At 48.8% G+C, this 137474-nt stretch overlaps 8 protein-coding genes and 1 non-coding gene across 17 annotated transcripts in view; 5 read left to right on the top strand and 4 right to left on the bottom strand.

Annotated features, from left to right (window-relative positions):
• Nucleotides 1–1853: 1853 nt before the first annotated feature.
• On the top strand, nt 1854–6320 carry RPL11 (ribosomal protein L11). The gene is made up of 6 exons (XM_039230976.1): nt 1854–1859; nt 2525–2792; nt 4192–4298; nt 4534–4665; nt 5691–5801; nt 6242–6320. Exons 1-6 carry the CDS (start codon nt 1854–1856, stop codon nt 6269–6271), a joined length of 654 nt encoding a protein of 217 aa, XP_039086907.1. The 3' UTR covers nt 6272–6320.
• Nucleotides 6321–36092: 29772 nt separating this feature from the next.
• ELOA (elongin A) lies at nt 36093–53256 on the top strand. Its single transcript, XM_039232276.1, has 11 exons — nt 36093–36467; nt 41467–41523; nt 42816–42922; nt 44313–45489; nt 45873–45987; nt 46738–46893; nt 46986–47083; nt 48352–48532; nt 48871–48982; nt 49684–49859; nt 50903–53256. Exons 1-11 carry the CDS (start codon nt 36315–36317, stop codon nt 50962–50964), a joined length of 2394 nt encoding a protein of 797 aa, XP_039088207.1. The 5' UTR covers nt 36093–36314; the 3' UTR covers nt 50965–53256.
• Nucleotides 41835–41982, top strand: LOC120233163. Its single transcript, XR_005528734.1, has one exon. It is a non-coding gene; the product is annotated as a U4 spliceosomal RNA (small nuclear RNA).
• Nucleotides 53257–62169: 8913 nt separating the features above from the next.
• Nucleotides 62170–68546, top strand: PITHD1 (PITH domain containing 1). Its single transcript, XM_039233466.1, has 6 exons — nt 62170–62440; nt 63146–63189; nt 63553–63630; nt 66165–66269; nt 66957–67065; nt 67611–68546. Exons 1-6 carry the CDS (start codon nt 62243–62245, stop codon nt 67710–67712), a joined length of 636 nt encoding a protein of 211 aa, XP_039089397.1. The 5' UTR covers nt 62170–62242; the 3' UTR covers nt 67713–68546.
• A 2114-nt stretch (nt 68547–70660) lies between these two features.
• On the top strand, nt 70661–75063 carry LYPLA2 (lysophospholipase 2). 2 transcript variants are annotated; one of them, XM_039233927.1, is made up of 11 exons: nt 70696–70768; nt 72022–72103; nt 72222–72325; nt 72557–72588; nt 72714–72779; nt 73238–73285; nt 73381–73451; nt 73588–73661; nt 73738–73839; nt 73943–74116; nt 74193–75063. In XM_039233927.1, exons 3-11 carry the CDS (start codon nt 72248–72250, stop codon nt 74241–74243), a joined length of 696 nt encoding a protein of 231 aa, XP_039089858.1. In that variant the 5' UTR covers nt 70696–70768; nt 72022–72103; nt 72222–72247; the 3' UTR covers nt 74244–75063. The 2 variants fall into 2 exon arrangements, with proteins under 2 accessions (XP_039089851.1, XP_039089858.1); XM_039233920.1 differs by lacking the exon at nt 72022–72103 and having other exon boundaries at nt 70661–70768.
• A 52-nt stretch (nt 75064–75115) lies between these two features.
• Nucleotides 75116–79673, bottom strand: GALE (UDP-galactose-4-epimerase). 3 transcript variants are annotated; one of them, XM_039231342.1, is made up of 11 exons: nt 79596–79673; nt 77816–77941; nt 77543–77670; nt 77344–77457; nt 76930–77106; nt 76551–76664; nt 76388–76454; nt 76212–76297; nt 76029–76106; nt 75663–75777; nt 75116–75473 (listed from the first exon to the last, which is right to left on the bottom strand). In XM_039231342.1, the coding sequence occupies exons 2-11, from the start codon at nt 77934–77936 to the stop codon at nt 75415–75417; spliced, it is 1059 nt and encodes a 352-aa protein (XP_039087273.1). In that variant the 5' UTR covers nt 77937–77941; nt 79596–79673; the 3' UTR covers nt 75116–75414. The 3 variants fall into 3 exon arrangements, with proteins under 3 accessions (XP_039087273.1, XP_039087283.1, XP_039087292.1); XM_039231352.1 differs by having other exon boundaries at nt 77816–78002; nt 79596–79658; XM_039231361.1 differs by lacking the exon at nt 79596–79673 and adding an exon at nt 79010–79101.
• An 867-nt stretch (nt 79674–80540) lies between these two features.
• On the bottom strand, nt 80541–96229 carry HMGCL (3-hydroxy-3-methylglutaryl-CoA lyase). 2 transcript variants are annotated; one of them, XM_039231375.1, is made up of 9 exons: nt 96124–96229; nt 92813–92896; nt 90325–90432; nt 89632–89727; nt 87933–88081; nt 85467–85530; nt 83870–84058; nt 82398–82523; nt 80541–81149 (listed from the first exon to the last, which is right to left on the bottom strand). In XM_039231375.1, exons 1-9 carry the CDS (start codon nt 96181–96183, stop codon nt 81048–81050), a joined length of 978 nt encoding a protein of 325 aa, XP_039087306.1. In that variant the 5' UTR covers nt 96184–96229; the 3' UTR covers nt 80541–81047. The 2 variants fall into 2 exon arrangements, with proteins under 2 accessions (XP_039087306.1, XP_039087314.1); XM_039231383.1 differs by lacking the exon at nt 90325–90432.
• A 22460-nt stretch (nt 96230–118689) lies between these two features.
• FUCA1 (alpha-L-fucosidase 1) lies at nt 118690–130345 on the bottom strand. Its single transcript, XM_039233548.1, has 8 exons — nt 129931–130345; nt 128364–128498; nt 126347–126484; nt 124360–124465; nt 122120–122320; nt 120896–121086; nt 119677–119776; nt 118690–119469 (listed from the first exon to the last, which is right to left on the bottom strand). The coding sequence occupies exons 1-8, from the start codon at nt 130305–130307 to the stop codon at nt 119329–119331; spliced, it is 1389 nt and encodes a 462-aa protein (XP_039089479.1). The 5' UTR covers nt 130308–130345; the 3' UTR covers nt 118690–119328.
• A 4544-nt stretch (nt 130346–134889) lies between these two features.
• Nucleotides 134890–137474, bottom strand: part of CNR2 (cannabinoid receptor 2) — a 25190-nt gene continuing 22605 nt past the window's right edge. For 4 of the 5 annotated variants that reach the window (XM_039234205.1, XM_039234215.1, XM_039234234.1 and 1 more), the window contains one exon: nt 134890–136089. In XM_039234205.1, the coding sequence (XP_039090136.1) occupies nt 134974–136089 (1116 nt within the window). In that variant the 3' untranslated portion in view covers nt 134890–134973. Of the gene's footprint in view, nt 136119–137474 lie in introns of all 5 variants that reach the window. The other variant, XM_039234225.1, reaches the window with a different exon arrangement.

Below are 137474 nucleotides of genomic sequence, written 5' to 3'. Positions count from 1 at the left end.
GGCACTGGAGGCAAGTGAGCACTATCCTGGGGAAGTTCTGTTGGAAAAAAGTTGGGGGGGAGGGCAGAGAGCAAGCTTGAGATTTGTAGGGTGAGCTCTGTTTTATTTTTTAATGTTTTATTTATTTGTGATACAGAGATAGAGACAGCACAAGCAGGGGAGGGTCAGAGAGAGGGAGACACAGAATCTGAAGACAGGCTCCAGGCTCTAAGCTGTCAGCACAGCCAAAGGCGGGGCTCAAACCCACGAACAGGGAGATCATGACCTGAGCCGAAGTCAGACGCTTAACCGACTGAGCTACCCAGGAGCCCCGGGTGAGCTCTGTTTTAGATCTGCTAGGTACATGTCTCCCTCAGGTTATTTTAACTTCAGTTTGACAATTTGAGTTCCAAAGCTGCAAGAAACCCCTGGTTTCTTTCACCCAGAATCCCCAAATCATATTTACCACATTTTTCCCCATGTATTATTTGAGGGTGATCTGCAGACATGATGGCCATTTACAGCGAATACCGCAAGTGTATTTCTTAAATCCAAGAGGATATTCTGATATAACCAAGGTAAAGTAATCAAAATGAGGGTGTTAAATTTAATGTGGGTACACTTCTGAAATCTGCAGGCTTAATTCAGATTTCACAGGTTACTCCAAAAACATGCTTTATAGCAAAAGAAAATCCAGGATCATGTGTTGCATTAAGCGATCTTGTTTCTTTATTCCAAGTTTTGGAGTCACCCCACCCTTGGTTTTGTTTCTCCTAGAGGTTTGAGGCCTCTGCTCTGAACTAACTAGTGGGTGTTTGATGGAGGAAGCTCAAGGGTGCAGGGGTGACTGAGGGGGAAGGGGGCCAAGGGGTCTTTTTACTCTCCATCAACCCAGCTTCCCAGAAGTCCCCTTTGTTCCCCTACTGGATGAAACAAGGAGAGCCTGGGGGCTTTTGCCTTCGATGTAGCAATGGGAGTAAGGAATTATGGCAGCAGAAAGACGACTCTGGTCTCCTTTACCACCAAAGCCGTTTGCACACTTATTCCCGTTAAAGAAACTGATTTGAGATTTCTCCTCGGATGTGGATCCTGGCAGCCCCTTGAGTCCTGCTGCTGAGGATTTAGCGTAAACCAGGAAGCCCTATTACTGTTTGCGATTGGAGCGTTTGTCAGAGACAAGCCCTTTTTATGACTACAGGTTGACTCGACTATACCCTGTGTTTAACACATTTTGGGGGGTGTAGATTTGCTTGGATACAGTGGTTTTATATTAGGAGTAACCCTGAATTGGAAGCTTACTGCCTTCCTTACACAATCACCTTTCAGTTTCACAACAACCGCCTATGATCCAGGTACCCATTTTAAAGCCCAGGAAAACTGAGGCGGAAAGAGGTCTAGTTGGTAACCTGGCCATGGTCGCGTAGCGATGAGCTAGCCAAGATAGGAACACAGCTGCCACCACTGTTCTAACTGTATACATTCCATGTGTTTACATATTTACCGAATAAATGGTTTCCTTCATAGTTCGCACAATGGGTTTCATGTAGTTCTGGAAGTCTCATCACGCAAGAACCACTGGCTCTGGAGACTGGGGGAGGGAATAGCGTCAATGGAGACCGGAAGTTCAATAAAAAGCCGGTTCTGGGAGTTTTTAAGACCATTTTTGGAAAACCCGGGTCCCGGGGGTCGCCCGGCGCCCCCTGCAGCTGCCGGCAGCGCACACCAGGCCCAGCAGAGCGCCGCACTGCGCCCCTGGCGTCCCTCAGGCTCCTCCAGCTCCTCCTCAGCTCTCGGGTTAGCCTGGGAAAAGAGCCCGCCTCCTGACCCATAAGGCCTTGGGCCGGAAGTCCCACTTTCTCTTCCTGTTCTCCACCATGGCGGTGAGTATCTGAGCTCTCGGCTTGCCTCCCTTCATCCGCCTTCATCCACGGCCGGCCGAGCCCGCGGGAGCTGCGTCGTCCGCGGCTGGAGGAGAAGGGAGCCCGCAGTGCTGGCCGTGCCGAAACTGGCGGAGCCACGCAGGCGGAGGGCGCGGAACTGAACCCTGGCGCCTCCCCCTTCGCCCTCCTAGGAGCGGGTTCGGAGTAGGCGCCGGGAGGGCTCAGAAGCATAGCCCGTAGGCTGCAGGGAGGGCGAGCAGAGCGAACGGCGGGGCTGGCACGCGGTGTCAGGACCTGTTGCCCGTTCCGGGGACTTGAGACCTGCCCGGCGCCAGGGAACCTCAGCCTGTCCCTCCGTTGGGGGAAGGCGCTAGTCTTCTGCCGCGGCCCCCAGGCTGCTTCGGAACGGAATGGGGGACGTCGCACAACCACGTGTTTCCTGTTTCCCCAGCTTTTAAATTCTATTTTCTCCCGCATCGGCTTTATGATGGGGACGCGCTCCCGCACCTTACGCGTTGCGCCCTTGGGGCTTCATCCTTTGCCTGTCATTTTAACTCCCGATACCCGTCCTGAGTTTCTATACACCCATTCCGTGCGTAGAAGAAGAAGAAACAGCATCCCGAGCTGTTGGGTACTTGACGGACTTTTTTTTTTTTTTTTAAACCCTTCGGGCTTTCGTTAGGAATCGGGATGAGCAGAAATGGGTTAATGTTGTGTCTCCAAATGCTGGAGTCGCTGCTGGCGTGGGTTGTGTGTTGACTGCTGCGCTTCCGTTGTTGCGGCAGGATCAAGGTGAGAAGGAGAACCCCATGCGGGAACTTCGCATCCGCAAGCTCTGCCTCAACATCTGCGTAGGGGAGAGTGGAGACAGACTGACCCGGGCAGCCAAGGTGCTGGAGCAGCTCACAGGCCAGACCCCTGTGTTCTCCAAAGGTGAGCAGTGCAGGCAGTTGGGGGAGGACCGGTTGCTGGCTCCCTGGATGTTTCCTAATTGGCCTGGTGTCAAGCCTGTTTAGTGCCGGTTTTGTAAGTGACAGTTGGTATCCCATAAAACTTCCTTCCTAAACTACCCCAGACGTATTCTCCTATCAAGATTGGGTTTGGTGTTGGAATACCAGGTTTTGAAGTTAGCAGGGATTAAGCCACGACCCGTTCAGGGAGAGGTTTTCCAGAGCGAGTGGAAATGTTGGGAATTCAGTAAATGATCTTTGGCTTGATTCACGTTTAGAATTTATGAGCTACATTACGAGCAGTTTTGTGGGGTGCCTGGGTTGCTCAGTTAGGAGGTGGACCCTTGATTTCTGCTCAGGGCATGATCTCATGGAATCAAGCCCTGCGTTGGGTTCCTTGTGCCGCTTGGGATTCTCTCCTTTCCGCCCTTCGCCTGCTCATGCGCATGCTCACTCACACTCTCTCAAAATAAACTTTTTTTTTGTTTTTAGTCTTTATATATGGGGGGGGGGGGGGACAGAGAGAGGGAGACACAGAATCCAAAGCAGGCTCCAGGCTCCAGGCTCCGAGCTGTCAGCCCAGAGCCTCACGTGGGGCTGGAACTCACCGACCGTGAGATCATGACCTGAGCTGAAGTTGGACGCTTAACCCACTGAGCCACCCAGATGCCTCTGAAAACAAACTTTTTAAAAAATAATGTAAAACAGATTTGTGTACCTAGACTAACTGGGTTCAAATCCTGGCTCCAACACTTGGAGGTCTGACTGTGGCCTTTCTGGGTGTTGGCTTCCTCATTTGCCTGAAGGAGATGTTAACGAGGTTTGAGGGATAGAATGAATTGTGTGGAATCCCTGCTGCATACCGAGCCCAGTATAGACATTACCATTGTGTTGACTTTTTTCTTGTTTATTTTTGAAGTTCCATTGCTTTAGGATAGTGGAATATGGCAAGTTCATAGGTCCAGGTCCTACCTCTTACTTGGGACAAGTTAACCTCCCAGAACTTCATCTGCAATAGATAACATTACAATAAGGCTTTAGAGAATGTTATTATCAATAATGTTTTCTTTAGAACACAATGATCATACTCCTTTCTAGTGGCCTATTCTGGCTGTATTCTTGGCCCTTCCTGACACAGCCATGATGGATTATTTGGGGCTCCTAATTGCTTAAGTTATGATTGAGTGACTTGGAAGTTGAAAAATCTGCTTTCTGTATTACAGATGAAACTATTAGCAGATGCAGGTGACACTGGTTAGAATGCTGCCACTTAAGATGTGGATGGATATTTAATGTCTTTTAGACTTGGAGATGATGTTCTGGAAAAGAGGTGAGTGGGATGGACCTGTGATACCTGTTGCCTTGTTTCTCCCTGCCTGCAGCTAGATACACTGTTAGATCCTTCGGTATCAGGAGGAATGAAAAGATTGCTGTCCACTGCACGGTCCGTGGGGCCAAGGCCGAAGAAATCCTAGAGAAAGGTCTAAAGGTGAGGCTGATCCCTATGAATGATTTCTCTGGGTTTTCCTGTGTCCTTTACATATTGGGGAAAGTTCTACGACATCCACAGTTGTGTGATTTGGTATTGGGGGGAAATAAGATTTTTGTCCATGATCAAATTAGTTGAGTTGTACTTCTGGGGTGCTGAGTGTTGTGGACTAAGCTAGTAATTTTGGGAGAATTTGAGTTGACAAGGAGCGTAATTGCTGCATTTTTTTCCTTAGGTGCGAGAGTATGAGTTAAGAAAAAATAACTTCTCCGATACTGGAAACTTTGGTTTTGGGATCCAGGAGCACATCGATCTGGGAATTAAATATGACCCAAGCATTGGTATCTATGGCCTGGACTTCTATGTGGTATGGATATTTAATCTTTTCCACTCCTGGTCTGTGAGGAGAGTGGAATCTGCTACTCCTTTATTTTGTATGTGCTATTTTGATGTTCTGATGTTGGATTGGAGCTTTGAGTGTTGTCTGCCTTGTGTTCTCCCCCTTGGGAAGATGGGCCTCATTTGTGGCAGAGGTAGGGATACAGCACTGAACTAGATAGACAAGATGCTGCTGTCTTGAAGCGTACAATGTGGGATCTAGCAAGCACCATTATGGCTGAGAGGTTGGTAAAGGAACTATTCCACCCACTGAACTGGAAAGCTGAGTGAGTTTGGTGCTGTACTGGGCCTGTGGGTTGGCTGTGCTAAGGCCGTTCTTTCCCAGCTCCTTCCCTTAGGGAAGATAGGGTGGCTTGCATCAGAGGACATGGATACATGTTTGGTGATGTGGCTGTTTGCTCAGTCAGGATAGGGATTTCAATGTACAAATGACCATTTGTGTGTTTGTCCAACCATAAAACTAAAAAGCAAAAACCAGAAGTCCTGACTAGTGTGGCACCCGAGTAATGGCAGCATCCTCGTTGGATTTGAATATCCAAACGCTAAGGAGAATCAGGTGATCACAGGGAGTTTGGGAGACTTTAAGAAGCATTTTTGAACTGAAGCTAAAGAAAAGAATAATTATTTCTTTGTGCTTCTCAGAATCTGAAGTTTTCTACAATGCATATGTTATAGTAAGATTTTTTTTTTAATGTTATTTTTAAAATGTGCTTTGGAGACTGGGGGGCGATGGTGGAGAATCTTTAGCTGCCATTGGAAGTTATGTGGGTGGGGGGAGGTGCTGTAAGTTCCAGCCTCCAAAGCAGACTTAACCGTGTGGTATATTGTCCTGGATGCCGCTAACAGTTTTATCGGAACCCGAGATCATGGATCTTTTGCTCCAGAATTCATTGGGCCACCAAATGACTCTTGATCAGTCTCAAATGTGTGAGTCTTGTCCGTGTACTCTTGACTCTGAGCTGGCTAGGTGACTGTTGGTTATTCCTGGGACAGGTGCTGGGTAGGCCAGGTTTCAGCATCGCAGACAAGAAGCGCAGGACAGGCTGCATTGGGGCCAAACACAGAATCAGCAAAGAGGAGGCCATGCGCTGGTTCCAGCAGAAGGTAAAGCTGATTTATCTCAGGTGAAGTGGTGGAATGTGGTGTTGGTGAATGGAGTTGGGATTTGGGGGTGCAAAATCCAGCACCATTTGGTGGGTAGTTTCTTTATACAGGTAGAATATTTGGGCAACTTGGCAAATGTGGGCTTCCAGGGTTGGTGGTTTGAAAACCCATAATCAGGCTTTCTCCCCACCCCCATAACCGGAGGTTGCTGGAAGGGGAGGAATACAGCTTTAATACGAGCCCCCTTTTCTCATACTCGAGTGCAGTTTGAGCACAGTGTAGTAGTTGTTAAAACTGGCCAGCTTCCTGTTCAGTCTAGAAGGGATGTGGGATTCAGAGCTGAATTCATGTGTCAGATTTTGAATTCTCAAACATTAGCCATTGCTGCAATCTTTGCTATTGCCTCCTGTTGTGAAAAAATAAAATCTCTTCTCTTTCAGTATGATGGGATCATCCTTCCTGGCAAATAAATTCCAGTTTCTATCCAAAAGCCCAATAAAAACTTTTCAGTGAAATGTATATTACTGTTGTGTGTTCTGTGAAAGGATCCTGGCCATATTCAAGTCCCTGGACCTCAAGCCACTTAAAGCTTCAATGGGAATAGCTGGTAACAGCCCTGTCGTCCTCTGGATGCCAGTGTTTTCCTGGTAGGCCGAAGCCTGAGTTTCGCAGCATTGCCTGGGCTCACGATACCCTTGTTGTTAGGCTGTGGTGGGACAGTAGTCACATGGAAACTGATTTTAGAGGGGAGGGGAGGGGATGGTTGGGGCTGGGGGTTGAATATAGAGCCTTGGTTAAAGGTGGGGTGCTGTGCTCCCATGTTTCAGGAAGTTCCCTCTATCCAGTAATTTGTTCTTCACTAGAGATTATACCAGCACTTGTATCTGCAGAAGGAAATCACAGGTTTTAGTGTGTGATGCTTGGGATTAAATTTTAACTATTACAGGTTCACTTTTCCTTTAAAATGAAAACGTATAGGGTTGTTGAGGCAATATAAGCAGAGGAGAAAATGGTCTTTCAGCCAAATTGGATTTGATTCCCTGTCCTGCCTTTTATCCACTGTGTTACCTTAGACTAGTTAATCTCTGCCTCAGTTTCTCACTTACATCATGGAGGCGAGTAATAGCCCTCAGAGGGTTAAACATTAAACAGTGTGATATCTCTAGAATACTTAGACTTGAGCCAAGCACGTAGTGCACAAAAAAGGTTAACTTTTGTGTTTTGTTGGCATATGAGAAATGTTACCCTTGATCAAAGTTTGCTCTTCCTTTCGTGTGAAAGTAGAGCCTCCTTGTCTTTTCCACGTCACTGAAGCAGTGGCCTTCAAAAGCCACCATTTCTCTGACCATTAGACACAGTACTTGGCTGATGGTTCATAATTTTCAGTTTGGGGTTTACATTTTGAGCATGTGTTAATTTAGTTCAATAACTTACTTGTGACTAAAGAATTCAGTTCTCAGGCCACCTTTTCACTGCCATTAAATGGTTCTAATTTGTTAGCTGTGTTTGTAGTTATTTTAAAAGCCAGAGATTATTTACTGTACTTGAGTTGTTATGAAAATATTATTTTTGTATTCTGATAATAAAGGCTTATCCAATGAGATCAGATACAGTTGGTTAAAGTAGAGAATCATGAAATGTGTTACCGTATACTTTTTGTTTCACTTAAAATTTATCAGTGTGCTTTCACTTTTCAGTCTGACTCTAGGGCCAGGGCTATCACCTTGTAAAGGGAGTGAAACTTGTGTAAGAGTGATTCTTGTGGTTCAGCTTCATTTTTATGGGGAGGACTTGATTTGTCCTGACTTTAATTACAGTTACAACTACGACTGGAATGCACATGTGAGAACCAAGTGTTGGTGAATATATAGCTAACCAGTGCTGGTGGGTGCTAGCTGCTGTGGGAAGTCAGTATAAGGTACAGGGATGGAGAGCGTATGCACATTTAAATAAAACAGTTCAGAGGGGTACCTGGTTGACTCTGTCATAGAGCATCCAACCCTTAAAAATCATTTCAGGAATACAAAATGTAGAAAATGAAAGGCCCTCTAATGCTGCCACCGTCCTTGTGCGCTTTACTGTGAGCCATTTGCCATGTATCTGTATGTTTTTATGTTTATGTTCATATTTAAAAGAATAAACCTGCCTAGCCTTGATTTGGCCCTGCCATGTTGTGTATTTAGTTGAGTTGAAACCCTGTTTTTTATTATTATTATTATTTTTACTTTTCTGAGAGAGAGAGAATCCCCTGAGGGGCTGTCAGAGTGCGGAGCCTGAGCTCACCAAAGCAGTGCTCAAGCTCACCAACTGTAAGATCATGACGTGAGCTGAAGTTGCATGCTTAACCAACTAAGCCATCCAGGTGCTCTGTGACTTCCCGTTTTAAAATGAAACTACAAATTTTAAAGAAAAAGGGGTGCCTGGGTGGCTCAGTCGATTAAGTGGCCAACTTCAGCTCAGGTCATGATCTCGCGGTCCGTGAGTTTGAGCTCTGCGTCATGTTCTTTGCTGACAGCCCAAAGCCTGGAGCCTGCTTCGGATTCTCTCTCTCCCTCTCTCCCCCCCTCCCCTGCTCAAGCTTTCTCTCTCTCTCTCTCTCTCACACAAAAATAAATGTTTTAAGCGTTTTTTTTTTTAAAGAAAAAAAAAATTGCCTGGGTTCCTGGCCTCCAGTAGAAAAAGGGCTCTTGGGAGTTCAGTGATCTGATGGGATTTTACTCCCAGCTCTCAGTGGTATTCTGGGTGAGTTCTGGAGCAAGTGGGTAGATTTTGCTGAGCAGTTGAGAGCGACAGTGTCAAGAAAGCTTGCCCCTTTCCCGGTTAGAAACTTGGATTCCAGGCAGATGTCAGACTGTTGTCAAAGTCACAACAGTTTGAGTTGACATCCATTCACTTGTTATTAAGTGGATCTGTTCCCTTGGGGGTTGTTAAAACTCTTGGGTCTCACCTCAGACCTACTGAATTAGAATCTGCCTTTTAACAAGATCCATAGGTGATTTGTATGTACACACTAAAGCCTAGAAACTACCCACATGCTAATGCCAAAACAAGGAGGGAGTTCTTATACCTAAGGAGATTTCGTTAATAAATTTAGTTTTGTGAAGTTCTTGCTGTTTGGTGGTGGTTCTCGTTTCTTCACAGCTCCTGTCCATGAAAACTTGGATCAGTGTTAGGTTGCCCTCTGCCCCGCGTCACATCGTGGTTGTCTTCAGAATAAGGTCGTATTACAGCAGGCAACTGTATCCCAGTACCCGGCCAAGAAATACTGGATGCTACTTTGCTGACTGAATGTTCTAGTCCTACAACTATTCTCTGCGTTAGAGTTCTCAATCCAGGACAATAATCTGTCCCCATCCTGGAGTATTTGAAAATTTATTTGGGAGGCCTTTCAGTTACCCTGTAAATAGGGCTGCTCTTGGTAGTAGTACTTATAGGTCAGGGGTGTCCAGCATTTTACCATTCAGGATAATGATACAGGTAGCTATGTGGATAGATACAAGGTGGTCCCCAATATTTGAGCAGGTGACATGATGGGGCCAGCCAGCTGTGCAAAGGCTTGGAGGCACAAGTCTGGTTGAGAAGCAGCAAGGGGACTGGTAACCAGAGAGCGAAGGTGGAGGGAGTAGTAGATCAGGCCAGGCCAGGCCAGGGAGGGGCCAGTGGAGATGATAGCTGCTGCAGCAAGACCTCTAAAAGGAATTGGGGCAGAAATGGGGAAACTGCTTAGCTTGTACCACATTGCTTGGCATTTCCATCCATGTAGGATGACCAGAGGGGAGAGATCAAAATCCAGATAAAGAGAAGTCTAGGGTTCTGTTTAAAGATGTGATCAGGATTTTTCAGAATTGTGTATGTACATGGATATACTGGTCTTGAGCTGGTTGGTAGAAATATCCCCGCAGGACTGTGTTTATGCCAAATAATGGAAAAACATGATAATCACAGGACTAGGCGGTAGGTTTTCTTCCCTCATTGGAAACACTAGTTGGCAAACATAGTATGTTACTTTCTAGGTTTGTTTTTTAACATAATTGAGGGGAAATGAGGTATAATTTTAATTTGTGCTCTTTCCTCTTATCGTAAGTGTATTCTCCTGTGATTATGTGGCTTTGTAACATGCCATCTTTTTATTTAAAACAATTTTTTTAATGTTTATTTAATAATACAATATTCTGTAAGACTGCCCCCGGCCTCGGTACAGGTGCACTCTTGCTGACTGCGTAGTATCTGTAAGGTCCTTGCATAGCATCTTAAAGTTATCTGATGGTGTGGTGGTGAGAGATGTGATCTGTGTTTTCTGCTCTGCTTCCCCTGCTAGCATCGTGACCATAGTCAGGTGCCACAAGGCAAATTGCAAACTCTCTGGCCCTCTAGAGCAGGCTGGCCTCCTAGATTTTGTGTATGACCCTTGATCTTCTCGTTTTGTGCTTTTCCCTTTAGTACAGTCTGACCACCGGCCCGTCCCAAACTGTTGGACTTCCCTTGTAGGCTGTGCTCTAGACAACTGGTAGGTAAAGACCACAGTGAGTAGGCCGCCAGTGCTGGGTCCTAAAGTGTTAAAGCCCAGGCTCTCCAGGTGAGTGGCAAGCTCAGGGCCTTGGAACCACCCACAAACAGTTGAAGCTGCCAGTCACTAGGGACCTAACTGGTGCCTGGGGGCGCAGAACCCCCTGCAGAGCAGCTTGTTATGGAAACCACAGTGTGGTTGTCAGAGGGGACTCCAGCTAAGGCACCCGGGGGCACGGGACAGCTTCGCGGCTCAGGGTGCGGGAAGGCTGCGAAACAAAGGCGGATGGTTTCCACAAACCTGGACAAAAATGATGAGTTGTGATTGTATCAGACTGAGGACCTTATATGACTTAAGTTTAAGGTGTTAGGGTATTTTATTTATTGTTACTTATTTAATTATTAATATATCAGTAGTTACCTACAGTTTGAAAGTAGCTTGGAAGGCAAAGGCACTCGGCAGCTTTAAGGAGAAATGCTATTCTTGATTCCCCTCAATTACCCTGCTGAATGTACTGCTCTGGTAGCAAGAATTCTGACCTTTTTAATGCCCTGGTAACTGCCCCTGAAAGTGTTTTCCTAAGATGAATCTCTATTTTTTGCTTTTAAAGATTGGTTCTGCTTAAACATTACATGGTATATCTTAGTGGATAAGAGCACAAATTTGGGGGCGTGGGGAGATTACTGGTTGGCTCAGTTAAGCATCTAACTTTTTTTTAATGTTTTATTTATTTTTGAGACAGAGAGAGCATGAGAGGGGGAGGGGCAGAGAGACAGGGAGACACAGAATCCGAAGCAGGCTCCAGGCTGTGAGCTGTCAGCACAAAACCCGACGCGGGGCTTGAACCCACAAACGTGAGATCATGACCTGAGCTGAAGTCGGAGTCCTAACCGGCTAAGCCACCCAGGCACCCCAAGCATCTAACTCTTGACTGCAGCTCAGGTCACCATCTCATTGTTCATGAGGTCGAGCCTCACATCAGGCTCTGTAGACAGCAAGGAGTCTGCTTGGGATTCTTTCTCGCTCGCTCTCCTTCTCTCTCTATTAAGCATTTTAAAAAACATACAGAATTTAGAATTTAAGCATCTCAAGTATCTTGCAGGTCCCTGCAGATAGCATAGGCTTCGTTTCCATGGAGAGTCCCACCAGCTACCAACTGGCCCCTCTTCCAACTCTACTGATAGCAGGTAGTCATGCACTGGTTATTGCTCTAGGAGTGGTCGTCCAGGCAAACTCTAGGGGAGGCGCATGCTTTCCTGGAGGTTGGTCAAGATTCTTCCTCTCAGCTCAATTCATTTTCATAATTCTGTGAGTTGTTACAGTGATTATGGAGAAAAGCACAGGAAAATGAATTGCCCAAAGTCACAGTAGTGGTGGTGGAGCCAGTCGTCAAACACATTGTCCAGATTCCAGCACCTCCAGGCATATCTTTTGGTACAGTTTATAGCTCTTAAGTAATAAGGCTAAACCACAATCTGCCCCTTCAAATGTACCTCCATCAGTTTTTTCCTGAAATTTGGGTTACCGACTACAAAATGCCATTCATCATTCTAGCTTGTGTTCCCCAGGGCCCCAAGGAGGGTCTGCACTCAAAATTGGAGTTGGTCTCTACTTGTCAGCAGTTGAGTCTATAGGAACAAACACCCAAGTAGCCCCTGAATTACGTAAAGGAAGACAGTTCCTCAAAATGGGAAGCGTGGATATGTTGTAGCTGATGTTCTGTAATCTCTCAGGAGACTGTCTCACTGTTTGCAGTGTCTGACATTTTGAAGACCAGCTGGTTGCTCACTTTGGGCACAGATAGCAACACTGCCACTTATACATGGGTGAGACCTTAGGCAAGTCAGCCAATATTTCTGGGCCTCAGGTCTTGTGTAAAATAGGTCAATACCTGTCTTGCAGGGTTATTTTCAAGAGTTAAAGGTAGTATGTGTAAATCAGTTGGCACATAGTAGGAGCTGTTGTGAGTAGGTAAATGTCCTGTATAGAACCATGTGTGTTCTCTGGTAGGCTTGAGTGTAAGAACTTTTACTCGGGTGTGAGTGCCACTCTTTCCTGGTACAAAAAAAAGAGGAGTACTGAGTAAGCTTGGATTCAGGGGATTGTTTGCTGGACTCCGGGCTCTGAGGGGCTGGCTGGCTGGCTGGCTGGCTCTATCAGTAGAGCGGGTGACTCTTGATTTCCAGATTGTGGGTTTGAGCCCCACATTGGGTGTAGAGATTACTTTAAGAAGGATAATCTTTAAAATAAGAAAAAACAAACAAACAGGGTTTGGAAGTGACAGCAACGTGGAGAGGGCCCCCTACAGCGTCCTGTCTGCTCAGTTTAGGATTTCTCTCGTCATTCATTCAACATATGCCTGAGCGCTCAACCTAGATAAACACGGCCTTGAACCAAACAGGTACGGTCTTTGCTGCTAAGTGGTCAAAAAGTGCATGTTCCTTCTCTTTCCTCCACTTTTCAGGTAGAAGAAAACTCCAGTGCCCCCTCTAATGTTATAAATAGGAAAATAGGATTCCTGCTCATTGTGACAGTAGAGTGATATTAACTGCTTTTCCCAGCCATCTCTTACTGCCACCACAGAAATGAGAGGCTGAGATTTGTTCCCCCCAAGGGAATTCTACCCCCCAGTGTTGAAAAGCACTGGATAAGTTCACAGAGCACAGTAGTCTATGTGTGGTCTAGGGCTGTTTGCGTCAGTTACTTGTTAAAAAGTTAGATTGCTGAGCTCCATTCAGACTTGAACTTAGAGAAGCTCATAAATTTGCATTGTTATGACAGGGAAGGTTAAGGTTCATTGTTCTCTCAACAGCAGTGGCTTTCAAAGTTTTAACCACAGTCCATATAAAAAAAAACTATGTTACCATTATGCATACCAAATGCATGTTGCCATTTCACTATTGAAAATTGGTTCATGAAATGATTTCTTTACTATAGGCCACACATTTGCATTTTATAGTCTTTTATGTGTTTATTTCCTAATTCTGGTTCTAACGCATTGAATCTGCACTTCGAGAAATGTTGCTCTCCAGTGTAGTCAATCATGTCTCAACAAAGGCAGCACTTCTGAGCTAGAAGAGCCCTCAGTGGTCATCTGACCCAGCAGTCCCTGAGACCTAATCCTGGCCCAGTGCTGTACTGTTAGAAGGAGATCACCTGAGATACTTATTTAAAATATAGACTCTGGGCCCCAACCCCAGAAACCTTAGAAAAGAACACAGGAATATATTTTCAGTCAGCTTCCTAGATGATTTGTATACACAGCCAGATTTGAAGATCCTAGGATACAACCCTTGCTCTGTGAAGTCCCTCTAGAGTGGCAACAGATTTGAATTTCTGCTGTTTAGAGGGCAGAGTTTCTCAATTTGTATATCACTTTCAGATTACTTATGAAATACTATTATTCATCAGATGTTTTCTTTATTTTTTATTAAAAAAATTTTAAAAAGATTTTTAATATTTTTTATTTCTAGAAGAGAGAGAGACAGCGTGAGCAGGGGAGGGTCAGAGAGAGAGGGAGATACAGACTCTGAAATAGGCTCCAGGCTCTGAGCTGGCAGTCAACACAGAGCCCGACGCGGGGCTCAAACCCATGAACCGCGAGATCATGACCTAAGCGAAAGTCGGACGCTTAACCGACTAAGCCACCCAGGCGCCCCTAAAAAAAGATTTTAAATGTTTGTGCATTTCTGAGAGAGAGAGACACACACAGAATCTGAGGCAGGCTCCAGACTCTAAGCTGTCAGCACAGCACTCGATGCGGGGCTCAAACCCAGGAACTGTGAGATCATGACCTGGGCTGAAGTCGGACACTTAACCGACTGAGCCACCCAGGTGCCCCCAGATGTTTTCTTTAAAAGTCCTAAAAGAACCTGTTGCTACTGAACTTAGAAGCTTGACATGTTTATTATATTACTTTTTAATGTGCTAAAATAAACCTGTTAACTGTCTCAAAACATGCGTCCTGCTAAAGTCATTTATTCAGTAATTTCTGAGTGCCCACTCTATGCCTAGCACTGTTAAATTTCCTGGGGTGTATCAGTGAACAGAGACAAAGTTCCCTGCCCTCATGGAGCGTCCCGACTAATGGAGGGAGACAGACAATAAACAATGATGAGGGAAGCCTACGCCGTAAGATGAGAAGGAGCAGGGTATGGGGTAGGGAGGGCTGGTTGTGGCAGGCCTCGCTGAGAAAGTGAGATTGAGAAGACTTGGAGATCACAGTTGGCCATAGGGATCCTTGAGGAAGAGCTTTCCAGAGAGAGAGGGATCAGCCAGAGGAGCGTGCGGCACGGGGACCGGTATGGCTGTGGCGGAGTGAGGGGGTGCGGTCAGAGAGGTAAGGGGGCACTGGGGACCAGTTTGTGTAGGGCTTTGTGGGCCGTTAGAAGGACCCTGGCCTTTATTGGAAATGAAGTGAATCGCTCTTCTCAGGGTTGTGACCAGAGGCGTCACTTGATCTGACTTCTGTTTTAACTGCTGTGGCGCCTGGGTGGCTCAGTCGGTTAAGCATTGGACTTCGGCTCGGGTCATGATCTCGCAGTTCGTGAGTTTGAGCCCCGCATCGGGCTCTGTGCCTGGAGCCTGCTTCTAAACGTTAAAAAGAACAATGGCAACAAAAAGCAACTAACTGCTACATTGAGACTGGAATTTGGGGGGCATGGGTAGAAGCAGGAAAACTTAGAAAGTAACGTAATAATCCAAACAGTCATTGCCCTGACAGGGTGGTGGCATTAGCAGTGATGAGAAATGGTCGGGTAATGGATACCTTTTAAAGGTAAACCATTTGGATTTCTTTGAGTGAATGTTGAAGGGATATGAGAGAAAGATAAGAATGACTAAAATTTCTGGCCTAACCATAAGGAAATACAAAGCCACTGTTAATTCAGATGAGGCAGTATATAAATCAGATTTGACAGAAAAGCAGGAGTTCCATTTTGAACATGTTTAATCAAGATGGCTATTAATCATCTAAGGGGAGATGTTGAGTAAGCAGCCTGGAGTCTGGAGTTCGGGCTACAGATCTGTGGGGGGCTTCAGTGTAGAGATACCTGGATTTACAGTCTCAAGACTGGGTGAAATCATAGAAGAGTGAGTGTGATGAAGAGTCCCAGACTGAACCTGATGGCTGGGAAAAGAAAGGGAATTGGCAAAGGAGACCAAAGAGGAGGGACCGGGGAAGTTGGAGAAAAGGCAAGTGTTTGGTTTCTCGAAGTCAGGTGGGAGTGTGCAGTGGAGGAGGGCAGGCCGAGCCGAGGTACTGCTGACCCATCAGGTAAAACAAGGCCCGCGAAGTGGCCATTGGGTTTCCTTAGTGACCAGGACGGGAGTGGTGCTGGAGGGAGACAGGAGAGTGGGCTGAGGGAGAACAGGGGGCCAGTGACTTGAGACACCTAGAAACAACTCTGACAAGTTTTGTTGCCCAAGGGGACAGAGGTGGGAGAAACAACTTTTCCAGTGATTGAGAAAATCCAGTAAAGAGAACAGTGATGTGGGACAGGGGGACACTTGCTGTAGCAACAGCCTTGAGTAAGTGTGAGGGTTTAGATTTGGATGGCAGTGTGGCTGGGCTATGGTCATAAGCTGGGAGCCGCACATGTGGGTGCAGGTGCATGCGTGGGTGATGGAGATGTATGGAAGTTCCCTTCTGTGTGAAGGGGGAGAGAAAGAATAGGGGAGGAGGTGTTGGAGATTAGAGAAGGAGGGAAAGGCCACGTGGCAGAGTCCTGCACTGGGTATGGGGGGCAGGGCATTACTGAAGGACAGGAGCCCCGCAACGGTGCCCACAGGCCAAGAAACAGGCTTGAGGTAAAGGGCCGTGTTTGATACCACGCAGCCGGTTAAGGGCAGAGCCAGGCCTAACCCAAATTGCCTAGTCCCCTGGCCTGGTACTTGATAGATCTACGTGGAACTAATCTGTTCCAAGATAGGATGCTCTTGGCTCTTCCTGGTAGCATCTCAACCTGCAGGACTATTCTGATAATAGAGACAGAGCCGCCCTGTGAGCAGCTTGCTCTCATCTCTGCTCTTGGTGTCTGGATTCTGTCTGGGCCGTCTTCTAGCCGTGCTCTGTATTTCTGTCCTCTGGATCAGTGATGATCAAACATAAGGCATCAGAGTCTCCTGTCAGATGTGTAAAACCTGGATTTCTGGGACCTCACCCTCAGAGCCTCTGATCCATTCGATCTGGCCTAAGTATTTGCATTTTCAACACATTCCCAGGTGGTGCTGAAGCTACTGATTCAAGAACTATGCTTTGAGAACCACAGAGCTAGACTACGTTTCTCTGTTGGGTTGAAGTTTGTGAGCTTGGAAAGCATCTGTCCTCTGTTGGGTCTTAGGAAAACCTCTGCTGACTGTGTGCTAAGAGCGTTTGCTGAACTCGTTCATTCATCACATTTATATTGAATACCCAGTGGCTATGTGTTGGGATCTGGGGGATACAGCAGTGGAAGACTGTCTCTGTCCCCAGGGAACTGGCATTTTAGTGAGGGAGACAAATGAATAAATCAACAGTATGCTTTAGTCCCTGCCCTCCAGCTTTCCTGATGTATAATTGACAAGTCACATTGTCTATAATTAAAATATACAGTGTCATGATCTGGTCTGTGTATATATCCTGAAATGGTTCCTACGGTCAAGTCAACAGCCGTTATGTTAATCAAATGAATTCACAGCCATTCCCTCACATAGTTATTTTTATGAGAACACTTGAGTGTACTTCTCTACTTTTGTTTGTTCCAGTATTGCTTTTAGCGTTCGTATTTTTGCCATATCCAGGTATGACGTGTATTATTACCTAACGTTTACTTGGGATGGACCTTGTTAAGTTTATATCTCCACATTCTACTGTAAATGGAACACCAGCATCACTAGCTGCGTGCCCAAGGCTCTGGGCCTGAGGCTTGCTCTGCTCAAGCGGAAGGCGAGGTGGCTAGAGCTGCTGAAGAGAACTGGGCCATGCCCCCGAGCACTCCTAGGTGCAGGCAGGCTCTTTGCAGCTCTCTTGATCCTTCGAGTGACCCCATGTATACTAGTTCTCTGTATAGCACAGGCAAGGAAGCTGAGGCACAGAGAAGTCAGTCGGCCACTATGTGGCAGAGCAGGGGTTGAACCTGGGCAGTCTAGCTCCAGAGGCTGTGCTCTTAACCACCACCTAATCACCACCCCCTCCCCCCAAAACTTACTCCTTGCAATCTGAGATTGAAAGAGAATTAGGATGATGCCCTCGCCTTGTGAGTCAGTATTAGCATTGTGTCTGTGTGCCTTCGGAGATCCCGCGTGCCACCGTAGTCCCCCACCCCCACCCCCCACCCCCACGCTCTCAGATACAGCGATTAGAAGACTGGCGTGTGGTGGGCCAGAGCTTTGCTTAGGCTGTTCCGGGAACACCGCACGTAGGAGGGTGGGCAGGGAGGGCTGATGACGACAAGCTCAGTGGGAGTAACTCAGTATCAGGAGTGAACCAGGCAAAGAAGAGGGTTGAGGAAGATCTTTTCAGGCAAGACAGTAGTGATCCCTAAGGATGCAAGACAAAGCTGATAGAGGTTGTGGGGGCTTGACAGGTAAGCTTTGGGAAGACAGTCGGAATGGGGAGGACGAGGGCCCTGGGGCCACAGAGATCTGGGATGAAATCTAATCTTCCTAATCTCGTAATCTTGGTGCATTTCTTCATTTCTCTGAATTCAGTGCCATCTTTGGTGAATAGGAATAACTATTCTTATCTGATTTGGTTACTGTGAGGAATAGAAATAACGTAACTGTTGTGGCACAAATGATCATGATTATCCGTAACCTCTGTGCTTAGAGAGCTCATGCTGGCAGCAGTGCACAGGGGCCATCGAGACTGGACAAAAGCAGGATATTTTGTCATACACCTGCTAGAAGACTAGGAAGCCTGAATTGAGGCAGTTGGAGAGGGAATGACAGGTGGGGATAGCTGACCGATACCTGATGCTGGCAACTTTTAGCTACAATTACTGCTGGTTGCAAGTAACCCTGAAAGTCCATAGCAGATTTTAATATGTAATTTTGCTGAGACACTCTAAGAGGTATTTTTCATGAAAGTCGTTGGCTGCCGAGGGTGATGGAAGTGAAGAGAAGAATGATAAGTCTAAGGAAAATGGTTTCTGAGACAGAAAGCAATTAAGGATGAAGAGTGAGAGAGGAAGCCACTTGGATCCGTGGTGTGGCGTGGGCCCCTGTGTGGGCAGAGTATTGTGTCCTCTGCAGCAAAGAGGAACAGCTTTTTGTTTTCATTGTTTTCATCCAGTGTATAAATTACACATCTGAGGAGATAGAACAGGTCAGGTAAAAGTTAGAAAGAGTTTAACAGCTTTACAAAGCACTATAGTCCTGGGGGTGTCTGTGTGGCTCAGTTGGTTAAGCACTCCACTCTTGCTTTCGGCTCAGGTCATGATCTCGTGGTTCATGAGTTCAAGCCCTGCACCGGGCTCTGTGCTGACAGTGCAGAGCCTGCTTGGGATTCTCTCTCTCCCTCTCTGCCCCTACCCCACTTTCTCTCTCAAAATAAAGAGACTAAAAAAATTTTTTTTAAACAACAACAGGGGCACCTGGTGGCTCAGTCAGTTCAACGTCCAACCTCAGCTCAGGTCATAATCTCACAGTTCATGAGTTTGAGCCCCGCGTTGGGCTCTGAGCTGACAGCTCAGATCCTGGAGCCTGCTTAAGATTCTGTGTGTGTGTGTCTCTCTCTCTCTCTGCCCCTTCCTTTCTTGTACTGGCTCTCTCTCTCTCAAAAATAAAGAAATAAACATTTTTTAAAAAGGCACTATAGCCGTGGGTTTATATGACCAGTGGTTATCTGAGAGTCTTTTTTCCCAGCTGTGCTTTATTTCATAATTTGGGGGCAATTATATAGAAGTATAAATTTGGAGAATTCTCAGAAGTCACCTATACCTCCAGAATAGCAAGTGTTCTCTATAGAATTGATAGGCTTTGGTCTATAATTTTTAAAGCTGTACTCTTCTCATGTTTTCACAGATAGCAACAACAAGTGAAGTCATCAGGTGTAGATCTGAAAAAGCAATTACAGGCCAAGGAGTTTAGCCTGAAACACATTAATCTAGTACCCTGGCCCAGTCTTTCAAAGTATTTGCTACTGATTAGAGAATATCTGGAGGACTGGTCAGTTGGAAAGCACTTACTTATTTGTTTATTTATTTATTTATGAAAGAGAGCACATGAGCGTGGGGGGGTGGGGGGGGGAGAGAGAGAGAAAGAGAGAGAGGATGAGAGTATTTTAAGCAGGATCCATGCCCCAGCACAGAGCCCAACATGGGGCTCTATCTCACAACTGTGAAATTATGACCTGAGCTGAAATCAAGAGTCAGACGCTTGACCGAGCAAGCCACCCAGACGCCCCTGAAGATTTATATTTTAAGAGAGAAGTTGACGTATTAAAGTAAGGTCAAAGGAAAACCTCCAGGTATACATTATAAAAGATGTCCATGCTGTCCGAAATCTTAAATACACCTCATCTGTCTAAACTAGAAACATATAATTGTATAGACTGGTGGGTTCACCCTAGATTTCCCATTGAGAAAGACTGAAAAAGGAGGAGGTGCAAAGAGAGAAACCAAGAGTTTGATTTTAGACACATTATATTTGAGATATCTAAATGAAGATGTCAGGTAAACAGATAAGTGGAGGAAATAGAGTAGAGGTGGAGTAATGTTGAGAATTTGCATTTCACAGGTGATGCTGCTGCTGCTGGCCTTCCAAACATGCTTTGAGTATCACTCCTTGGCCTTTGGCTAATAAGATCAAGTGCAAACATGCTTTGAGTATTACACTCCTTGGCCTTGGCTAAGATCAAGTGCAAACATGCTTTGAGTAGAACTTGATGCTGGCCATTTCCCCTGTGTATTCAGTTTTTCCTTCCTGTCTCTAAAAAAAAAAGGGCAAAATACCACACTTTGGAATACAAGCAACTGAAAGTCATATGCCTCAGTAATAATTATTTCTGACCTGAGTCTCATTTACTTTATCTTGCCTAAAATCGCAACACGAATCAATGGCAGACAAGAATTTGAACCCAAGATCTCTTGAATGCTTTGCATTATACCCTCCTGCCGTATGCAGGGTGTGTATCCTTAGACAGATCCTCAAGCTCTCCATCTGTTTCCTGCCAGGCCCCAAAGAGAGAACATATGTGAAAGTGCTGTGTGAACCCCAGCACAGTACATCCTTGAGAGGTGTTCTCCTCGTCATTTAGATGCGTTCAGTGTGAACGTGCTTAACGGTTTCGATCTGGGAATAGTAAGGTTTCTTTCAGTTCTAATTGCGGACTGAGCCTCCGTGGAGAGAAAGCGTGGTGTATAATGAATTCCTCTGTGCCCCAGAATACGTTCCTTTGGTCTCTTTTAGAAATTGCCCCATGGTGATCAAAACTATAAAGGCTTTCAAAGACGGCTTATCACGCCCATCAGCTGAGCACACGTGGGGTGTGTGGCGGCACTTCAAGAAGGAGGTAAGGGAGAACCAACATTTTATTGACAGCACCTCCTTTGTTCCAGGCCCTTAGCATATTTGAGATAATCTTTACAGTTGCCCTAGGAGTTATATAATATTCCCTTTTTATAAATGAGGAAAGCCAGGCTCAGAGTCACCACCAGGAAGGAGGGGAGCTTGAATTCTAACCCTGTTCCTTCTGACTCAAAGCAGCTTTCACATTGTGTCCTGTTGCCTCAAGAAGAGGAACAAAGATACTTGGGCTCCCCTTTACACAGTTCCTCCTGAAAGCTTCGAGTGTAAGACCAGAGGAAGGGTGAGCCCCACAAAAAGGCATGAAAACTAAAAAACTGGGGCAAACACGATACCCTTGTGGGCATTCTCCCAGGGACCCCTGAGCTGGAAAATCTGTCCGGGACTGCTGCCACTTTTTTTTCTGTTTCCATCTGCTTCAGGCTTCCCCGTCACCCGAATCGTGGCCATTTGTTCATTCACTTAACAAACATTGAAGCTCCAGCTCTTGCTGGTCCCGGAATTAAGACGGACATGGTTCCTCCCCTCATGGGGTAAAGGCTGTAGGGCAGGAAGGGACCAGCGAGAGTGTAAAAGAATAGATAAAAAACAATATATATTAATCCTAGAATTACCATTTGATTCAGCAATTCCGCTTGCAGGCATATACACAAAAGAATTGAAAGCTGGAGAGCAGATACTCGTCCACGCATGTTCATAGCAGCGCGTCCACAATAGGCAGAAGGTGGAAGCTAACCCAAGTGTCCATGGATGGATGGTGTGTAAACAAAATGTGGTACATCCCTAATGACAGAATGTGATTCAGCCTTGAAAAGGAGTGAAGTTCTGGCACATGTTACAAGTTGGAGGAACCTTGAGGACATTACGCTAAGTGAAATAAGCTAGCCGTGAAAGGACACATACTGTCTGATTCCACTTCTGTGAGGTTCCTAGAATAGTCAGATTCATAGAGACAGAAAATAGAACAGTGGTTCCCAGGAGCTGAGGGGAAGGGAGAATTGGGAGTTACTGTTTAATGGCTATCGAGTGTCAGTTTGGGACGACAAAAGTTCTGGATACTAGTGGTGCTGGTTGCATGGCAATGAGTGTACTTAACGACATTGAACTGGGCACTTAAAAATGGTTAAAATAGGGGCACGGTCAGTTAAGCGTCTGACTCTTGGTTTTGGCTCAGGTCACAATCTCACAGTTGGGGAGATCGGGCCTCACATTGGGCTCTATGCTGGCAGCACAGAACCTACTTGGGATTCTCTCTCTCTCTCTCTCTCTCTCTCTCTCTCTGCCCCTTCCCTGCTTACTCTCTCTCAAAATAAATAAATAAATGTTTTTTAAAAATGGTTGAAATGGTAAATTTTATGTTGTGTCTATTTTGCCCCAATAAAAAAAGTAATATGTTAGGGGCTCTGTCTTGGAAAAAATGAAATTTTCTGGAAAGTTACAAAAATAAATTCATCTTCTACATCTTGACCAAAAAAAGTAACCCATGTCATCATATGATAGCCATCATGGTAAGGGCCGCAGAGAGTGCTCCCTGGAGCTGTAAGAGAAGATAGCAGGTAAACCTGCTCTGGTTAGTGGCATGGGGGAACTGAAGGGCTTCCTCAAGAGGACATTTATTTATTTGTTTTTAATTAAAAAATATTTTTAACATTTATTCATTTTTGAGAGACAGAGTGTGAGTGGGGGAGGGGCAGAGAGAGAGAGAGACAGAATTTGAAGCAGGCTCCAGGCTCTGCAGAGCCTGACAAGGGATTCGAACCCACGAACTGTGAGATCATGACCTGAGCCGAAGTCGGACACTTAACCGACTGAGCCACCTAGGCACCCTAAGAGAGGGACATTTAAAGTAAGCCCTGAGTTCAAGCCCTGCATCGGGCTCTGTGCGGAGAGCTCAGAGCCTGGAGTCTCCTTCGGATTCTGTGTCTCCCTCTCTGCCCTACCCCACTCATGCTGTGTCTCTCTCTCAAAAGTAAATAAACATTAAAAAATAAATAAATAAACTAAGCCCTAAAAGGGGTGTCTGGTTGGCTCAGTTGAGTGTCTGACTTTGGCTCAGGTCTGTTCGAGTCCCACGTTGGACTTTGTGCTGACAGCTTGGAGCCTGGAGCCTGCTTCAGATCCTGTGTCTCCCTCACTGTCTCTCTTCTCCCCCCCCCCGCTTGCGCTTTCTGTCTGTCTGTCTCTCTCTCTCAAAAAAATAAACGCGAAAAAAATCAAAATAAAATAAGCCCTGAAAGAGTTAGCTTGGTGAAAGTGGGTGGGTAAGTGTGGAGGACCCAACACTGCAGACAGAAGCAAGAGCAAGGCAAGGCCAGGGGCAGGAAAAGCCCCTGGTGCAGCTGAGGGTCCACAGGGCCTGTCTGGGCTCTATGCATTAAAGGGTCCTTCCCTGGACCTCCTCCTAGGAGCTGTGCACCTCACAGGGTGAGAAGGCCATGGGGTCCAGAAATTGTGCCAACCCAGAGCCTGCACCTCTTCCAGACCATACACAATAAGTGCTAAAATGCCCACATTTCCTTGCTCAAAGAGCCTCTTCCATGGGTCCCTCCTAAGAACCCTGGTATGTGTACCCTCAGGCCCAAGGGGTGGCAAAGGGACAGTTGTTTGTGGGCGTGCAACTGTGGATTTGTGGCTCACGTGGCCCCACAGCTGAACCAGAGGCCCTTGGGCAGGGCAGAGCCTAGTTTCCTAGTGCAATTGTAAAAAACTATCACCGACTTAACTCTCTTACATTCCTGGAGGTCAGAAGTCTGAGATGGGGGGGCGCCTGGGTGGCTTAGTCGGTTAAGCGTCCGACTTTCGCTTAGGTCATGATCTCGCGGTTCGTGGGTTCGAGCCCCGCGTTGGGCTCTGTGCTGACTGCCAGCTCAGAGCCTGGAGCCTGTTTCAGTCTGTGACTCCCTCTCTCTCTGACCCTCCCCTGCTCAGGCTGTCTCTCTCTCTCTCTCTCTCCTAGAAATAAATAAAAAAAAAATCATTAAAAAAAAAAAAATTAAAAAAAAAAAAAAGAAGTCTGAGATGGGGCCCAGCGGGCTATAATCCAGGTGTTGGCAGTGCCAAGCTCCTTTCTGGAAGCTCTGCAGGAGGACCCACTTCCTTGCCTTCTCTGGGGTCTAGAGGCCACCTTCCTTGGCCTGTGGCCCTTTCCTCAAAGTCAGTAGTCCTGTCACTCCAGCCTCTGCCTGTGTCACATCTTCTCTGACTGATTCTTCTGCCACTTTCACTTGTTAGGGTCCTTGTGACTGCGTTGGGCCCGCCCAGATAATCTAGGATAATCCTCCTATCGCAAGGTCAGGTGATTAGCAACCCTAATTCCCCATTGCTGTGTGAAATAACATTCACAGGCTGCAGGGATCTGGCTGTGGATGTCTTGGGTGAATGGGCGGGAAGAGAAGTGGGTAGTTCAGGGGCTGATTTTCCGTGTGCTGCCATAATCCCAACAACTCCCCAATTCCAAATTCAAACCTAGCCTTCCAGGCCCTTATGAAGGTGTATTTAATAACGTAGGAGAATGGAATAGAAACTATATGTAATGTTTTGTTAGTTTATAACTTTCAGCTCTTTGGATATGTAGTGTATTGGCCTGCATTTGCACTTCTGCCACCAGCCCTGCATATATCAGGGGAGACCTGACCCCAGGTTACGTGACAAATAAGTGTACGAGTCAACACAGATCCTCAGTTACTTCCATGCACAGAGAGTAGGAAGGCAACAGGCCCCCCACCACCATTTTACTCCGTTTTGATACTGTGTTTATCTCTCTGCCTGTTTTTTAATCTCCCATCATGAAGCATGAAGCTTCCCAGCTTTATGAAGTTTCCAAAGCTGCAGTTCTCCTCTAACAGGCTCCCAGTCTGCTCATACCTTGCTCATACCATTTATCACTCTATGTGAATACCTCTTACACAGACCCTCCACTGGGTCATTCAAGTTTGTTCACTTATGGATTCACCAAACAACTGGCATCCCCGCTGGGGAGATGGAGATGGTTTAGGCACCATTCCTGCCCTCAAGGGGCTCACAGTCCAGTGAGGGCGCCAGACAACGAAATGGACAGTGACAACAGTAGCTACCGTGGCAGGTGCGATGATTATCAGGGCAGATCCAGGGTTGGGGTCAGGGCGAGCCTTTTCAGAGAAAGAGGTTCTCAAGCTGAGTCTTAACTAGGCCAGAAGTCTGAGGTCTGGAATTTGGGTTGAGAGAGTGGCATGTCCATAGGCCACAAAGGGGCAAGTTTCGGGTCATGATAATAGAACAGAGTGGGAGGTAGGAGGAGGCAGAAATAAAGACTTAAAATACTAAAAGCTGGATTGACCCTGATAGACATAGGCTTCATGAAGGGCTTAAGTTACTCACTTAACCTCCGTGCCAGCAAGGTGTCGGGTATATAGCAGGTAGTTCATAAAGATTTACTGAAAGATTGAGTGACCTGGAGTTTCCCAGCACCATACAGAGGAAGCTGCACTCTGTATCCTGGAGCCCAGTGGTTCTCAACCCTGGCTGCACCTTAGAATCACCTAGCGGAGGTTTTAAAAACTAACAGTCTGGGCGCACCCCAAACCAGGTTAGTCTGAATCTCAGCCTATGGGGACTTGGTTTCTTGGGATCATCTTAAAACCCCCCTAGATGATTCTCCTGGGCAGCCAGGACTGAGAATCAGGGCTGCGGGCCACAGGAAGCCATGGAAGGGTTTTACCCAAAACCAGATTTGCATGTTCGAAACGCTCTGAAGTGACAACTCTACAGGAAATGAATGGGGCTGGGTGCTGGTGTGCTGGCTGTTTAGAGATTATTTTTGTGACCCGAGTGAGAGAGGGTGAGAACCTCAATCCAAGGAGATGGAGAAGCAAGTGGATTTGGAAAGGGTTTAGGAAGATAGAGTCAGGAGGTTCTAGTGGCTGGGGGTGGATGGATAAGAATCTAGGATGGGCCCCCTGACATCAGGCTTGGGCAATGTAGGTGTATGTTAAGTTTAACTTAACATTAGTTGAGTGGCTGTTAAGCTCTGGGCTCTCCCTAATCTCCTTCACTGTGCGTCAGGCCCTGAGTATAGCTCCAGCTAACTTCCTTTCTTCTTCGTGGTCTTCCCTGTTCTGTCCACTCGGGGCGGGGAGACAACCCTTCTTCCACACAATCTGGCTCACAAGTAGCAATCTGTAGCTCCTCTCCTCCATGCTGTCCCAAAGACACACTCTGAGCCCATTTTCTTAAAAATAAATAAATAAATAAATAAATAAATAAATAAAATAAAAGGCGTACAGGAATCAGGGGCATCAGGGAGTTTTCCCCTATTGTTATCTAAGCAACACTCATGTAAGCACATTTGGAAACTGCTGAAAAAAAAGGTTTAATCAGTTCATGCCCACATACATCCAGTCGCCACCATCATTCTGGTGTGTTTCCTGGCTTCCCCATTTTACTAGACATAGGTGATTCTGTTTTGTTTCTTTTATAGCTGTAATCATACTGGTGAAACTGAACTGATTATAAAAAGGAGGAGGCAGCTTCAGGGAAGCAGCTTCAGGGTGGTGCAGAGAAAGCAGTGGGAAACTATACCCAGTGCAGACGAGGACATGCAGGCAGGCTCTCATACAACGTTCATGGGAATGAACGTACGTGGGTACATTCTGGGTATGCTCTGAGCCTTTCTGAGGGGGCAACTCGACAACATCTACCAAAAACTTATATATACATGACCTTTACTCCAGAATTCTATTTAGAATTATCCTACAGAAATGGGGTGCCTGGGTGGCTCAGTCGGTTGAGCATCCTACTTTGGCTTGGGTCATGATCTCACAGTCTGTGAGTTCGAGCCCCGCATCGGGCTCTGTGCTGACAACTCAGAGCCTGGAGCCTGCTTTGGATTCTGTGTCTCCCTCTCTCTCTGCCCCTCCCTGACTCGTGCTCTCTCTCTCTGTCCTCAAAAATAAACAAATATTTTTTTTTAAATTTTTAATAAAAAAATAATTATCCTACAGAAATAAATGTTTAATGGCACACATTTAGGTGACCAAGGTGTTTAATACATCCATTTTTAATAAAACAAGGAGAAACTGGAGACAACCAAAATGTTCATAAGGAGCTAAATTAAATAAATTACAGTATGTCCATAGAAATGGACCACCACGCTGATAAGGAAAGTGCTCCGTGGTGTGTTGTTAGGGGGTGGACAGCACGTTGCAGGATGGTGTGTGCTGTTCCACCTTCATATTAAAGGCGAACACAAAATGTTTATGTTTTGAGAGGGAGCCACTAACCTGTGAACAGTGGTGGCCACGAAGAGTAAACTGGTGAGATTCGGAAGGCGGGGACTCGACTCCCGGAAGGTCCAGAGGCCTGCCAGCGTTGCCCTGAGATTCAGGCTCTTCTGCCTGAGACCATGGGGTTCAGTCCCAGTGCTGCCTCTTACAAGCCGTGTGACCTCTGACAAGTCACTGCCTTTGTGTGCCTTCGTTTTCTCACGAGTGAAAGGGAGCTCATGATTGTTCCCATCTCACAGGGTTTAAGTGCTGATTATTTAATTCACGCACGACACTTAACAGTGCTTAATCGCCAGTATTAGCTGCGTCAGATCCCTGAGTTGCCTTACATCTTTGCCATTCATTGAGCCAGTGTCTTCACTCCTCCGAGCCTGGGTTTCCTGCAGGGTGGTAAGGATTTAGGAGAATAGTATGTGAATATCTGGCTGAAGAGCTCGTTCCTGGCCTTGCAGCAGAGCCGGTAAACCGATCTCTGGGGTCTGTCCCTGAGAGCGGGTCCCAATAAATCTCCGACCGAGAGGAGCACAACACATGGTGTCCGGTGGAGACGGGGCCAAGAGCTGCTGGAGCCTACCACTTTTCAAGAGAAGTTGTGAAATCTCCAGATTTTTGCTCTTGGCAAAGTTCAATTTTGTAAACACTGTGAGGGCAAACAGAACGTGGAAGCCAGTTATAAGTAGCCCGCTGGCTGCCAGCTTGCTATCTCCACTCCGGCTTTTCTGCGTTTGGGTTAGCAAATATTTACCGAGTGCCTGCTGTACCCGTGTTCCTTCAGTGCCTGGTCATGTTTACTGTCCCGTCACCTCAGGCCTGCTGGCCCAGTATTCCCAGAAGGATCTAATTCAGTCAGCTGGGTCTAAAGTGGTATTTCATTGTGGCTTTAATTTGCATTTCCCGGATTACTACTACAGTTGATCGTCTTTTTGTGACGTTTCCTCTTCCTCAGTAGAGTTTTTGTTTCAAGCCTTTGGATCATCCTCTAGTTGTTGATAGATTTAAGGTTTCCGGAATGGAATTTTTCTTTTGAATAACATCACACCCACCAGACTGGCCTTCTTGTTTAGGCTTGGGACTGTCAGCACTTGTTAGGCGCCCCAGCACCAAATACGGTGCCCTCCTGCCAAATAGGGGCTCAGTAGAGAGTTGAATGAATCAAGTGTTACTTCAAGGGCATGATATTTCTTTTTTTTTTTTTTTAATGTTTATTTATTCTTGAGAGAAAGAGAGAGAGCATGAGTAACAGAGACAGAGAGACAGACACACACACGGAATCCGAAGCAGGCTCCAGGCTCTGAGCTGTCAGCACTGAGCCCAACGCGGGGCTCGAACTCACGAACTGTGAGATCATGACCTGAGCCGAAGTCCGAGGCTTAACTGACTGAGCCACCCAGGCGCCCCAAGGGCATGATATTTCTTTATTTATTTTGCAGTTCTTGGCACAAGTATTATTGATTTAGCTATCAACTTATCCAACAAGCAAAGCTCCCGCACTTTGATGAGAAAACAGACTGAGAGAGACTTGTCTGTGTCTTGCCCCACTAAAACCAAAAAGTAAAAAGAGGAATTGGCTGGCCTTCAGGGACCGGTGTGTGATTCTTTTAGGTGATTAGAGAGAGAGGGCAAGATTGGAACTCTGGTAATCATCAGCATAGAAATTATCTCAACATGAGGCTGAGGATAAAAAAGCCTGCGAGGCGAGTGCTCCCTTGGCAGTTGGTGCATCACATACGTACCTATCATTGAACATGACACAGAGGGTCCTCCCTCCTTCACCGCTCAGTCACAGAGTGAAGCTTCTTCCTTGGTGAAGTAGAAAGAACATTGTTTTCACAGCCAGAGACCTGGGATCCAGTACCAGTGGTTTCTGTTAACCCACCCAGCCTCAGTTTCTTTTTCTGTAAAATGGGGACAATAGTAACCTATCTCATAAGACTGTTTTTTAAATAAGAAAACATAGAAAGTACCCACTTCTGTTAATAATCCTTCTCATCCTTCAATATCAGGTCTCCTGTTTGAGTTTTGCTCTTATTGTTACCATAACTAGCATTCTTTCGTACAGGTCAGAGGGGTCTCTTACCTGGTGGGGAGGGATCTGACACCATATTTGACTTCGAATCACAATGCCTGTCTTAGGCCACTCTGCTCCCAGGAGTAGTCTCCCAGTGGATTTGCTGGTCGAGCCTGGTCTTGGTCTTTGCCTGTGGTGACAGTTTCTCCGGTTCTTGGTTACACAGCACCTTCTCTAGAGAGTAAGTTCCTTGAGGGCTGCAGGGCGGTCACGCTGGTGTGAACACAGTGGTTCTGTGTGGCTGGAGGTCACGCCGGTTTGCACACGGTGGTTCCGTATGACTGATGTTGCACCTGTGCTCAGATTACCTGCTTTTTGTTTTCAAGGCAGAACAGGCCAGTCTCACAGCCCTTTCAATCAATACCCACTGGGAGTATTTGCGGATATGTTGATCAGTTTCAGGCTGTCTTGACCAAGATTGAGGGAAAGGGGGAAATAGGCTGTGAGCGGTGCCTTTTCCCTCTGCTCTCCTGCATTTACCCTCCGCTCAAGGCAGTTTCCATTCCTCTAATACCGCAGATCCTGTCAGACGTCCAGTCCCTCCCTCCTGCTCTCGCCTCACCTGGAGTGTTCTGCTGCTCACTCCTCCCCGGCAAATTCCTTCCTTCTCATCCTTCAAGAGCTGGATCAAATGATCCCTCTCTGAAGCCTTCTCTGGCCTTCCAGGAAGTTAGACCTCTTCGTGGTACATATTCACTCACTCGGTTAGGTACAGCTTGATTGAAGGTCTGTTGTGTACCAGGCAGAGGCTATTGGAGTCGTTAAAAAAAAAAAAAAAAAATGTCCTAGGGGCGCCTGGGGACTCAGTCAGTTAGGCATCTGATTTCGGCTCAGGTCATGATCTCACAGCTCGTGGGTTCAAGCCCCGTGTTAGGCTCTGTGCTGACAGCTCAGAGCCTGGAGCCTACTTCAGATTCTGTGTCTCCCTCTTTCTCTGACCCTCCCCCTGCACACTCTCTGTCTCTGTCTCTCTCAAAAATAAACATTAAAAAAATGATAAAATAATTTATTGTCAAATTGGCTTACATACAACACCCATTGCTCATCCCAACAAGTGCCCTCCTCAATGCCCATCACCCATTTTCCCTTCTCCCCCACCCTCCCATCCACCCTCAGTTTTCTGTATTTAAGAATCTCTTGTGGTTTGCCTCACTTCCTCTCTGTTTATAACTATTAAAATTTTTTTTAAATCTTTATTTTTGAGAGAGAGAGAGAGTGTGAGCAGGGAAGGGGCAGAGAGAGAGGGAGACACAGAATCTGAAGCAGGCTCCAGGCTCTGAGCTGTCAACACAGTGCCCAACGCAGGGCTTGAACTCATGAACTGTGAGATCATGACCTGAGCTGAAGTCGGACGCTCAACTGGCTGAGCCACCCAGGCGCCCACCCCAAAGAAAACTTTTTTAAGAAGTCTTTCTCCTAAAGGAGTTCACAGGCAAACATGCAGACAGACAAGCTGGCTATTAGGGAAGCACTGAAGGGGAGCACCACACCAGGCTTGGGGACAGATGACACAGAAGTTTCATGAAGGTGGTGACCCGAGTCTTAAGAGTGTGTGAATGTACATGTGGAGGGACCGGCCCAGGCAAAGGCACAGAGGAAAGAAATAATGTGGTGTGTGCAGGACAAAGGCAAGCAGTTGGTTTTGCGGGAACAGAGTCAGGGGCTAGAAAACGTAGGACTTTCTAGAAACATATGAAATTGTCATTTATGTAGGTCAAAACAAAAATAGTCTGATATCATCAATTTCGTATGGTTCAACTAAACATGTTACCCTAAGGGTCTTGGATCTTAATGTTTCTCAAACTTCTGTCTTTTTTTTTTTTTTTTCCAAGAGAGAGGGCACAAATGAGTGAGGTGCAGAAAGAGAGAGGAGAGAGAATCCCATAAGGGGTAGAGAGGGAGAGAAAGAGAGAAGTGGGGCTCACCTGGGTCTTGTATTTTACCTGAAGTGGGGCTTTAGCTCACCTGAACCAGTGCCTGAACTCACCCAAAGCGGGGCTCATGCTCACCCAAAGCGGGGCTCGACCGTGAGATCATGACCTGAGCCAAAACCAAGCAAGAGTTGGACGCTTAGCTGACTGAGCCACCCAGGCGCCCCTCCTACTGATATTATATAGAGACTCACTTTTTTACTTAGATAAATTTATTTATATTGAAATGGAAAAAACTCATTTGACATAAAAAGAGCTTCTGAAAACAAAACTAGATCCTGTTGCCCACCATTTCTGCCTAAATAAAAGGGATTGTTTGAGGAGTTTGCAGCTGGAAAGTCTGAGAGAGTGGACATCATTTAAGAGCCCAAATATGTCCGTGGCAGTAGGGATTTCAAGGAGAAGGTGGAATCAAGAAATCTTGAGCTTTGGTGCCAGACAGACATGGCTTTGACTGTGCTGCTTCCACATTCTGTTAGGTCCAAATCCTTAGTTTCCTCATCTGTGGAATGGAGATTACATGAGATCTGTTTTGCAGGATTAAGGGTAAAGTTGACAGTTAATGCAAATCGCTTAGCAAAATGCCTGGCATATTGGAAGTGCCTGGAATTGGGATTGTTATAACCACTATTACTTTGATCAGCCCTCCTCAGTTAACAGACGGGGTAACAGGGCTGGACAGGGTCAGGTAGTGAGTCATGGATGGAGGCGAAGTGACCAGCAATAGGCATATAGACATGGGCGCAGGCCAGGGTGGGCTTTGGGGCTGAGCAGAGCACATTTTGGGTTTATCACTTACCACATTTGAGCTAGTTGATCAGCCTCTTTGAGCCTTGGGTTCTCATTCCTTAAGAAGCCTCATGAGATTGTTGACGGGGGAGAGGTGACACAGAGGATTGGCAGAGCTGGATCACCCCCCGAGAAGGCAGGTGGCACTTCTTCCAGCCTGCACTCATGTCTAAATACCCAGCGCTGGTCACTTCTCCACATGTTTTTGGACAACTTCCTTCGAAGGGCATTTTCGGCCAAAACCACAACCACAGTCTAAGTTTTGGGGACTGGGGGCATAGGGTACCAATGTCCTCATCTGCGAAATGTATAATGAGGATTAATTAAGGTAACATTATTGGTTGACAGCACTCTGCCAGGTGTGTTCACCCACCATCTCAGCGGTGTTGTGAGGCAGATCTTTTATTCAAATCCGTCAGTATTTATTGAGTGCCTGCTATGTTCTAGATACCGTTTTATCCACAGTGATGCCTCATGGAGCTCACATAATGGGAAGAGATTATAAAAACATGATTCACTAAAGAAGGTGATTTCAAATTGTGATAACGCTACAACAAAAATAAAATAAAGAGCAAAGAGAAGGCATTTAGGTTACTACCTAGATACAATTTATATAAATTCATATAGTATAAAAATATCAAAGTATTTACCTATTACTTAAAAAATGTTGATGATAGCTTCTTTTCCTGGTAAATACAGATTCCCAGTGGACCACTGTCCATGGGCATTAGAGAATGCTGCAGTCAGCCCTCCTTAGACAAAGGGCCTCAGATTTTCTAGGCCTGATATTTTAAAGTTGTTAGGGAAACGTTTAATCCACCTTCACGGCAGTCTATGAGAAGTGTGGATTTCGAATCTCAGACCATTCCGTGTCTTTATTTTTTTTAATTAAAAAAAAAATTTTTTTTTTAAATTTATTTCTGAGAAAGAGACACAGCATGAGCAGGGGAGGGTCAGAGAGAGAGGGAGACACAGAATCTGAAACAGGCTCCAGACTCTGAGCTGTCAGCACAGAGCCCGATGCGGGGCTCGAACCCACGAACCGTGAGATCATGACCTGAGCCAAAGTCGGAGGCTTAACCGACTGAGCTACCCAGGCGCCCCCGTTCCCTGTCTTTAGCAGTCTCTGCCTGCATTGCTGTATTTGAGGAGGGTGAATCCAGCTGGCGAAACCAAGCAAGATGCCATCCCTAAGCAAATAAGCAACTGAGCATGTTGGAAGGATGTAAAACAAAGATGAATGTAGTCAATTCAGAAAAAATGAGCCCACTGGGGAAGAGAACAGTGGCTACAGCTGTGCAGAATGAAACTGCCCAGATGGAGGGTTTTATATTCTCCTTTACAGCAGAGCACAATATTCTCTTTACCAAGGGAATGAATTTTCCCTAATAATTGCTGCTTAAAAAAAAAGAAAGAAAAAAAAATCCTACTGTATACCAGTTGCTTAACATGACATATTAATAAGCTTCACAAGAAATCTCTAAAGTAGGAGGAAACCATTTCAGCCAGTGTAAGTAACTGGACCAGAAGCCACTGTTAGCATTGGTACAGTTCGGGGGGGACTCAGGTGGTCACTGAGCCTCAACCCTGCATCCTTTACACCCACCATCCAACCCACCTCAAACGTCGCCTACTCAAGTGAGATAGAGGAATGGCAGAGCACAGGGCTGGAGAGGTCCCAGAGGGGGGCCCTACCTCCACCAATATTCCTCACTCAACACCCTGTTCAGCCCGTGGAGCTTCACCTGACCATTCCTCGAAAGGCCAGGATTCTTTTCTGCTGTTGAGGACAAGATGATTGGTCGTCTTTTATTCTTTCACTTGTTTTTCAGTGTGTTAAATGACTGTAGTACCAATCCGCCTGAGATTGCTCTTTTCCAAAATTAAAATATCTTGAGGCTATTTTCATTAGAGGGGCACTTGCCTGGCTCAGTCAGCAGAGTGTGCGACTCTTGATCTCGGGGTTGTAAGTTCAAGCCCCACGTTGGGTGTAGAGGTTACTTAAAAATAATAAAATCTTTAAAAGAAAAAGTTATCTTCATTATAAAAATAGACCATGCATGTTGCAAAAGCTCTAAAGTGTGCCTAGCAGAAGATTCCTATCTTTCTCTCCCAGTAGAGTCTTAAAATTACCTTCTGATGAGAATAAGATGGACCTTTTTTAAGTCCTCGCACAGAGGAGCAGATAAGAGAGTTAGGGACTTCCCCTCAAATTGTCAGATGATAATCTGGGCTGGCCTCAAGTTTAATAATAGGTAGTTTGATTTTCAGCAGACCTTTATGGGGTGTTACCTGTGTGCTAGGTGTTGTTGATCCAAGATGGACAAAATAGCCTCTGACCTTAGGGAACTCATGCTGGTGTTAAACACCCATGTGTAAACCAAGGATTACAATGGTAATCCCTCATGAGCATATAGAGAATACCATTTTTGGAACCGGTTAAAAACTTTCTTTTAGATCAGAATGACACATAATTTACTGACCAGAGAAGTATTTATATAGCCACGTGTAAGAGTTCTTTACTTTGCAGGTAAGTCTGACTCTGGCTGACATTGGGGGGGCAGAGGAGCGGGATGCAGCCTCTCCAGCAATCCTCAGCAGTGTGGATAGTTCCTTTTCTGTGTGGCTGTTGAGCTCTCCCTAGGTAACATGCACAATATGTTCCGTGTGCCCCGAGTATATGCCAGGTCGGTTAGTCAGCAATTCTGCTTCAAGAATCGGCCCGTTTTCCATTACACCAGTGATGCAATTTCAAAATGGAAGGAATTTAAAATGTTAAACCATTTGCTGTGGAGAGGAGGGAAACTCTAGGGCCAGGACCGGAACCCAAGTCCCCTCACGACCAGTTTGATGCCCTTTCTGTTACACCCCACAGTTCAGTCTTAGGGCACCAAGTGGGTGGCCATTAATCTTATATGGACTTAAAAATTTTTTTTTAATGTTTATTTTTGAGAGAGACAGAGACAGGATGTGAGGGAGGGAGGGGTAGAGAGAGAGGGAGACACAGAATCCAAAGCAGGCTCCAGGCTCCAAGCTTGTCAGCAGAGAGCCGGATACAGGGTCAAACTCACGAACTGTGAGATCATGACCTGAGCTGAAGTCGAACGCATAACCGACTGAGCCACCCAGGCACCACTTGTATGGACTTTTTATATAGTGCTGATTATATCATCTGTATTGTGCTGGGTAGCAGAGATTTAAAGTTGGACAGGTCGGTTACTGTACTTGACAAATATCCCAGTGGCAAGATAGAATAAATTGACAATCTATCTACACCCTGAAACGGGTCAGTTGTAGAGAGGGATACCAAGCTGAGGGGTGAGAACACAGTAGGGAGGGCTTCCCAGCATAGTGAGTGAATGAAAGCTCATTTTCAGAACTTAGAATGCAAAGAAAAAAATATATGTATACACCCACCCACACACACGTATACATATATAATTTTCCCCGCCTTGTCCAGAGCTGAGAGATCTGGAAGGATCTCTGGGCTTTCCCATATTGGGTGAAAGGTCAGACTAAGTACATTGCCAAATTGCTGCTGGAGATTGGATTAGGATCTAATCTGATCTAATTGAACAAGATGTAATAAATGCTGATGTTTTTAGTTTTCAGCTGTTTGCTTGTTCTTTTGTTAGCGCTTATAGTATAATTTAGTGCTTATAGGATGGTGTCTTGGGCTGGTCTGATTCAGACCCTACTGCTTCAGAGGAAACAACCTTTCAAGATGTTCATCCAAGATGTATTTATTTGGTACCTACAGTACCTCCTGTAGCCAAGTTGTCTGACTTCTCACAAATCCCTTTCTCCCTCTAGCCCTCAATTCCTCCATCTGTTCAGAGATGTGTCCTCATAGTTGACCTCAAACCATTTAGATTAAATTCCAGTTTCATCTCTTTCCCGTTGTGTGACCACATGCAAGTTAATTTGGTTTCCCTGACCCTGCTTCCTCATCTGTAAAATGGGGTTGCGCAGGAGGGTGAAATTAAGGTAGCCCGGCCAACCATCGGCCCCTAGCGCGCTCAACCCAGAGTGGTTCTGCGCTCAATCCAGAGTGGCAGTTTGGCTCTGCCGACTCCCTGTGGACCCGCCCGGAACCGGTGACAGGTGTGGATCAGGGCGTGGCTCCCAGCGCCCACGCCCCGTCCGGGGGCGTGGCGAGGGTGAGCCTTAAAGCCAGGGTCCGGCGCGGGGGCTGCATTCCGCCGTGGCTGGACAGCGGAGAGGACGGCCTGCCGTGGGCTCCGCACGCCGAGGACCCAAGCGGCGTTACGTGGCCCACGCGGCCCGGCGCCCCGCACGCGGCCGCCGAGCCGGAGCCGGGGACCCAGCCCCCGACCCTGGGGGCGGGGCCTGCAGCCGGCCGGCCCCCCGCGCCCCGCGCGAACCCCCCCCTTCCCCACTGCACCGCCGCTGAGGCCCGGAAGGGGCCAGTCGCTTCCGTCTCCGCCGGGGATGCACGGAGGGCGGAGCTGCGGCCCGAGGACGCGACGCGAGCCCAGTTCCGGCGAGGAGGCCGCGCCAGTGACAGCGATGGCGGCGGAGTCGGCGCTCCAAGTTGTGGAGAAGCTGCAGGCGCGCCTGGCCGCGAACCCGGACCCGAAGAAGGTGAGCGAGTGGGCAGCGCGGAGCGGGGCGGGCGTTGGGGCGCGGCGCGGCCCGGTAACGGTCGCGGGCCCGGGCGCGGCGCCTTCCCGATCGGCCCGGGCCGCGGGGGCTCGGACCCGGGGCCAGGCCCTGCCGGGCTGCGGCCTGGGCCGGGAAGTTCGCGGCCATTGGCCGCTGCCCGCGCGGAGGGCGGGGGGCTCACGGAGGGCGCGGGGCCTCGGCTGCCCGGGCTCCCGCCGCCCCCCCCCCCCCCCCCCCCCCCCCCCCCCCCCCCCCCGCCCCGGCGTCCCCGCCTCCCGGGCCCGGGACGGCAGCGCCCGCGGACTCCCGGCGGCCGGGGCGCGCTCCTTGCGGACGCGGCGAGCCGGCCGGGCCCCCAGGGCCGCTCCGGCGGCGTCCCGGGCCAGCTTTCCCCGCGGGGCGAGCTCGCGGGGGCTGATCCTCTCGCTGGGAGATGCGTCCGGTTGCTGTGTCTTCGGGTGTGTGTGCGGAGGGAGAAGGACCGGGCTCTGCCTGGGCTCTGGTGGGTCTAGGCTCGGTGTGTGGTCCTGCGTCTCTAAGACGTTTTTATGGCTCTCGGGCTTGATAGAGGAACGTGGACCTTTTCGCTTTCTCAGGGAAGCCCTTTCAGAACAAAACAAAATAAACGTCGCGTCCCCTAGCTGTAGGTTCGCCTGAAAACTTAGGTTGCAATGGGAACAAACCAAGGGAAAAAAAAAAAGGTTAGGAGTTGCGGCTCGTTTCCTTCTGGCCTTGATGGGAAGGTAAGAGCCACCTTTCCTCGTTGCTGTGAACGACGGGCAACCATTTTTAATTGTCCTCAGCCAGTGTTTTGGGGTTTGTTTTGTTTTTTTTTTAAACTGTTTTCTTAAGTTAAATGCATTCCTCCCGCTCTCCGAACTTTGTTTTATCCGGCTTCTCAGTGTCTGGGACAGTGTCTGGATGTTAGAATTCTTCAAAACTGACCTACACTGATGAAAACACTTAGGTGTCAGACAGTCCCCCTGAGCACTCTAGCTGGAGTGTGCTGTTCCTGAGTTGGGTCTCTGAGCCCCAGGGTGCCCTTTGAAGACTGAGTAATGGAGAAAGGTAGTTGAGATGCAGTGGTGGTAAGATTTGAGTTCTGATCCATTTACCAGCAGCGGACAGTGGGGACTTTTTTTTTTTTTTTTTGCTGAATCTGTTGCTCACCTGCTTCTTCCTGGGACTCAACTCAGAGGGGGAAGGCCAGCCTTGTAGGAAGTAGATATTAATCACCATTCTACAGATTTTTTCGTTTTTGAAGGGCTCCTTTCTCTTCACCTCGTTCTGAGCCTGTCATAGGTGACTTTTTGTCTCCACTTCTAAAAGCTGTACACAGTAGCTCACTGACCCGGCCACTTTTTAATTTCTCATGCATACCTAGCTCCAAGAGGTATGGCTCAGGAAGCCATTTTCATTTTAAATCTGTGAAAACAAATGCTTTCAGTGGTTTGTGTTACATATTCTGTTGCAGCTTCAGTACCTAGTGACCAGACATATTTACAACTTTCTTTTTACAATAACCCTTTGTGGACATCTAATAAGTGGTCATTATTTCTGAGCACTAACTGGTTTTCCTGAACACTGTAGGTATATGTGACTGATTTTTAAAACCTTAGAGCAGTATTCTGTTCTATCCCCTCCCTGCCAGTGTGGTCTTTATTACTATAAGGTTTAAAAAAAAAAAAAAAGTGCCAGGTAGTATCCATAGTCCTTTTCCCAATGGCATTTAAATTTTGTAGTAGTTTTTCTAATAGTTGATGTGCGTGAAAGTTCCTATTAGGAAAAGTTTTCTTGGTTCTCTCATCCTACTTGAGTTATTGGTGATTATTGTGAGTATTTGGGCTTTCACTTCCCAGATAGCAGATCCTGCACAACTTCTGGTTTTGCATTATGAAGAAGAGAAAATGTTGGGAGATTCTTTCTGCAAAGGGCACAATAGTTGGCATTCAGAAATGAGCTAACTGCAGAGGGGAAAACTGCAAGCTGGCATGCTGGCCTTCTCAACCTTCTGTTAACCCAACAAGCTCCCACAGGTTGTTCTTGAAATTGCACCATGATTATATAGCAGTAGTGATTTGCAGCTAACTTGCATTTTCAAACCATTATTAGCCAAAAGGTTGATTCCAGACATACGTTCATAGATTTACTCCTATTAAACATCTGTGTTAAACTGTAACTTTGTTTTCCACTTTAAGTCTATCCGTGATCTGGGGTTTCCTGAGGAAATGGTATCACACTGGAGTTACTTGGCTCCTACTATTTAATTGGAAACAAGTTTTCAGGAGTGGTAAAGTTACTTGTCCCGTGTTACATTTTGAATGTGGAAACCCAAGAACACAGATAGCAAGTGGAGAGCAAGGGGTCAACATGGTGAACATCTTTTTGCTCTTTGGGTTGAAGGAGTGTGCACAGGACAGCTGAGATTCCTAAGTGTGTGCTGTGCAAATGTTTGGCGTTTCTCAAGGAGCTATTATCAGGTTTTGCAAACTCTGCAGGTGGTCCCTTGGTTTGATAACAGCAAGTTTCCACCTACCTGAGGATGCCCAAAGTGCTTTTACCTTGTTGCTTTGTTTTTTCTTGAACCTCATTGAAAATAGAGGGGCCCTGGAGCCCTTTTGCTCTTATGTTGCACTAAATCACTTTGAAAATCTCCAGGGTTTTAGTTTCCTCTGCTCTTGAGTCACACCTGCTAACCCAAAGCAAAGCAGAAAGGCAGCATTTACACTACCAATTAGTGTTAGGCTTTGAGATGAACATTCCCCCGGAGCCTTCTGGCCCCATCCTTGTATGTTGGCTTTGTAGGCGTCCTGGGGCTCTCTGTGGTGACCTCCTTTGCTCTGTGAACTCTGAACTGTCTAACAGCGTAATGCTGAGGAAGAACTCTTCTACTTTGTTTCCAGGCACATAAGCGCCTGTTCTGTTTTCTTTTCCTATTTTCTTTCCCGCCCCCCCGTTAAATTATTTATTTCTGAGAGAGAGAGAGAGAGAGAGCGCGAGCGCGCCCAAGCAGGGGAGGGTCAGAGAGAGAGGGAGACACAGAATCTGAAGCAGGCTCCAGACTCTGAGCTAGCTGTCAGCACAGAGCCCGACGCAGGGTTTGAACCCACGAACCGTGAGATCATGACCTGAGCCGAAGTCAGACGCTCAACCGACTGAGCCACCCTGGTGCCCCTCTTTTCCTATTGTCTAAGGACCATGTTCTTGTGTTAGATGTTTCTCCAGTCTTTGTAGTTTGTGCTATTGTAGACACATTTGACTTGCTGGCTTATTAGGCAAGTTACCTAACCTTACCAGACTGTTTCAGTATCTAAAATGGGGAGAAAAATATCCACTTTATAGAATTGGTTAATGAAGATGAAATGCCATAACGCATGTAAGAACTTATTAGCATAGTGGCTGACACACAAACGATGGTATATAAATACCTTCCAGGGAGTGGCGATAGGGGAGACAACCCGTTTTTAACCTCTACGATGATCCTAAATTTTCCTTTAAGAAGTGGAGTTAGCATTAATCTTTGCACCCATAGCTTGGGTGACAGGAAACACACATCAACTTTATCTTGAGTTGGATGGATGATAGTGGTAATCAGATTTGAAGTGGAGGATCATTTTCATTCAGCTATGAAGGTGAAACTGTAGGTACATCACTTGGCTTCTCCTTTGTTTCCAGCCAAACAGGATTATCATTTGTGATCCAGTTGCTCTGCCTAGAGACCAAGTTGAGTAATTATTGAAGTAGAATGACCAGAAAAACATACTTGCTGCTCCACCTAATAGCACTGTGGCATACTAATTACAGACCGGGTACACACGGAAAAGGCACAGATCTGGTTATCTGATGCTGAACCGTAAAGGTAGTCAGTTACTATTTTGAACTGTTTGTACCTTGCAGCTCTCCTTGAATGCTAAGTATGTTTAGATACACAGAACTGTTTCCTAAAAAGAGGCATAGCCGATAATGACTTAGGATGGAAATGGAGTGAGTAGGAATTAGCTGGGGACTATCTGGTTGACAATCAAGGGGAGACATTTAAAGAGCTGTCAGTTGATGAATGAAATGATTAATAATAAGCATTTATTTAAAAAAAAAAAAAAAAAAGCATTTATGGAGCTTTTGTGGTGTCCCGGGCACCATGGCCCAGGACCGCACGTGGTTTGTCTCCGCGAGTCCTCACAGCTTGTCACGTTGTAAAGAGACAGGATCAGTTCCTATTTTGCAGATGAAGTCACTGAGGTTCAGCAAGGCTAATGAGTTGCACAAGATCGCCGAGCGGGGAGATGACAGGGCCAAACCGAAGCGTGTCTCCAGCTCCAGAACTCTGTCTCAGCAGCTCTGCTTTCCTGATTTTGACCTAGTTTTCGGACTACAAAAAGGAAATGTGGCCAAACCCAAAAGATCGCTTTTCTAATCTCCCCAGACATTTTGTGCTCACCGTTTGCGCCAGCAAAGCTCTGATTCCGGCAACTTGAAGCAGGGATTGAAATTCCCATTTGTATCAAAAAAACAATTCTGTTAAACGGCGACTCTTCCTGGAAACACGATACCCTTTTCCTGGAGAAACCTCTTCTTTTTACTTTCCTTTGTGCTGGGTTCATGGGTGATTTCCCTAAACTGGTACCTTTCTCAGAAATTCTCTCTCAAAACTGGGGCAGTGATAGTTGTTGATGACTTTTGTTAAGCGTTGGTAGGTTTGGTTCTCTCTAAGCCTTCTCTCTCCCCTTGGTGGTGCAATCGAAAGCAGGGAATCTAAAGCCACAGACTTGCGTGTGTCTGGCCCTTGTTGCATCCTGGGGCAAGTAACTTCTCTTTTCCGAGCCTGTTTTCACACTTGTAAAATAGAGATAATAACCACACTTATTACTGTACAACACTTAGAACACAATAAGCACTTAACGGTCAGATATTTATTATTATGTTCCAGTGAGTGATTATGATTTTACAGAAATTAATGTTTATTTTATTCTCTCTACAGCTCTTGAAATATTTGAAGAAACTCTCTACCTTGCCTATTACAGTAGACATTCTTGCGGTAAGAACTGTTAGATGTTATAGAACTATATTCCATCCCCTTCCCACTGGGAGAGATTGTACAGTAAGGTTAAAAGCATGGGCTTTGAAAGTGAAACCAGACACAAGGCCACATAGTGTATGGTTCTATTTATATGAAATGTCCAGAGTAGGCAGATCCACAGACCGAAAGTAGGGAGGTGGAGGAAATTGGGAGGAATGGGGTTTCTTTTTTAGGTTTGTGGAAATGCGCTGGAATCAGTGGGGATGGTCGCGCAGTATTGTGAGTGTTCTGGAAACCAATAGACCACACACTTTGAAATGGTTAAAATGAGCTTTGCACAGTGTGGCGTTATCATAGCCCATGAGGTTTGTCTGAGGTACGATTATTGCTAATTGAAAAAAATAATGTTAAAATAGTGAATTTTATCTTAGAATTAAAAAAAAAAAATTAAAAGGTCTTTGGCCTCAGTTAGTCCTGGATTCAAATCCAAGTTCTCTGACTTTAGGCTAATAACTGGACAGATTCCTGCCTCGCCGAGTTGTTTGAAGGACTCATCGAGACACTGTATGCAAAGCTCTTAGCTCAATGCCTGTCATCTGCTATAACCACTCTTGTTATTTATTGTTAAAGTTCTAAAGTATTTTTTTTCAATGTTTTATTTCTGAGAGAGAGAGAGAGAGAGAGAGAGACCGTGTAAGCAGGGGAGGGTCAGAGAGAGAGGGAGAGGGGCGCCTGGGTGGCTCAGTTGGTTAAGCGTCCGACTTCAGGTCAGGTCATGATCTCACGGTTCGTGGGTTCGAGCCCCGCATCGGGCTCCATGCTGACCCCTAGCTCAGAGCCTGGAGCCTGCTTCAGATTCTGTGTCTCCCTCTCTCCCTGACCCTTCCCTGCTCATGCTGTCTCTCTCTCTCTCTCAAAAATAAATTTAAAAAAAAAAGAGAGAGAGAGGGAGACACAGAATCCAAAGCAGGTTCCGGGCTCTGAGCTAGCTGTCAGCGCAGAGCCTGACGTGAGGCTCAAACCCACGAACTGTGAGATCATGACCTGAGGCGAAGTTGGACCCTTAATGGACTAAGCCACTCAGGCACCCCCTAGAAGTATTTTAATATGTTGTTTTCCTCTTAGGAGTCTAGCGTGCCTTGCTACTGTGTGTCATTAGAGGTTGGAGGCATAGACACAAAGTAATTTTGTATTGAGGCTTGTAACACATGTTTGAGGAAGGAGTTTCTCAAAGCAAGAGGCCTTATTTCTTCAGAAAGTTGTGAGCCCACTACCACGACCCTCTAACAATTCTTCTGTCAAACTTGTAGGAGACTGGCGTTGGGAAAACCGTGAATAGCTTGCGAAAACACGAGCATGTCGGAAGCTTTGCCAGGGACCTGGTGGCCCAGTGGAAGAAGCTGGTTCCTCTGGAGCGGTAAGAACATTCGTCACTCTGTAGGTTTACTACACCTCAGGATCAAATCTGGTACTTGGAATGTTTACAGACAGATACGTTTTCTTCATTATTCCTTCCCTGTTTTCTATTTAAAACATTTATTTTGGGGGCGCCTGGGTGGCTTAGTCGGTTAAGCGTCCGACTTTCGCTTAGGTCATGATCTCGCGGTTCGTGGGTTCGAGCCCTGCATCGGGCTCTGTGCTGACTGCCAGCTCGGAGCCTGGAGCCTGTTTCAGTCTGTGACTCCCTCTCTCTCTGACCCTCCCTTGCTCACGCTGTCTCTCTCTCTCCTAGAAATAAATAAAACATTAAAAAAAAAAAAACATTTATTTTGCCTTGATCATAAAAATTGTGATTATTAGAGGATTTTTAAAAATATTTAAAAATAGATATGAGAATAAAAATTTCTTGTAATTCTACCATCCAATCAGAAGCACTATTAATATTTTGATATGTTTCTTTCTACACTATTTTGTTTTATTTTATTTTATTTTTAGAGAGTGTGGGATGCACACAGAGTGGGGGCAGAGTGAGAGGGAGGAAGAGAATCTGAAGCAGGCTCCATGTTCCATGCGGGAGCCCAACACAGGGCTCGATCTCACGACTGTGAGATCATGACCTGAGCTGAAATTAACAGTCAGATACTCCTCTACCCTCTTTTTAAAAGATATTTTTATATGATTGTGAGTAAACTATATAAATAATGGCCCGCTCCCCCCCTTCTTTTTTTAGATTTTAGTTTTAAATCTCTACACCTATGTGAAGCCCGAACTCCCAAACCCTGAGATCAAGAGTTGCATGTTCCAGTCAGTCAGCTGCCCCAATAGCCCCCCACCTTTTTTTTTTTTTTAAAGGTTTGTTTATATATTTTAACAGAGTGCACTCCTGCGCAGGGGAGGGGGAGAGAGAGAGGGAGAGAGAATCCCAAGCAGGCTCTGCACTGTCAGCCCAGAGCCTGACATGGGGCTTGAGTCCATGAAGCGTAAGATCCTGATCTGTGCCGAAATCAAGGGTCAGACCCTTAACCTACTGAGCTACCCAGGCGTGCCAGCTCCCTTTTTAACATAACAAGTTAAATATGTCCCCATATTGATAAACTTTAAATTATTTTTCATATCCTCAACGTATTTGATCTTTGTATCCTGTAGGTAAACGCATCATTTTCCGTCTGTTGAATATTTGTTTTCCCGATCTCAAAACCTAGTTGAGGATCATAGAGCAGAATCCATTCACCCACTTCCCAAGACCTTGTTTCTAACTCTGCATCTGTTTCACCTCTTTTTGTGAGTTCAGGTTCTGTGACTTTGTCCTATGACAAGGATTACACTGAGATGTATATCTGCCTTACTTGTTTTTTCTTTTATTTTAGAAACTCTGAGCCTGATGAACAGGACTTTGACAAGAGCAATTCCCGAAAGCGCCCCAGAGATGCTGTTCAGAAGGAGGAGGAGATGGAGGGGGACTGCCATGAAAACTGGAAAGCCTCCAGTAGCCAATCCTATAGTCCTGATCACAGGCAGAAAAAGCATAGGAAACTGTCGGAACCTGAGAGAACTCACAAAGTGTCTCATGTTCAAGAGAGGAGGGACGAGAGGAAGAGGTGCCATAGAGTTTCCCCCGTTTACTCTTCGGATCACGAATCTTCTGATTATGGCCACGTCCAGTCCCCTCCGTCGTCTGCCAGTCCCCATCAAATGTCCATGGACTATTACAGATCCCCAGAGGAAGATCACGAGCCCTTTGTCTCACATCAGAAGCCTGGGAAAGGCCACAGTAATGCCTTTCAGGACAGACTGGGGGTCAGCCAGGACCGGCACCTGGGGGACCCCCAGGGGAAAGGGCTTGTTGTGAGTCAGAATAAGGAGCACAGACCTTATAAGGAAAAACGTCCCGCGGATGCCAGGGGAGATGGGAAGTCGTCGTTGAGCAGAGAGAAATCCCACAAGTCCGTCTCCAAAGAGGAAAACCGAAGGCCGCTCTCCGGGGATAGCGCAAAGGAGAAGCCGCCCTCTGGTGTCAAGAAAGAGAAGGAGAAAGAGGGCAGCACCAAGAAGAAGTCCTTACCCCCCTTGGAAGTTGCTTCAGACAACCACCTTAAAAACAAGCCAAAGCACAGAGACCCAGAGAAAACCAAATCGGACAAAAATAAGCAGAGTCCAGACAGCTGCGATGTAGGGAAGGGAGACCCGCTGCCCAAGGTGAAAGAGAGGGTTTCTAACAACCTGAAAACCCCAGAAGGGAAAGTAAAAACTTCCCGTTCGGACAAAAAGCCCTCCCTCGCTAAGGTGGAGGAGGCAGATGGGGACGATGAGTTTGAGCAGCCCACCATGTCCTTTGAGTCCTACCTCAGCTACGACCAGCCCCGCAAGAAAAAGAAGAAGATTGTGAAAGCTTCGACCACGACTCCTGGAGAAAAAGGACTGAAAAAAAACGATTCGAAAAGCACTAATAAAAACTCGGACTCGATTCAGAAATTACCGAAGGTAAATGAAAACAAGTCCGAGAAGCTGCAGGCAGCCGGAGCCGATTCAGCCAAGCTGAAGAAGGTAAGCCCTTCAGCCCCTGGGCGGCTTCCGGACAGAGCACCTGGGCCCTGGAGCTCCCGGCACTTACCTGGCCGCCGCCATCGGGCTTGGCTGGCCTTCACGTGGCCTGTTGAATTTGAGTTTGAAGTAACCATGTCCAGGCCTCCGGAAGTGCTGCCAGGGCAGCCAGTACCCGAGATGAGTGTTTTCTGGGCTGTCCCATTGTGCCGGGCCTGTCTAGGTGTGCGTCGTGCCTTGGGTGGTGTCAGAGCTGACAGCGGCCCTCCTCCAGCCTGGGTCCGCTAAGGGAGCTGTGTGTGTAGCCAGCACTGCCGGCAGTCGGCTGGAGGCCCGGGAGCAGCTTGGTACACGGGGCTGTCCAGTTACGGGTCTCCTCGCCACAGGTCCCCACTGATGCTTTGCCGGTGTTGCCAGACCTCCCGCTACCCATGATCCAGGCCAATTACCGGCCGCTTCCTACCCTGGAATTGATGTCCTCCTTCGCACCGAAGCGAAAAGGTAATTTTCTGTGTTCCCTTCTGAATGGAAAAAATTTGAAAAATTTACTCATGGTGTCCTGAGACTTTGGTGAACTTCCTAGCCTCTTAGGCTCTGGAGTTTGATGGCTTGGGTGTGAATCCCAGCTCTGGCTTCAGGTTCTATGAACCTGGGTAATAATTTCCTTGGCTTTCAGTGTCGTGCTTTGTAAGTGGGCATGATAATTGTATCTGTCTTATTAAGTGGATTAAAAAGTGATCATGCTGGTAAAGCTCTTAGCTCTGGGTTTTTCTCATGGTTGAGTGTTCAGTAAATCTTAGCTGCTGCTGTTACTAGCTACGCTTATGTTCTACATGAGCTTTGTATCTTAAAAAAAAAAAAGGTCTAGTTTTAAGAGTAAAAGAATTAGAAGCCACATAAGTGCCCCTTGGCAGGAGACGACCACACGGACCGTGGTCATCCCCATAGCGGCGTCCTGGGCGGCTGTAAGAACTGTGGGAAAGTCTCTGTCTGACATAGGATGATTTCTGAAATGTGGTAAATGAAAACAGTTGATAGTGGGGATGTTCTTAATGGGTGGAAAAGGGAATAAAATACATATTTACTTATTTTGGCATAGGCTCTCTGGAAGAATACACACACAAAACTGGGAGCATTGGTTGCCTTTGAGAAAAGTCACGGGGAGGGTGAAGAAGGGGGAGAGGAGGAGAGCTTTCACTACACAGCCGGGTGCCCCCTGTAATGCGCAGTTCTGTTTTCCTTGCCCTTCAGCTCTCTCTTCACCTCAGGAAGAGGAAGAAACTGGCTTCACTGGGCGAAGAATGAATTCTAAGATGCAGGTGTACTCTGGCTCCAAGTGCGCCTATCTCCCCAAGATGATGACCTTGCACCAGCAGTGCATCCGGGTACTTAAAAACAACATCGATTGTAAGTCACACGCTTTTCTCTTGCTCTTAAGCCCGTTGTGGCATTGGGGGGCCTGGCCGGTGTTCAACACTTTCATCTTTGATTCTCCGTAGCAATCTTTGAAGTGGGTGGCGTCCCATATTCTGTTCTCGAACCCGTTTTGGAGAGGTGTACACCTGATCAGCTGTACCGCATAGAGGAATACAATCACGTGAGTATCCTGTTTGGGTGCAAAGAGGGCCATTTTCTGGCTCGCATCTCCAGAAATAGCTTTGTCTCTGCATCTGCAGTGGGTGAAGGGCAGGTAGCCCTGGTCGGTTCACTGTTCTGGGCGTGTCAGATTGCCTGTGGGCCTTTGATCACATGTATTTTTAGTGCCTGCCCTGTCATCAAATCAAGGTGAGCTTCGAAAGGACCAGGAAAATGCTGCCCACCCTTCTCGTGAGCTTGCCTTGTCATAGGTCAGGGAGAATTCTGGCAGCACAGCCTCTGGGATCCAGGGCAGAGACGGGGCTTTGTTTTTGCGCTCGGGTGTCTGGTGAATATAAAGTAGCACAGATTGGCCATGTGTGTCCTAGCGATGTCCAGGTCTGTCTGCATATCTTTTCTGTAATGCTGGGACACAAGGGTCATTTGGTCACATTAGCTGGCTGTCTCTAATTCTGAACCCCTTGCCTGTCACAGTTGCAAGTAGTGCTGGGGAATGTGACTTCATTCCAGGTCTCCGTCACTGGCTTCCTCAAAGGAAAAGACTAATCTTTTTTTTCTTTTCAAAGTTTATTTATTTTGAGAGAGAGCACAAGTGATCGAGCTTGAGCATGAGCTGGGGTGAGGGGGGAAAGGGAGGCGGTGTGCAGAGAAGGAGAAAGAGAATTCCAATCAGGCTCTGCACTGTCAGCACAGAGCCCGACATAGGGCTTGAACCCACGAACCATGAGATTCTGACCTGAGCCCAAATCAAGAGTCAGATGCTTAACCGACTGAGCCACCCAGGCCACCCAGGCGCTCCAGGAAAAGACTGATCTTAAGCTAGTTTCTGTGTTGTCTTCTCTCCTGGTCCCATAACCCCACAAAAGTAGCGAGTACGGTGCCTCTTACTTAACGTTTTTAAGTTTATTTATTTTGAGGGGGGGGGAATGGGCAGAGACGATGGGGGAGAGAATCCTGACAGCTGAAGAATCTGTGCTGTCAGCACAGAGCCTGACGCAGGGCTCCGTGCCACCAGGAACCACGAGATCATGACCTGAGCTGAAACCATGAGTCGGACGCCTAACCAACCTGGGTTAACCCAGATGCCCCTTAATGTGTTTTTGATATAGTGACTTTTTTTTTCTAGAATTGTGGTATTTTAATATACTACTGCTACGATGAGGACCATAAAATCATTAGGAGGAAAGTAGTCAGCTTGAGGTGATTAAGGATGGAAAACAGATCTGTCAGAGTGCTTACATGTAAATGATGGCCTGGTTCTGATTTTAGGTATTAATCGAAGAAACCGATCAATTATGGAAAGTTCATTGTCATCGAGACTTTAAGGAAGAAAGGCCGGAAGAGTACGAGTCGTGGCGGGAGATGTACCTGCGGCTTCAGGATGCCCGGGAGCAGCGGCTACGACTACTGACGAAGAATATCCGATCCGCACATGCCAACAAGCCCAAAGGTAAAGGAGGGCGAGGGGGTGGCGGAGGGGAACCCAGCAGGATGGGGTGACCTGGCAAAACAGTGAGCCTGTGCTCTGGGGAACAGCAGGGCCCTGGTGGGCTGGGCTCGTGTAGCCTCTGGCTCCTGTGTCTGTCTGGCTTTTGCAGAAGGGGGGCAGGGATGGAGTGTTTCTTCTGTCAGTACGCTGACTGCCTCCAGGGGTTTTCAGCGCTGATAATCTCCTAGCTTTGAGGGCACCAGAAAAGGTCTTGTCTCTTAACGGTGCAGATTATTAAAAGAACAGTAGCCTCTCTGCCCAGAAAGGCAGGTATTGATCTCCATATTATTTCTCTACAGGCCGACAGGCAAAGATGGCCTTTGTCAACTCTGTGGCCAAGCCCCCTCGTGACGTTCGGCGGAGACAGGAGAAGTTTGGAACCGGAGGGGCAGCTGTGCCTGAGAAAATTAGGTGAGCTGTCTGCAGCTCCAGGGCCTCTGGTCCCCGGGGGAGGGAGCCCCAGGAGCTTGTTGCTCAGCCCGAGGGGCAGCCCAGGGGGCAGGAAGCAGTTCACTCTTGGGGGTGGGGGCATGGCCGTGCAGAGTGGATTCTGGAGGCCAGCCTTGACCAGCTCAGCACGTGACCTCCCTGGGCCTCCGCTTCCCTAACTGCAGTGTAGGTGGATAATTATTCCCACCTCTCAGAGGGTCGAGATTAAACAGAGAAGAGGACTGGCTCTGGGAGATCCTCCCTTGTGCTTTCCCTTTCCCCTTCCCCCACTTAAACCATGCTGCTGGGGCACCTGGCTGGGTCAGTCAGTGGGGCATGCCACTCTTGACCTTAGTTGTTTGAGCCCCATGTTGAGGGTAGAGATTATTCTTTTAAAAAAAAAATTAGCAAAAGAAAGAAACTGTGCTGCTGTGCTGACTATATAAGCTAAGTCACGTTAACATTTTAAAAATATGGATTCACACCTAAAGGGTGAAAAGCCAGTTGAGATTATTCATTGTGAAGGGCTAACGCCCTCCTCTCTGTGTCCGCACCAGGCTCGAGGGTGCTTGTGTCCACTGGTCAGAGCCGCAGAACTGGGTATTGCTCAGGCCAGCTCCAGGCCGTCCGTGCTCAGGGCAGATCTGTCCCCCTCGGGACTAACCAGCTGGCATGTGTTGCAGGATCAAGCCAGCCCCGTACCCCGCCGGGAACAGCCATGGCCCCTCTGGCAGTGGCGGCAACGGCTTTAGCGCCAGCCCTGAGGGGCCAGCCCGCGATGGTCCGAGCACCAGCGGTTCCCACTTGGCCCCCATGCTCAGCGCCACTTCCTGTGATCCTAGGAAGCCGACCGTGAAGAGTAAGTAACTGGGGTTCGTGCTCAGGTACTTCAGAGCCAGTATTTGAGCCCTTTAACGTCCTTGTTGCCCTGTTAGGCCGTGCGTGCTAGACGGGGCCTGCGTGCTAGATTTTATATCTAGTTGCGTGTATTTTATAAAGTTTATTACCACGGACTATGCCCAGTATTCCAAGGGGGTATTCCAAGGTCCTGTCGTTAAAAACCTGCTTCTGTAAGGGGCATCTGGGTGGCTCAGTTGGTTGAGCATCTGACTTCAGCTCAGGTAATGATCTCACCATTCCTGAGTTCAAGCCCCCCATTGGGCTCGTCGCTGTCAGAGCAGAGCCTGGAGCCTCCTTCAGATCCTCTGTCCCCCTTTCTCTCTACAGCTCCCCTGCTCTTGCTTGCGTGCTCTCTCTCTCACGTTCTCTCTCTCTTTCTTTCTCTCTCAAAAATAAATATTTAAAACACAGAGACTGCTTCAGGTCTTCAGTCTCCCTCTCTCTGTCCCTCCTCTGTTCTGTCTGTCTCTCTCTGTCTCAAAACTAAACATTAAAAAAAGGAAAAGCCTGCTTCTGGACTCACTTCAGGGCCCCCGGGCAGGTGGAAGTGTTGGCCGAAGCTTCTGTGCTCATGTGCTCATCCAAGAGGGCAGGCCAGCCGTCCAGAGGTGGTGTCTGCACTGAGCGGTCTCAGACCTGCTGCTGCACTGGGTGGACGGGAGGGAGAAGGGCTGCTCTTTGCTGATTCGGATGTCAGGGAGGCAGAGTAAAATTATGGCCCAGCCTGGCCTGTAGGTATTGAAGTCCAGGCCTTCCGCTTAATGCACGACCAGGGGCAAGCCGGCCAGTGTCCGGGAGGCTGGTGACGTGGTTGGAATCAGAGCCCGGGATGGTGCTCAGCAAGTGGAGCTTGTCGTGGTGCTAGAAATGGCTGTCGCCGTACCCATTCATTTGGTGGTGCGGAGCCAGGGGCAGCAAGGCTTGGCCTTGGTTGTGAACCACCCACAGTATGTGTCTATACTGCCACGGCCTCAAACAACTGCCTTATTTCTCTTCTCACAGAAATCGCCCCGATGATGGCCAAGACGATTAAAGCTTTCAAGAACAGGTTCTCGCGACGATAAACTGAGGACTTGCCTTGGAGACGATTTTTGGGGGAGGGGTACAAGGACAGTGGGCCTTGGGGAATGGAACTTCCAGAGGAGACCAGAATCCTCTGCTCTGAGGAACCTTTTGGCCCCCGAATCCCGCGCGGTCTGCAGGTGTGGGCGCCTGTGACCCTGTGCGCAGTGACCACTGCCTCCCCGCCTGGAGAACACTTCAGAATTCTGAAGAAGATGTGAAGCCTCAGGCTTACTGAGGATTTTAAGGTCGTCAATTATACTTTTGTTGTTAATTAGCTTCTTTGTAAACCTAAGACATAGTTTTAATTAATAAATATTGCCCCCAGATTGTATTTATATTACCCCCAGTATTTTTTTCTTTTTCTTTTTCTTTTTTTTTTTTTTTCTCCTTTTTTTAGGTCCTCTACCATATACTTAGCCTTTTATTTTTCAGGGTTCTTTATTACAGTTAGAGAAAAACCTAGTGAAAGCCATTCCCCTGCCCCAGGTCAGCTCCCCTGAGTGGACTCTGCTCCAGAGGGAGGGCTGGCCATCCTCACAGCCTGTGTGCTGCCTGCTGCACGGAGGGTGAGGAGTGGGTCCCGGGCTGCCCACCCTCGACGGCCGCCTCGAAGGGGGAACAGGAAGTGTTCGAGCCACACCCCTCCCCTCTGAGGCCCTTCTCAGTGTTGCTTGAGTTCCTATGCAGGTGCATCTCTTTCTTCCTCGTTAAATAGTATTTATTAAAGGTTATTTGTAAAGGTCTAGAGTCTTTTCCCCCCCAAGCCTTTTTGCCAGTTCCCACTTTTTTGAGGCTCACTGGAGGACACGGAAACTTGTGGGGTCAATTTGCACAGAACCCCAACATTTTTACAATTTACAGTTTCTGATTCAAAACTTTAGGTTTTTTTTTTTCCTCCCCTATTTTCCCTTCTCCCCGCTTGCAGGGGGGAGACACGAACACACGGCAGGGCTTTTTGTGCCCCCCACTCCCACCCCCAACCCCCTACAACTTCAGAATTTGAAAAGCCAGCACTTTAATCTCATGTTCCCTGTGAACTGCTAATAGAAGTGAGTGGTTTTAAAAGTTGTAATGCTGTGTTGGAAAATGGTTTTGTTTTTGCCTTTCTTTAGAAGGTAAGATCATGTGATTGGGAGAGCACAGGGATTTGCTGTTTTGCAGAGAACTTTGCAGCTGAAGCTCTCTTCTGCTTTTTGAGTGCTTAAGCCAGAATTTGGAGGGAACGGTCCACTTGGGCCAAGTGTCTGAGCTGTCAGTGTCAGGACGGGGGAGAACCCGGGGACACGCATCAGGTTTGAGAAGGGAGGATCTCCCTTTCAAGCTGACATAGGAGCGACATCAGCACTTACAAGGTCCTTCCTGGCTGATGGAGAGCACTGGTCTAGTAGGAACCCACCTGGTTATGACCCAGGGGGCAGCAGGTGCCATAAACTCGAGGTGCCTGTCCTTAGGACACCCAAGGGGTAGGCTAAGGGCGTGGTTAGGACAGCCTCCGGAACCTGGCAGGTTGTCCCCTTGACAGGCTCCCTCAGAGCCCCAGAATATGGAGTCCACTGCTTGTAAGCATCCCAGAGGCCTCAGTTAGGCTAACGGAAGGTTCCAGAGCAGGCAGAGACCCCGTGCAGCAGTACCTGCATTGTCCGGTGTGCGTTGCCGGGCAGGAGGCCTGTGCAGCAGGACACAAGTGTTGCCCTGTTTTCATTTGCTGTGTTTTTGAATTGGGTCAGACGTGATTTCTCTTGATCGTTCGTATTGCCGCTCCACCCCTAGCCCGGGCCTGCTCCCCAGATCTGCTGTGAGGAAGCCTCTTACCTAACGAACACCTGGGCCAAGTGCCAGACCGCTGCTGCCTGGAGTAGCTGCCCGTAGGTGTCCACCAGCTCGAATTTGTCTCTTAGCTGTGTGTCCCAGTCTTCGTCATTGAAACCGGCTTTTCATAGCGCGGATTCGGTTGTGTATGATTTAATTTCCTTTCCCAGGAGTCTTTAGGCAGGGAGGAAAGAAAGGACACTCATTCGTCCATGCCAGCGTCGCTACCCGCTTCTAGCACATGAAGACTTTTGATCAATGCTGTTTGCGTAGAGCCAGATCCTTCCCTCCTCCTTCTCCCAGAGTGTCTGCGTCAGGGATGTGACTTGGTGAGAAGAGTGAGGAGGGAAGAGAAAAAGCCGAATTTCTGAACAACCTTCTCACCTGGGTTCGTGAAATGGCTGCAGAGCAGACACAAAACGGGATGATGTTGAAACTTTGGTCTCATTTGTGAAAACGTGTGCAATTTTTTTTTTCCTGTGCTACATACACTACACACGAATCACCAAATTACAGGTTAGCCCTTTGTGATCCTTGGTGTAATGAGCAGTTTCTTTGGGGCTTTCTCTTTCGGGGAAGTGGGAGGGAAAGGAGCAAGGTACCATCCTGCTCTTCCTTTGTATTTTGGTCCCAAAATGTAAATACAATTTTCTATGTTACTTTTTTGTGGTAACTACCAAGATGAATATTTTAATTAGATAAGTTATATGAAAAGGAAGGAAAATTCCATGTCTAAATAAAAAACAAGACAAAACTCCATATACTGTGGTCTGTTTTTTTCTTCTTCCCCTTCCTTCCTTGTGTCCTAGGGTGGCAGCTGGTCACAAAGTGTCTGGTCCCTGGGTTGTGGGGCAGAGTGTTTAATCCCCAGACTGGGCTTCATAAAGGATGCTGGATTTTGGTCTGTAACAAAGCAGGACTGGGGGATGGGAATTCAGGGGAAAGAACCCTTGAGCAAAAGGAGGAAACGCATGAAAATGAGCACATTGCAGGTCCCAGACACTGTGCCTTGTTATCTTGGGACTGAGAGATTAACCCTTTATTATAGCCGAAGCTGAGGCTCAAAGATGAACTAACACAGCCAACCTGCAGCAAAGGATTTGAAACTCAGATTCTCTGCAAAGCATGTGCCGCCCCACCTGTGGGCCACGGGGCGGGAGGGGAGGGAAGGGGAAGGACCAGGAAGCTCTCCTCAGTCTTCCACGGACTCTAGAGACCATGATGACCACTAAAGCAGAAAGGTCGTGTCAGCGAGGACTTGTTACGCGTTCTGTCGGCCCTGGCTGAGCTCAGGAGCCTCCACGTTCGCTCTGCCAGGAACCTGGCCTGGGTGCAGCCCCTGCAGACATTGGAATCAGATCTTCCATCAAACCTACATCTCCCAGCAGCACATTGTTGTTCTTCTCTCCTGAAGAGGGCATTCTTGGGGTGTGTGCTTACCTCTCCCCACTTTACTGGAGCCAATTCTCACCATAAGAAGTTCTATACATTAAAGTAAATGATGGAACACGGGATCTGGTGGATGACTTTAGCCGGAGTCTGTAAGTTAGGCCTTTGTCCCTTACTCATTAATTCAGCATTTGCAGAGCCAGCACCTGGGTTAGACCCTGGGATACACAGTGGCACACGAGTCTGGCACGCACAGTCCAGTAAGGGTCACTGGGCCCACTGGGGATGCACCTACCATGGCGGCGGGGGGTGGGGGGCAAGGCACTGCTCTGACTCGTGGACACTGGCTCAGTTACCGCAATGAGCTTTCATGGTAGGTGGTCAGGCCCCCGTTTTTAAAATGAGGACACTGAAGCACAGAGAAGTTACAGTGTACAAGTTGACACTGTGTGAGTGGCAGTGAGCAGTGCTGCTGTGCTGGCCTTTCACCCAAGCACGTGCAGTCGGTGACACTTACCCAAGTTGGGCCGCTGGGGCAAAGCTGACCTCCGATGCAAAAAGATGCCCTAACTGTTGGCTAACAATGATTTCTTCTCTCCGCTATGGGAAATCAATGCCCAAAAGAACCCTCTAGCTGGCTTATCACCTTGACAGATGTCCCCTTCGCAGACCATCTCCACCAGGGTTCCACAGCCACTTGAGTCTCTCTCGGATTCTTTGGCTAAGTGGGAACGGCAGTTTGTCTTCACAGGCTCCTGGACTTCCCTTTCTGTGATGCCTGCTGTTTCCACCCCTCTCAGAAACTTCTGTGGGAAGTTCAGACATCAACATTTTATATAGCTACAACTGTTTTTCTCAAGTATTGAATCTCTGGGGTTGGGGGCCCCAGAGTGTGGATTTAAAAAAAAATATATTGTTTTAAATGTTTACTTTTGAGAGAGAGAGTGTGTAACTGGGGGGAGGGGCAGAGAGAGAGGGAGACACAATCTGAAGCAGGCTCCAGGCTCTGAGCTGTCAGCACAGAGCCTGATACAGGGCTCGGACCCATGAACCGTCAGATCATGACCTGAGCTGAAGTCAGATGGTTAATCGACTGAGCCACCAAGGTGCCCAATAATAAGTAATTCTTAAAATGGACAAATTATTAAAAAGTTTGAGAACTACTCTGGCTAATTTGCCACAAGCTCTTTGCAGCTGGCCCATGGGTCAGGCCGGGGAAGCTTGCACATCTGGTCACAGTACACACTTCGCCCCCGCTCTGTGTGCCTGAATCAGACAGACATGGCCCTTACCTTCCTGGAGCTTCCATCTAGTAGAGGAGACCATAATCAGATAACTATAAATCATTGTTTAAAATACAGATTTCTGGTTGCCACCGCAGAAATCTGTTCAAATAGGTCAGAAGTAGGATCTGGAGATAAGTACTTTTCATAGGCCTTCCCCAGTGAGTTCGAGGAGCAGCTAGTTTGGAAATGCCTAGTGTAATGGAAAAACAATTCATGAGCTTTAAAAGGAGTCAGGTCCAGGTTCACATCCAGGCTCCATCATCCTTTAGCTTTGTGGCACCTCTTTGACTCAGTTTCCTCACCTGTAAAATGGGAATAATCACACCCCATAGGAATTCTGGTAAGGATTCAATGAGCTCAATTCATTTTAATGTCCTTCCTTTGTTCCCTCTAAATATGGAATGAAAGGAAAAGCTTTATTTCCTATTGATGGGAACTGAGTTTAGGGTCACGAGCTGAGAACTACTTTGAGGTCAGCAACTCCTTCCTGATAACTCAAATCCTAGTCCATGCTGCCCCAGACAGCTTTTCTGTTTTTGGACTCCTATCTATTCTTTCAGGCCCTTATGTTATAGCTCCTAACAGCCACGAAAGAAGCAGACACCACCTAACTTCTTCTTGTATCAGGAATCACAAACTCACTTGCCAGGCATTTGGCATAAGACAGTAGGAGGAATGGGTGGAAACAGGAAATGAAAGCTACTTACCCAGCTCCACCTGGAGCAACATCTTTGGAATTTTAAAGAAAAGACAGAAATCTAGACTTCTTTGTAAAATTTCTGTTTTTAAAACCCTGTGCCACAGCTGTATGAAACAGATCAGAAAAACTACCTGATGTGGATAACTTTCCAGAAAAAAGCAAGTTACCAAAATTGAGAGGTACCAAGTCTAAACAGACTAGTTACCACAGAAGAAGGAGACAAAACAGTTGTGGAGCCTCTCCTTGAGATGATTTCATAGGGCAATTCTTTCACCCTTAAAGTCAGGTAACACCAGTGCCACTTAGACTACTCCAAAGCAAAGAAAAGGAAGGAAAGTTCTATTGAAATTAGTATAACACTGACATGGAAGATGGATAAAGATAGAACCCAAAAACCCCCACACCAGATGAAACTTATTTATGAGTATTGGCATGACCACCCTAAATATTAGCAGAATCTAACAGCATATTAAAACAATGAAACGGGGGTGCCTGGGTGGCTCAATTGGTTGAGCATCCAACTCTTGATTTTGGCTACAGTCATGATCTCACTGTCATGGGATCAAGCCCCGCGTTGGGCTCTGTGCTGGGCATGGAGCCTGCTCTCTCTCCCTCTCCCTCTCTTCTTTCTCCTTCAAAAATAAGTTAATTAAATTAAAAAATAAAACAGTGAAATCATATCTAATCATAGGGTTTACTTAGGGCTGGCAGGATACTCAGACTATTGGGATAGGCTAGGCAGTCATTCTTAACTGGAGGTGATGTTGCCCCTGTTAAGACACGTGGCAAAAATGTTATACGTTCCACAAAACGCAGGACAGCCCCCAAAGCAAAACGTTATCTGACCCCAAAGGTCAGTAGTGCTGAGGATGTGGAACCCTGGACTTGGTCACGTTGTAGTAACAATTCCCAAATCTCGGTGGCTCAGAACAACAAAGTTCTGGTTTTCATTGACACTGTATGTCCACATGGGGTCTGCTGGGGCTTTGCTTTATGTCATCCTCACTCAGGGACCCGGGAGGCACCCACCTGTGCTGCTAAGGTTTTCAAGACGAATGAAGAATATTGCACTGGCCACTAAGCTACGTCCAGAAGTGACCGCCATCATTTCCGTCATGTTTCATCGTACCTAAATCCAGGGGGATAAGGAAGTACAATCCTTCCGTGTGCCTGGACACAGAGAACTGGAAATACTTGCTAACAGCACCAAAGACTCCAAAAGTAATCGCAACAGCCTAGATCCTCAGATAATCCATGAGGCCACCCAACTTCAAATCCCACGCTTCCTAGCTGTGTGATCTTGAGCAAGTGACTTAATCCCTCTGTATCTCTGCTCCTTCCTCCAAAAAAGGAGGAAAATATATCAACCTGGCAGAGCTATTAAGTAATGATGTCATGAGTTAAAATGTGGAAAGTGCTTAAAACAGTGCCTGACACATAGAGTTCAGGACATGTTATCCAGGTGTTGACGATGAATAAGGTGAAGTGTGGCCCACATGGAATGGGCAGTTAGTAAAGGATTGTTGTTATGACCGAAGCTCTGAGGGAAATGAGTGTTCAAGGTAACCTAGCTGGTGAGTACTGCACGGTGGTTGAGGGCCTGAGCTCTGGAGTCCTGCCTTGGCACTTAGTAAGTACTCAGTAATGTTAATTAATATTTGGAGAGGGTTCAAGGTGGTTATGTGCATGGACACTGCTTGGGTTTAAATCCTAGTTACAATACTAACCAGCTGTGTGACCTTGGGCACGTTACTTAGTCTCTCTGTGCTCTAGTTTTATCATCTATAAAATGAGGACAATAATAGGACACCTGCAATTATGAAGATTAGAAGATAACGTAAGTAAAGCCTTTGGGACAGTGTTTGGTGCATTATTAGAACTCTGTGGTTGCTAACTGTATTTTGACCACACTCCTAGTTCGCCATACAGGAGGCATCCAAAAGCAAAACAGTTCGTTTCTCCCAGCCTAATTAAGTCAGGTGAGAAGGAGCACAAATACAAATTTAGCAGGTCTTGAATCACAGAAATGTTTGCAATGAACCTGGGAATGAGAGAAGGAAAAACACTGGAAACTTTTCCTATCTGCCCAGGCAGTTGTAGAAGTCAGGGAGGATTTCCATTTGTTCTCAGACATCCCTGCAAGGTAGGAGTTCAAGAGAAGGGACAGGCCGAGTAAGCCCAGTTAGCAGAGGTGAAAGGGCATTATTCCTAAATCAGAGCCAAATTAACTCTGCAACTGCTGGTTCCCTCCAAATTCGGCCCCTTTAAGCAATTGCAGTTTCCCCTTCCAACCAGACGGGGGCGCTGAGTCAAAAGCCTTGCTCTTAGCAGTGTTACTTAACCTTGCTAATAGCAGTCACTATTTAACCTTTTCCAATCTACTGACCAGAAGCTGTTCCAAACATTTTCCATGCATAATCTCATATTACCCTGGTAATAAAACCCTACAAAGTAGGTATTCTTATTATCCTCGTTTTAGATATGACAAATCTGAGAAGAGAAACTAAGCAACTTGCCCAGCAGGCCAAACCCTAATATTTGTAAAACGGGGACAAAAGTACAACTTGGAGGCATATTTTAGAAGTTATAAATGGAGTTCATGAACTGTTGTACAAAATACAGTCTGTTCTGCTACCTTCAAAAATGGACCTTCACAGTGACCTGAAAGGAGGGCCACGTTCAAATTTCTGGGCTTCTTGGAGCTCTGCACTGGAAGGTGGTAGAAAGGAGAGCGCAGGAATCTCGCCCTCTACCCTCCCCTTCTCTTCATACTCCTGAGTATGTTTCCCTGCAAGGGGCGTTGTGCACGTGTGTGCAGATGTCCTAACCTTATGCTCAGGTTCTGTTTTAAGGTTTCTTCCTCCCCCCCCCTTTTTAACGTTTCTTTATTTTGAGAGAGAGAACAAGAGAGGGGCAGTGCGAGGGAGAGAGAGAATCCCAAGCAGGCTCCACGCTTTCTGCGCATTGCTCGACACGACCCCACGTTGTGTGATCCCACGACCGTGAGATCATGACCTGAGCCAAAATCAAGAGTCAGACGTTTAACCGACTGAGCCACCCAGGTGCCTTGTTCTAAGGTTTCTAAATTGAAAGGGTCCATCTGATTTCCAGCATAGTGGATCACAAAAAGCCACAACAAAGCAGAACATCATCACATTTTATAACATTACGGACCAAAAGAAAATCTTAAAGCCTTCCAGAAAGAGAGCGGGTGGGGGGGGGTGCACCCCATATAAAAAAATCAGGAATCAAAATGGCATTGTACTTCTCAAAGCTAGAAGAAAACAGCAATATCTTCAAAAGTCTAAATGAATTTTATCTTCAAGTTACCAATTAAGTATAAGAGAAAAGTAAAGACACTGTCAACAGTCACTTAACATGTGTGGTAGTGTGGTAGCCAGTCTTTAATGAGTTCTGTTTATTGACATTCATAACCTTACATAATTCCTTCACACTTAGAATTTGGATGACCTGTGGAACCATGGGATATTTCAGAACTGACACTGTAATTTCTAAGGCTAGCTCATAAAAATACATTGTGATTTCTACCTTGTTCTCTCTGCTTTGGTGAAAGCTAGCTCTCGTGTCTTAAGCAGTCCTATGGAGAGGTATATATGACAACTTACTGAGGCCTCCAGGCAACAGCCTGCAGCCACCTGCCAGCCATGTAAGTGCGCCATCTTGGAAGTGGACCCTCTAGTCCCAGTCAAGCCTTGAAAGACTCTAAGCTCATGAGAGAGCTAAGCCAGAACCACCCAGCTAAGCCACTCCCAAATTCCTGGCTCAGAGAAGCAGTGAGATACATGTTAACTGTTATTTTACACAACAAAATATCATTAATACAGATATACTGGGGAGGAGGGGGGAAGGAGCCACAACGTTTTGTAGTTCTTCCAACCAAAAGGTGAAGTCCGTATCTCCACCCTTGAATTTGGATTTGGCCATGAAACTTGTTTTGGCTGATGGCACATTAGCAAAAATAACAAAAGCCAGGGTTAAAAAGTGCTTGTGTAATTGGGTCTTCCTTCTCTTGCTTCTAGAACTCGTATTTGCTTCTATAGCTCCTACCATGTGACTAAGCTCAGGTAGCCTACTGGAGGCACATGGCCCCATCACCTCAACTAACAGCCGACATTAACCAGACATGTGAGGGAGACCATTCCAAATGATCCAGACCTAGCCAAACTGGCCCAGAAAAAGAATTGCCCAGGTAATCTACAAAATCATGAGTATAGTGCCTGGCACATTAGTGCTCAATAAATCAGTAAAGGATGACAATGATGAAAATGCAGGAAAGAAGCCAGAAGTGAGTAGATATCCTGACCTGTGTAGTAAGTAGTAAGTAAGTAGAAAGGCCTGTGTTAGTCCTGTGGTGGGACATGGTCTTTCCAAAGAAAGGCATTGAGAGTATCATTCAATTAAACAAATATTTAAAAAAATTTTAATGTTTGTTTTTGAGGGAGAGAGAGACAGAGTGCAAGTAGGGGAGGGGCAGAGAGAGAGGGAGACACAGAATCCAAAGCAGGCTCCAGGCTCTGAGCTGTCAGCACAGAGCCCAAAGCGGGGTTTGAACTCACAAACTGCGAGAATATGACCTGAGCTGAAGCCGGACGCTTAACCAACTGAGCCACCCAGGTGTCCCTCACTTAAACAAATATTTACTGAAGTGTTTACTATGTGCCAGGCCCCAGGCCTGAACTGTGATAGGAACGCAAGAATAATTTATGATATTGTGCTGTTCTGAACCAGAACCCAGCTCACCTTTTTCACACAAAATTGAACTAGGACATCAAAATATGTTTGAATGGCACTTGAACAGATGGATCTTTTGATTTGTATTTCACCAGCCCCCAGTCTCGTCCGAACACTCCAGAACCACACATGAAGGGCAAGGGATATCCAGAGTACCCCATAACTCCTTCTACATCCTCAGTCTTTCCCTCTCCTCACCAGCAGTAAGAACGCATTTGACCCTGAATCCAAAATCATTTCAGCTCTAAACAGTGGCTGCCAATTCTTTTGACTGCTGCGCATAATATGAAAAACATTTTACATTGCACCTGGGCACTCAAACCCAAAACTGAAATAAAAGTTCTATACGTTGAGACTTAGAATGTGTGATATGTTTTGAATTTTTAATTATATTCTATTTAATGCTGGTCGCAATCCTCTAAATAGATTTTAAGGTCACAACCAGCCATTTGGAAAAAAAAAAAAACAAAAAACCCTGCTCTGATATGTCACACGGCAAGGGGACTTAAAGGTCATCTAGTCCAATTCTTGCACCTTACAAGTTGTAAACTGAGGCTCAGAGTAGTTAAGTCACTTGCGGAAGGCCACAGAGCTAGCAGGTTGGCAGTGCTGGGATGTGAACCAAGATCTGACTCAGCTATAACCATGTGTCAGCCGCTGTGCCGCGTTCTTTCACTTCATGATTTCGTGTAATACTCAGCGTGATTCTATGAAACATTATCATTCCCACTTTTCAGGTGAGAAAAGGAAGTCTCGGGATGGGGAAAATGACTTATTCAGAGAGTCACACTGTCAGTAGCGGACCCAGGACTTGGCTCCAGATCTGGTCGTTCTGGCCGCTAAGCCCACTCTGCAGTGGGAGTGTGAGCTCTGGGTGCCTGCACGCGCACGTGTGAAGCAGCGATAACGTGCCCCCAGCTCTTCAGGACCTTATCGCTGTACACGCTTTCCTCGACCAGCTGCCCCAAAAACGATGGCGAAAGATCACAGCCTTTAGCCTAATGGGGAAGGAAGACGATTGGAATTCCAGCCCCATCATTTACTGGAACGCCAGCCTAATCTCTCTGCGCTTCAGTTTCCACACCTGAGAAGCGGGGAGAGCAGCGGGACCCGTCGACTCCAGGCCCGAGTCCACGCGAGCCCCTGGGCACCTGGAAGCGCTTATCAAACATCAAGCCACCCCCTCGGAGCCCCGCCCCCCCGTTGCCCCGGGCGCATGCGCCGCACAGGGGCGCCTTTTACGACGCGGCGGCCGCGGCGCGCTTAGCGGCGGAGCTGAGCGGAGCGAGGGCGGCGCGGGCGGCGGCGGGGCCGAGGGGATGCGCGGACGGCGGCGTCGCCATGTCGCACGGCCACAGCCACGGCGGGGGCGGCTGTCGCTGCGCCGCCGAGCGGGAGGAGCCGCCCGAACAGCGCGGCCTGGCCTACGGCCTGTACCTGCGCATCGACCTGGAGCGGCTGCAGTGCCTCAACGAGAGTCGCGAGGGCAGCGGCCGCGGCGTCTTCAAGCCGTGGGAGGAGCGGACCGACCGCTCCAAGGTGGGCCTTTCGGAGCCTGGGGCGGGCGGGCGGGCGGGCGAGGCGCGGACCCGCGCGGGGCCTCAGGCCTCCCGTCTGCTTTGTCGGCCTCAGTCCTGCTGTTAAAAATAACGACAGCCCGCTTGCCAAGCGCTCTCCCGTGCCTGTCACTCTGCCCGCCTCTTGGGAGGGAAACAGCGTCGAGTCTCCCCATTTTGCAGGTAGGGGAACTGAGTCCCGGAGAGGGAAAGGGGCGCTTTGGCTTTACGAAGCCGACATTCTCTTCCAGGGCTTTCCGGAGTATGGCCGTGAGGGCGTTTTCCCTCCTGTTTGACTACTAGTCCCAGTGGCGGCCTGATCATATCACCTGATGAAGACCAAAGACAGGCTAGGCAGGTGGAGCGTGTTACCCTGTCCAGAGCATTTACCGTTGTGGGGTCACACAGCCATCTGAAAGCTGTGGACCCCGTAGGCGCACAGTTTTGCACACAATTTCAGGCTAGCTGTGCCTGAAGGTTCATTCGTGGGTTCCCTGTTTAACCCTCTGAGAGGATGGTCTGTAGACTACTAACTTACTAGCATCAAGTTAGTAAGGGCTGAAAACCCCAGGGAGGTCGGCTATTTGCATTGCACTCCCAGGCGCAGAGCAGGGTGGAAGATGCCTAAAACTGTAGGCTCTCAGCACATATTTGTTGCTTTCTCCTCCCCACCCCCCATCCCCTCCAGTTTGTTGAAAGTGATGCCGATGAAGAGCTTCTGTTTAATATTCCGTAAGTATCTCCTTGGTGTTTGCCTCAGGCTAGATAGGCTTGTACCCAGACTCCTTATCAGGATTCATTCATTGGTTGTGTCCAGAGCACACATCTGTTTCTAGAAATGGGGGGAGATTACGGTGTGGTGGGTGTGAGGAGGAGAGCAGAAAGATGTATTGGTTGAAAGATAACCGAGAAGTCATGGTATGTTTCTTAGAACTGCAGAATGCCAGAGGCAGACAGGATCTTAGCAATTTTCTGGCACAGTTAACCCGACCCATGAGTAAACCGAAGCCCAGAAAGGGGAAGGGTCTTGTCTGGGGTCACACAGCTGAGCAGTAGTTCAAACCCAGGTTGACAACTTCTTTTGCATTCTGGCAGATTTACAGGCAATGTCAAGCTCAAAGGCATCATTATAATGGGAGAGGATGATGACTCACACCCCTCAGAGATGAGACTGTAAGTGGCAAGGGCTTAGGCCTTCAAGGAGCCTCTGAGTTCTCTTTTCTCTGCTAGCACTGTATTCCAGAATAATATGCTTTTTTCTTTTTTACTGGGTTAACTATCCCCTCCCCCCCTCTTAAAAATCTTGGTCTTGGTCTGCATCAGGGTACACTTACCTCTTCCTGAATTAACGACTTTTTAAGATTAAGTGTCTTTAAGGCCAACAGCTTGTGTCTTTTCAGAGTCCTTGCTGTGCCAGCCATTCATCCAGAGAGCATCCTATAAATGCCAATTGTTGATGACGTTGCAGTTTCCTTAGTAACCCAGCTGCAAATCGCAAAAGATCTGTATGGTTTCTACTGGGGTTAGGTTCCAGGTGTACCCTTGGTCTTTCACACAGTTAAAAATCTTTGCGTGTGTTGTGTTTACGTGGAATTACTCCCTGTGAGCATGCACGCCCTTTAGCGAGCAAAGTTCTGTACAGCTCCTGCGGCACAGGAATCTGTTGCCACCAGGGCTAGTGCCCCCTATGTGACAGCTTGCGTTGTTCCAGCCTAGCCCTCCCGAAAGAAGGGGAAACTTCTGAGTGCTGGAGAAACAAACACCAGAAGAACTTTTCATTAAAAAAAATTCTTCTGAAGACATTTGAATGAAAAATTTAAGAAATTGACCCTTTTTGAATGTTAGAAACATGAATTTGAAAGCAAACCCACATGTTTAATCATTTTAAGTAAACAGTACGTTTGAGTTGATGCTTTTGGAGACTTGTTTACTGGGGAGACGGATTGGCTCGAGAAAACTAGAAATCCGTGTTGCGTTGTGGTTAAGAGTGGGCTCTGGAATACACAGCGTGGGTTCCAGTTCTGTCTGTGCCACTTACCAGCTGCGTGACTTTGGGCCATTATTTACCTTCTCTTTATCTCGGTGCCCTCATGTGTAAAATGACAGCAGTAATAGTAGGAACCTCGTAAGATTGTAGAGAGGATTCAATGATCTATAACATGTAAAGAGCTTAGAATAAGTCTGGAACTTAATAAGTGCGCCATTTTGGGAGGGCAGGTACAAATACTTAACGTAAGACGTCAGATCTAAGCACTTTATGTATGTTACACTTCATTGAATCTAAGATGCTGTTGATATATCTTTTACACCATTAATAAAGAAAAAAGATTGCCTCTTCAACTGTGACATGCCACTGAAACATCTGGAAGAGTTAAATTGGTATTTAGTGACATTTGAACACAGATTAGGTGTTAGATGATGTTAAGGAATTATTGTTAATTTTTGTAAAATGGTACCACTTTTTTAACAGTGGCATTTTAAGAAGTCTTTACTTCTCAGAAATATGTACTAAAGTAGGAGTGAAGTGAGATGTTTAGGATCACTTTAAAATACCAAGCACAAACCAAATGGGGATGATAGCATATAGGCATAATGTTCATTATTGAAGTCGAGTGATAAATGGAGGTAGAGTAATTGTATTTTTCTCTTTACTTCTGTATAATTTGAAATTTCCCATAGGAAAGTGTTTTAAGTCTATGTATCTTAGCATTGATTCAGTGTAACCTCAACACTGTATTGGATATGTACTATCACTATCCACAGTTTTTAAATGAGGAAACAGATACAGAGAGGTTAAACAACTTGCCCAAAATTATACAGCTGGGAAGTGACAGGGCCAGGCTTTAAGCCTAGGAAGTCTGGTTCCAGAGACACTGCTTTTAACTACAGCACTACACTGCCTCTCATAATGCTACTCATAAACGTCCACTGTTATTATTCTGTGCATCATTCTTAGGAACACTTTGAAGCAAACATTTGCTTTATTAAATTACATGCATTTTCCTGCCGCTTATATCTAGGCCCCTTCCGTGTGGGTGTGTTAATAAAAACACTCTAGAGATGGTGGGGGTGTGGCTCAGGTCTTGAGAATCTGTGAGTTAAAGAGGAGACAGCTGTTTCTTAGATATTTCTTTGAAAATTTTTTTCTTCACAAGCAGTTTTACTTGACTTTCCAAAGCCCGTTGTGAGCTGGCAACCTTTTGTGGTCTTTTCAAAATGGAAACCCCCAGATACTATGTTTTTACAGAACTCTAAGACGACTCCATGTATAGGGAATTTTGAACACACAGATTGCTTGAGTGTTAAGTGACCTGCTCTTATCTCTTAACTGTGTTTGATATGTTTCTGCCAAAGTATTTCCCATGAGTAAGCTGTTTTGTTTAACCTCCTCAGCTTGGTCTGAATGTGCAGAGTTGCTGGTTTTCTCCATGCATTTGCTGCATGTGACCTGGTCTGAGCCTTCTCTTTGTATATTGCGTCTCATGTGATCTTAACCCACTCAGAGATGCCGCTGGCTTATGTTGCAGTTCTCAGCTCTTTTCTTGCTAGTTTAAAGATACTTGTGTATAAATGCCAGTAAAATGCCATTCCTAAAATTTGATCTTTTTTTGATAGAACTGAAGGCAGTTGAGTCAATAGGCAGTTTTGAAAAACTGAAAAGTATGATAATGCACATTTCTTGATTTTTCTTCCCTTTCCTTTCTCAGGTACAAAAACATTCCACAGATGTCCTTTGATGATACAGACAGGGAGCCAGATCAGACCTTTAGTCTAAATCGGGATCTTACGGGAGAATTAGAGTATGCTACAAAGTAAGCACTGAACCTGTCTCCATTCTCTGGTTTCTGAGGAACAGCAGGCGTTCATTGGCAGTGAACACACATGTGCATTAGCACTTACTGAGCTTGCAGTTGAGTTTGGGCCCATCTCCTGCTTTCTTTGTAGCAGAAACTAGTTAAAACGGTGGAGGGAAGCTTGATCCTCAGCTCAGTCAGTTTTTGGCAGAGATGCAGGGCAAGCCATAGGCCTCTTCAGTTTGTAAGCAGCGACAGATCTGAGTGAGCTCCTAGGGTGGTCTTAGGAAATACGTTTTCAGAATTCTCTTTGCACAGTGGGCTTCCAACAGGCCACGTTACACATGACCACCTTAGCTCTTCACTGGCTCTCTCTGTTTCCTGGTTGGTGAGATCAACACTGAACTTGCAGCAGAATCGCTGCTTGGTCGCACAGCATTTCTCATTCCCGCTCCTTGAGGGCAGGGCGGTGTTGACTCATTTTTCTATTCTTATTGCCTTGGGCAGGATCTGGCAGATGCCCTGGCTGTGTCTGCTGAATCCATTGCTTATCCAGAAAGGAAGAATGAGACCTAAGAGCCCCAAGTTTTCTCTGACATTTGCCCAGATTTTACAAGTTGGAGCTAGAATTATTTCTGACTGGGTGCTGAGATATTCATTGAACTCTAACCTGTGTCTTCTCTCCCCACCCCCTTCATTCTCTAGAATTTCTCGTTTTTCAAATGTCTATCATCTTTCAATTCATATTTCAAAAAACTTTGGAGCTGATACCACGAAGGTCTTGTATATTGGCCTGAGAGGAGAGTGGACTGAGGTAAGAAGGGGCAGGAATTCCTGACCCCTCAGTGTGTGGGTGTGTGTTTGTGTGTGTGTGTGTATCCATCTGTGTGCTGCCATGTGGGTGCTTTAGGGAAAGGAAAGAGCAGGTGAGACACTGCTTGCTCCCAGTCTGTTTGTAATTTTTCTTGGTTTCATTACTGTACACTGTCCATCTGCTTTGATGGGCTCTCAGTATTTTTAAGGGAGTTGAAATAATACAATTGATATCAATTCATTTTTTTCACTCTAAGATTCTTTTCTTCATTCAACATTTTTGATGACCTTTCTTGTTTCAGGCACCAGAGATAAGATGATAAACAAGCTAGACAAGGTGCTGTTCTCATGGTGGCACCATTACAGTGGGGATTGGGTCTTCTGAGTTATGGGGTGAATCACGGATGTAGTCTTTGCAGTTTTCTAGGATAAATGTATCAGAAGGGGGAAGAGATGGCTTCCAGCAGTGAACCTGAGTAAGGACGACGACTCCAGGGTATGGTCTGGGAAATGGCCAGCTGACCCAGCCTCTCCCTTTTCTTGCAGCTTCGCCGACACGAGGTGACCATCTGCAATTATGAAGCCTCAGCCAACCCGGCAGACCACAGGGTCCACCAGGTTACCCCACAGACACACTTCATTTCCTAAGGCTGCCCAGGGCTCCCACAGAAGCACTGTGTCAGCGAAGATGTACAGCGTCCTGCTGGGGAGGACAAAGAGCTGGGGGTCCAGAGAGAGTCGGTGCCACAGCCTCTGCCAGGCTTTGTCTTTGGGGCTTGCTGCAGGAGATACCACACCACCAGGCAGGGTTGTGTGGGTGCTGAGGGATAGTCGTGGTTCTCTAGGGCCTAGAAATTGCGTCTGGGGCTGGTCAGCATCTGGCAGTCTTTGGCCTGGCTTCCCAGTCAGTGTGGCCATGGGATCCCAAGTGTCTTGTTGCTTTGTGGCAGGATTTTTGTGTGACTTGGTTTTTTTTTTTTGTTTTTTTTTTTAATGGAAACTATTTCCTGGGCTGCAGTAAACTTTCTGAAGCCTCAGCACTGTGTTTCTATTAGCCATCAGGAGGGTCTCCAACTAGAAATACTTGTCCCTGCTTGCTCCTTCTTCCTGTCAGTGTTCAGCATTCTTGTCAAGTTGCCCAGCTTGGAGTTGTCTGTCACGTACTAGTGTCCCATGGTCAAAGCTAGGAGAGCAGGAATGCCCTGGTGGTGCCTGATAGCTCGAGGAGTAGGTCTTTCTCCCTTTCTCCCTGCCTAGGTAAGCAGTCTCGGGAGAGCATGGGCATCGTTTCTGTGTGGGTGAGCTATCCTGGTTGGATAAGATTGGGACCTAGGCAAGATTCCCTTGGGACATCCTTCATGTTTATTAGCTTCTAACTAATGTCACAAGCACAGTGCCAGAAATTGGAGATCTGTTTTTCTGTTCATGGCTTTTTATTCGCCGTAACTAATAAGCTTCCTAATAAATCTTTGCTGGACTTCATGTTTGTATATTCTTTTGATTTTTTGGTAGTCCTGATGAAACTTTTACTTTACAGGAACTTTGAAATTTGTTGTTGTTTTGTACTAGGTAGATCATAAGTGCTACAGTGATATTCAAGACTAGATCATTTCTCCAGGAAAGGTACAGTGGACCAAAAATACTGCTATAACCACCCACCCACACTTTGTAAAGAGGAACGTGAAGTTATAAACCAATGTCCAATTTCTCATGAGAGGAAGTAACTTGTGGAGTGACATTTAACTTGCGGAGTGATTCTGGAACTCACCAGAAGAAAGAAGAGCAAGTGAGCAGCCCATGGCAGACCCAAGACTTTGGACTTAAATTCTGTAAGTCAAGATAGCAATTGGAGAGAATTTAAATATCTAAAATGAGATCTGAGATGGTCAGGATTCTCTCCTTTGCAGAAAACAGAAATAGTGGATAATGGGAATTAGTGTTGAATCTGATCCTCTTGAGAGAATTCTCCTGAAAGTGTTGGCCCTCACTGTTTCTCCAGCCTGTCCAATGGAAAGCCTGCTGCCGCCATTTTTTCAAACCTCAAGATTTCTGAAATGCATCCTGAAATCTCCCAGAGTACAAAAACAATTCTTGATGCACTAAGGGACCTATTCCTCAGCCACAGTGTCTTTATTTCGGTTGGATCATTTTGGAGATAAAAATAAAGGCTATGTCTTTAAATTTGGAGTAGGGGGAAGAATAAGTTAAAAAATCTTAGAGCAGACTATCCCTTCATTAATCCACTAGTTAAAGCCTAGTCACAGGTAGCCCCTGGGCTGGGCTTCTGAATTGGAAGCTTCGCTCTGAAGAATTTGTTCAAGACTGTGAAGTGCCCCAGGATCCTGGGCGATTGGGGGTGCAGGAGGAATTGTTCACTCTTCCATAAGCAGCCTGCGTGGGGATCCTGCACGGGGGGCAGTTGCTTGGTCTCGAGCACTTGTCCCTCTCTGACGTCTGGTCTGGAACATCGGCTTGTTGCAGTTCTTGGGACCCAAAGATTTCCTGCTCGGAATCCTGGTATTTTAGGTTCTTTGTGACCTATTGAACACCTAAGACCAAACTGCCTCTTGGCCTGGGGAAAGTGCTTTGGAGTTCCCAAGTTGACGGTGTTCTTACAGTTCAAAGAACAGCTACTGTAGGTTATGCTGGGAGAATGAGTCCTAAGCTGCTGAAGAACCGCTGTCACTCATTTCCTGTTTGCAGATGCCCACCTGTTCCCTTAGGGACGTGGCCCTTCAACTCTGTTTGCCTCCCTTTCCAGCCTTTCTGTGGACCCTGAGCCCATTTCCACTTTATCAGTGCAGCAAACAGCAAAATGGGGACAAAATGAAGCCCTTTTTGTTCTTAACAACTGGAGCTCATTGATGGTACTTTGTGCACCGTCTGCGTGGCATTGCTTGTCGAGGCAGAGCTAAGACAGCACGGCCAGTGCCTGGCCAGCTGTCCTGATGTGACCTGTGTTGTTTTCCCAGGGTCCTTTTTAGTCACTATGCCCTCACACTGTAATTTTACAGTGTACAAGGCATTTCCACACGACCTCGTTTGAGCCTAACAGCAAAGCTGTGAAGGAGGCAGGGTGGTGGTTATCACCGTGTTTTATAGCTCAGGAAGCAGGTGCCGAGAGGCAGCAGTACAGTGTTGTCCTGAGATTGCCGTTTCCTCCCCGCCCCGAGCGTGAGTTTCCTCCTCTCTAGAGTAAGAGTGGAGGACTAGATGGTCTCTAAGGGTGTCTTATGTGTATGATTCCATCCCTCCAGTGTATGATACGTCCTGGGTCATTCTGAGTATGAGTCCATCCAGAAACGGCATTAGAGCCAGTGGCGGATATCCAAGACGACAGCGTGGGAAACTATGCTAGGAGAGGTGTGCCACCCCTTCCGGAGGGCTTTCCTCCAGGAGGCGCACGGGTGGTGGCAGCAAGCGGGAATTCCCGACGCGCCATCTAGATTCTGCAGGCGACTCCCTGCCTTCCTTACGGGGAGCGGCCCCACCGTATCCAACATGGCAGCTCCTATCTGGCGGATCGCCGACGCCCACTTCCGGGTTCCGTACCGCTGGCCAGGCTACTTCCGGCAGCGCGATGGCTGGGTTCCCGGGACTCGAACGGAAGTTCCGGCGGGGGCGGCCGAGGGGGAAGAGAGTGTGTCTGTGCAGGAGAAAGAGGAGAGTCGCCCGAGAGGTCTCGAAACCCCCAGGGAGTGGAGGTACCCTCGTCCGGGGCCAGGCGGCGGAGGGAGGGCACTGGGGGGAGATCGGACCACCGCGGGGGTCCCGGAGAGTGGGGAGGGGACCGCAGTTGTGAGGGATGGGGGTGGGGAGTGAGGTGCGAAGAGGCGCTGGCCAGTCCTGGGGACTTTGGGGGTAGAGAGGGGCGAGAAGGCGGCCCGGCTATGACGGGAGGGACTTGAGGTGGAAAGTGGAAGATCCTATTGTGGGGCGGGGGCCCCACAGGGTCAAAAGTAGAACAATCCTTTGTGGACAGGAGAGGGTCCTGGGTCAGGGTAGAAAATGTCACTGTGGGAAGGTGTCACTGTGGGAAGGGGGCGATCCTTGGTCAGAACAGACATTCCCAGTATAGGGAGTGGGAGACCCTGGATTAGAGTGGAAGTTGTTACTGTGGGGAGCTCCCTTCCCTGGTCCGCGGAGAAGGCATTACTTTGAGAGGGGGGACCCTGGGGTGAGAGGTGGAAGTCTCCCATTGAGGAAGGGAGTCCCAGCTTAGGGCGAAAGGTGCATCCCCGTGTGGGAAGAGGGACCCCAGGGTCAGAGGTGAGGGGTCTCACGTGGAGAGGTGCACTCGGTCAGAAATGGAAGGTTGAAGCCAGTGGGGAGGGTGGGCGCCGCTGGCAAGGGTGGGCGCTTAGGAACAGGTTGCACAAGCTTCTGGGGACTTTGGAGGATGCTAAGGATGGGGAGGAGCCAGCCAGCCTCACATTCTTTTGTGTGTTTGGGAGTCCCAGAGCACGGTCAGACTGGGGGACCTGGTTGGATTCCGTGAGCAGTTGCAGCAGCAGGTAGCACCATTCAGCGGGGTGTGGGGCGCCAGTTATGGCTGGTGGACCCGAGTTCGTGGGCCTGCTGGAGACAAGGGCAGCCCCCTGGGGATCTGGGAATGGCTGAGCCAGAAACTGCTTGTGAAGGCTGGGTGGGGGCTGGATGGGAGAGAGGTTGGAGAAAATGTGTGGGGCGGTTGGGGGTAGGGGCTGAAAGCATATTTTTTCTGGCATCCCCCCCTTCATTTCCCAGTAGGGCTGGGAGTTGGTTAGGAGGGCCTGGGGGCTCTTGATTGGAGAGCAGGGAGGAGGCAGCTGGGGGGGGCTCGACAGCAGGGGGTGACCTGGCTCCCCCTCCCCCACCATCCCTAAGCCCTACTTCTGCCCCTCTCCGTCTCCAGCAAGCTCAGGCTAGGGGTTGGGCCAGAACCGGGGACACTTGGGTGGCTGCCTCTGCTTTTCAGCCCTGGAATAATAGAGGCAAACTTCCTACCGCCTCTGGCCTGGGACTTCTTGCCTTTTCTTTGTGGCCAGGACAGAACCCAGGTACTTGGAGGGGGGGTTGACGGCCTGAGTGGGCCTGGGGTTTGAGGCTCTTGTCCCGTGTCAGCAGTCTGTCCCCTGCCTGGTCGTGCTCTTGACCACTCCCCCCAACTTTGCCCAGGCCCCAGCCGTGGAGCCCTGCAGTGTATGTGCGGTAACACCATGTCTGTGCCCCTGCTCACCGATGCTGCCACTGTGTCTGGAGCTGAGCGGGAAACGGCTGCGGTAAGGTCCCCTCCTGCCCTCAGCAGCCCCCAGGCCAGAAATGGAAATGCGGTGTTGAGATGGGAGCAGCCTGCAGCCAGGCGGCAGGGAGTTAACACCCTGTTTGGCTGCTACTGTACTTCCCCCTAGGTCCTTGGGGGTGATCGGGGCCAGAAGTTGGAGGCCAGAGGGGAATGAGAGCAGGGTGGGGACTGCCCTCTTTCCACATCCCCATGTCTCACCCTCTTGCAGGTTATTTTTTTACATGGACTCGGAGACACAGGGTAAGTGAGCTGGAGGGGGGGTGTTCTTTGGGAAGGTGGGGAAGGGCCCAGCGGGCAGGATTAGAGGCCTGCGCCCTCCTTTCTCCCTCCCCACATCGGTGCCTTTTTTCCCTTCCTTCCTACAGGCACAGCTGGGCTGACGCCCTCTCCACCATCCGGCTCCCTCACGTCAAGTACATCTGTCCCCATGCGTGAGTGTCACCCTAGCAAAGGAGGGGCTGAGGATGGGGATAAGCTGGGGGGGGGGTGTGTCCTGTGGTCCCAGGCCTGTTCTCTCCTGCCAGCTGCATCCTGCGGCCTGGGCCCAGGGCAGTGGGAAGTGCCGTTTTCAGCCTTCAGTCCCGCAGAGCCTGCAGCCCCAGCCCCCCAGTCCCCCAGCCCTAAGGCCTCCTGGACCCGGGGACCTCCTGTGCCCCTTCCCCAAGTACTCACCCACCGAGCTGGAACCCCGTCACCCCGTGTTGGGCTCTGCTTGTCTGCTGATGCCCCAGCCTCCAGCCCCACGTGGCACGTTGCCTGGCAACACCTTAAACACAGGCCTTCCCCGCTGGGAGGGGCCCCCAGGGGCTACTCTGCCCCCTCCCTGCTCTCTGCTGAGGCTCCCTCACCCCTTCTGAGCATGATGGCCCTTCTTGCCGCCCCTGCCCAGACCCCGGATCCCCGTGACACTCAACATGAAGATGGTGATGCCCTCCTGGTGAGTGGCGGGGGCAGGGACGGCTGCTGAGAGAGCTGCAGGGGAGGGGGCTGGCCAGGGTCTTCCTGTAGCTGCCAACACCGCTCCTCCCTCAGGTTTGACCTGATGGGGTTGAGTCCAGATGCCCCAGAGGACGAGGCCGGCATCAAGAAGGCAGCAGAGAACAGTAAGGCCCCAGTCCCTCCTCAGCACCCCCCTCCTCCCCTGCCGGCCCCCCAGGAGAGTGTTGGGCAGCATCTGGCTCCCTTCCCTGGGCCCCTCCAGCAGCTTTGCCCCCACCCAGTCATGCCCCCTCCCCCCAGTCAAGGCCTTGATTGAGCACGAGATGAAGAATGGGATTCCTGCCAATCGAATCGTCCTGGGAGGCTTTTCACAGGTGAGGGGAGAGAGAGGGGGTAGGGGGTGGCAGGAGAGCTGTGCCCTCATGACCTCTCATTCTCTCCTCCCTCCAGGGTGGGGCCCTGTCCCTCTACACGGCCCTCACCTGTCCCCACCCTCTGGCTGGCATTGTGGCATTGAGCTGCTGGCTGCCTCTGCATCGGGCCTTCCCCCAGGTGAGTGTCTCCACAGGTCCCCTCCTGCTCTTCCGGTTTCCTCGTGGCCTGGGGATTGTGCCCAAGCACTGGCTTTGCCCTCGGAGCCCTGTCTGGCCCACAGGCAGCCAATGGCAGTGCCAAGGACCTGGCCATCCTTCAGTGCCACGGGGAGCTGGACCCCATGGTTCCAGTGCGGTTTGGGGCCCTGACGGCTGAGAAGCTCCGGTCCGTTGTCACGCCCGCCAGGGTCCAGTTCAAGACTTACCCAGGTGTCATGCACAGCTCCTGCCCTCAGGTCAGTGAAGGGGACCACTTCCCGCTCCCCCCTCTCCTCCAGCTGGGAGCCTCTCACAGTCCCTCCTCACCCCCAGGAGATGGCGGCTGTGAAGGAGTTTCTTGAGAAGCTGCTGCCTCCTGTCTAACCGGAGTCGCTGGCCCCCAGCGCAGGCCCCCAGCTTCTGGGGGACCCAGCACGCACGGCACCATCTGGGATCTGAGCCGGTCGAGTCCCCGTCCCCACCATCCCTGACCTGTCCTCTTCCCATAGGCCTCTGGGGCAGGCAGGCTCAGGCCTGCCTTCCTGGCCTCAGCCACCTGGCTGTCTGCAGCAGGGGCTGGGCCGCCCTCTTCTCCCATTTCCCTGGAGGTGGGCCCCCCTGGCAGCAGTATTGAAGGGGCTGTAGGCAGCGGGAGAAAGGGGCCCAGCCGCTGACCCACTCACTCAGGACCTCACTCACTAGCCCCGCTTTGGGCCCCCTCCTGTGACCTCAGGGTTTGGCCCATGGGGCCCTCCCAGGCCCCACCTACCACTCCCCCCCCTCCCCCAAGTGATTCTGCCCAGATAATCGTGTGTCTCCTCCTTCCCTCCAGCTGCTTCTCAATCATGAATGTGTCCATGGCCCGGCCCCCGTGCTGCTGTGGGCTGCCTGCCCCTGGGCAGGGGTGTTGGTGAGGGGGCACAGTCCTTCGAGGGGGGCCTTCCCTTAGCCCCCCCCAAAACATGGGGGCTGGACCCTTCCCCCCCACTGCCCTGTTCCCCACCCCCACCCCCACGTAGGCCTGGAGCCTGCAGGGCTGGACTGAGGCTCAAGGTGTCCCCCAGCTGTCCCACTCCCACGTTGTCCCCACTCTAGGGCCGGGGGAGGTGGGGGAGTTGTGTCTCGTCTTCTGTCTCTGTGTGGTTTTGGGTGTTTTTCTTGTTGTGTCCTGGATTCCGATAAAATTAAATTGCTTCACCTCTCAGGCTGGATGATTCTGTCCAAGGGGTAGAGAGTGAGCATGTGCAGGCATCTGCCCCAGTGTTAGAAAACTTTTATTTTAAATACTTTGGAAATCTCTCCGAACAGAGTATAAATTAGTGCCTGGGTCGGGGCCCTTGTTCCCCCATTTGCTTCTGGTGGTCCTGACACGTTCAAGGAAAAGAAGAGGGAGACCCCCAACTCCTGGTCAGTGGAACCCCTGGCCTCATGCCTGGTGGGCTGAGCAGGCCCGCATGGGGTTTGAGGTAGGGGAGGCCGAGGCCCCTGGGTTCGCAGCAGAGGCTGGAGAGCAAGCAGGTGTTTTTCCTTCGCTGGAGCGTGGCCGGGGAGGGTCTCAGGCCTGCGCACCGAAGCCTGAAGGATTCTGCTTCTGCCAGCGCCACAGATCTTCACCTGTGGCGGGGGGGGGCAGGGGGGCGGTCAGGGTCCACATTGGAATGCAACGCCCCCTACCCACGTCAGGCAGCCGGGGGGGGGGGGGGCACACCCAGACCCAGTCAGACCCTGTCAGCCCCTTCCTAGCCCCTAACTCCCTCTCGGGTCAGGCTGCACCCAGGGTCAGGGGTCAGGGCTAAAACTCACACATCCTGTCCAGCCCTAAGGCTGCTGTCCAGCCCAGCTCTTTGAGGGCCAGGCTGGGGTTGGCATAACAGGCAGCCACGTCGCCTTCCCGCCGTGCCACCACCTTGTAGGGGATCTGCAAGAGAGGGGGCTTAGCTGAGCCGGCCCCGGTCTCTCCCACCCAGCTGCCGCCCGGGCTCGGAAATGCAGGTGCCTGTGCCCAGCACTAAGGCAGGCAGAGGAGCCATGCAGCACGGGGATGCCCATCAGGGAGGCTGGTGGGAGGGGCCCAGGTCACTGTGAAGTGGGTGGGGGTGGAGGGACCCAGGTCGTTGCTAAATTTGGGGCAGGGTTGGCGGGGAGGCACTGTGTGGACAGCTGGCTTACCTTCTGCCCTGAAGCCTTTTCCATGGCCCGGACCATCTGTAGCACCGAATAACCTGTGCCCGTGCCCAGGTTATAGATCTGCCCGGGGAGGGTTGGGGGGGAAGCAGGTTGTGGAGGAGGCTGGACTAGCCACCCCTCCAGACCCCATCTCCTTCACCAAACTCGCTTCTCCCTTCTCCCTACCCGACAGCCACACTGCTCCTTCAGCTTCCTCAAGGCCGCGATGTGGCCCTTGGCCAGATCCACGACATGGATGTAATCCCGGACACCTGCAGAGGCAGCGTTTGGGTGTGGGGGTTCAGTACATCTCTGTCCGACCCCTGGCTCCCGCGCCTGGGTCCTCCTGGTCCTGGGCTCACCTGTGCCATCCTCTGTGTCATAGTCATTGCCAAAGACATTCAGGGCCTCCCGTCGCCCAATTGCCACCTGGGGTGGAGGTCAGGTCAGCTCTTTCCAGGCCTTTGGCACCAGTTGTACCCTTCCATCCCAGGGCCGCCCCCTGACCTTCCCCTTCTTCCTTACCTGGGAGACATAGGGCATGAGGTTGTTGGGGACGCCCTGGGGGTCCTCACCGATGCGGCCTGAGGCATGCGCGCCGGTGGGGTTGAAGTACCGCAGCAGCACTGCGTTCCAGGCCTGTGGGACACCGCTCAGATGATGGGGAGGGAGGTGCAGGCTGCACCCCGGCCGAGTCCAGAGCTCTTCACCTGCCCGCCCACCCCCCCATGCCTAGTCTCTATCCCCAGAAAGTAGCTGGGGGTCAGGCCCCCCCACCCAGTGCTGTGACTTCGGGCAAATCACCACAGCTTCCCGAGTTCTTGCTGGGGGTGTTCGCGGGAGATCATGGGTCTGAGTGGAGCCAGGGCTGGGTCAAGAATTGCAGGGGCGGGGGTCCTCTCACCTTGTCTGCCCGGCACAGGTCCCGGATCATTTCCTCGATGAAGAACTTGGACTTGCCATAGGGGTTGGTACAGCCCCCCGTGGGGTGGGCCTCATCCAGGGGGAGGTACTGAGGGTTCCCGTACACGGTAGCTGAGCTGCTGAACACCAGGTTCTTCACCCCGTGGGCCCTCATGATCTGGTCACGGAGGGGAGGCGTCAAGGGCCCCTGCCTCACACCTTATTCCCTCCCCCTCACTCCTTCACAGGTGAGAGGGGCTGAGGGGTGGGCACTCCCGTTTACAGATGGGGAGACCGAGAGGTAAAGAGAGACACGTGTCCAAGATGGTACAGCTTGGGCCCTGCCTGCCTCGGCCCTCCAGGCCCTCACGCACCGTGTCTGGCACGGCCTGTCTGTCCTCGCCACACAGCTCACCTCCAGAAGCTGGATGGTTCCTGTCAGGTTAACTCTGTAATAATCCAGAGGCTTCTGCACGGACTCTCCCACAGCCTTGAGGCCCGCAAAGTGGATGGCTGCCATAAAATTATGCTGCAGGTGCAAAGCCAGGGTCAGAGGTTGCTTTACAGGCTCTGGCCCTTGGCGTGGGGCCCCTGCCTGCCTGCCAAGCACCCACCTTCTTGAAGAGACGCTGTAGGGCTGCCTGGTCCAAGATGTCCATCTCCTCAAACTCTACAGAGCGGCCTGTCAGCTCCTGAACCCGCTGCAGGCTCTCAGGCATGGAGCCCCTTCCTGGTTGGACACGTGGAGACAGTCAGAGGAGAAGATGGGTCCTGGGTTCCCAAGGGACTAGCCTGATGCGCACACGCGTGTGGAGAGGTAGAGATAGAAAACCCAAGGTTTTCCTTCCCTCCCCGCCCGAAGCCCTAGCCCCCCACCCCGCGCTCACCGCGGATGGCATTATGGAAGTTGTCGATGACCACAGGCGAATAGCCAGCCTCCAGCAGTTCCAGCACCGTGTGGCTGCCGATGTAGCCAGCGCCGCCTGTCACCAGCACCTTCTCTGCCATTGCACCTGGCCCAGAACGCAGTGTCAGAGGTGGCTGAGATTGCCCGCGCGGGGCCCCATCTAATGTCTGAGGGAGGCAGCAGTATGTCCTAGTTAATAGGGTGGAATCGGCCCTGGTCCAAGTCTGGACACCATCTCTTCCTGGCCTTAGGCCTTGGAAATCACTCATCCTCTCCGCCTCAGTTTCCCTCTTAAGAAGATGGACCTTACAACTATAAACTTGATGCAATAGCGTGAGGCTCATGCGAGTGATTTGAAAGGCCCGCCCTGTGGCACAGGTGGGGAGACTGATGCACCGTCGCCACAATTTCTGGTCCCGATTCTCCTGTGATTGAGAAGATGAAACCTGAGGCCCCCGAGGTGTCTGGGGACTAGACAGTCCTGGCCGGAAGGACCCACGGCCAGCAGCACCGGGACTCCCAAGAGCCCAGGAGGAGGTTCTGTCTGCTCAAATTCAGGCCGTCCCAGTCCCTCTGCCATCACTAGGTGTAACGTGGCCCAGAGACGAACACCTCCTGCTCTAGGCAGCTCCCCTCCCTCGAGTCAGCTGGGAGGAAGCAGGAAGTATTCCAAGTGGCCACAGGGTGGGGTCCTTTGCCAGGCCCACTGAGCCCAACTCTGGGGCTGCAGCACCAGGTCCTGGAGTGGGCCCCGCCCCGCCCCAGGTCAGTCGGCCTGGCTCAGCCTCTAGCAGTGCATGCCACGGCCAGCTGGGTTACTGCCCGCTTGGAGCTCAGGATCCCACCCAACTTCAGGCGGCACCTAGCCGGGCGCTGTAGACGTGGCCCTGGTCCCGGCTCCACTGCCAGGTGTGCACCTCCGCCCTGAACAAACTCTGCGGGCAGAGAGGGGGCGTGGGTAGTGAAGCTCCAGACACTGAGGTCTTTCATTCGGTGCGGCCTGGCCCGCAGCCGCCTTCCTTCTGGCTGCCTCAGTCCCCCTCGGGGCTTATCCACTCCCACCCACTTGACCGAGCGCCTGCTGAGTGCCAGGCTCTGTACCGAGCACTTCTGCATTATTTTCCTGTATTCCCCCAACATCCTAACGAGGCAAGTGTTATTGCTGGCACTTTACCGAGAAGGATACTAAGGTCAGAGAGGTCAAGTAACTTGCCCGAGGACACACAGCTACGATAGCCGCGCTAGATTTCGGATCTCCAGGTTCGAAGCCAGCCAATCTTGCGCCAAGCAGTTCACCCTTCCCCCCAACGGCTTCCCGCTGGACTCTGCTCCCGAAGCCAAGACCGCCCCCCTCCCCCATCCCACCTCCCGGAAGCCCGACAAGTGGTCGCGGAGCGGCCCTGGGACGCAGGAAGTGTGTGGTGAGGTCGAACTCGCCCCGGACCGGCAGAGTGACCTCGCTCGGCTGTCGCCTCCTCGGTTTTCCCAGTCTGCAAAATGGAGGGGAGGAGGAGGTGGGCGTCGGGCTGGATTGTGGGCCGTGGCTCCGAGGGGGCCGAGTTCGGAGTCCCCAGGTCCGGAATGAATGAAGCCGGGCCGCCTCGGCCAAGGCGGTGGGAGCTGGGAGCGGCGCGGGCACGGGTCCGCCCTAGCAGGACTCTGCCCGGAACGCGGCCTGGACCTCTGAAACCCTCCCTCGCTCCGCGCAGACCACCCGGCCCTTCGTGAGCCCGCTAGGGGCCTCCATTCGCCTCGCGAACCTGTTCGGAACCCCGCGCCTCCGCGCTGCTTCCTGCGGCACCGCCTCCTGCGCTTGGCGTCCGGGTCCCTTTAAGAGCAGACGGCCCGCTTGGCCCCGCCCCCTCCACGCCCCCAAGGAAACGTGTCACCGGGGAGCGCGCACTACGCGGCGCCGCTAGGCACCTAGGCGCCTGCGCGGCGCGCTCCGGTGCCGGAAGGCCGGGGGACCGGAGGCGCGGTCTGGGCCCGGGAGCCCGGTCCCGGGCGGCCGAGTGCCCCGGGTGCCCGGCGGCGGCCCCGCGGCGGGAGCTCCAGGTCCAGCCTCTCTGCACACGCTTGTTCTTCGGAGCCAGCCTGGCGGGAAATCAGCGGCCGCACGCAGCCTCAGCCGAGGTGGGGGGAGGTCGCCCAGAGGCGGCGGGTTCTGGGAAGTCTGGTTCGAGAAGCACGCGGAGAGCTGGAGGACAGTCGGGCGGACGCCGCGGTCCTGGCTGAACTCGGCCTCCGCACGGGCCGCTGGGGTAGTCCGTCCGCACCTTCCTGCCACAGTGGGGTAAAGACGGTGTCGTGCTTCTGCTGAAAGCAGGGGCCGGGCTGGGGAACGGGGCGCACCGAGTCATGACGACCCGAGCCAACAAGCCGTGCCCAGCCCGGAATGCCCTGTGCCTGGAGGGCAGCGAGGACGACTGCCGGCGCCGCCCCGGCCCGCGCCTCTCCGCTCACAGACCCAAGAGCCTCAGAAACCACCACCCCGCGGAGTTCTGGCCACACATGACCGAGCCCAGAGCCGCAGGTTTCCAGTCATGAGTTTGGGGCCTGGGTGGGGAAACGGAGGACATAATCCAGAGATCCGTAAACCAGTTCAAAGTCTCCATTTTCCTCTCAGGATGCCATGTGGTAAGGTGTTTTATGATCCAAAGTCTCCCCCACTCGTACACACGTCTGCGCAACAGAATGCCCGATGCTTCCGTGCCATTCAACGTTTAATTACAGCAGCTCTTTTCAAACATCATGGGCAGAGTGGAGATTTCCCAGAGATGCTGGTGTTGGCAGTGGCCACCTCGCCCCTTCCGCAGACGCCCTCTGCCAGGTTGGGGAAATACTCCTCCACGCCCCCTTGCTGTAGGGCGCCGGCAATGGCCCCTGGGCCACCCCACGGTCAAGCTGTGTAGTGTAGCTAGCTGACAGGTTTCACCCGGAGATGAGGCCGCAGAATTAGGTTCTAGGGTGCCCTCAGGCATTGAGCTCCGGGGCCGGGGGTCCCTGGGGCAGGGAGACCCGCAGCCCCAGGGCTTCTCACTCACACCCGGGTCTGGCAGGGAGGCCTCCCTTGTGCAGGAGCCCTATGCGCAGAGCCGGCAGGGAGGGGCCTGCTGTGAATTTCATTCCCATTTCCAGGTGCCCTGTCCCGAATCACTCCCGTGCGCCCCTCTTCCCCACATGGTGCCCAGGGCTTTGGGCAGCAAAAGGGCTCAGAGTTTACAGGTGGCCTGAGCCACTTTGGAGCAGGTTTTCCTGTTCAGCGCTTGGCAGATAAAGGTCCCAGCTTCCAGGAGCTTCTGGAGGTTCACACCCTTGGATAAACAAGTGAGAGGATGTACTAAGTCATGACCTGCCTTCAACACTCAGGGAAACATCAGACTGGACAGAAAGCTGATACCAAGAAAGGAAAGGTGAAGACAGACAGGGTCTGTTCCTCTTCTGGTGGGACACCAACTGCCTGCAAGGCTGTACCCTTGTGCCATCGGGGGTTACCCCTGTGACACCTCTTGTACGTGGAATTGGTTTCCAGTGCTGCCACCGGGGCAGGGAGCTCGTCAGTCTTAGGTCATTGCCCCATCTCCCGCACCTGGCACTGGGCCTGGCCTGCAGTGGTCCAAAGCTCCGTATTGAAGTAACAAAGAGCGCCAGGATGGAGACACCAGCTCAGAGGGCCACCCTGAAAACCTCCATTCATCACAGCAGCTCGCATTTACTGGCGCAGTCTGTGTGCTCAGCTCAGGGCTGTGCGTTCCAGGTTCCCACCTGATCCTCCTAACAGCCCTGCGAGACAGGTACTGTTATCATTGCCATGGCGTAGGCCCAGGGAGGTGAAGCAATTGTCAGGTCACATGGCCCATGAGTGACAGGACTAGGTTTTAAACCAAGTTCCATCTGGCCCCAAAGCCCAGATGCGATACTGCTTCCAGCCCACCACTGAGGGCCCTTACTGACACTGACGGAGCCCTGGGGAGGGCTGGCTCATTCTCCTGCCCTCATTCTACACGGAGTGAAATGGAGGCCTGGGGGAACTGACTCACGTAGTGCATGTGGCTCCTTTCATGGCCCTTCCCCCACACCTTGGTGCCTCCTCCAATGGACCTGTGTCCAACTGAGAGCCTGGCCTCGTGGCCTCGATCAACCATACTCTCCTACCTCGAAAACATACGCTAGGGGTGCCTGGGTGGCTCAGTCGGTTAAGCTTCTGACTCCTGGTTTTGGCTCAGGTCACAATCTCAGGTTCATGGGTTCAAGCCCCACATTGGCCCTCGTGCTGACGACAAAGCCTGCTTGGGATTCTGTCTCTCCCTCTTTTTCTGTCCCTCCCCCACTCATGCACACTCTCTCTCAAATAAAACTTAAAAAAAAAAAAAGTACAAGAAAACATCTCTAACCCACTGACAGGATTCCCCTCTTAACTGACCTCCCGACCACCAAAACAAAACAAAACAAAACAAAAAACCCAACCCCTAAACAAAATATCAGCATCTGTCCTCCAGCTTCGGGGAAAGCGCTAGCTAGTCAGTTTGGGGCTGTCACCACCAGGGGGTAGGCGTGCTCACCGTGTGCATGCCCAAGCCAGACAGCATGTAGACAAGGTCTTCAGTGGCCAAGTTTCCTGATGCCCCCTGTGCATACGGACAGCCTCCAAGTCCTGCCACAGAGGAGTCCACAACGCTCACTCCCATCTGGAAACACAAGGGGTTGAAACATGGCTGTCACTGTGGGGACCAGGGCCTACCGACAGAGCCAGTCCCTGCAAACCTCCTGATCAACTGCTGGCTGAAATTCCACTGAAAAGTTATTCTTTCCTTTGGCTAAGAATTCTGTTACTGTTCCCCCTCCTAGCTCCTGGAACAGTGTGTATCTTTTGTGGACACTGTTTCCTCTACAAGGAGTATCTTCCCGGGTTCCTTTCATGCTGGACTCCTCACTCTCAAAGGTTCCTCGGGCTCTTCCTGGACACAGACCTAAAGGAAGTGCCTCCACTGCTGAGATTTCAGACCCCTGTTGTTGACGGTGATTCGTTTATCCACCCCACCTGCCCTGCCCTGGGCTGCTCTCACTTCAAGTTGGACCTCTAAGCCCAGGGGGCCTATTCTGCAGCCCGGGGTCAGTGCTGCCCACTTGCCCCTTCCCCTCTCCCCTCAAACCTCCCACAGATCTTAACCTGGACAGCCACAGTGGAGAAAGCAGGCCCAGAAAGTCACAGAATCATGTGGCTTAGAGATGTGAGCTTCTAGGAGATCAGAGAAAAAAAAAAAAGAAAAGAAAAAGAAAGAAGAAACGAAGGGGGGAAAAACCCAAACAAAGATGGCCCAGGACTGCATCAGCTAACATAAAGCCAGCAGGTCAGACCCTGACCCTGACTCTGACCGATGTGAAATCAAGGCGGCCTGCAGTCAGACGCTCAGAACTCTTGTCCTAGGGCTGGCCTGTCCAGGGAGTCCTTCTGGGCCAGCCCATAAGAAGCAAACCTCAAGGGAAACCCAGCCTGAAAGCTCAGGTCAATCTTCGGGGAACAGCATGAAAGGCTCTAGCAGAGTGACCTTCGCCTACCTCTACTTCCGGTCTCCTCAACTGCTCCCCCCAGCCCTGTGCGCACTCGCGGGGCCGGCGCATGCGTCCTCCCGGAACCCCGCCTCAGCCCTGCAGTGCAGGGCTGCCTGGTCAGCTTTTCACTTCCCTTTTCTCTGCTCAACCTCTTCACATCCTCCAAGCCTCCTTCAAGCCGCTTCTGGCAAATCCTCTCTGGCCTTCCCAGCTGGGCTGGAGGCCTTCCTCCGCCCTGTGCTTCCTCCCTTCATGTGATCTGTCGTAACGCATGAGGACTATCACAAAACTCCCTTGGCTGTCTCCCCTAAGACCCTTTTAGGTCAGGGTCACATGTCTGTGTCCACAGTGGCCGGCCAGGGGCCTGGCGCACGGGTTATCAGTGGGAGCTTCCTGACAGAATGCACGAACCCAGCTGGCCCGCCACTGTGCCCTTCAGGAGAATGGACACAGGTCTTTCTCCCAGGACGTGCCCGATTACCTGCAGCGCTATCAAGGTGTTGGCCAGGGCCTGGCCATAGGTGTCATGGCAGTGGACGGCCAGGGCAGCCACAGGCACCTCGTGCATGACAGCAGACAGCATGTCCTTCATGACTCCAGGGGTGCCCACGCCGATGGTGTCCCCCAGGGAGATCTCGTAGCAGCCCAGGGAGTACATCTTCTTGGTGATCTGAGGAAGTAAGCAACCAGTACTTGGAGGACACCGGATTCTCCAAGCCAGGGGCCCAAGACCTCAGGTGCAGGGGTCCTTGGCCTACACAGAACATCTCCACGTCCAAGACACTAAATTCCTGTCGCGTCATAGGCTCCTTCCAACTTTCTGAATGGCAATGATCATCCCCGTTCTACTCAGGAGGGAGCGGGCTGGCCGCCGGAGCAACCCCAGGGCTCTGAGCCTGCGCCTTCCTCCCCGCTGTGCCTCAGGCTTCAGTCCTTCACTTCCAACCTCCACGCCCTGTGCCAGAGCCAAATACTGGACCCAGTACCATGGGTTCCTGTCACATAACCTTATCCTCAGTAAGACCTGTCACATTGCGGGTCTGAGGTGCCGGTTACTGACTGTCAACAGAAGTACATACCGTTTGCACTTTTAGAAGCCCATCTGCAAACCCCTAAAACCCCTGCAAAGCCAGGACAGCGTGCGCCCCACTTGAGACGCTGCCCCACCCTGCGCTGCCAGAGAAGGTGGAGAGGTGTGACAGGGCCGGGGACACAGGGGACACTCTGCAGAGGTGTGCCAGCTAGATGGAACGGCGAGCCCCCGGCCACCCAGGCAGCAGGCTGAGGACAGCCCGTGGGGGCAGGGGATGCAGGGAAGGAGAGGGCTCGGGGTGACGGACCCTGGTCAGTGTCCCCTTTCGCCTGCTGCCTGACTGGGGGCATCGGCAAAGGGCTGACCCTCTCGGAGCTTCCGTTTCTCCTTCTGAGAAACAGCGAGGAGCCTTCGTGGGGCTGCGGGGAGGACGGGCGGTGCGTGGAGCGCGGCCCCAGCAAGCAGCCGCCGCCTGCGCCTCACTGCACGCGTGGGGAACAGCAGCTGGGGCTGAAGGGCAACAAGGTGGGGGCCGAGCCCTAGTCTCACCATCTGCAACCTGTGTGGCGAGTCCTTTAGCCTCCGTTTCCTCGCCTGAAAAATGCGGTAACAATAACCCCCCCAGATCTGCGGGCTGACTTTGAGGGCTAAGGGGCGTAAGCTCTTGGGCTGCTCAAACTCACTTCCCACCCTGTGCTCTTCTCGGTGCCTGGTGCCGACTCAGTTACTGCTCAGGGGATGCCGAGGGCGCGGAACCACAGGGACCCAGGGTGAGGAGCCTCTCCACAGGTCGCCTCAATTGCCACCCGCCCACTGACCAGCCTGGAAACTGAATCAGGCTTTCAGGCTGGGGCACAAGGTGGGGCTTCTCCGGGAGGTGGGCCTCCAGGAGGAGGTGCCGGGGCTGCTCTCCCGGGGGGGAATGAAGGAAGGAGCTGGGTGAGCGAATGACACCAGCGACCCCTGGGAAAGGGTGGCGAGGGGAAGCCCAGGGGCAGGCAAGGGAGGCGACCCTCAGAAGGCCCCCGCCCGGATACACACACACCTCAGCTACTTTAGCCGGGGAGATCTTCCCTTCGTAGGGGCATCCAAGTGCACAGGAGACATACCTGTGGGGGGACAGGGGAGGTGGTGTCAGTGCCCCCGAGCCCCCTGGCCAGCAGCGCTGACGCAGGGTCCAGGGCTGCTGTTTGACATCCATCCCTGACGTGCAGCAGGTCAAAATGTCTGGGTGAACAGCGAATTCAAGGACGTGGAACCGGAATGCAGGTCATGCCGGGTCGCGTCAGGAGGGGGCAGAGGAGAGCCAGGGCAGGGAGGGGACGAGGGGGCGCTAGCTCAGGAAGCTGGCCGCAGAGGCCTGAGGCGAGAAGCCAGAGAGGGCGGCAGGAGCAGGCGGCTGAGCCACGGGGCAGTGAGGGAAAGCGGAACAGGAACAGGCGCCACAGGTGTGCAGCCCCTACTCACGGGAGGGGGCCAAGGCCAGACTAAACCCAAGCAGGAACAAAAGGGCTGGGCTGGCCTGAAGGCCAGGGGTCAGTGGCTCTGGGGAGCTGTCCCGGGATTCATACACTCACTTATTCAACTGATATTTGCTGAGTTGCCCACTAAGTGCCAGGCACTGGGTCATGTGGTGAACAAGACGGACAAGGTCCCTGCCCTCACGGAGTTTATTTCCATGTAGGGGGAGAGCCAATAAAAAGGCAGCCCGAGGAGTGAATGAGATCATCCCGGACTGGCGTGCTGTGAGGGGAAGAACAGGGAAAGTGACAGCAGCCAGTACCGGGTGGCCCCGGGGCGGGGGGTGGGGGGAGTCTCTGAGGCCCTGATGTGGGAGCTCGACTGGGGCAGGAGGGCTGCTGGAAGGGCATTCCAGACAGAGAGAAGGGCGGTGCGGAGGCCCCAGCTGGAAGAATGGGTGTGTTCAAGCCACAGAACAAAGGACAGAAGAACCGAGGCTCAGAGAGCAAAGGGCAAAGGACAGCCTGTGGCTGGAGAGCTGGGCACGGGCCTGACCATGGCGACCTGCAAGCTGCGGGAAGGAGGCTGGATCTCTGGATCTTGGGTTTCCGTTCCCTCCTGTCCTGTTGGAGCTAAGGCTCCACTAAAACCTTAGAGTCTAGCACACTTTTCTGCATGTTAGAGGCATAGCATATGTTTGCTGGATAATTAATTTTAGCCTCAAAGATCTCAGTACATTTTCCTAATTCCGCTCCCCCCCCCCCCCTTATTCTCTAATCACTGTGGAGCAAGGAGAAGGGAGAGGACACGCTGGGGAACGAGCACAGGCTTGGGAGTCAGACCCCACAAGCCTTGCTTCCCCATCCACCCTCTCCTTCCTGAGCACCCCGAGCGCTGGCTCTGGGCTGCGGGAGGGAGCCCACCAGGGACTTCAGAATGTGGGCTCTGTCTTCACGGGGAGCACAGTCTAGCAGGGGTAGGAGGCAGGGAGAAGCTAACACGCAGCTAAACGTTATGTTCCAGGATGTCCGGGGGCCACGGGAGCCTGGATGAGGGGAACCAACTCCAGTGAGGGACAGAGAAAGCTTCCCGGAGGAAATGCCTCCCAGAGGGGAGCTGAAGGATGAGCAGGAGTTAGGACACAGGAGCAAGAGAGTTCAGAGTCTACGGAAAGCCTGTGGAAAGGCCCAGAGGCAAGAGAGTGGGAGCACGTGACACATGGAAAGAAGTGGGCTGAATGCAGCGTGCAGGGGAAGCGGCGCTGGACAGGGACAGTGAACACCACTGCAGAGCGAGGCAGGGGCTTGTAGGCGGCTGAAAAGTTCAGAGTGGGGAGCCACTGAAAGGTTTTAACCAGGGAGTGAGGGGATCACTTCTGAACTCTGGCTGCAGCGTGGACAGCTGTGTCACCTCACAGCACTCTTCAGCCTGAGCCAGTTCTGTCATGCGGAAGTGGGGACAGTCTTCCTTGCTGGGTAACCGTGAGGTCACAGATAACACATGGACAGTGCCTGCCACTCTTGCCGTGAAAGATGTGATGCTGGAGGGGCGCCTGGGTGGCTGAGTTGGTTAAACGTCCGACTTTGGCTCAAATCATGACCTCATGGTTCATGAGTTCAAGCCCCACATCGGGCTCTACACTGATGGTGTGGAGCCTGCCTAGGGCTGTCTCTTTCCCGCTCTCCGCCCACACCAAATAAATAAACTTAAAAATACATACATGAGGTTGGAGACCTAGAGGCTGAGGGGATTCTTGAGACCCATGAGAAGAGAGGGTGGTGGAGCCAGGATGAACCTGGCCTCCACAAACCCCGGTTGGTGTGCTGTCTGCTGGATTCCTCTGGTGAACTGACCTCAAAACCAGGTTTGGAGGAAGCACCTGCCGGGATTTCTCATGACCACATCTACTTGAGGAAAGATGGCCAGGTGCGGAGCGTGGGCTGCCTGCACCCAGGATAAGGAGCTTGTGGGGAGGAGGGTGGCTGGAGTCAGAGGCGGGCCCCATTCCAGAAGTGTGCCGAGGAGCAGGCACTGGTGTGGTCTCACTCACCCGCGCACAGGGATCCCGGCAGCCCGGGCTGCCCTCAAGATTTCGTCCGAGCGCTGCAGACTCTCTTCGATGGAGCAGTTGGTGTTCTTCCTGGTGAACTGCTCTGAGGCAGCTCCAAAGACGCTCACTTCCTTGGCTCCAGCGGCAACCTGCCACGAGCGAGTGAGCTCCATTCAGCCTCTTCCCCGCAAGGAACACCCGCGTGGCAAAATCCCTGGTCTTACAGTGAATTTGATAATATATGAAAATATGGGGGCACCTGGGTGGCTCAATCAGTTAAGTGTCTGACGTGGGCTCAGGTCGTGATCTCATGGTCCCTGAGTTCGAGCACAGTGTCTGGCTCGAGCGGTCAGCCTGCTTTGGATTCTGTGTCTCCCTCTCTCTCTGCCCCTCCCCCACATGTGCACACCCCCCCCCATAAACATTAAAAAAAGTTAATGCTTGGAAGGAAGGAAGGAAGGAAGGAAGGAAGGAAGGAAGGAAGGAAGGAAGGAAGGAAGGAAGGAAGGAAATATGTGTTGAATTGTGAACCCCTCAAAAGATTTATAGAAGTCCTAATCCCTAGTACCCCAGAAGGTGGCCTTACTTGGGAACAGGCTGGGACTGGAAGTCATTAGTTAAAATGAGGTCATACTGGTCCCTACTCCAATGGGACGGGTGTCCTTCTGAGACGGAGGCCATGTGAAGACACACCCAGAGGAACAGGCCTGTGAAGATGGGGGCGGAGATGGGAATGAGACATCTATGAGCCAAGAAATGCCAAGGACTGCCAGGCTTCTTCGGAAGCTAGGACAGCTCGTCCTCAGAAGGACCCAACCCTACTACCACCTTGAGGTCACACTTTTGGCCTCCAGAGCTGTGAGAGAACACATTCTGCTATTTTAAGCTGCCTAGCTCTTGGGTGTTCTCTCATGGCAGCCCTTGGAACCTGACACAGTGAATTACATCTTCATTTAAAAAATGAAGTGGCTCAATCGATTAAGCTTCCGACTCTTGATTTTGGTTCAGGTCATGATCTCGCAGTTTTGCGAGTTCAAGCCCTGCATCACTACTTGAGATTCTCCTCCTCTCTCTGCTCCTCTCCTGCTCGCACTCCCTCTCTCTTTCTCAAAAGTAGATAATTAAAAACTTAAAAAAAAAAAAAAACAACCCACCACCACACGTGGCCTTCCCCCAGTGGCCAATACTACCACCGCCATCGCCACCCTGCAACCTGCAAGTCATCCTTAAGAACAGCTTTCTGCCTAAATTCAGAATCAACAGCCCTAATGATTCTTTTGTCCTAAATTGTAAGAAAGTTAGCAGATACTACCAACCACTGTGGGGAGCGGGATGCCCTTTCTCTAGAGAGGAAGTGTGTAATAACACCAAGAGCTAACACTGATTAAGCACTTGCCTTCTACCAGACTTATGCTATGCAGTATAGGTGCATTCTACCCTCTGAAATCCTCCTAGCACCAGGAAACTAGGGTTAGCACTATTTTACAAGCAGAGTCTGAGGTTCAGAGAGATGAAGTAGCCGGTCAAGATCAGAGAGCTGGGGGTGGCAGGGCCCGGGTGTGTCTGACCGTGCTCATCATCACTGGAGAAAGCCCTTCAGACAGACATCCCACAACAGGAACCAGGGCTCAGGGACAGGACAGGAGCCGATGCCATCAATCTCATTTCAGAGGCTCCCACCATCAAGCTAGTCTCTTACCGCTGCCTGGAAGCCTTTGATATTCGGGGTCAGGACTGGGTAGTTGACACCAGGAAATTTCTGGATGCCCTTCAAGACTTCAGCGTTGTCAGCCATCTGGGAGCCAAAGGAGACAATGCCAGGTCACTGCCAAAGGCAGGTACAGAACCCTCAGAAAAGAAGTCCTTTCGCAGAGCCGTGTCTTCCCAGGGCTGTACTACTTGTCTGACCGCTGACGCGCCTGCACCTCCTCGGTGCACGTGATTTCCCCAGTTTCTCCACACGGCTAGTACTGTTGGCTTTACACAAGCAGAAGCAGCAGTAAGGACACTACCAGCCATTTATTGAGAACGGACTTTCTGTTACTTACCATTCAGGTAAACAGGATCTTTCTGTGAAGCAGGAGTTGTCTGTCTTTCCCTTTTATAAACACGGACACCCCATCTCCAGATAGGTCTAGAGATGCTAGACTTCCAGGGCCAGAGGAGACCTGAGAGTCAGCCTCAGCCTGGAGAGGGGAAGGCCTCACCAAGGTGCCCGAGCCAGGCCAGGGGCGAGCCTCCTCCCATGTTCTTGTACCGCACAGGCTACGAGACGTCACCTGGGACCGTGCCAGAGACCTGGAGACCTCTGTCCCCGCCTTCTACCTACTTCCAGGCTGAATGCAAAACTGTACATCTCTCATCTGAGAAATGCCTGAGGGCTGGGGCTCACCTGGGGAACCCACTTGGGGGACACAAAGCTGGTGGCTTCTATAACAGTGAGTCCTGCTTCGGAAAGCATGTCTATCAGCTTGATTTTTATAGGAGTAGGCACAATGTTCTGTAGGGGAGACAGAAGCACCGGAAGAGGCAGGTTAGCAAAGGTGGGGAGTCGGCGGTCTCAGAACGCAGTGGCCGTTAGCCCAGAGCTCTGCTACAGCGGGCACTTCAGCCCCTCAGCTTCCAGGCACGACCATGAATTCACACGTAACCCTTGCCGGTAGGTGGGGCCCATCTTCAAGCTCTACAGATAGCATTTTGCGGTGCAGGCAACTTCTTGCCTGGAAAGGTGTGAATATTTACATGGAAATGATATTTTTCTGCCTTAAAGGCTTTTTCTTAACTGTTAATTTATGAACCCATCATAAACGAATTGAGAGCAATGTGCGATGGCCCGAAGGGGCAGAGATGACTAACTCTCTGGGTCCTGTGAGCTGGGGCCCTGAAAGTATCACATTGCCCCCTTTTCCATCTCCCAGCTGGCTCAGGGCCTCATCCTCACATGGCCAGCCTACTGCTTCTTTCTTTCCCTCCTCCACCAGGCCTAGTTGCGCCCCTAGATTCTACGGATCCCTCTTTCCAAATCCGCTATCATTCTCTCCTGTATATTATGGTATGGTCTCCCTCTACCAATTCATCCCAAACAGGAATCCTTCTACAACAGTCTCTACTGTTTCACTCTCCTGCTCAAAAGCCTTCTATGACTCCTTAGTATTTACAGGTTTAGCTCAGAAATCCAAGAACTCCAAGTCCTTCTCATCAGGCCCTTCCACCCCAACCCCCTTAATTTCTCTCTCATCACTTTACCTTAAACCATTCTGTAAGAAATTTTTGAGAGCCCTCCGTGTTCCAGGGATTGTGCTAGGTGCTAGGAATACAGCAGTGAGCAGAACAGAAATGATTCTGCCCTCACAGAGCTTACAGTTTATTGTCAGAAATATGCTCTATTTGGGGCTCTGGGGTGGCTCCGTCAGCTGAGCATCCAACTTCAGCCCAGGTCATGATCTCGTGGCTCATGAGTTCGAGCCCCACGTCATGCTCTGTGCTGACAGCTCAGAGCCTGGAGCCTGCTTCAGATTCTGTGTCTCCCCCTATCTCTGCCCCTCCCCTGCTCTTGCTCTGCATTTCTATCTCTCAAAAATAAATTAAAATGTTTATAAAAAAAAAAAAAGATAGAAGCTCTATTAAAGCTTGGCTTTTCAAGGAAAGAAGGGAGGGAGGGAGGGAGGGAGGAGGGAAGAAGGAAGGAAGGAAGGAAGGAAGGAAGGGAGGAAGGGAGGAAGGGAGGAAGGGAGGAAAAAGAAAGGCTTTTCTGATTGAAAAAATAATACACAATTATTTCAAAAACATGCTCAAACCAGAAGAAAATCATCCTTAAAATCTCCCAGAGGTACAACAGTAACACCCTGATAATGTAGCTTTCTAGATGTGTATAGTCCAATACATTAGACACTAGCCATACATAATTATTTAAATTGACATTTAAATTACATAAAAACAAAATTTCAGTTCCCCAGCCACACTAGTCACTTTTTTTTTTTTTAAATGTTTACTTATTTTTGGGAGAGTAGGGGCACATGTGTGAGCAAAGGAGGAGCAGAGAGAGAGGGACAGAGGATCCGAAGCAAGCTCTGGGCTGACAGCAGATAGCTCGACTTGGGGCTTGAACTCATGAACCAGGAGATCATGACCTGAGCCGAAGTTGGACGACTAACTGACTGAGCCATCACAGCGCCCTGCATTAGCCACATTTCAGGTGCTCGACAGCCATGTGTCCAGGACAGCTCACATCTACAGGATTTCCATCTTCACAGAAACTTGTACTGGACAGCACTCTTCTAGATTCTTTTCTAGGTAGATGTTCTCACATATATATAATTTTTTTTGTTTCTTACATAAAAGTGTAAGATTAAAGAATATATGTACTATTTTATCATCTGCTTGAGTCACTTAATATACTCCTGAATTAGTAACAGCTTCATAATCCATTTTATGAAGCCACTTAAGTATTTGATCTAATATTCCCCACACCAAGCATTTAGGTGGTTTCCAACTGTTCTCTTGTTACAAGGGGGTTGGAAGGAACATTTCTAAGGCTAAATCTTTGTGGCCATGTGGCCTTCGTGGCTTCCTTTAGATAAATCCCCTTAACGTGGAATTGCCGGATAAAAGGCATGCTCTCACCTTCACTCTACTTTCCTGCGGTCTGTACCGTTTGCCCTGCCCCACGGGGCCTTGAGATGTCCCCGCAGGGACACCACACCTGTTGCTCCACCAACTTAGATTGCTTTACTGTCATAGGTGCCTGCCCGGCCTCCTGGACTCTGCTCTGTGTCGGGTGGGACAAGCGTATCGTGCAGAGCTCTGTCCGTCCTGGCTGTGCCCACCACAGGGAACTTGTCTTGCTTGAAAAACCTCTTTTGGCTGATTTCCATCTTTACCTTTTCATTTTGTAGTCCGTCTCGGGGACCAACTTCCACAATTTTCACTTGCCTTCGCAAAGTATCTGCAGAAGAGGTGCTGACCTTTGGTTTAAAAGAGGAAACAAAAAGTAACCAGAAGAGATTCTCCCAGGTTCCCAAGGGGACAAATCTAAAAGAATGGATCCACCTTCACTGGAACAAGAAGCAATATTTCTCACAGTTGGTTCATTTTAGAATTGAGAACAAAAAGAACAAAAGTGTCCCACTGAGGGATGGGCAAGAGATTCACGCTCCTGGCACAGGCCGATTTCCAACTGTCTGTCTGACAGTGGAGCATTTAGGTTGTTTCTTACACAGGCCTATTTGCACCTCCGAAATTTAGAAGTTCCAAATCAGAACTGTTTAAATTCTCCTAAAGCCCCATATGACTTCATGCTTTCTCAGTAAAAAACATCACTTACATTCTATTGCTTAAGCCAGAAACTTGACTCATCCCCTGACCCCACTCACCATGGGCTAGAAGGTTATCATTTGGCTCCTGCTGATCTCAGTGAACTCATTACTTGTTCCCACTGCCCTGCCTTCCCCCAGGGTGGGGGGTGGGGGGGGGCGGGTAACTATACACTGCAGCCCAATGGCCTTCCTCCCACAGCAGGGCCTCAAGGGTTACTGTTCCCTCTGCCCAGAATGCTCTTCCCCTGGCTCTTCCACATCTGCTCCTTCTCACCTTTCAGCCAGTTAAGCCTCTTCTGACCACCTTTTGTAAAGCTGCCAAGCCCCTCAGCCTCATCATTTTCCATTTCAAAACTGTAATTCCTTCAGAGCACTGCAAATAATGCCTACTCAATGTTTCCTCCAGTAAGAATACAAGCTCTATGAGGCTCAGTCTCCACCTCCACTCCATCCCTTGCGTTTGGGACTGTGCTTGTTACAGAGCAGACACTCATTAAAAAGTTACTGAGATAACAAATAAATGCATGAAGGGGCAGAGCCGCCCCAGAGGAGGACAGTTATTAGGTATGGGAAGGAGTTAGACTTAGACTCAGTGGGGTTGGAGGATGGAGCAGGACTTGTTCTGTTACAGTCACAGGCTGTGTGATGACAAGGAAGGGGGCCAAGGGGAGAGGACACTGACAGCTGAAGACATTTTAAAAAGTCTGGAGTCTCCTCCATTTAAAGTCAGCCCCAAACCTTCCCCTCCTTATGACCAAGTAATATACGAGGCTTCTCTTCCCTCTCTCCTCTGTGCTTAATACTACAACTCTGCAAATTAACTTCATTTTGCCAGATTTAATCTGAATAAACATACTGCAATGAGGCAGGGGGAGAGGTGCACCGGGTAACCTTCTGAGGATCCCAAACTCCTGCAACCCTTAAGGAAGGAAACATTCCCTGCTGGGAATCAGCTGGAACTTGAACAACTCACCTGAACTGGCCTTGCTTTTAGTCAGTGACTAAGGCGATGAGCCACTGAATTTCATGAAGTCAATAGGCAAGGTTGGAAGGTCCCTGCAAGTCGACTGTCACTACCATAGGGACGTTCAGCCTATGCTGGTCAAATGCCCTGAAGTGATCCCACTGGAATGTAAGCTGCATGAGGAAGGGACTGTGTTTTGTCCATTGCTGTATTTCCAAGGCCCTGGGACATTTAGGGGCTTGATGAATAACTGTTGGACGTTGTTGAAAGCATGCAAGACCCGCTTCCAATTTCCTTTTACTAGAGCAGAATAAACTCAATTCCACTTCCTTCCCCATAACAACTCTTCACATAATAATTCACATTTATTATTAAGCATTTAATATTTGCCAGAGCCTTTTACATATAAACCCTATCATCCTCTCAACAACCTTATTAGGTAGGGCCCATTATAATCTCCTTTTTACTGTGAAAAATGGGAAGCCAGAGATTGAGTAACTCTCCCAAGGTCACATGGTTAGCTGACCCACTTAGTCAATACCTGAACCTGCCAATGTAGACCTTGCTCTTACCCCTAAGCCACATTGCCTCTTTGCCACTCTTCTGCTCCGCGCCCCCCTCCCCACCCCCCGCCATCTTCTCTTGTCTTGGTTAATCACCCAGTTCATTCCCTCTGTACAGCTCTGCCCAGAGATGATCTCCTCTAACCTCAGAAGTCTTGGCCCAAGTCTCCTGAACGATGGCATACCTATACCAACAGTTAATAAGAACTAAACCCCGGTGCTAACTTCAGGATCAGTACCTCATTTGGTACCTACATGGCAGGGACTATCATTATCTCAACTCCATATAGGAAGAAGCAGCCTCAGAAAGATTAGCCTAAATCACACAGCTAGCAAGTGAAGTAATCTGGCCTTGAACCATCTGCTTCTGATACTAACCCTATGCTAGTAACCTCACGAAGGGCCTGTTACCACCGTGTCATTACACCAGGAATTTTCTTTTTCTCGTTTAATTTTCTTAATTTCTCAGGTTGGAAGTACCATCTTTACACATTAATCAGTGGCAGGGATGGGTGGCCTAGTAGACATTAGAGTGGTTTTCTGAGGGGCCCACTGCAAGACAGTATAATTTTCCCCACCTTACACTTATAACTGCTTCTTTTAAACAATCTAAGGCAAAAATAACACAACCGACTTACCACTTCCTATGACCTAAAACAATGTCAAATGCTTTTACCGACATTTTCCTTCACCTCCAAAGAACCCTGCGGTAATGTTTACCCAAGTTATAGATGAGAAAACGGAGGTTTAGAGAGTAAATAATTGTCACTCAACTTAGTGGCAGAACCACTGGGCATGAGAGCTTTAACCAAAACAATTTATTTGACCCCTTATTCAGCTAGGTCTCCTACACTTTCCTTCCACTCACTGAGTGGAGAACATCAGGCTCGAACGTGCCCAAAGTACAATTCCAAGGAAATCACACACAGTCCTACGCGACCCCAGTCCTACTTGGCACGCTAGGATAGCTCTACACGCGTCCCCAAATGCAACAAGAGCTGGCAATGCAGGTGGAGAGAGGGGGAGGGCCCTGCTTTCTCGACTCGGAACTGGAAGGGTATTCGTGATTTTCACTACCGAGAAGCTTGGCAAGCTCGGAGGGACAAGTTGCGAGGGTCGCCGGGAAGAGCCCCAGATCGTCCCCCATGTCTGGGCCTCCGTTTCCCTGTGCCCCTCAAGGGATCTGGGCGGGACAAAGAGGACCCACGACTCCAAGGCCCTCCTCCCGCACTGTGGCCTGAGGAGCTGTCCGGATTCGGCTCTCAAAGAGCAGCCGCCACGGGCCATGGCCCCGAACCCGACCGTCACGGTGCCTGCAGGGCCACCCCTCGGCGGGCCGGGGCACTTACAGCCCGGAGAGACGCCAAAACCGTCAGTCTCCGCGGCATCACCTTCCTCGCGGTCGCCATCTTGGCCCAGCTTCCTCCACGACCCGCCGCGGAGTCTCACGTGACCGCGGAGCGCCGGGTGGGCGTGCCCTCGTCTTTGGGGCGGGGCTTCGGGCGTGTCGCGGTGACACCCTAAACTGGCCGTCTCCAGTTTCTATGTTTTTATTCCTTCTGGATCGTTCCTTATCTGTTACGTTTGCTGAGTGCCTTCTGCTTGCCGTGGCGAAGTGAGGCTAGGACTAGAAAGATGAACAAAAATTAATCAAGGGGTTTAGACTCTGGGAGCTGTGGGACGACATTAATAATCATATAAATAGCTGTGTAATTACTACCTTTTGCAGTAATCACAAATACCCTTCCAGTTCCGAGTGGAAGGTGGTAAGATGAAGCATTACTATTTGCCATGCACTGGTCTGAGTTCTTGGCACGTATTCACTCTTTTCTTCAGGATCTCCAGGATCCAAATGCAGGCAGTCGACATGAGAGAGAGCGCGCGTGAGCGTGAAGCATCCTTTGATTTCATACCTTGAGAATGATTAAGATTTATCCAGGTAAAGAGGACACACGAAAAGCTTTCCAGAGAGCAAACCATATGCAAAGACCCTGCGGCAAAGAAATTGAATGCTTAGAGCAGTGTTTTTCAAAATGCATGTTGTACCCCATTAATGAGTCATTACATTAATCTAGCAGGTGCCAGCTTTTTTTTTTAAATAGAAAAAATTGGAGAAAATAAGTAGTAAAGCTAAGTGCTGCTTTGCAAATTTTTGTCTGTTGTTATATATGTCAACTGGGTTGCAATGTAAAATAAACTTCTTACGGTAGACTGTAATTAGAAATGTTTGAAAACACTGTTTTAAAAAGATGAGAAGGCCGAAATGACCGCAGAGCAGGGATGCGACTCCCTAGAAAGTTGGGAGAGATAGACAGGGACCATACCGTGGGCTTTGGAGAACACATTAACAGCTATCCATTTGATGGGTTTTAAGCAGAGAGAGATGATCAAATTCGCATTTCATGAATATTCACTGTGGCTATTGGGTGGGTGGTATCCAGCTGGTAAATGCACTGACTGGCATTCCTAGAGGAGTCAGAGAAGTCTCTGTCCCTGCCATCAGGGGGCTCAGATTCTAGCTAGGGAAAGAACATGACCTGCTATATATTCTGTTAGGCTTCCATAGTACCAAAAATTTCCTCAGCACCAAAAGCTACTCCCAGAATTCTCAAACCTGCAGCTAAAGGAGAAGATCCAACCTCAAAATAACTAGCATGGCATTTAATTTATCTTAAAATATTTATGATTGGGACACCTGGGTGGCTCAGTCGGTTAAGCATCTGACTTCAGCTCAGGTCATAATCTCATGGTTTGTGGGTTCAAGCCCCATGTTGGACTCTGCTGACAGCTCAGAGCCTGGAGCCTGCTTCAGATTCTGTGTATCCCTCTCTCTCCGCCCCTCCCCTGATTCACTGTATCTCAAAAACAAATACATGTTAAAATTTTTTTAATTTTATGGTTTTCATAACTATTATGACATATTTATTTTTGACTTTCAGGAATTGTACTGAAAACTGTAAACAAACTATAAACAATTCCTGAAATTAAAGAAGACAGAAATAAATGGAAAGGTATCTCATGTACATGAACTGGAAGACAATATTGTTAAGATGTCAATATTATCCAAAGTGGTCTACAGATTCAGTGCAATCCCTATTAAAATCCCAATGATTTTTTTTAAGAAATAGAAACATTCATCCTAAAATTCATGCGGAACCTCAAGAGGCCCTGAATAGCCAAAACAATCTTGGGAAAAAAAAGTACAAAGTTGGAGGACTGACACTTTCTGATTTCAAAACTTACTATATTAATAAAAACAGGGTGGTACTGGCATAAAGGAAGACATAGAGATAGGTAGAATAGAATAGAGAAACAAGAAATAAACCCTTGCTTATATGGTCATGTAATTTTCAACAAGGAAGCTAAGAGCATTCAATGGGGAAAAGGACAGTCTTTTCAATAAATGATGCTGGGAAAATTGGATATCCACATCTGAAAGAATGAAATTGGACTGTTACCTCACACCATATACAAAAATTAACTCAAAATGGATCAAAGACCTACATGTAAGAGCTAAAACTAGAAATCTCTTTGAAAAAACTATAGAGGAAAAGCTTCATGACATTTGAGTTGGAAATGATTTCTTTTTTTTTTTTAATAGTTTATTTATTTTTGAGACAGAGAGAGACAGAGCACGTGTGGGGCAGAGACCGAGGGAGCCTCAGAATCTGAAACAGTCTCCAGCCTCTGAGCTGTCAGCACAGAACCCAATGTAGGGCCCAAACCCACGAACTGCAAGATCATGACCTGAGCTGAAGTCAGACACTTAACCGACTGAGCCACCCAGGTGCCCCGGCAATGATTTCTTGAACATGACACCAAAATCATAGGCAGAAAAAGGAAAGGCAGATAAATTGGACTTCATCACTTTTGTGCATCAAAGAATACTATCAAGAATGAAATAGTAACCCACAAAATGGGAGAAAATATTTGAAAATCATATATCTGATAAGTGCTTAATATCCAGAATATCCAAAGACTCCTAAAATTCAGTGACAAATAAACATCTCAAAAATGGCAAAAATGTAAACAGACTTTTCTTCTAGGAAGATGGTGGTTGCCAGAATAGAGTGGCTACCAGGGCCTGAGGGGAGAATTTGAGACATTGTACAATATGTACAATATGAGACATTATTGTACAATGGGTGCAGAGTCCCAGTTTGAGAAGATGAAAACATTCTGAAGATGAATAGTGGAGATGGTTGTACAGCAATGTGAATGTACTTAATACCACTGAATTGTATACTCAGAAAGGGCTAAAATAGTAAATTTTATGCTGTGTACATTTTACCTTAATAAAAAAGTGCACACACGCTCAGCATACAATGACTTCTTAGGCAAAAGCATGCCCTTGCCAGCTCCTGTCCTCACCCCTGCTACTTATATCACACGTGGTCTGATTCACTCATTCCCTATGTCCTAAAAGCACTTGCTAAATTCTGCAAATGTAAATTATTTACAAGCCCAGCTCTGAGATGAATGCCTAAAGGGCAGGGACTTTAACTGATTATTCACTGTGGTGTCCACAGTACTAGGTACATGGCTGGCTCTAAATATTTACTGAATGAGCAGTACTAGCAAATGTACTTGAGTCTGCTCAGGGTCACTCTCAGTTGGAATCTTACTTTAAATCAAATGTGAGGGGGGAAAAAAACTGAAAAAACACCGAGTAAGTAGAATGAAGAATAAAATAAAAGGTAGAAATTTGAATGAAAGAGGGGAAAAGTTACAACTGAGAGAGGATCATCCAATTTAAAAAAAAAAAAAGGAAACTGGCTCCTTGAGACTAAAAACATTGTCAACATTAAGTGACCACATTGATTAAAAAAAAGCATGAATGAAATGAGGACAGAATTAAAGCCACTGCACTGTTTAGTTTACAAATTTATGGATAATAAATCTGAAAACTTGGTTGAAATGGATTTCCTAGAAAATTCTAACTTTAAAAAGTGGCTCAAAAATAAAAGGATCTTCACATCCACTAGAATGGCTACAATCAAATAGACAAAAAAAGATAATAGCAAGTGTTGACGAGGACACAAAGAAATGGGAACTGTCATTAGATGGCCCACGGGAATGCAGAATGGTGCAAGCACTGTGGAAAACAGTGTGTCTGTTCCTCAAAAATCTAAACACAGAATTACTATATGATCCAGCAATTCCACTCCTAGTTACGCATCCAAAATAAATGAAACGCAGGAACTCAAAGAAATAACTTGTATGTTAATGTTCATAGCAGCATTATTCATTATAATCAAAAGGTCTAAGCAATCCAAATGTCCATCAACTGGCGAATGGATAAAAAAATGTGGTATACATGTACAATGGAAGATTTTTCAACCTTAAGAAGGAATGAAATTTTGATACAGGCTGTACTATGAATGAACCTTGAATACTATACCAAGTGAAATAAGCCAGTAACAAAAGATAAATATGATTCTACTTATATGAAGTATCTAGGAAATTCACAGAGACTGAAAGATTAGAGATAACCAGGGACTAGGGCACCTGAGTGGCTCAGTCAGTTGAGTATCTGACTTGATTTTGGCTCAGGTCATGATCTCACTGTTTGTAGCATCAGGCCCCACATTGGACACTGCGTTGACAGCGAGGAGCCTGATTGGAATTCTCTCTCTCCCTCTCTCTGCCCTCCCCTGTTCATGCCCCTCTCCCCTCTCAAGTAAATAAACATTAAAAAAAAAAATACAGGGGCTGGAGGAGTGGGGAGGGGAGGGATGGGGACTTATTGCTTCAAGGTTTCGGAGTTTCTATTTGGAGTAATAAAAATCTTAGAAATAGTGGTTGCACAACACTGAGGAAGTAATAAAAGTCACTGAAAATTGTATACTTAAAAATGGTTGAAATGATGAATTTCATAATTAAAAAAAGTTAAATAAAGAGTTACCATATGGACCAGCAATTCCACTCTAGGTATATATGTGAGAGAAATGAAAACATATGTCCATGAAAAAGAATTTGTGCATAACTGTACGTAGCAGCCTTATTCATAATTAGCCAAAAAGTGAAAGCAACCCAATTGCCCATCAAGTGATAGATAAACAAATGTGGGGGGGAAGCATACAACAGATTTGTATTTGTGAATATAACGTATTTGTGAGATGGGGTCTGTGAAGAGAGGATGCTCTGTGTACAGCCTGAGGCTGAAGAGGGACGAGGATGGTGGAGGGTGGCCCCACAGTGGTGGGATCGTGGGGTGAGGTGTGTCAGAGGGGTGCAATGGAGAAGGGCCCTGCGTGCAGCTCCAGGCTCTAGCTGGAGATGGCTTTCCTTGCCAAGGGGGACTTGGAGAAGACAGGAGGCAGTCCTAGTCACCCAGACAGGAGGAACTGGACATGGGCTTGTCAAGGCAGAGACCATCATGTTTCTTTCATGGCTTCCCGATGCCTGACACAGCTGGGCCCATGGAAGCCGCTTTGTATACACGTGCGGACCTGACCCAAAGGCACCCATTTCCATTTTAAGCCACTGGAAGAGAATTGGCTGAGTTCAACAGATTGATAACCCAGACTTGGGTTAATTAGCTAGAAAGGTGAAACCAAGAATGAGTGAAAGAACAAAATACAGACTCGAGGCAAAGCTAAGATTCCACACTAATAATTAGAGGACCCACACAGCCCTCTGTGGCCTCCGGGCCTTTGCGCTTGCTCTTCTCCCAACCTGGAACTCTGCCCAGTGCATCGCTTGCTCCCTAAACACCTTTAGGAATTGGCTTCAGCATCCTTCCTGACTTTATTTTTCTCCACTGTATGCACCACCACCTGACTTTGTGTATATTTACTTGTTTTCTGCATCTCTCCCACTAGACTGTTGGTGACATCAGAATGGAGAGCCCTGCCGGCTCAGCCACCGCTGTGTCCTGGTGTTTGGAACCAGCCCGGCAGGCGAGGGCCTCAGCGAACGTGCCCCAGGTGAGTGAATGTTGCGGACCACAGACAAGAATGCTCTGGGTGGTTCGAAGGGCAGTGGATTCACTGTTTATTGAGCCCCTACTATGTGCCTTGCACTGAATGAGGCTATAGACACAGCAATGAATGGGACAAAACAAAACACACAAAAAAACAACCAAACCAAACCAAACAAACCCCAGACACCTCTGCCCCCTGCTCCTGGGGTGAAGGCACTGTGGAGGGGAGGCCATGGGGAGGGACAGCGTGTTAGAAGGGGGGATGTGCAGCAGGGGAAATCGCAGGACTCAGGAAGCTCAGAGGAGCCAGCTTGGGGCAGGGGACCTGGGGGCCAGCCAGGGCGGGGGTGGGGCAGCAGTCGAGGGAGAAGAGGTTGCACAGGACCAAGTGCTGACTGTGAGGACGCTTCCTCTGGAGGGGGAGCTGTAGCCTGGCGCCGAGAAGGCGTGGGGCCCTGAATGTCCCGAAGGGATGAGGTGGGTCATGGTGAGGGACACTAGGGGTGGGTGACACTGTCCCTGGAGGTTGGGAAGGCGGGGATGGTTCCTCTGAGGAGGTGACGCTTGAGATGAGGCCAGCGTGTGCCTCTCTGACTGACATGACTTGTTCTGAGTCACTTTGAGTTGGCCTCTCTGGCTTGTCACCACCTCCTCCGGCCCCCAGGAAGAATCCTCCTTCTAGGGGCCCAAGGCCAAAGAGAAACCAACCAACCCAGAGCCCACACCCCACCACCTCCTTTATGTGTCAGGCTCTCCTCCGGGCCACTGTCTAGCTGCTGGAATCACCCCAGGGCCAGGTACCATGTCATTCGGGACAGCCCCCCGCCCCAGAGTCCTGATAGTATCCACACCAGCCAGTCCTAAGTCTGCCGCCCTGCCTCGCTCGTTCCCTCCTGCAGAAACCACCATAAAGGCGCCTGTCACCACTGTCCCTCCTCCTGGGGCTTCTTCACTCTCCCCCCCTCCCCCTGCACAGTGTGCTGCACCCCTTCCTCTTGGGAACCGAGACTAACAAACTGTTTTCAAAGGCATCGTCTCTTGATCTGTAGGCCTTACTGAACTTCAGATTTTACCCAAATACCCTTTATTTTAAAGCAGCGCCACCAGGCTGTGCAGACAAGAAGAGTCAACTAACAAATGGATTGTATACTTTGTTACCACATCTCCCACAAAGTTCATGTTACTAGAAGTCTCCCCCTCCCCCCGTAAAATTGCAGGTTCCGGAAGAGCAGAGGGCGTGTAGGAATGGACACTGAGCAGACCACACACCTGGGAAGTCCTAAGGATCTGTCTCCCCAGACCGAGAGGTCAGTCCCGGGCTCTACTTCCTCCTGTGTGCGCTCTCTGGTTGGTTTTTCAAATTCCCCTTTTAAGCTTGTCTGCTTAGGGAAGCTGTCGGCTCCAAACTCATCTTTCTAGCAATAATCAAGTGATACCGTGCACGAGACGGCCTGTTGCCTGAGTTATTGAATTAGAATCTGCAGCTATTAGCAGGGCAAGAGTCAGCACAGCGTATTTCAAACCCAGCCGCCTCTCTGGGAGAGCGTGGGAGGGAGGAAGGAAGAAGAGGTAGTCCCTGGAAGATACTCGGTGGGCTCTTTATGCTAGGATCGTGGATCTCCTGCGTGTCCAGAGAAGCGCCTGGAGAGGGGAGGCCTGGAGCCAAACTTGGCTGCTCACCCCATGGAAGGGAGGGCTGAGAATTTCAGAGGGCTGTGTTTCTGGGAGCAGCCTGGCCCCAAGGAACCACACAGAAAAGTCTGCCGCGAGACGGCGGTCCTGGTTACGACAGGGTTCAGCTGCTCTCAGAGAGATGCGTGAGTTTGCATCTCTCTCCTGCTTGGTCCAGAGGCCGACTGTCCAGGGCGGGTCTGGCAGGGCTCCTCCAGGAAGCTCCTCTTCCTGAAGCCCCGTCATCCCAGAGGAGTTTCCCTGGTCCACATAGGCCATGATGGGGCTCGCGTTCCCAGCAGCAGGACAGCGAGAGTAGCACGAAGGGCCGGATTCTCTCTGCTGGGAGACATCCCAGAAGTCCAACTCACTTCCCTTCCCATCCTGAGGCGGGGGGGGGGGGGGGGGGGGGGAAGCAGCCCTGCCGCAGAGGATGCTGGGAACGCTGCAGTCCTGGGCAGCCACGTGCACAAAGTCGGGTGTCTGGGTACTCGGAGNGCAGCCCTGCTGCAGAGGATGCTGGGAACACTGCAGTCCTGGGCGGCCATGTGCACAGTTCCAAGTCGGGTCTCTGGGTACTTGGAGAAGTGGTTAATGCCACTGGGAGCCACGTGTGGCTGCCAGCATCCCTTTTAATGATCTCTCCCGGCACTGACCGCTGTCTACCCTGAGCTCATGTTCGATGAGAGACTGTCCCTCACACAAACTGCAGGAAGGAATTCATATTTCAGGAGCCAGTTGAAAACCCACCAGTGGGGGCAAATCGCCGAGGGACTCTATGACTGTCTCTGGGGCTCCCCACCTAGAGCCCACTGTGCGTGTGCAGCCAAGGGTGCCTTGTGCAGTGGAAGTTGTCTTGTGGGTCCCTGCTCAGGGGACTCCTAAGCCACCTTGGGGGCCCACACCCACGCCACTTCCTTTCCTTGATTTTGATGCTCACGGGACTTTGTGACCCTGTTGTGAACTCTTGGTCACTCTCAACACAGGCCACGGGACCAAAATGTTCCCTTTGGTCGTTCTGAAAATGTGAGCCCAGGAAGGTAGTGAAGGAAGGTAATATACAATCTGCATTTAAAAGAAATTAAAAAAAATTTTTTTTGTGTTTATTTTTGAGAGAGACAGAGACAGAGTGAGAGCTGGGAGGGGCAGAGACAGAGGGAGACACAGAATGCAAAGCAGGCTCCAGGCTCCGACCTATCAGCACAGGGCCTGCTGTGGGTAAGAGTGGTCCCTAGGAGTGGGCTTGGTTTACGCCCCTGTGACATGTTCTGTGGAAAACTCTCTATGTGCTTTTCATGACTTAGGAGTTTCTGGCGGGGCTCCCATCAGGGAACTGGATACTATCAGGTACATCCAGTGCCTGAGTTTGCTCCCAGCAGGTTGGTGTGCCGCACAGATGTCTTCACAGTGCCTGCCTCCTTTAGTGACATCAAAAGCTGTCACAAAGATGTCACTAAAGACCTGAAGAGTGGGAGCCCAGAGGAGCAGCTCAGCCTCACTGGACAGGTCAGACCCTGTGAGGTGCTGTTGACCCCCCGCATTCCTCAGAAACTACAGGGAATTGAGCTGTGGATTCGTCATAGTTGATGACAAGGGTCCACAGGGTCCCTACACCCCTTCAGTGGGGGAGAAGGTCGAAAAGGATCTGGCTCAGGACAGTGAGCCTCCGCCAGACCTGAAACCACGACTCAGGGGAACTGGTCCAGGGAATTAAGCCATAAGGAAAACATGCCACTTGGTCCCCATAACCCTCCCCTCAAAGCCTAGACAAAACATCGTACAAGAACTATTGGCCAAAGTACAAAAATCCTGGGAACGCAGAACACTGGCTTTCAACCTGAAAGTTTCCATTTCTCTAACCCCGGTCTCGGCCCCCCTTTAGCAGGAAGTAACTAGAGGGGTCACGGTCCCAATACCCACAAGCATGAGGACCGATCCAAGGACCGTGGGGATGGAGACCAGTAACCAAAGGGTTACCACTTCACCTTTGTTCCCAGACCTTTTCCCTTTGCCACTAAGCACCCCTGACTGTCCTCCACTAGGGGGTGGGGGTGAGGCTTGCCCTCCTGCCTCCGGAATAAACCCTTGCTTTGCTTCATCCTCTATGTCTCCATGATGGTCTTGGCTGCCCATCAGGCACATGAACTTGGCTTTGCTGACACATACAGTAGGCACTCGGTAAAGACCGCTGAACCCACATGAACTCTGACGCTTGGAGAGTTCAGTGTCTGGTCCATGGTGACACAAGGTAGGATGAGGGGAAGGATTTGAATTCACCACTGTCTGACCCCAGGGCCTCTACTCCCATGCATGGTGCTGAGAAGCTTCTGCTCTGCTCCCAAGGCCACCTGCTTAGCCCTTGGCACAGCATCTCCGTGGCCCCAGCCCCTCTCCCTGCTTTGGAACCAGCTCCCATTCCGACCTGGAGGGCACAGACAGCTCAGCCCTGTGTCCCCAGCTCCACAAACATCCCAGTTTCGTCTGCCACCCCTGGCAGTTTCCATCCCACCTTGCACACACAATCAATTGCACACTCATTTGGGGTTTGGGGGGAGAAAAGTCACAGTCAATGACAAAGGCTGCCTTGCCTTGGCACAGAGTGCTGGGAGACATTCACAGGAAAATGGATTCATGTAGACACATTGCTTTCACTTCCACGTCTTTGGTCCAATGAAGACAACATTTGTGACCGAGCCTACCTTGTCCAGAAGCAGCTCCGATGCTCCCCCAAAATGAGCAGACCTCAGGGATCACTGGCTGGCTGCTCAGGGTCCTGAGAAGCTTGCTGGGACCTTTGGAAAATGCCAGTCAAGGTTTTAGGATTCCCCCACGAGGAGGCGATCTAGGGCAACTGCATGGTTCAGGGTTTCTGAGCTCACACATGTGAGCGGGACACAGCCCGACGCTGGCCTCCTGGGCCAGAGGCTGGGTGTCCAGGCTGCCTGTTAGAATCACACAGGAAGGGAGTAAAATTCAGAGTCCTAGGCCCCACCCTGGCCCTCCTGAGGCAGACATGTCAAGGACCTGTCCTGGAAATCTGTACCTTCCACAAGCACCAGGGAGAGGCTCTGGAGAGGCTTCCGGTGGGAAGTCTTGGATCTGCATTTGAAAGCCCTGTTATCTAGGGAAGCTGGTCAGCATTTCTCTACCCCAGTCTCCCAGAGCTGAAAACCTGGGGGGCACCCTAACTCCCTTGAAGGGCTGGGGTTGGTTGTGCAGGTGGGGTCCCCTGACCACAGGCCCCCCGACCCCACAGCAAACCCTCAGTCAAGGGGACTGATTCCTACCCGTGAACGTGACCGAGTTCATTCCAAGGGGTGGATGAACCACAGAGACAAAAGGTAACGCTTTGGCGCTGCAGGAGGTCCTCGTACCTGAGCCACTGTGTCCGCACCCGCTCCGTGCAGCTAATCCTTCTTTCCAACTCCAAACTCTGCATAGCTCTTCTTTCCCACCTGCTACCCTCCCCCACCCCGACCCCCTGAAACCAATAAATCATCAGAAGGTCCCAAGTGGAGGACCTTCCCTGCCTCCTTCGGAATAGACTGAAAAACAGACACACCCAGGGAGCAAGGGAGCAAAGTCCTAGGTCTGCAAAATGGTCAGAATGGAGTCATTTCATTTGGATGGAAATGGATACATCTGGGCTTGCACAAGTTTCACCGGGGGAGGAGGAAAGTAGCACCTGATTGTTGGCCAACGGGCTTCTCCTGGCAGAACCTGTTCCCCGCTGCTCAGGGAGGCTCCCACAGCCAGAAAGGCTGCGGCTCCTGTCCTCTGAGTGTCCAGAACAACACCTCACCAAGCAGGGACCCCAGGGAAGGGGTGGGGTAACGAGGGGCTCTCAGGGTCCATTTCCTTAACATTTAGCAAAGATCATCCGTCTTGGAGTCCCTCCAGACCTCAGCCAGGTGAACAAAAGCCAGACATTGCCTTTCTGCAGCAAATGCAGCCCCTCCTGCCCACTGTCGGTGTTTGTGGTGGGAGTGGGGGGGAGGCAGGGGAGAGGAAGGGGTCTCTTCTGAGCAGGGCAGATGGTCTGATGTTTTCCCGCTTCCAGTTTATGGCCTGAAAATGCCGATGAGCTCTGAATTCAACCGAGCAGACGCTAATTTGCGCCGGTTCTGTGGGCGAGGCCAAGGCGAATTCACTCCTTGGCGGCCCAGCCCGTTGGTGCCTGCTCTGTGCTCTGTGCCAGGACACAACCCAGGGCCTCTGCCTGGAGGGGTCTCAGTGCTTAAGTCACTAGGATAGAAATCAAAGTGAACACGGAGAGCAAATGCAAGCACAAAAAGCCAAGGAGGGCAAGCAGGCAAGGCACGTCCGCCGTGACGCCCTTACAGTTCTGGGGAGACAGCGGGTTGAGGTGTTCAGTGAGGCGCGGGTCTGCCCAGCACAGGGGGCGGAGGAGACAGCACTCAGGCCCCAGACGAGCTGCAATACAGGCAGGGAGCCCGTGGACGCCTCTGGAACCAGAGAGTAGCACCGTTGGGTGGCTGCACAAGGTGCCTGGGGACAGGAGCTGGGAGCTGGCCTGCACACTGGGCTGCACACAGGGGAGGCGGCCGGCCCAGTGGGAGCTACAGCTACCGTGCTGGGCAGAGGCGCTCCCTGGAGGGTGAAGCAGGGAGGGTCACCCTCAGACTGGACTTGTACAGCACTCCTCCCTGTGGGCCCCTGGGGGAACACTCAGCGCACCATCAGTCTCCCTTTAGGAAGGACCTTCACGGTCCTTCTTCCCTGGGGAGCAGACGGCAGCTGTCTGGGGGTAGTGGCCTGGAGCGTGAAGAGTGGGCCACAGCTCAGCTGGCTGGGGGGCTTCCTGTCCTGTGCCCCTGTGCTGAGCAGGGGGTGTGACATGGGACCAAGGTGTGATGCTCGCCGAGACAGCTCCCTGGGGGCAGAACACGTGCTTGGCACAGGACAGAGATTCAGTCGAGGCCTGACCCCAGCATCCTAAAGTCCCAGCAAGGTCTTCTACCACCACTCCTCACGGTCTCTGGGCCCATCCCCAGGAGTCTGCACAGCAGAGTACAAGTCGTTATGGGGTTGGCTTCCTGAGCCTTAGAAAAACTGAGATGTGGCCTTCTCTGCTCGGACTCACAGCACTTTCCTTCCTTGCCAGGTTCCTCACCTCAAGTGTCCGGCTGAGAACCAGTTGGCTTGAGCTGGGAACATAGGTTCTGAGTTCATTCGGTACCCCCCACCCCCACCCCATTCCAAGGCCATTCCTTATTCTCATCAAGCAGGTCCTTGATGTTCCTGCCTCCCCCTCCCGCCCCCCCAGCACTGAAATGTCTTTCCCACTCTTCCCCGGAGCCAAGAATCACTCTCCTGCTTCACCTGGCCTGCAAAATCAGGCCCCTGACAGCCCACTACAGGGAACCTTGAGGCAGGGGTGGGCGGTTTGGGCTGGGCACGCCAGCTCTCTTCAGGGCCAAACAGCCACCCTACACACATCTCCCCACACCTACAGGTGAAAGCCCACTGGTCCCAGGAGATCTCGGGGAAGGGCCCCTCCCCTGGGCATCAGCCAGGACACCTTCTGGGGGAGTGTATCAGACAGCAAGGAGGACTCAGATCCTGGGGCTATTCCCCACGTGAATCCCCTTCCAATGTCTGTGCATACCCCAGGGAACGGGATGTTCACTACCTATCAGCAACCCTCCCTCTCCTCAGAGAGTTCTTCACTTTTAACAGGACTTCTGGAGAGGGAAATACATTCGCATGGTTCCAAGCTCAGGCGACGGCACAGTGCACGTTCTGAGGAGGCTCACAGCCACTCTTCTCTGCCTGCCCTGCTCCCCACCTCCAAAGGGATCATGTGGATACCTGCTCGAGTCTCCTGCCATTGCTTATTTATGCAAACACAATAAGCAAGAAATGACGTTCTCCTATGTAACTCTGCTTACCCCAAATGGAAGGTGAGATAGGCGCTCTCCTGCACCTTGCTTTGCTCAGGACACACCTGAGCGCACCTGGGGCCTTTCCCCATCAGCCCATGGAGGGCACCCTCCCTTTGCCCTCACAGCTGCACAGATTCCGAGGGGCCTTGGCTCCTCCTGCAGCTCCTGGCCTGGGTCATTCTCCATCTCTCAGCGCATCTCCTCTGCCCCGTCAGGCCTGGGGGCCACCTGGCCCTCACCCATCCATAGCCGCAGTAGGACACTGTTCCATCCCCTCACCCTGAGTGTGCCTCTGCTTCCTGCTGGGACCCTGCCTGACTCAGGGTCTTTAGGCCCAGCCCCCCAACTGCCCCCTCTTCTGCCTCCCTGGCTTCGGACCACCACGCATCTCTCCCGGGCTAAGCCCAAGCCAAGTGCACAGGTACACAATAGGGCTTCGCCACGCTGATTCCGGCAGCCTCCCCACGATGCAGCCTCCCTGCCATCCATCCACACCTCTCTGGCCGTAGGTGCCTAGCGGACCCCCCGCCCCCATCCACAAGTGCTAAACTCCCAGCTCCAGTCCCAGGATGCTCAACTTGTGTCCCCAGCCCGGTCATGGAGCGATTTCAGACATCGGAAATCTGCTGCTAATGGGCCTGGGCGTCCCTGTGGCCCTTAAACCACCTCCACGCTCCTCTTCTACTCCCTCACCGTCATCCCCACCCCGTGTCTCCTATCCCTCATGTCTATCTTGGTCCCCCAACTCAAGCCTTGACACCTGCCTGGCCCCAGGCCCTGGGCTGAGGCAGGAGCACCCTGGGGTTCTGGTTCCTTGGAGCCCCTCTCCTTGATCCAGTCAGCACCCCCAGCTGTGACCCCACTCCATGCCGACCCTCCACCTGCCACTGGTGGGGGTGGGAGAGGCAGGGTCTCAACTATAGGCATCGTGTGCTCCATGGGCCATGGAGACACACCGCATCCATCAGGGCTGCTGGGAACCCGCTCCTCCACCCAGCAGCCCGGAGACGTGCCCCATCTGGCCCAGTCTGGCCCCAGGGACTGTCTGAGCTGAGATGCTTCTGGTCCTAGATATGTCACAGCTGAGGTAAACGGGACACCGCTGCTACCCTTGAGGGGATGGAACCACCACCAAGCCGGTGACCCCCACGAAGGTCACTCCAGGACCGAGTGAGCCTGCACAGTAAGCCGGTGCTCCTGCCCCAGGACACCAAGCCAGCTCACCGCAGGGCCACGGTCCTTGGGTGGCAGGCCAGGGCCTGGAGTGGCAGGCAGCAGGCCTCCGACCCGGGGCGACCTCATCACAGAGACATCAAAGCACATGGTTTCACCGAAGCCACCTGCTCCCAGGACCCAGACGCACAAACAGAGGCCGCTGACACACGTACCCGACACTCCGGGAGCTCTCCCCTTCAGACCTGCAACGAGAGAGCACATGCTTAGGATGCAAGTAGCTTCCACTACGGGAGATTCACTGGAGGACATGAGCTGGGGGAACCTGTGAGATCCCCAGCTGCCCTGGGATCCCTTCTCCAGCCTCAGCAGACTGTCCCCAGGCCCAGCCCCCAAGGTGTCACACTGCTGGTCTTTTGACCTGGAATTCCACCCTGAAAGCCACCTCCTCCCAGAAGCTCTAGGACGGTTCCCGAAGCCCTCTGGTGCACATCGCCTTGACTGTCATTGTTTTCCCAGGATCTGAACACCCCTGAAGATGGGGAGCAACCCAGGAGGGGGGCCTTTGGCTCCAGAACTCTGTGCCCTGGGCCCCCGCGAGGCAGCACCGGAAGGATTAAGCGTGCGGGACGGTGTAGCTGGCCTCGCTGCACCCTCTACTTGGTATTTCCAGAATCTTTCCCCACGACCGGCCCCGTTTTCAAGTCCCCAGACATCACTGACACCGTTTTACAAAGGAGATAAGCCTGAATGTTGAGAACCTGGACAGTTAAACCCTGTCGCGCATCCTTGAACTTTCACGTAGACTGTGAAATACACAGCAGCCATTGACAGTGATGCCTTCCCACTCTGCAGACCAAAGGAGAGGGACTTGGGGATTCAAATGCATGCAGTTAAGGGCTTAAAGCCACGGCTGGGCTCCCTGAGTCTGAAGGAGCAAAGGGCTGTGAGCAAGCACATTCGTGAATAATCCCTGGACGTCCCCAGCTGGATGTTATTGCCAGAGAGCTACAGGAACAAAAACACACTTAACTCAGTCTTCTCGTTCTTTCTTTCGTTCTTTCTTTCGTTCTTTCTTTCTCTCTCTTTCCTTATTATTTTTTTTTTTTTTGCATCTTCTCTTTCTCAGTAATTTTGCAATCTAGCTGCACGGCCCCATGAGCTCTCAAACCCAGGGGACAGCTTCTCCCACTGAATCACCCTCGCTGGTCTCAGGAGAGCACCCCAAGCCCTCTCCTAGGTCTGCTGTGTCAATGGCAGATTGTACACAGGTTGTCTTTGAAGCTAACTGACAGTTCGGCCCAGAAAAGTTTCTCCAGGATGCCCTAAAGCATCTTCAACACCAACTGTCTGCTATCTGGAAGGCTCCAGCTGTCCCCAGCTCTCACGGCAGCTACTCAACGCATGCCAGGGCCACAGGCCACTTCTGGGCTCTTCTCCTTGACAATATCCTGGAAGCACTCCAGTTCGGCATCTTCTGAAAGCCTGAAGAGCTGAGGACACACCTGGGGCCAAGATTTTGCCAGGAGCTCGGTCTCTAGGTGGATTCAACCAGCAAGATATACTGGGGACCTTTCCTGCCATCAGGGAGGCTCAGGTACGAAAGCCCCTAACCCATCTGGGAGGCCTTCAGTGCAGGCCACGTTGTCTGCTGCATCTCCTTCCGGTGGGATGGGCAGTTAGGGCCATGGAAGTGGCGACTGCTGAGTCACTGGCACAGCTTTTGTTCATTTTGTTTTAGGCCTTTTATCTTTTATTGTTACAGAAGATGGAAGTTTTTCATTGTTTTCTAGTTTCTGGACTGTAGAAATACAATTGATTTTTATCTACTGATCTGGCAACCTGCTAACATATCTCGTTAATTCTAATAATTCATTTGTATATTCTTTGCGGTTTTGGATGTGGACAATCACATCACCTGAGAACAGTGACAGGTTGATCTCATCCTTGCGAATTCTGATGTCCCTTGTTTCTTTTACCTGTTTTACTGCATGGGTTAGGATCTTCCAAATAGCGCTTAGCACAGTGACACTGGGTCCCTCAGCTCACTCCTGCTCCTAAAGGCTGCTTCTCAACATCCTGCTTTTAGGTATGATGTTTGCTGTAAACTGTTAGCGTATACCCTTCTGGCCCTGCTTTTCACGCAGGCTTGTTGTTGTTATTCTGAATTACAAATGTGATGTATCAGGGGCACCTGGCTGGCTCAGTTGGTAGAGCATCTAATGCTTGATCCCAGGGTCATGAGTTCAAGCTCAATGTTGGGTGTAGAGCCTACGCAAAAAAATTACAAACCCCCCCCCAAAACCCCACAAAGATATTTCTGAAACTATTGAGATCATCTAGCTTTACTCCTTTAATGTGTTGAATTCACTGGCGTTTTTTCCCCCTGATATTAAAGGCAACCTTAAAATCCTGCTATATAACCAATTTCAGCAAGTGTTGTTATACTTTTATGACTGTTATCTGGATTCAGTTTGTGATATTTTGCTTAGAATTTTTTTTTTTGCATCTTTGGAGGTGCCTGGGTGGCTCAGTCAGCTGAGTGGCTGACTCTTGATTTCAGCTCAGGTCATGATCTCAGGGTTCATGTGAACAAGCCCCAAGTCAGGTTCCGGAATGACAAGGCAGAACCTGCTTGGGATTCTCTCTCTCCCTCTCTCTCTGCCTCTCCCCTCCCCCACATGCTGTCTCCCTCTCTCTCTTAAAATAAATAAACTTAAAAAAATTTTTTTAAAGAATTTTTGGAGGACATCTGGGTGGCTCAGTCGATTTATAATCTGACTTCTGCTCAGGTCATGATCTCACAGCTCTGTCAGTGCACAGCCTGGTTCATTTCCTGTCTCCCTCTCTCTCTCTGCCTCTCCCTAGCTCATGCTTTCTTTCTGTCTCAAAAATAAATAAAAACGTAAAAAAAATTTTTTTAAAGAATTTTTTTGGATCTTTGTGAGTGAATAGAGCTATCCTAATATTTTACTATTTTTCTCTGAATATAGTGTCAAAATTATGGTAGTATACTAAATGAGATGAGGTGTGTTCCCTTTTCCCATCGTCTGAAAAGTGGTAAGACTTCCAATCTCTTTGGAAGTTTTGTGCGACTCAACTGTAAAGCCACCTGGGTCTGGTGTTTTCTTTATGGGAGGATTGTGTACTACTGATTGGATTTCTTTAAATGTTAGAGGACCTTCAAGTTTTCTATTTCTCCTTAAGTCATTTGGGTTAGTGTTATTTTCTAGAAATGTTTTTATTTTGTTTCAAATTTTATTGGTACAAAATCGTCTATATTATTCTCTTTAAAAAATTATTATTATTATTTTTTTATTTTTGAGAGAGAGGAGAGAGAGAATCTCAAGCAGGCTCCACGCTGTCAGCGAGGAGCCTGACTTCAGGCTCAAACTCACAGACCCTGAGATCATGACTGGAGCTGAAGTCAAGAGTTGTACACTTAACACTGAGCCAGGTGCCCCTGTTCTCTTTTTAATCTTGCTGTGTAGTGTGTTCTTTTTCATTCCTAAAATTGTTTATTTGTACCTTTTCTTTTGTTCGTTTATTTTATTAGTATTTCAAAGAATAAACTACCAGCCCTGTTGATCATTATGGTATTCTGCTTCTTGAGTTTCTGCTTTTTATTTCATCATTTAAATATTATTTTCTTTGGATTGGTGCTCTGGTTCTACCCCCAGCCCTGCTTCCTGATTTTTACTTTAAAAAATGTTTTAATGTTTTATTTACTTTTGAGAGAGAGAGAAAGAGAGACAGATGTGAGCAGGGGAGGGTCAGAGAGAGAGGGAGACACAGAATCTGAAACAGGCTCCAGGCTCTAAGCTGTCAGCACAGAGCCCGACGCGGGGCTCAAACCCACGAACCATGAGATCATGACCTGAGCCGAAGTCGGACGCTTAACTGACTGAGCCACCCAGGGGCCTCTTCCTGATTTTTTTACAATGACATTCAATAACTTATTAAATGTCAGGCTTTCATTTTTCTGAATATAAATATTTAAGGCTGTATATTTCCTTTGTCTATTTTTCCAATTTTTTTTATTGCGGTAAAATAGGTATAACATACAATTTGTCATCTTAATCATTTTTGCGTGTACAGTTCAGTGGTATTAAATACATTCATAATGTATAACCATCACTGCCATCCATCACCATAACTGATTTCATCTTGTAAAACTGAAATTCTATATCCAGGACCCACCATTCTATTTAAGTCTCTATGATTTGGACTATGCTAAGTACCTCATAGAAGTGGAATCTGTTTGTGACTGGTGGATTTTATTTAGTGTTCTCAAGTGTTATCCATGTTGTATCATATTGCAGAATTTCCTTCCTTTTTGACATTGAGTAACATATATGTGATTAAGCAAACTGTGCAATACAGAGGTGAAATAAATAAAAAGGCAAACATATATGCATGTATATTTCAGTTTGCTTATCCATTCATCTGTCAACTGACTGGGTTACTTCCATGTTTTAATGATTGTGATCAATGCTGCTCTAATCATGGGTGTACAAATATTCTTTCTGAGACTTTGCTTTCAGTTCTTTGGTGTATATACCCCAAGGTGGAATTGCTGGACCATACCGTAATTCTATATCTAATTGTTTCAAGAAGTGCTACATTGTTTTCCATAACAGCCACACCATTTTACATTCCCACCAGCAATGCACAAGGGTTCCAATTTCTCCTCATCCTTGCCAACACTTATTTTCTGGTTTGTCTCTTTGTTTTTTGATAAAGCCATCATAATGGTTGTGAAGTGGTGTCTCGGGGTTTTGATTTCCATTTCCCTAGCAATGAGTGATTCTGATCATCTTTTTATGTCTTACTGGCCGTTTGTTTATTTCCTTTGGAGAAATACATATTGAAGTCCTTTTCCATTTTTAAACTGGAGTGTCCTTTGTTAGTTGAGTTTTAGGAGTCTACTACTTTATATTCTGGATTTGAATTCCATTATAAGATACAGTATTTGCAAATATTTTCTCCCATTCTCAGGTTTTTCTTTTTTTTTTTTTAATGAAGTTTGTTCTGTAAATTCTGTTGATAGTGTCTTTTGATGCATACGTTTAAAATTTTCAGTAAGTCCATGTATCTATTTTTCTTTTTGTTTTCTTTGCGTTTGGTATAGCTACCAAATCCAATCCAGTATCATGAACTCCTGTCCTATGTTGTCTTCCAAGAGTTTTACTGTTTTGGGGTCTTAACGTGTAGGTCTTTGGTCCACTTGGAGTTAATTTTTGTATGATATCAGAGAAGGGTCTAACTTAATTCCTTTGCATATTGATATCTAGTTTTCCCAGCACCATTTATTGAAAAAATTGCTTTCCCCCGAGTGAATGTCTTGACACCTTTTTCAAAAGTAATTTGATCACATTTACAAGGATTTATTTTGGGTCTCTATTCTATTCCATTTATTTACTTTATGTCTGCTTTATGCCAGTACCATGCTGTTTGGTTACTTAGTAACTAACAGGTGTGTGTGTGTGTGTGTGTGTGTGTGTGTGTGTGTAATCTTTACGGTTTTCTACGTATCAGATTATATCATCTGCAAACAGAGATTATTTTACTTATTCTTTTTTAACTTGGTTACCTTTTATTTCCTTTTCTTGACTAGCTGCTCTGGCTACAACTTCCGAATAGAAGTGGTAAAAGCAGGAATTCATGTCTTGTTCCTGGTCTTAGAGGAAAAGTTTTCAGTCTTACACCATTGGGTATGATGTTTGCTATAGGTTTTTTATATGGCTTTTATTATGCTGAGGTACTTTTCCTTTAGTCCTAGTTAACTGAGTGTATTTTTTTCACAAAAAGGTGTTGAATTTTGTCAAATGCTTTCTTTCATCGATTGAGGTGATCATGGGTTTTTCCCCTTCGTTTTATTAACGTGGTGTATTATAATGATTGATCTCTGTATCTTGAATTACCCTTGCATTTCATGAATAAATTCCACTTGGTGATGGTGTGTAATACTTTGAATATTTTGCTGATTTTGGTTTGCTAGTACTTTGTTGAAGAGTTTTGCATCACTGATCACAAGGGATATTGGTCTGTAGTCTTCTGGTAGTGTCTTTGGGTATGGTATGAAGTTAATGCTGGTCTTATAGAATAAGTTAGCAAGTTTTCTCTCCTCTTTAATATTTTGGAAAAGTTAGTTCTTCTTTAAATGGTAGAATTTGTCAAGAAGCTGTTGGGTCCAGGGCTTTTCTTTGACAGGAAATTTAAAAATTACTGATTCAATCTCCTTACCAGTTATAAGTCTGCTCAGGTTTCCTGTTTCTTTGTGATTTAGTCTTGGTAGGTTTTGTGTTTTTAGGAAGTTTCCCACGTCATCTAGGTTATCCAGTTGGTTGGAGTACAACTGCTCATTAGTTCTCTCTCACAGTCCTTTTTGTCTCTATAGAATTAGTACTAATGTCCCCATTTTCGTGTTCATTTTAGCAATTTGAATCTTTTTTCCTTAGTCCATCATAGCTACAGGTTTGTAATTTTGTGGATCTTTTTGAGAAATGAACTTTAAAAAAAAATTTTTTTTTTTGAGAGAGAGCGATTACATGCAAGTAAGGGAGACAGGCAGAGAGAATCTTAAGCAGGCTCCACACTCAGTGCCGAGTCTGACCCAGGGCTCAATCTCATGACCCTGAGATCATGACCTGAGGTGAAATAAAGAGTTGGATGCTCAACTGACTGAGCCACCCAGGCGCCCTCAGAAACCAACTGTTTCATTTATCTTCCCTAATATTTTTTAGTTCTCTATTTATCTTTGCTCTAACATATGGTCTTTTCTTCAATCTTTGTTCTTTTGGTTCCTCAAACTCAATAATTTCCATCGTCCTATTTTCAAGTGCAGTATCTTTTCTTTGCCTAGTCAAATCTGCCTTTGAATCCCTCTGATGAATTTCTCATTTTAGTTATTGTACTTTTCAACTCCAGAATTGTGTGTGTGTGTGTGTGTGTGTGTGTGTCTGTGTGTGTGGTTTCTTAGGCTATTGACATATCCGTTTGATTCATACACCGTTTTCTCGAATTTCCCCCACAGCTTCCTTTTAGTTTTTTGAGCATCTTATAAGGCAGCTGTTTAAGGTCTGTCTAGTTTATCTGCCATTAGGTCTTTTTCAAAGACTTGTTTTTAGGTTTCTGTTGATTCACTTTTTTCTTCTGAAGGGGCCATGTTTCCGTTTCTTTGTATGCCTAGCAATTTGTTTAAAACTGGACATTGGACTCTAATACTGTGGTAACCCAGGAAATCAGTTACTAGCCTCCCCCACCCAGGGTTTGCTGGGGGGTTGTTATTGTTTTTGTATTTTGATGGTTGTGGGCTGTCTCTGTGCTGAGGATAAGCCAGAGGTATAAACTTTAGGTCTCCTTACGTCTTTTCTGAGTCTTTCCCTGGGGATGCATGGTCACTTTCTGATTTCCCCCATATATGCAGTTGCTTTTTAATATCCTAGTTTTTAATATCTGGCTCCCAAAAGGGGCAATATTTGAATGGGGAGGGGGAAGGCAGTGTAGCCTAAGGAGGAGGGGCTTGAAACAATGGGGGAGGCTAAACATTAACTGCAATTTACCACCCAAATCCTCCTCTGGAAGTTGGAGCCTTGATAGACTCCAGAGTTCTACAAAAGTTGCATGAAATTCTGCCAGTGTAATGGCCGTCCAGGTCAGGAGATGGATTCCGGGTGCCTCTTCTCTGCCATCTTCCCAGCATCCCCTCTAAAGACTTCATTCCATCTCACAAGGTTCAGTCCATAAGGCTCTCAATATTATTCTAAGTATTTTCTAATTCTCTATATGGTACCTTCTTTGATCAATGAATTATTTTAAAGTGTGTTTTAAAATTTCCAGACCTATAGGCTTTCTCCCTCCAGGTTATTTTTTTATGGTCCTTCAATTACATTGCAGACATAGTCTATATGATGGCACTCTTTTGGTATTTATGTTTACAAATATTCCATGTACTTGAGAAAACAAACATTCCTTGAACGTTGGGTTAAGATTTCTATATATATCTATCAAATAAAAAAGAAATAGAAAATCTGGTTAGATCTATAATGAAAGGGGCTGAACTGGTAGCCAACTCAGAAGAATGGTATTAGAGAAGCAGAAAAACCAACGAATTATGTTCTCTGTTCTGCATTAAGGAGACCTGGCAAGTCTCTCTTCTTTTTTTTTTTTTTAACAGAAACATAAAGCTTTTTATAAGCAGGCCATATAGAAACTGGGAGAAGAAAACTACAACATGCTTTGTGGTAGAAATGATTTGACATAAAAATTTATTTATTTGATCATATTTTAAAAAGCAGGGCAGAATCACATTCATTTCCTTCATAATATCACTGTAAACAGACTGGACTTCTGAGCCCCTCGTTTGCTTTGGAAACTTCCAAAGGGCTGACCACCAGCAGCCTAGCAAGCCTCTTCCTTCCCTTCCAGGCTCTCCACCTCTACAAGGGGGTGCGGGTGACAAAAGATGCTAAGAAAACAGCATGTGGTTGAGCTCGCTAAACCATTCTCACCTCCTTCCACAGGCAACAGGGTGACTGACGGGCTTATTTTTTATCTGAAGTCACTGAGTAAGGAAACAGGTTTCAAAAGAAGAATGGAGGGAAGTTTCCAGGGTAGAGAATTTCCCCGAGTTAGGAATAGAAGGATGGGCTCAGAGCTTAACTGGTTAGTCCCTTCTGCTGATCAGAGAGGGATTTGCTAGCCAGGGGTCTCAGATCTCTGATCCACTGAGACATCAGTACAGGCACTCAGTTCCTTTGATTAAAATGTGTTGGCAAAGCCAGCTCTGAGTAGAGAAGTAGTTTATTACAACGATGGTGCTACAAGAGGAAGATCAAAGCAGCAAAGAGAAGACAGTTCTGCCTGGGCTCCTGTGGTCACTCCACTCCTGTCAGTTTTATGGTCCAGCCGAAGTCAATTGGGAGGGTAAGGAGTGGTACGTTGGGCAGATAAATAAGCAGACCGCCTTCTGGATTTGTAGACCATTTCAGATCTTTCTGGATCCCCAGCATCGTTATCTGCAGAAAAGTCATAGGGAATGGAATGCACGTCAGTGCACGGAGTATGGACTGCGGCTGGACGTGACGGGAGAGAGTCACCCTGGGCCAGGGCAGGCCGGATGGGCTAGAGGGGGAACGGGAACGGGGGGAAGCCGGGGAAGAAGGGCAGAAACAGAGATGGCCTCCAATTCCTTAAAAAAAAGTTTCCTCTGAGAGGCTCCTTACCTGTGTAGTCGAGGTAGTTATGGGGGATACTAGGCTTAAGACTCCATTTTCTGGCCAGTGCAGGAAAATGGCATAGACAGTTGTTCCTCTTGAGGTATACCTGGGGGAAAAAGGAAACATCATTGTCAGAAATACCTGGCCTGTTACCCTGACACGTAGCGTTACACATCTCCCTTTTATGATCTACTGATTCCAAGACCCTGAGCCTGTCACTGCGGCTGGAAGTGCTACTAACTCGGATACCAGTTCAGGTTTGTGGGAAGAAAAGAAAGTAGCCTTGTAAGGCTCCTTCTGGTGATCCCTTCCACTTTCCCACTCTACTGGGCTAGGAATTTTCCTCATTTTAACGCTTATACTAGTTTATATCACCTTGAGTCCATCTCCCTTATTATTAAAAATTTTTTTCAACCTCAAATCCATGGGAGAACATCAGAGGGCCTAACAAGGGCAAGATGCACAACAAAGACGCATTTGTTCTGAGAGGCCACCGGGCTTAGAGAAGAGGATGAAAATCACTAAGTAGAAATTCACTCAGAACGGAAGGGTGAGTGTGTTTCCCTGACCCAAAGACCAACGCTCTGTGGCAGGACACCTGCGGTACCTTTCACTGAACACTGTGTACACACGCTGGGCACGCTCTCAGGCGCTTTGCCTAAGTGTCTCACGTAACCGTCACAGCAACCCCAGGAAGTTAAGTATCTTCGCCCCCTACTTTGCACTTGAAAAACACAGGCCCAAGATCACATAACTAGATCTGAAATTCCAAGTCTGAATCACAACTTCTCCACTAGTTCGCTTTGTGATCCGAGGTTAAGTATAGAATTGCCCTGGGCCCCCTTCTCACTTGTAACAGGAGGATAATAACTGCATCCACTGGGTGGGGCTGTTGAAGGGACTCTGTGAATGGGAAGAATTTGGATTGGAGACTTACACACTGTAGGGGCTGTGTAAGCATTAGCTGTTACTATTTTTAGGAGATAGGATAACATGGTCAAAGTATTAACAGATGCTTTGTACCTCTTTCTCTCACCATGCCCACCACACCCCTCACTAGTCAAACATATACACTGGGGTGCAAACTTAATAGCAAAAGAATGGTTCTGGGATATCCTCAATCAAGACGGCTTCCAGCCTGGCTTGTAACACTGTGGACCCGAGGAGACGCCGGTTCGGGACAGGCCACAGTCCTATTCCCGCATGCCACGGAGGACACACTCACCACACAGATGTCGTGTTCTTCTCCAGTTGCACCCTCCAGGGCTTAGAGGAATAGATGGCCTCCCCATTGATGCTCAGCCACTTCCCAACAGCAAGAAGCCTTTCTTGGAAGATGGGAACAATCAGTCCGTCTTTAGTGGGCCCGATGTTGAGAAGGTAGTTGCCTCCCAAGCTTACTGTCTGAACCAGTTCCTGGAGAGCAGAAACAGGGAGACCCTAGCTACCAGTGCCAAGCCCAGCGCGATGCTTAGTGCACATGGGCATTAAGACAAGAAAAAGTATCTAACATTCTCTCCTTTGGTGAATATCCTTTACCCTTTTGAAAATGCTATATATTTTTTGAAATGGGCTATGTAGCGTGGGTGGCTCTGTGGGTTAAACATCCGACTTGGGCTCAGGTCATGATCTCACGGTTCGTGGGTTCGAGCCCCGCGTCGGGCTCTGTGCTGACAGCTAGCTCAGAGCCTGGAGCCTGCTTCGGATTCTTCTGTATCTCCCTCTTTCTCTGACCCTCCCCGACTCATGCTCTTTCTTTCTCTCTCACAAATAAACAAACATTAAAAAAAAAAAAGAAATGGGCTACATAAATGTATATGCTGCCTCTTTGGGAAAACATGCTGTAAAGAAATATATTCTTCAAGGCTCTGGAGTGGTGTGTGTATGTGTGTGTGTGTGTGTGTGTGTGTGTGTGTGTTTACTATGACCTCCAACAGGTGCCCTTCAAGGAGGCCCAGAAAAATTATGGCTACACTCATAAAATTTTAAAGAAGAGAATTTGTTAGATATGTCAAAGACCCTATACCACCAACTTGACACTCCCTTCTGGTCTTTTTTCTTATGCAGCGGAAATATAGTTTATATAGTTGAGATAATTCATAACTTATTTTTTCACACAATCCCTAGGCACTGACCCAGCATTACATTCATAAACATTATAATGGTTAAGGAGAATCCCCAAATCTACTTAAATACCCCTTTATGGCTGCAAGAGATGAAAACAACCCACGCGTCCAACTGCAAAGAATCCTGGGAAGAACATCTCTGTACGTAACATCTTCTCCTGTAGTTACAATGACTTCCTGAGGACAGGTTTCCGAGGGTGTGTTCAACGACCCCAGTGGGTTCTAGCGACCCGCACTGCCATCCAGGGTGCTCCCCCCACTCTTAGCCAGAAGGCTCGTTTGAGAGGGTAGTTAGCAGACACCTGGCTCCTACGTGCTCTTACCGAAATGATCTCACACTCGGTTGCAACTTCAGACACCACCATGTTGCGACGATAGCCCCAGGAGCTCCTGTCCACGGAGCTGCACATTTCCCACTTGTGATCCGGCAAGCTCTGGGGCTTGAATTTATCTTGACAGTTGTAGTATCCTCCGTGGTGGCAGGAACAGTTCTGACCCCACCGGTCATTTACCACTATCTTGTCCTAAAGGGAGAGAGAGAGCACTGGCTCACGGAGGTGAAACCACTTAGCTTCCTTACATAATGCAGTTTGGTAAATTAGGAACGTTCTTGGACGGAAGGAACTGACTTGGCCTAGAACAGTGGTTCCCGATCGGGGGCTATTCTGCTCTGGAGACTTTTGCAAAATCTAGAGACAGTTTCGGTTGCCACAATTGGAGTGGTGCTACTGCTATGTAGTGGGTTGATTTAACTAATTTAACTAATATGTATTATGTGCCTACCTGGCTAAGTACTGTTCTTGGGGCTGGGGATATAGCAATGAATAGACCCAAAACCCTGCCTTCAGAAAGCTGACGCTTTTGTGAGAGAGACAGTTAACAGACATCTGTAAAGTAACATCTGAAAAACGTGAAGCCAGGTAAGTGCTAAGGGGAAGAGCCGGCAGGGAGAGGCAGGGGCGCTGCCCTTTCGGACAGGGTGACAAAGAAGGCAGCACTGAACTGGTGGGCTCTGGCGCAAGACTGGGGGAAGTGCAGGGGGGAGCCATGTGGGAACTGCGGACAGAAGGAACAGCAAGGAAGAGGAAGTTCCCCTAAAAGTACTTTCCTAGGATAAGCATGGGTCCGAAATAACCCTCCTTCCTAATCCATGAGACAGTGTGGAATGAGAGTGAGCCGAACAGGGTCTGCAGTGCCGCGCCCAAGGGTGCATGCACATCTGAGCCGGCCCAGCCTGAGCACCCTTGCAGAAAGCCCGTGAAGCCGGGCCACTAAATCCCTCCACATTGGGCAAATCCCAGAAAACCACTCTTCGTTTCTCTCGGTCACATAGGTTCTTCCTTTTTTACTTTCTAAATTTAGTAACAGTTACGCAGTAAGATCCTTAGAGGTTAATGAATCTACCAAGAGAGCTCAGTATAAACTGGTCTTATGCTTGAGTTTTTCTTTAAAATCCACGACAAATCCGGAATATGTAGAAGTATTAAGTTTTTGTGCGGGGAAGATTCAGGCTTCTGTGACTCTGTAAGTGTGCTGAAATACAAACTAGAAACGGGCAGCTACAGTGACATAGTGCTGGATATGGAGTGGGGGGAGGGGGAGGACGAGGAGGAGGGGGAGGGGAGGGGGAGGGAGGCAAAGTTCCCTCAAGAATTTGGATAGAAGGGAAATGAAATTTCCTTGAGACTTAAACTACATAACCAATACAGACTAGGTGCAGTCATAAAAATATATCTTATTCCTATCATTTAATTTTATATGTTTTGTCTAGTAATTTTGGGGGGGCTGTTTCTTTATTTATAATGTTCGTGTGCTTAATAGTTTACTTTACTTTCTCTGGGATTTCTACATATTGCTTCTGTCAAAATCAAGAATTAAAGGTGGCTCAGTCTGTTGAGCGCCCGATTTCAGCTCAGGTCATGATCTCACAGTCTGTGAGTTTGAGCCCCACTGTGGGCTCTGTTCTGATAGCTCAGAGCCTGGAGCCTGCTTGGGATTCTGTGTCTCCCTCTCTCTCTGCCCATCTCCCACTCGTGCTCTGTCTCTCTCTCTCAAAAATAAATAAGCATTGGGGCACCTGGGTAGCTTAGTTGGTTAAGAGTCTGACTTCGGCTCAGGTCATGATCTCACATTTGTGGGATGAGCTCCATGTCAGGCTCTGTGCTGACAGCTCGCTCAGAGCCCGGAGCCTGCTTCAGATTCTGTGTCTCCCTCTCCGACCCTCCCCTGCTCATGCTATCTCTATCTCTCTCTCAAAAATAAATAAAACATTAAAAAAATTTTTTAAATAAATAAGCATTAAAAATTTTTTTAAAATCAAGAATTAGAGAAGAAAAAGAAAAGCTTACATTCGAAGGGGGGGGGGGGGGGGGGGGGGGGGTGGGGGAGGAGGGGGGAGGAGAAACCTTTATTAGCCATGAAGTTCCCTGGTCCCTACCACCTCCATGTTGCTATTAGTATTTATTATTGTTGCTGTTGTCACTGTTAGTACTCCAGATCTTGGCTCCTTACTCTTTCTTTTCTCATAACAGGCAAATAAAAGAGAAGTCATACAATCACATGCCTTGACCGGACTATCATTGTAGAGCCAAGAAAGAAACTCTGTAGAATTCCAGTAAGTATCAGGACATTCCCACTCTCCATCAGACCAAATCAAGTCAGGTTCATACCTGGAAGATACACAATTAGGAAAGTTTATCATCTGAATCTGTTCACAGTAAGGTCTTACGGATCTATTTTGTAACACACATTTAAAAAATTTCTCCCATTTTGAAAGTACCATAAAATTACATGGTGCAGAGAATGTGGAAGACTAAGGAGACACAAATAACAACTCTAACTGTTATGGTTTCTCACATAACCGCTATTTAATATACGATGCTTTGGTATATTTCCTCCTAATCTTTTTACAATGTCTTCTGAAAAAGAGTTGTAATCAGCATATACACAATCTGGTTTCCTTCCAGCAACTACTTCCAATCAAAAGAGCGGTGCTCTAGAACTATAGGATTAAACTGCTTTTAAGATGTATTAAGAACCTCAGGGCGCCTGGATGGCTCAGTTGAGCATTGGACTTCAGCTCAGGTCAGGATCTCATGGTCCGTGAGTTGAAGCCCCACCTCAGGCCCTGTGCTCACAGCTCAGAGCCTGGAGTCAGAGTCTGGAGCCTGCTTCAGATTCTGTGTCTCCCTCTCTCTCTGCCCCTCCCCCACTCACACTTGGCCTGTCTCTCAAAAATGAATAAATGTTTAAAAAAAAAAAAAAAAAAAAAGATCCTGAACTATTCCACCAAACACATTGTTCTGGACAACTACCACAGCTTCAACTATAAAGGATCTTTTGAGTCCACTTGAGCCATAGCGGCCACCTCTCACATTTTGACACTCTGAGCTCCATGTGGCGTGGGCCCATGCACACACGCACCTGGAACGTAAGCATGATTATTCTCATTTAGAGAGCAAGAACCTGATGCTCAGCAGGCCAGTGTGTTTTAGGCGGCAAAGCTTGTAAGTAACAGGAGCTGGAGCTCCAATGCAAGTGTACCCGATGCCTGATCCTGTGCCATGCTCTGTAAGCAGGACGGCAAGCAGACCTAATGCAGACGGTCTGTGTCTTACTGTGTAAGAGAAACGGTACTAGGCACTTTGCACTCACTACCTCATTAGTTTTCACGACAACCCTGCAGTGTCTATTAACCTCATTCCATGGATAAAGAAACTGAGATCTAAGAAGATTAGGAGTTTGTTCAAGGCCCTACAGCCAGCAAGAAAAAGAGCTGGATTTCAGATCCAGTTCTGTCTGACTCCAAACCTCTGCTGGTCTCTTACGACTGTACTCTTTCCTTTGGGAAGTCATTTGGATGCAGGGAGTTTTGTTTTTTTTGGTCTAAAATGAGAGTCCAGGCAGAGATGGCTGCCTCTAGGGTTTAAAGGTCCACCATGCTCTGCGAGGCAGCAGGCTCAGGTGCGAGAAGGGCAAACTAGAAATAAAACATGCTGAAGACTAGGGACGAACCCCAATGTGAAAGTGGCCACTTTAATGATAATAATGATAATGTCACCCTTATTCTGGTACAGGCAAGGTGACAGATACTTTCCACATATTATTTGGAGTCTTATATAAAAGGCATAATTTCCCTACTTTAGAGTAAGAATCTGAGGCTCAGAAGGGGAGTCATTCAAGGCTTGGAACAAGAGGCAGGATTCAAATGCAAATCTGCCAGATGCCAAATCCAAGCAGGGTCCTTTGGGCCTGGAGGCACAAGGTCCCAACAAAGAAAATAGCATGTAAAGAGGGATGGAAGTTTTGACTTAGCCACCATCCCTGGTTTTGTATATAAGGTAATTATGACCACATTATGGGAGTTTTGAGGAGTAGAGGAAGAAAAAAATATATTGTCTTAATACAAACTACCATTTTTATTTTGGTGTCTTGTAGATTTTTTTTTTCATATTCCTTCCTTTCCCCCCAATTTAACAGTATCCTATAGGAAGCTCTAATTTCACTGATAAAAGTCATAAATCCCCCTCCAAAAAAAATTTTTTTTTTACCTGTAAACAAGGTCATACAGTTCTGGCATTGTTTTTGCACGGACAAAATGCTGTGTTTTGAAGCCATTTTTCTTATCAAGTAAGTAGAGTGGGTGGAACCATTCTAAAAGCGAGTGATAAAGTCCATAACGTATGTTCCTGAAACAGAAAAAGAGAATAGCACTTGCCCATTAAGCAAAGAAAAAATAATTTAGTTTAAGAAAAATCAGCAGCAGCATTTTTACGTCCCAGTGAAACTCACCTGTGAGGGTGAATGGGCACTGGGATCCCAAACCATTTCCTTAAATTATGTCTTATCATTAGCGTAAACAAGACAATTGGGTTTTTGATAACACACGTGACTACTTTTTATACCTAACTAACACCAAATGTTATTTATTAAACCCTCTTTTACCTATGTCCATTATCTCAGTAATGACATATAATTCTTTTTTAAAAACTGTTTTCTCTGTCAGCAGTTAAGAATACATATTTTAGAGACACTAGAAAATAGAAAAAAGTATAAAGAATATCCAAAATCTTATTACTCAGAAACGATCACTAGTAATGTTTTCTATATAGTTGAAACTAATGAATGTAGGTTTATTGTTTCACTTACCTAAGATTTACTAATAGTTCTTAACATTGAAATGTTAAGAATTCTTAACCAAAATGAAAAAGGATCAAAGTGACCTATTTTCGGACACAATAAAACTTGTTTTGTGTTATAAATGGTGAGTGTCACAGAAATGCTATACTGCAGTAAGAAGTAAGATAACATTGCAACAGCACAAAGATAAGGCAGAAAGAATCAGAGTTAAGTGTTTCATCATATGACTTGAGGCCTAACTAGGTACAAAGAAGGTCAAAATCAAGGATGGCAAAATCCAGATTTAATCAACATCTCAAGAGTTTTACAGCAGGGCGCTGAGCCAAGCACAGCACCGGGAGACTGAATACTGCTCAGGTGAACAGAGCCAGCCAACACTTTCTTTATGGCCCACACAGCACTTTGGGCTTTGTGGGCCTCATGGTCTCTATCTCAACTCTGAAACTGTAGCTTGAAGCGGCCACAGACATAACACATAAATGAATGGGCATAACTGTGTTCCAATCAAACTTTACTTATACGAATAGGCAGCTGGCCTGCCCCTTAAACAGGGATTTAGCAAATCACAAAGGAGCAGGATTGGGCAGGGTACAGATACCACTTTTCCTCTCTACACGCAAACATACCTAGAACTGTAGGGCACAAAACCAGGATAACGGGGTTCAAATCTCACCTCTGCCATTTCCTGCTCTTTGATCTTGGGAAGTTATCTTTTTTCTTTAATGTTTGTTTATTTAGAGAGAGAGAGAGAGAGAGCACCAGCAGGGGAGGGGCAGAGAGAGGGAGAGAAAATCCCAAGCAGGCTCCGAGCTCTCAGCACAGAGTTAGACGTGGGGCTCAATTCCAGGAACCGTGAGATCTTGACCTGAGCCGAAATCGAGTCTGATGCTTAACTGGCTGAGCCTCCCAGGTGCTCTTGGGAAAGTTACTTCTTATTAAGTTGACAAATATTAGGGAGCATTAATTAGAATCAACCAAGAGGCTCCTAACCTCACTGTTTGGCTGCTCTAATTGCCCTTTTCAGTAAGTTCCGTCTTGATCTACCCTTTATCCAAACTTTCTCTGACTGCCTGCCAAGCTCTATGTTGACAGACTAAGGTGGACACAGAGCTGACAGACCCGGTCCTTCATCAGCCACTAGAGTAGGCCTTGGGTTGCCAGACCTTCCAGAAAGAATCCTTCACAGAATGCAAATGAGGCATTGTGGTCTAGCTGGGTATCCTTCACCTTCACAAGGCCATGAACTTCCCTCACGGTGTCATGAAAAGTTTTGTATGAAAAGTGCTGAGCATCAAACACGGTTAGTTCAAAGGCCAGAGCGCTGCGGGTTACTGGCTAAATGCAAACTTAGAGGCGGCGGCACAAGAGTGGAGAGAAAGGATATATCAAAAGAGACGACACAGAAACCATCTGTAGATACATCCTTACCGCTTCCTGACAGCTTTTCCCAACTCACCAACCAAATCGCGGTGGGGACCCACATCCTCGGAGTTCCAGTTCCAAGACACAGGACTCGGCCAGTTAGTGAAGCCTTCGTGATGCTTTGTTGTCAAGACTACGTATCTGTGGACATCAAAGCTACATGAGCAAAGCAAGCAGGTAGCGGACCATAAGCGTGAACTTAACCAGCCTGCCTGAGGGTTTTAGAAATGGTCAGGAGAACTTGATTACAGGTAATGTGTGCAGGAGTGACTGCATTAGCTACACCCAGGGAGTTGCTGCAGTCACAACTGCCCTTGGGGAGTTCTAGGAATGGAAGCGGACTTAAGGAAGACAAGTCTTTAGTCCCCAGCCAAAGAGGAGGCCCAGAGGGAAGGGAGGAGTAGGTAAGGGAAAAGAAGTGCACCTTAGCTCTCTGGTCCTGGAAATAGCAGATGATAGAAAAGTAAAAGCAAAGGCCACCTGAATTGCCTCTCACTTACAGAGGTGACAAAAGACCAAAAGCCAAGGGGAGACAAGTAAGTGTTGAAATAACAACCAAATCACTCAACATCTCATTTGCTTTAATGGCAGAAAAAGAGAGGAAGCCAGCACGTGATCATCTAATCGCTGGGCTGGCTGTAGCACGGAGCTCCAGGACTTGAAGGGCCAGATAGTACTTCAGCCTTTGTGGCCCCCATTTCTCTCCGTAGCATATTCTTTTTCTTTTTTAAACCCTTTTAAAATGTAAAACTCATTTTCCTCTCATGGAACTTACAGAATCAGAGAGAGGACCCATCTCTCTGGCCACAGCATGCAGACCCCTGGTGTGGTGGAAAGAACCTTCGCGTTGGAGTCCTGAGATTTGGATGTAGGGCATTAGTTTCCTTCCTCTGTCTGGGCTAATCAGCTGGGCCACAAAATAAGGGGTCTGGACAAAGGATGTCTCCCAGATTTTAATTTTTTGTCATTTGTAAATTACGGATCCCCAAGTCTCCTATTAGACAGTGACCACCACCTCCATTGATTCAAGCCTTATATTCCCATATATTTATTGGCAAACGCTATTAAATATCAGCTGTAATTTTTCCTTAGTACAAAAGAACTTGTCCAAGAGAAACTAAAACCCAGAGATGACGGAGGAGGCAGGTAAGGGTGGAAGGCCACTCTAGGCAGGAGTCGGGAAACTTCCCTGCCGCCATTCTTACCCTCTTCCAACCTGCTTCCTTCCTGGCCAAGCTAATTCTTCTAGAAGCTGAAGGGAACCATCCCCTGACTTCACATACTGCCCTCCTGGATGAGTCCTTCAGGACTGGCCCCGGCCTTTAACAGCCTCCCCCTTCCCCATTTCAGCACGCCACACTCTCGCTTCTCTGAACCGACCGCACTCAAGCTCCAACAGTTGTCAAAATAGTTCAGACATTTCCCGAGCACTTTTCTGTGCGCAGGGCATTGAGAAGAGCAGGTGACTGAGAACCGATACTGTTGTCCAAACGGACTGCACACCAGCACTCCCTTCCCCTTCCCTTCCCGGGCCGGGAAGTCGAGCTCCGCTGGTCCCCGCGGCGACACTCACTTGGCCCCGGCCGCCTGGAAGAGATCGGCCCAGGTGTCCGGGTGGAAGAAGCGCGCGGTGAACTGCGGCCCGAAGTCGGCGTAGCTGAAGCCGGGCGGGTAGTTGTCGCTCATGAACTGCTTGTACTGCGGCAGCCCCTCGCCCTTCCAGTGCCACCAGAACCACTCGCTGCCCCAGGCCGGCACCGAGAACACGCCCCAGTGCACGAACACCCCGAACTTGGCCTTGTCGAACCACTCCGGCAGCGGCCGGGAGTCCAGACTCTCCCAGTCTGGGGTGTAGCGGCGCCGATGTGGGCCCCCGCGCACACATGCGGCCCGGAGCAGCACCAGCAGCAGCAGCACCACCAGCCGGGTGCCCACCGCCCCCGACCTCATCTCCGAGAACTGAGTCGCTGCTGCCTCAGAGCCTCTTCTCCGCCTCTTAACGCGCAGGTGCGGGCCGCCCGGTTCCGCCCACTCTAGCTAATGATTGGCTCGGAAGGGAAAAGGGGCGTGTCAACCTAGGCAGCTCGGAGAGCGTCTTCCCCTTCTCCGCGGCCGTTCCTGCAGCGCCCTCTGGCGCTCAAAGGGAGAAAAACGCAAAGCGCCGTTGACCGAGATCCGCTGTGGGTCCAAGGGTACTTGAGGAAAGGAAATCACAGCTGGGTTAAATCGTGAGGGTGTGGAAGTCCCGGTGAGTGCTGAGAGCTGGGACTAGTGCATTTTGTCATTTGCAGCCGTAGGTGACTTTTTGAACATGAATGCAGAGGAGCAAGCCTGGAGGCAGGAATGCCAGATGGAAGGGCATCGTGACAGCCCAGGCGGAAATGCAGGGCTAGAGGGATGGCAGAAGCATTGCCAGGGAAGAGGAGGCGGAAGAGCGGGACCTGAGAAAGGAAGAGCCTCTGTGAACACTGTGCCCGTCTAATATTTCTTGGACTTGCTTTGAGAATTCTGATGCAATTCAAAGAGCGTAATATCTAACTGGAAAAGTGAGACCCTAGAGAACAAACTGAGGGCGGCTAGAGGGGCTGTGGGTGGGGGGATGGGCTACCTGGGCAAGGGGCATTGAGGAAGACACTTGTCGGGATGAGCACTGGGTGTTATACATAGGGGATGAATCACTGGCATGTGCCCCTGAATCATTATTGCGCTGTATGCTAACTTGGATGGAAATTTTATAAACAAACAAAAAACAGTACCCGCAAACAGGCTGTCACTAAGGAATGTTTTTAGAATAGCAGGGTGAGAAAATTGAGAGCCCCAGGCCCAAGGGGTGCCCGTGTCAATGTAGTCCAGGGATGTCACCAGTTCCTGTACAATTTTACGTTCTGTGTGCCCAAGCAGGAGGTGAGGCCAGCCGGTGGGGGAAGTCCCATGACCCCATGTGGCACAGCTAGACCCCATGTATCAGTGAGAGAGCTGCGGCACATTAGAGTTTGAAGGGACTTTGGAGATCCTGGAAACTATCAGCTTCCCTACTCTTTCCATTGTGTGGAGAAGGAAACTGAGAGCCAGAGAGGGGACTGGGGTCTCCCCCAATCACAAGGCTAGTTTGAGCCGGGGGTGGGACCAGAATCCCGGTCTCCAGATATGGCGTCTGTGCCTCTCTACAGCCTGCGTCTCTCTTGCACCCTGGGAGGGGTTGGAGCCTATGTTGACAGAACCAAGCACTTCCTCATTCAAGGAGTGAAAGGAAACACAATGGCTGCTGGTGATTGAACAGCTTTTTTATTTTCTGTGTTTCTTTCTCTGCAAGATTATGTTAAAATAGTGCCCAGAACAGTAAGCATGGACAACTTTGAAAAACAAAACCAAACCCATTTGCACATATCTTCTAGTGATCAGCGTGGATAATGGTCTTTGACATTATGGAACTCATCTTGGAAAAGATAAAATGGAACACTGTGACCTTCACTTCTCCTTATTCTCATACCAAAAGTAAATCTGCAGGGACAAGTGAGAGGCGTGGTAACCGGTGGATAAAACCGGAAGTTGGGAGACCTGCGTTTTTGGCACTGGGTATCACCTTATTGGCTCATCTTGGGCAAGTCTTGTCCCCTGTCTGGGCCTGTTCCCTCATCTAAATAATGAGGACAGTTCTCAGTGATATACAGGGCTCCTTTCCCCACTTGCTCTCCTCTTCCATAAACTCTAGTTCTTTACTTAGAGCAGAAATTGAGTGTGAATGTAAAAAGAGAGAGGTAGAAAGTGTGGAAGTGCAAGTGATTTATTTATTTAAAAATTTTTTTTAATGTTTTATTTATTTCTAGGAGAGAGAGAGAGAGAGAGAGAGAGAGAGATAGAGACAGCGTGAGCAGGGGAGGGTCAGAGAGAGAGGGAGTCACAGACTCTGAAACAGGCTCCAGGCTCTGAGCTGGCAGTCAGCACAGAGCCTGACGCAGGGCTCGAACCCAGGAACCGCGAGATCATGACCTAAGCGAAAGTCGGATGCTTAACCGACTAAGCCACCCAGGCGCTCCCAAATGATTTTTTTAAAATGTTTATTTTTGAGAGAGACAGAGAGAGAGAGACAGACAGAGCCTGAGTAGGGGAGGGAAAGAGAGAGGGGGAGACACAGAATTTGAAGCAGGCGTCAGGCTCTGAGCTGTCAGCACAGAACCCCTCGCAGGGCTCATACTCACAGACTGTGAGATCCTGACCTGAGTCAAAGTCAGACACTTGACCGACTGAGGTGCCCCAGTGCATATGATTTTCAAACTCTAGTTTTATTTGTTAAACAATAAATATCTGCACAATTCGTGCCAGGCACTTGGGCATTTTCTTTGTGAAAATGAGAAAAGACCCCACCAATGATTAAAGAAAGGCATGCCCAAACTTTAAGGAACCACAAATTCACCTTGAAAAAGTCATGCCATGCTTTTGCCTTCCACAAAGATAGGTATCTGGGTTAAAAGAAAGTTTGATTTTCCAAAATGCTTTTCAGGAGCCGTTTGGTTCCCCAGATATTGACTGGCCCTCTTGGGGCACTATGCTGGGTTGTCAGGGAGCACTGGAGGCCAGGAGGTGAATGTGCAGCTCACCTCGTGGGTGGGTGGGGGAACTAGCCAGTGACTGCCACTTAACACAGTCCATGATATGGGCTATAACAGAAGGGTGGGATTTGTCCTCGGGGACTGTACTGAGTTGAATAATGGCTGCCCCCAAACCTCAGGTACACTCAGAACCGGTGAATATTTCCTTATTTGGACATAGCCTTTGTAGGTGTCATTTGTTAAATTATGATGAGGTCATACTGGATCAGGATGTGCCTTTAATTCAATGATGAAGATGCCGGGGCCGGTGGGGATGGCAGGCCCCTATGAAGACAGAGGCAGAGATTGGAGTTCTGCCACAGGCCAGAGAACAGCAGGAACTTCCAGAAGCAGGAAGGAGCAAGGAAGGACACTCTCCTTGAACTTTTGGAAGGAGCATGGTCCTGCCCTTGCCTTGATTTGGGACTGTAGCTTCCAGAACTATGAAAGAATAACTTTCTGTTGTTTTAAGCCCCTCAGTTTGTGGAAAATTGTTACAGGAAATTAATAGAAGATCTAAAATGAAGCACGCTGAGAAGTAATGGGGAGTTAAGAAGGCAGCAATCGGCTGTTCTAGAAATTGAATATTACTCCTCATCGACAGAATTGGACTGAACTAGGCCAAAAGGTTAGTGGTAAAGGGGTCAGGCTTTGGAAACCCCAGCTTTGGGTACCTGTCAGCAATGTGACCTCAGGCAAGTGAGTTTTGCCTCTCAGGCAAAATACTCTGGGGTATTTCCTTGTCCATAAAGTGAGGATTCCAAAACGCTCTTGGTCAGGTTATCCCGAAGACTAAGTCAAATACCTCATTTGAAAGCATTCATCCTGGTGTGTGGTACGTAGTAAACTCTCAATAAAAGCCAGTTGACTTTTATGACCGACCTAAAGTTGCCTCACCTAATCCCTATCACTTGACCTGTGATTCCTTCATTGTACCACTACTAGTAATGTTCATCAGTGGCTGTCTTCCTGCCAGAATGTAGAACGTAAGCCCCATTAGACCGGGGCAGAGTCTCATTTATGGCTGCAAACAGGACCTGCAAATAGCACAAAGGCCAGCATGTATTTTGAGATGGGCGTGTGAATGAATGAATGGTGGACACCTTGTCTTGTACATATTAAATGAAGACATGTTTAATCAATATCTTTCCTTTTATTCTGTCTGTGGTCCCACATAACTGCATTAGAATTCCTCTGTAACCTGCCCCACCCACAACAATTTCTCTACTGTGTTAAGCTTCTTTGGTAGGAACCCAGCTTCCCTGATATGTAAAATAAAGGTGTCCTAGAATCTTCGGAAGGATGGGGCTACGTTCTTGCTGGAGATGACAGACTGTGAGATGTCAGTCTCACGCCTGGCACCTGGTAAGGGAATTTCTCTCTCCTTCCACTTGCACTGTTTATTTTTTTGCTATAGGGGCGTGGAGGAGACAGAGGCACTGAATTGAGGGACAGCTGGGAACAATTTGGGAGTTTATGAAATCTTAGTGAATGTCTTTTTTTTTCCTGGAGTTGCGTTAGACGGGGGCACTGCTTGCTTCCAGAGGAACCAAACCACCCAATTGGACTTCACAGGGTCAATAAAACGCTCTGAAAATTCTGTGTCTTGCAAAGGGCCAGCCTCTCATGTGTCCCCCAGGGACCTAGGTCACAGTGGCTGTGAGTGGAGTGTTTCAGGATGTCAAGGGGGGGCATCGCCCTAATAGCAAGAGTCCCTGAGCTGGAGACTTGTCAATTACCTACAAAAGAGGTGGATCGACACCCTTGAGCCCCATTATACCAAAGTTCATGGTCCTCAGTAGGAAAGGGTGACCAGCAAGTGGGGTCTTTCAGAGCCTTAGAGCCAAGGAGGCCCCGACAATTAAGCAAGAACAGGGTTGGCCAGCCATCCCGTCTGAATACTTTGAGATCCCAGGAACAGAATCCATTCTTTTCCTCAACAGGGTTCAAGGGTGCCCTCTCTCCTCTGGGGAGTAAAATGATTGGCTCAGCTTGTTTAAAACTGTGAGAGGCCCCGTCAGCAATCATCAGTACGGTCCTCTGGAATCTGGCCATGGGTTGATTTTCACATCAGCCTCTGTCTCAGTGACTGAGGACCTGGGGAGCTCTTTGTTTCCTTCAAAGCCACGTCTCCTCAGATGCTTCCTCCAGCGGCCCAGACAGTGGTGGGCGGAGGAGCGGATCTCCCCACTCCTCAGGGCATAGATAATGGGGTTGACCATGGAGTTGACAAGGCAGAGCAAGGAGCAGAAGGCGAAGACCATCCTGACCTCGTCGCTTAGGGTGGCGGTCAGGCTGTAGACCATGAGGGCCAGTACCGGGAACCAGCATATGAAAAGCACAGCCAGCACCACCCCCAGGGTCTTGGCCAACCTCACATCCAGTCTCATCCGTGCCATCCCTGGCACCTGCCTGTCCTGGTGTTCAGCTAAGCTGGCTACATGCTGATGGGCCTTCCAGAGAACATGCCCATACGTGTAGATGATGCCGAAGAAGAGGAAGGCAATGAACAGGAGCCAGCCCAGCAGATAGTCATTGGGAATCAGGGGGAAAAGCTCAGAGCAGGGATGGGGACAGCAGGTCCATCCCATAAGGGGCAGGTAGGAGACCAAGGCTGAGAGGACCCACATGATGCCCAGGGTGGCCAGTGCCCTCCCACGGGTGAGTAGTGCTTTGTACGTGGGTGGGTAGCACAGACAGAGGTAGCGGTCGATGGCGGTCAGCAGTAGGCTGCCTACAGAGGCTGTGAAGGTGATGGTCACGCTGCCAATCTTCAGCAGGAAGACAGCCTTAGAATCTATGCCGTGGAAGACGTGGAAATTTACAAAGTTGCAAGCAAAGATCACACTGGCCAGGAAGTCGGCCACAGCCAGGCTGCTGATGAACAGGTAGGAAGGCTTCCTCCGGAGCCGGTGGGAGGACAGGATCAGGTAGAGCACAGCCAGGTTCTCCAGGGCGCTTAGCAGGGCCAGGGTGGTGCACAGCACCGCAATAGCGATCCTTTGGGAACCGTTCAGGACCATGTACTCTTTCATGGGGTTGAAATCCAAGCCATCCTTGCAGCCATTGGCTGCCTCCATCACCCAGCGTCTCTCCATGGGGTGGGTCCCTCGGCTCCTGCTGGGCTCACCAAGAAGCCTTTGCTGTGGTACAATGAGAAGAAGAAATGAGTCTATTTCAATTAGCATCATAATGACTTCCCACAATCACCAGCTCTGGCCAAGCCCTTTACCTGTGTGGATGGAGCTTCTGTTGAAATAACAATTTATACTTTTCAGTTTTTGAAAAACGTTTGTTTTTTGTTCCTCTGTATGTTGCCCCTGCTCCTTTCTACTGGGTCACTAGGTCTGTACTGGTTTTGCTTTAGGAGACATTCTTGGGAATTCAAGAAGCAGAAGTGGCCTGCGAGTGTTTTGGTCTTTTGTTTTAAAAAAGACCAGTTCTGAGACTTCCCTTTTCCAGGAAGAGAAATCTACAAGGGTCAAAAACCGAGAGGAAATCAAAATCAAGAAAAAAATGGAATCCAGAGTGATGAGACGGGAGGGCGCTTTCCCATTGGTGTTTTTGTTCTGTTCTGTTTTGTTTGCCGGCTTTGGAAAGTAAGAGCCTGAAGCTTTAACAACAAAGATTCGTCTTTGGCTTCATGCCAGTAGGGTGCCAGATAAAATAACAGGAATCTAGATAAATCTGGATAAATGTCGGATAATGAATTTTTTTTTTTTTTTTTTTTAGTATAAGTGTGTTCTAAATATTGAGAAAAACTGAACCAGGGCTCCCACATATTGTAGGGGACATCATTAGATATGATTAGAAATCAAACTTAAAATTTCTCTAGCGGGATATGCTTTCTAGCCAAGTCACCCAAGTTTCCCTCTTGGAGAAGCACATGGAATTTGAGCTCGCGATGCAAAATGACGAAATACATGAAGACCCGTGAACAAGAGTTAGCAGAAATGTCAGACGGTAGAATGAGACTCCCCAGGACTCTGTATCATTTTTGGAAATACGTTTACTATAATTAAACAATAAGGGCTCAAACACATGAGTACATGAGTACATAAGTGGGAGACTGTCTAGGCAGATTTAAAAAAGAATCAAGTAGGGGCGCCTGGGTGGCTTAGTCGGTTGAGCGTCCGACTTTCCGACTTTCGCTTAGGTCATTATCTCACGGTTCGTGGGTTCGAGCCCCTCGTCGGGCTCTGTGCTGACTGCCTGCTCAGAGCCTGGAGCCTGTTTCAGTCTGTGACTCCCTCTCTCTCTGACCCTCCCCTGCTCACGCTGTCTCTCTCTCTCCCCTAGAAATAAATAAAACATTAAAAAAAAATAATAAATAAAAAAGAATCAAGTAGAATTTCTGGAACTGAAAAATAAAGTCTTTGAAAAAAGAAACCCTTAAAGGTAGGTTAAAGAACAGAACGGATTAGTTGGAAAGCATTGAACATGAAGGGAGAGCTGAAGAGCTTCCTTGAAATGCAGCACAAAGAGACAAATGGGACAGATAAAAGAGAGGTTAAGAGGCATGAAGGAT

This window comes from Hyaena hyaena, unplaced genomic scaffold (assembly GCF_003009895.1).
Source record: "Hyaena hyaena isolate Hyena2069 unplaced genomic scaffold, ASM300989v1 scaffold_3, whole genome shotgun sequence".
Classification (NCBI taxonomy): domain Eukaryota; kingdom Metazoa; phylum Chordata; class Mammalia; order Carnivora; family Hyaenidae; genus Hyaena; species Hyaena hyaena.
The sequence above is the reverse complement of the archived record's forward strand: the minus strand, read 5'-3'. Positions and strand labels throughout refer to the sequence as shown.

What these genes read in the sequence shown, in the direction of transcription:
- GALE (XM_039231342.1), bottom strand. Translation starts at nt 77,936, where the DNA reads ATGGCAGAGAAGGTGCTGGTGACAGGCGGCGCTGGCTACATCGGCAGC. An exon ending in TGACACAGAGGATGGCACAG is followed by an intron (nt 76,298 to 76,387) that starts GTGAGCCCAGGA and finishes CTGCCTCTGCAG; the next exon opens with GTGTCCGGGATTACATCCAT. An exon ending in AAAAGGCTTCAGGGCAGAAG is followed by an intron (nt 75,778 to 76,028) that starts GTAAGCCAGCTG and finishes CCTCTCTTGCAG; the next exon opens with ATCCCCTACAAGGTGGTGGC.
- RPL11 (XM_039230976.1), top strand. An exon ending in ATGGCCTGGACTTCTATGTG is followed by an intron (nt 4,666 to 5,690) that starts GTATGGATATTT and finishes TTCCTGGGACAG; the next exon opens with GTGCTGGGTAGGCCAGGTTT. An exon ending in TGCGCTGGTTCCAGCAGAAG is followed by an intron (nt 5,802 to 6,241) that starts GTAAAGCTGATT and finishes CTTCTCTTTCAG; the next exon opens with TATGATGGGATCATCCTTCC.
- HMGCL (XM_039231375.1), bottom strand. Translation starts at nt 96,183, where the DNA reads ATGGCGACCGCGAGGAAGGTGATGCCGCGGAGACTGACGGTTTTGGCG. An exon ending in TTTTGGCGTCTCTCCGGGCT is followed by an intron (nt 92,897 to 96,123) that starts GTAAGTGCCCCG and finishes TTTAAACCAAAG; the next exon opens with GTCAGCACCTCTTCTGCAGA. An exon ending in GCCGGGATCCCTGTGCGCGG is followed by an intron (nt 85,531 to 87,932) that starts GTGAGTGAGACC and finishes GTCCCCCCACAG; the next exon opens with GTATGTCTCCTGTGCACTTG.
- ELOA (XM_039232276.1), top strand. Translation starts at nt 36,315, where the DNA reads ATGCACGGAGGGCGGAGCTGCGGCCCGAGGACGCGACGCGAGCCCAGT. An exon ending in AAGCTGGTTCCTCTGGAGCG is followed by an intron (nt 42,923 to 44,312) that starts GTAAGAACATTC and finishes CTTTTATTTTAG; the next exon opens with AAACTCTGAGCCTGATGAAC. An exon ending in ACTTAAAAACAACATCGATT is followed by an intron (nt 46,894 to 46,985) that starts GTAAGTCACACG and finishes GATTCTCCGTAG; the next exon opens with CAATCTTTGAAGTGGGTGGC.
- LYPLA2 (XM_039233920.1), top strand. Translation starts at nt 72,248, where the DNA reads ATGTGCGGTAACACCATGTCTGTGCCCCTGCTCACCGATGCTGCCACT. An exon ending in AAGTACATCTGTCCCCATGC is followed by an intron (nt 72,780 to 73,237) that starts GTGAGTGTCACC and finishes GCCCCTGCCCAG; the next exon opens with ACCCCGGATCCCCGTGACAC. An exon ending in TGCACAGCTCCTGCCCTCAG is followed by an intron (nt 74,117 to 74,192) that starts GTCAGTGAAGGG and finishes CCTCACCCCCAG; the next exon opens with GAGATGGCGGCTGTGAAGGA.
- PITHD1 (XM_039233466.1), top strand. Translation starts at nt 62,243, where the DNA reads ATGTCGCACGGCCACAGCCACGGCGGGGGCGGCTGTCGCTGCGCCGCC. An exon ending in CACCCCTCAGAGATGAGACT is followed by an intron (nt 63,631 to 66,164) that starts GTAAGTGGCAAG and finishes TTCCTTTCTCAG; the next exon opens with GTACAAAAACATTCCACAGA. An exon ending in TGAGAGGAGAGTGGACTGAG is followed by an intron (nt 67,066 to 67,610) that starts GTAAGAAGGGGC and finishes CTTTTCTTGCAG; the next exon opens with CTTCGCCGACACGAGGTGAC.
- FUCA1 (XM_039233548.1), bottom strand. Translation starts at nt 130,307, where the DNA reads ATGAGGTCGGGGGCGGTGGGCACCCGGCTGGTGGTGCTGCTGCTGCTG. An exon ending in CTGTATGACCTTGTTTACAG is followed by an intron (nt 124,466 to 126,346) that starts GTAAAAAAAAAA and finishes TGTATCTTCCAG; the next exon opens with GTATGAACCTGACTTGATTT. An exon ending in AAGAACACGACATCTGTGTG is followed by an intron (nt 119,777 to 120,895) that starts GTGAGTGTGTCC and finishes TTTTTCCCCCAG; the next exon opens with GTATACCTCAAGAGGAACAA.